The sequence below is a fragment of the Cibotium barometz genome, chromosome 39 (assembly GCF_041138505.1).
Source record: "Cibotium barometz isolate CiBa-2024 chromosome 39, ASM4113850v1, whole genome shotgun sequence".
Classification (NCBI taxonomy): domain Eukaryota; kingdom Viridiplantae; phylum Streptophyta; class Polypodiopsida; order Cyatheales; family Cibotiaceae; genus Cibotium; species Cibotium barometz.
The window spans coordinates 26,557,254-26,676,117 of NC_141084.1; the positions used below are offsets into that span (position 1 = coordinate 26,557,254).

The 118,864-nt window shown below is 40.8% G+C and overlaps 1 protein-coding gene across 1 annotated transcript; it reads right to left on the bottom strand.

Annotated features, from left to right (window-relative positions):
• Window positions 1-47,446: 47,446 nt before the first annotated feature.
• On the bottom strand, window positions 47,447-84,239 carry LOC147615932 (uncharacterized). The gene is made up of 5 exons (XM_086778570.1): window positions 84,021-84,239; window positions 66,071-66,326; window positions 48,726-48,928; window positions 48,406-48,593; window positions 47,447-48,252 (listed from the first exon to the last, which is right to left on the bottom strand). Exons 1-5 carry the CDS (start codon window positions 84,110-84,112, stop codon window positions 47,939-47,941), a joined length of 1,053 nt encoding a protein of 350 aa, XP_086634696.1. The 5' UTR covers window positions 84,113-84,239; the 3' UTR covers window positions 47,447-47,938.
• Between the last annotated feature and the right edge of the window lie 34,625 nt (window positions 84,240-118,864).

Here is a 118,864-nt window from a genome sequence, read left to right on the forward strand (position 1 = left end):
AATTAGGAATTTGGTTAGGTTTTGTCTCGGGTACCAGGGAAAAGAGTTCCCAGGCCCTCTAGCCGGAAGTTCATGCAAACCTAAAATTAGTCACACCACTTACGCACCCAATATGAAATTGCCTTTTTCTCAGCATCGGCTAACTTTAAAACAATCCTTTAATGAAACCATTATCTCATTAATCACTATCCTCAAAATCTCTAGTTGAATCCATATTTCGAATCATTCATTCATCGGTGTACTTATGGCATCATTGGCAACCAGAACGCTCACCACCTGTTCACTCAGGGGCCTTTTCGATAGTTCCTAGCTCATAGTAACCGGCAATATATTCACATAACAAAATGGAATCTTTGTGGGAGATCAGCAAGATCAACCAACAGATCCATATAAAAGAGCCATGGACTCATCCGTTGAGGACCAGCAAGGTCAATCAACCAGATCCATGCCCGGCTTCAGAAAACAACTCTTACTCCTTATTTCAATATCTTCCACGACGCACGTGTGGGTATCTTCGGCGACCCAGAGCCCGAGCACCGTATGGTCAGCACCCTCTAGGATCCTTCGTCGCAGGTGACCTAGCGCTTCACTCATAGGCCGCTTCCTTGGTCCCTCATCCACCGTACCGAAAGCTCACCATTTAAATCGAACCGAGGCTGGTCAAGACCTCGGTCGACCTTGCTACGCGAGACGTCCTCCATTGACTCTCCAGCAGTTGCAACTTTATCAGTTAGGTCTCCATGACCTTAATCCACAAGACGGTCAAAATGCTTCCCTAGCATTCTTGACATAAAACAGTCATTTACAAACAGTTCACAAAATACAGTTTCTGTATCGAACTCTCATCTTTCCTCATTATCCCTCCTCGGTCCACATTACTTATTCCACATTCCATTCATATGAGTACTCATTCTCATCCATTCCCTCATATATCGACGACACATTATTTCACATACACATTCACATTCATTATTCTACATACACATCCATATCCACATCCATACATCCACATCCACATCCACATTCACATCCATACACTAACATCTACATGCATATATCCATTTTCACATCCTCATTCATACATCCACATCCACATACATACATCCACATCCGTATCTACATCCACATCCACATCCACATCCACATCCACATTCACATCCATACACCCACATCTACATGCATACATCCATTTTCACATCCTCATTCATATATCCACATCCACATACATACATCCACATCCGTATCTACATCCATACATCCACATCCACATCCACATTCACATCCATACACCCACATCTACATGCATACATCCATTTTCACATCCTCATTCATACATCCACATCCACATACATACATCCACATCCATACATCCACATCCACATCCACATTCACATTCATACATCCATTTTCACATTCCCATTCATATAACCACATACGCCTTCACATCTATTCTTTTACATCACATCCATTCTCGCCCTATCACAACCCATATACATCTTATCCCATCACATACACTTCTTACCTCATTCCATACACATCTTATCACATCTTAACTCATCTTATCACATCCTAACTCATCTCATATGCATCTTATCACATCTTATACACCTCTTATCACATCCTATCACTTCCCATATCTATTTATAGAATACAAGAGAATTCTTATATTTGATATAAGATTTCTTTATGCATCTATTTATGCATAAATTTCATTTAAGGAGACTAACACTTTCAAAATAAAAATCAATCTTTTATGCATCTTCCTATGCATAAATTCATTTTAAATGATATGCATAAATTCCATTTAAGGAGACTAACACTTTCAAAATAAAAATCAATCTTTTATGCATCTTCCTATGCATAAATTCATTTTAAATGAGAATGACACTTTTGAATTAAAATTCAATCTTTTATGCATCTTCTTATGTATAAATTCAATTTAGATGAGAATGACACTTTTGAATTAAAATCAATCTTTTATGCATCTTCTTATGCATAAATTCAATTTAGATGAGAATGACACTTTTGAATTAATAATCAATCTTTTATGCATCTTCCTATGCATAAATTCAATTTAGATGAGAAAGACACTTTTGAATTAAAAATCAATCTTTTATGCATCTTCCTATGCATAAATTCAATTTAGTAGGAATTACACTTTTAGAATAAAAGAATTTCTCTTATGCATCTAATTTATGCATAAAATCCATTTATGATGAAAATCACACTTTTAGTATAAAAATATCTTTTATGCATACCTCTATGCATGAAATCCAATTATGATAATGGGATTACCTACTTGCGTATCATCAAGAATATGATCGAGACTGGGTATAAGGCTTTAACAAACTTACATGAAATACATTGTGGACCTTAATATGGGCTGGGAGCTACAGCTTATAGGCACTTCAGCCCAGGCATTTGATGACTATATAAGGTCCACAGTATCTTGGGCTGGGCTTCTTAAATTTCCCAAGTGACTGAGAAATACTCTTGGGTCGCACTTGTAGAAGAATTTTGTCTCCTTCCTGAAGATCCTTTCAGACCTCCTTGTGTCGGCATTATGCTTTTGCCGATCTTGAGCAGTTTTAATATCTTTCTGGATTGCTTTGGTTTGTTCCTCCATCTCCTCGAGCATTTTTATGGATGCCTCAACTCTTAAGGTCGGATCAGAGAAATTTAGAGAAGATAAGCATTCTTGCCCATAGAGTGCTTGAATGGTGACATTCTTATGCTCTGATGATAAGATGTATTACAAGCGAATTCTACCAGAGGAAGGTATTGAATCCATCTTCATCGCTCCCGTCCACAATATGCTCTGAGAATGTCTTCAATTATTTGGTTGACTCTCTGAGTCTGGCCATCGGTCTCTGGATGATAAGCTGTACTGAAGCAAAGTTGAGTACCCAAGGCCTGGAATAAGGACTGCCAGAACTTTGAAATGAAGTCAGAATCCTAGTCATTGACTATCCTCTTCGGTAGACCATGAAGCTTGAAGATCTCCTTGATGAATAACCAGGCAACATCAAAAGCTTTAAAGGTTTTCTCAGAAAGATTTGCGCGGCTGAGTGCATAAGCTACCACATTATCCTTCCTAGGGTGGAATTTGATGTCGAAGTCATATTCTTGGAGGATTTCAATCCGTCTTCTTTGCCTCCTCATGCTGAGGTTAGGCTGGGTGAAGATCCACTTTAGACTCTTGTGGTTAGTAACAAGCTGGAATTTGCACCCCAAGAGATAATGTCTCCATAACTTGAGGCAATGAACAACAACTAATAGTTCCAAATCATGGGTGGCATAATTGGCTTCATATTGCTTCAGCTTACGAGAAGTATAAGCCACTGGTCTTCCTTCTTGGCCTAAGACACCACCAAGTGCTAGACTACTAGCATCAGTAAACCACCTCAAATTCTCTGGTGAAATCAGGAAGTTTCAGGATTGGTGCTGAGGTAATGATGGCTTTGAGCTGATCAAAGATGACTTGATGGATTGGAAACCACACTATTTTGGAATCCTTTTTAAGAGGATTTGTTTAAGGGTGCAGCTACCAAGGCATAATCTTTAAAGAAAATTGTGTACCATCCTGTGATTCCCAAAAATCCATGAACTTCACGGACTGATTTAGGGGGTGGCCATTCCAGTATATCCTTGACCTTGGCGGGATCTATTGTGATACCATCTTGGGAGACAATGAATTCAAGATACTAAATTTGATGAGTAAAGAAGATACATTTTCTCTTCTTAGCAAATAGAGTTTATGTCTGCACAACAATTGCATAACACTGCGCACATACTCCTCATGCTCTTCCACTGACTTGAAGTAGACTAAGATGTAATCAAAGAAGACAAGCACAAATTCATCCAAGTAGGGATGGAATATATCTTGCATTAGTCAGTTAAAAGTTGCAGGAGCATTGGTTAACCTGAATGACATTACAGTAAACTCAGTTGGGTGGCCATAATGGGTATTGAAAGTTATCTTGGGTATATCTGCTTCTTTGACTTTGATCTGATAGTAGCCAGACCTCAAGTCTATCTTTGAGAAAACCTTGGCCCCATGAAGCCTGTCAAGAAGCTCGTCGATGTGAGGGATATGATACTTATTCTTGATAGTGACTTGATTTAGCCCTGATAATCTATGCAGAGACGAAGAGTGCCGTCCTTCTTATATTGGAAAAGAATGGGTTCTCCCCAAGGAGAGATACTGGGGCATACAAATCCTTGCTCAATAAGTTGGGAAAGTTGCTCTTTGAGTTCAATGGCTCCAAGGAGAGATATCTTATAGGGTGTTTTTGAGACACGTTAAGCACCAGGGACTAGCTCGATGTCATGATTGACTTCTCGAGGAGGAGGTGGCCTTGTAAGCTCATCAAGAAAGATGTTAGAGAATTCTTGGAGCCAAGAGGGTTCTGATTCCTTACTAGGTTCAACAGCTTTGAGTTTAACTAGGAAAACTTGTTGTCCCTTACGTGCTCCCTCCTTGAGAAGATGTTTTTCTTTGACCACCCCTAGACTTGGGTTTACCTATCTTCCCCTGAACTGATAATAGCCATGCTCATTTTTAAGAGTGATACTCCCATGGTTACAGTGATGAATACTAGCATTTTTTGCAATTAACCAATCCATCCCAAGGATCCCATCATAAATACCTAATGGTAAGATTTTAAAACGGCCATGAGTTTGTTCACTACCCAATTCAAAGTCAAGGTTTCCTACAGAATGGTGAGATACTATTTCCTTCTCACTAGCTAGCTCTACAACCATTTTCCTAGATGGTTTTTGACCCAAACTTAATTTTTTAAAGCACCTAGGAGAAAGAAATGAATGGGTAATGCCACAATCAATCAAAAAATAGAATGGATTACCGTGATGAATGGCTGGGGTTTGAATAACACCAAATTGTTGATTTGGACCTTGATGTTCCACCACCACATGGACGGTGGCTGGGGTTTGAATAACACCAAATTGTTGATTTGGACCTTGATGTTCCACCACCACATGGACGGTGGCATGCTTTTCTTCAACCATCTCCAAAAAGTTGGTTCTTCATTTATAGCACAGGTTGCACATCGGCAATTGCTCCGCGACCTCTACCACATCCACCACCTCTTGCACCTGGGGGTTCCACGGCCCTAATTTTCTCGACCGCCTTGAGGAAAAGATGATGCTAGCTTGGGGAAGTTGGCCTTAAAGTGTCCCAACTCATTGCATTTGAAACACAGAAGGGCTTCTCTAGAAGAAGCAACATACGAGCAGGGAACAATGGAGTTGGTTTGCCAAACCCAGTTGTAGTAGGGAGTATTTTGTTGGGGCTTCATGTAAAACTGATCTTTAGGGTTTGCTTCAAGGTAGATCTCTTCTGAAGCTTAGCTTTGCCAGACTTCAGCTCTTTCACAAGAGGTTTTGCTCGTATGAGAGCATCTTGCAATGTGCTCGGCCTCATTGATTCGAGGCGGGAGTCCAAAGGTTCATTCAGACCTTGGTAGAAACGAGCTACTTGCTGGGAGGTAGTCATGGCTAGGCCCCCTTAAAGGAGGGAGGTTGTATCTGCTTGAGTAGGAGCTTCCTCTCCTAGGTATCTACGTATAGCGCATTGGGGAGAGGAGGCTGATCATCTTGGCCATTATCGCAAGATTAAATTTCAAGATTACGAGATTTATACTTTACACTACACATGCTTTTAAAAGTAAAACTTTGAAATCATTTTATTTTAAATATTTACAAGGACAAGCTTTATTACAAAGATTTGAGACTAGTCTTATTCATCAGAACATCCTAGGCTCAACTAAGACATAAGACTTGAGCGGTCCACATAGGTGAAATATGGGGGTTCCGCCATGGTTTCTAAGATACAGAAGATTGATGGTTGGGGCGGTAGACTTGGGATTGCGTTGCATTCCATAACGGCTACTCTATCAATGGGTAAGACTTACATTACTTGGTCATATACCTAGCGGTTATGTGGTACATGGTTCCTTTCTACGATGGTCACATAGCTATCGGTTCCGAGAGTACCCACACGAACCATAATAAGCGAACCATCTTCAGCTTCTCGAACCAACAAACCCGCTCTTTAAGTCAGTGGTGAGGTTTCCAATTTGGTCTGCTCAAATGAAAAAGTACCTCGGCCCAAGATTCCAAAAGTGATCTCTACCCCACCCTCTTTGGATACAAGAGGGATGAGGAAGGGACAACCTCTCAAGTATCTGTACCATCGTGTCACAAAATTCAAAATTTGAAGAGTGAAGCCGTCTGGAAGATGCATTGGAAGACTAGGAATCTTGAGTAAGTGTCTCCCTCTTCCTATAATCATTCAATCACTAATTCAAATTATTCTAGTAAGGTATTTTATCAATCAGCATTATGTTAGGTAGAACATACATTCCAAAACAACCTTAAATAACAAGTCCTAGGAACTAAGATTAGCTATGATACGATTTGTAAGATTCCCCCCCTTCCTAAATAGGGGAAATCATAGATAGTCTACTGAGTCTAACTCCAGAAAAATTTCCTACTCGTCGACACCTTGACCATGTAAAGATACAAGGACACGATTCATAGGTAAGACCTAGTTCTATTCCGCAGGAGCGTGGTCTTCTAAATGACTCTTAAAATAAAATCACTCATAGAGTGACTGACCTTAAATCGAGCAACCTCTATTCTTGATTCCTAGAAACAATGCTTTTACCCCCATCTATGCAAGGTAGAACCACTCGCCTAGTCCTCTAGAGTAGAGTTGCCCAAGAACCTACTCACCTAACGTAGAACTTTCAATTAATCTGTTGGAAAGCTACCCGACTAATCGGGTCCACCCGTCCATAGGATGGTGCTGGAGAGACGGAAAACACTCTCACTTGTAGCAAGAGTAGTATGATCCACACTTAGCTCAATCCAATGGGATTTGCATCCCTTTCGGAGCTAGGGATTCAACCCGTATCGGTGCACAAAAGCTTATCCATTTGATGGAGAGAATGCTAGGAATACTACTACTATTGACATAGACTTAACACACACACAAGCTCAATCTTGCTATTGCTCACTCAACTCCACATTCCACTCATCCATACATCCAAACAAGAAGAAAGCTTATCTATTGCATACACAAGATCAAAGCATTCTTCATTCTCAAATACTCATTTCCCTAGCATGCACACAAATCTTGAAGCTATCAATAAGAAACATGCACACTAGAGAATTGACATGAGAAGAGAGACAAATATCAACTCATTGCATTGAATTAACAAAAGAATAGAACTTACAACAATGTAAATGGGGAGAGAGAAGAGCTTGCACCTCTATGGGAAAAGAGGGAGAGCTAGTCTCAAGAGAGCTCAAACATGAGTTTGCCCAATGTGTCTAAGCTCTCAAATGAGCCACTTTTTATACAAAAACTCTAAAACTCCCAAAAGTTCCCATGTGGGATTATTGTCAAGCCCACTCCCACACTCATCTACAACTTGGAACTCTTTACAAGAGCCCTAAGTGTCTTTTTGTTGCATCCTTGCATTGATCTTCACTCGTCACGCAACACTCCCCCCTTCCTATTTCGCGCACGTCCTCGAGCGCGGTAGAAGCAAGAACTGCAAAACAATGGATACAAGTAAAGCCTTTTATTGAAAAAAAGAAAAGAAAAGAAAAGAAAAAAACCAGCAATGACAATTTCACACGTGAGCATACAAGTGAAAGGCTGATTAGAGTTTTAAAGAGTGCTAAAATAGGTGAATAAAGGCTAGTCAAAGTGAGACTAAGTGGTAGATAGTGCTATGCAAAGGCAAGTGTGCTTGTACACCGCCGGTTATGACCGCAGTCTCAATGTCCAACAAGTATTTAAGTTATTCCTAAGTGGCAAACCTACTCCTAAATATGAGCAAAGGTGATTGGACCTCTTTTTGTTTTTTTGTTTTTTTGTTTTTTTTTTAACTTTTTGATGTGTGTGTAGAGGATGATAAAGATTAAGGTTCCATCCCAATGAGACCCAAGCAATGGCCAAGAGACCTCCGCCAAGAGAATCTAAAGGCCGCTAAGTATCTCAAAGGCGACAGACCCTTTTCTTTCTTTTTGTCATAAAGGAGTACCCCATGAAGATAAGGGCATCGGTCTCGAGGGCCCATAATGTACCCCAGAGTCCTACCAACATCTATCAAGGCGATAGATTCCTTGAAGGTCTTTTTCTGAAGTTTTTAGACGTCAGTGTCACCCCACGGAAACCAAGGCATCGGCCCCAAGGTGCTAAGACAACCCCAGGTCCTGCCAAGCATTCCACATGGCTGTAGACACGTCATGTCTCGATTCACTTGTATATATTTTTTTAGGGTATATTTTCGTAAATTTTTTATTAATCCTTTCACCTAGCTCATACCTAAGAGGTAGCTACCACTAGGGATAACTAATATACCTTGAGAGCATAAGAACTTGGCATACTCCATTGGTATATATCCTACACTGTCTTTAAATAGAAATATCTTCTACTAAGTCGTCTAAGAATCTAGAATTCACTCACCATATTTTAACAACTAATCAAAAACTTAAACCAGCCAACATTGTGTGAACATGCAAACCATATATCCAAAAGATAAAAGCACATAAAGAATAAAAGATTATGATTTGAATACACCTGTTGTAGTGCTCGTTGATGTTGTGTGTTTGCATTGATTCATTGCTAATTTTGTGCAGATTGCTCCTCCTTGGTCTTTGTAGGCGTTGCATGTCTCCCCCCTTCCTAATTTGTGTGCACAGTAGGTGGACTGTTGGGGCATGTTTGATGCTCTTGTTTAGCTGAGATCTCTGCAAAATGGTATTAACAAACAAGAAAAGAAACGAAAGGAATAAAATTTGTTATTGGTGCCAATCACCGAATATAGCCGAGGGGAAAACCCCAATGGGAGAAAATTGCCCTGGCTTGTCGATCTTATTGTGGAGTCGCTGAGCTTACCCTTGCGCTGGTGGTGGATCCGTGTCCTCGTCTGCTGAAAAGATGGTATCAATTTCTTCAGGATGCAGGGACAACCCTTCACAAAAACCGGCCTCTGGAGAAGGTGGTAGAGGAAGGAGTGCTTCCTCGCTAAAATATGGCATTGGTTCTATGGGAAGGTTCAGCAGACAATTTTGATTTTGGAACTGCGCAATATAGGTACTCATATTGATCCAATATTGACATGATGAGGCTTGGGGAAGGAGGGCTTGCAAGATCGGTGGTTGCAAGTCATTTAAGCATGTATCCCTCCATTGTTGTGCTTGAACCTCCTCAGGTAACCTACGTTGATTTGGTCCTCTCTCTGGTATTCTCACATTAAGAAGATTATGGCGTTGGGGTGTAATTCCCACAATTTGTTTCATTAATCCCGTACCATATCGTCTAAAGTAAGAGCGGCATATCCAACAAATATGTGAAGCTTCTCCTAATACGAGTCGTGCACACTCTTGACAATGTGGAAATGGGTGATGCTACTATGTTGGGTATAAAGTCCCAGTTTCGCCTCCGGACCTTGATCATCGCGTAGCTCTTTTCGAGAGCTTCGCGGCCATATATTTACTTGTACATTTGGCCCACATTTGGGCCTTGTAATGGCATTCTTTGTATTTGGTCCGCCGGGCGCCCCATAAGTTGGGCGCCCGCCCATATTAGACCTAAACCTTACTTTACCCTTGTATCTCTATAAATACGAGGTCTCCCTTGAGCCTCAATAAGACATCAAGATATTCTTGAGCTTGATAGAATAACGTGACAAAGTGATGCCCACAGCAATTATCACCTAAGGGAGCATAGAAGTACCTAGAATGAGTTTGAAACGGAGGAGCACTATAACCCCCGCGATGATCAGGTCGAGTACTATCAGGGTCAATGCATGGTGGACATGTATCTCGCCAAATATCCATCAGGAGTTATCTGGACGTAGAACAATGAAATTTAGAACACACATATCCATCATTACAATTCTAATCAAAAACAAGATTATCTCAAAAAGAACACAATCCTCTAAAGGCATAAGGAACCACATTATTCAAACATTGATCTACCAAAGAGCTTCAATTGTAGTGTTAATGCCTTATCTTTGGTTTTGGGTATGTCCTTCTTAAGAGGTGGGAATTTTATCAATTGTCTTGGAATTTGAGCAAGATAAGAGGATTTAGGCATTGAAGTGCTAGAATCTATGCTCAAACGAGACTCATTTGGACTTGTTTTAGGTACACAACTTGATGTGTAACAAGGAGAAATTGGGACAACTGGTGTTTCAATACATGTTTTAGTAAGATCAACACAAGTGGATTTGTAGGTGCTATCACAGCCACCTATCCTATCTTGAAGAGTTTGTGTTGATTTCTTTTGCACCCACTGATATGGAAAACCAAGGGTGGCTTTTGGAATCTTTCTGAAACACTCTTTTACCCCTAGTAAACCATGGCATTTTGGAAGCCAAATTGCTGTTGCACTCTCATAATAGTCTTGTGCTTTAAGAACATGTTTTGGGACCCAACGAGTAACAATCCGAGGTTTAGGCTTGGAAAAGATGTGCTTTTTAGGAGGCTTAGCAACTGGGCTAGATGGTACAAGTTTGTACGCATCTTTGGGTAGCCAAATTGATAATTCCTTCTTGCCTGGCCTTCTTTGAGCAGCAACTAGAGTAGTTGGAACATGCCAGCCATGGCCCTTACTTGAGTACTCATCAATTATCCACATCATTTGTGTTGGAGCTTCAAGAGCAGATTTTGAGAGTGGGTTGTGTAAGGTAGAAACACCACCCTTTTGACACGATAAAGCTCGTGGAGTAGCAGATCCCAAGATGCAATCCGAATCAATTTGCAACTTGTATTGTCTATTCTTCCAATCTAATGCGCAATTGGTAGCACTTAACCACGATCTACCGAGAACAGCCTCTACTACTGCCTTGGACTTACTTGCCACATAAAAGGGCACTGACATCTGGTGATCCTGAATGGACATCATAATGACACATTTTCTCTCTATAGGGTTATCTTCACCTGAGAAGCTTCGTAAGTCAACAGGAATTTTCACAAGTGTTGGTTGTCCCAAGGCTTTCCATGTGTCAAACGAGAGAACATTATAATCTGCACCAGAGTCAATTAAGGCAGAGACAAAGTAGGTAGTCTCATGAAGATGAAGGCACACTTGAATATTGAATGGATCGACATATGGTTCATCAGTAGCCAACTGTAGGGCCAACATAGAAGCTTTACGATGCTCCTTGGCTTTTGCAACTCTAGCTTTAGCCTCCTCTTGAGCCTGACGTTTAAGTAGGTCAAGTGCTTCTTTCCGTGTTTGTGCAGCATGCATCTGTTGAAGCATGGCTTCAGTTAATGGTTCATTGTATTTCTTGAGACGACTTCCATTAATGAAGTTAGGCATTTGCTCACCTTCTAGTGTCTCTAAACGCACAGCACCACTTGGAGTAAGCTCATTAATCACAAACGGTCCTAGGCCACGTTTCTTGAGCTTTTGCTTATGTTTCTTAAGTGTGTACAAGAGCACTAGGTCCCCTTTTTTGAATCGGCCAGTTGTTACATTTCTATCATACCATTGCTTTTGTCTCCTCTTCTCAGCATACATCCCCATTACCGCCAATAAGCGGGTCTCATCAAGCTTTTCCAATTCGTCAATGCGTTGTGAAAGCTCATGACTAGTCCAATCCAATTGTTTAGCTACTCGTAGAGTAGGTACAAGAAATTCAATGGGAAGAATTGCATCTAATCCAAAAGCAAGCTCAAATGGGGTTGTGCCCACAGATGTTTTATAGGCTGTCCTATATGCCCAAAGAACTGAGTGCAACTTTTGCTCCCAATCAGTCCTATGTCCCTCAACAATCTTAGTTAGTGCTGTGCAGAGAATCTTGTTAGTACTCTCAGCTTGTCCATTGGTCTGATAGGGTGCAGAACGCTTGTGAATTACCATAAATTCTTGAAGCAAAAACTCTATGACCTCATTCACAAAGTGCACACCTTGATCACTAACGATCTCAATAGGTAAGCCATAGCATGTAAACACGTACTCATACAAGAACTTGGCTATGGTTCTGGCATCATTTTTGACTGTAGCCTTTGCCTCTACCCATTTGGTCAAATAGTCAGTTGCGACTATAATATATTCTGCATGCGTGTGACGAGCTGGAGGTTTAATGGGACCGACAAAATCAATACCCCATTTTGCAAAAGCACGTGTGCTTAACATAGGCCGCAATGGCATATTGTCCTTAATAATGGGAGGTTTGGTCCTTTGACAATCGTCACAGCGTTTTACATATTCTTCGGCATCCATTTGTAAGGTTGGCCACCAAAGCCCAGACCACCTAATCAACTTAGCTGTGGTATTGCCCAAAAAGTGTCCACCCCCAACACCTGCATGTGCATGAGTTAAGATTTTCAAATAGTCAGCTTCACATACGCACATGCGTAAGTTGCCATCCTTGCCTCTCTTGTAGAGTTGGCTCTCTATCAGCATATAGTTTGCCGCTTCAACTTTAATAGCACGCTTTCGTCGATGTTTAGGAATTTTTTGATCAGTCTGACCATGCTGAAGATAGTCCACAATATACTTACTCCAACTTGGTGTAGTTGAAATTTGGAATAATGTGACATTATGAATTGGCTGTTGAATTTGACATGAAGCACAGTTACGAACAAATGTTTCAGCATTTGCATGCATGGTAGGCCACCATTGCCCATCCTGAGATATACGTCGCACACAAGTAGTAGCTGATGCATGGATTCCATCGATACCTGCATGTGCCCATTCCAAGATCTCCTCATATTGGTCGGGGTTAGGTATAAGCCGCAACACTCCATCATTACCCTAACGATACTCCTTTATTGTTTGAATTAATAACTTCTCCTCATCTATAGACAAGTCTGTGGCAATCCACACATAGCGAGGCTCTTCTCCTGGCTTAGCAATATCAATCTTTTTTGCATCTTCTGGACCATCATATGAAACCCCTGGCATGCTTGGTTTTTGTCGCATGGGTTGTTGAAGAACAATCTTCCGATCTTGAAGAGTGTACTGTGTGAAGTTGGGGGGAACATTGAGACCCTGTTCTTGTCCACTTGAGTCTTCACTCATTGAAGACCATGCGGTTTTGAGCTCTCCTTTGCCATTTTGCATCGGATTTTTTTGTTCAACCATTGTCTTTGCACTTCCGACACTCTCTTTTGAATCGGTTTTAGACTTGAGTTTTGGTTTTTGTTTCTTCGTTTTTTTACGATTTTTGCTAACAGTTTTTAGCTTTTCTCTTGCTTGGAATCCATCTGATCGTTTTACTTGGTCTTTGATACTATCTTGTGCTTGGACATAGTATAAATATTCGTTCTTTCCTGAGAAGTGAGGTGGTGGTCGAGAGTGTTCACTCTTAGACTCCTCCTTTTCTTTTTGTAGTCTCTCACGTCATTCCCGCTCATCTTGTTTACTGATTCTCTTATGGCTCTTACAGCATTTACGTTTGGGTCGGCTTCGAGGGATCTCTACTTGAACCTCCCTTCCTCTCAAGAGTAGGCGTGCCTTTCCTAACTCTTCCTCAGGGATCATCTCATCATTATCAAAATCAGAGTCCCATCCATCTTCCTTATCAGCATCATTAGCAGATTCGAGTGTTAAATCCTCCACTGAGACTTCCTCGACATGCAGTGCTGTTGTGGATGCATTCCTATAGTACAAATCATCTAGAAGGTCACGTGGTTGTACCATTCGTATAGGAATAATATCATATCCATCTGAGTCACAAAATTGAATTGGCTTAGGTAAAGCACATGTTGATAATGTTGCAAGGACATGACTCCATTCTAGTGGATCAATTAAATGCTCAGGGAAGGGTTGTGGAATGTATGCCTCGTCTGATATACTTCGATTACCCTTAAGTCTCTCAGTGTTGAAATCCCTACATGAGGCTCCACACATCCACAGATCTTCTCGCCCGTCTGACAATGTAACTCTTGAGCCCTCAGATGAAGCAGAATCAAACTCATCTATTGGAGACCTTGTTACATCACGATATGAATGATTCCTTAGGTTGACCCTTGTGATGATTGAATCATGTCAGAGGTACAAATAATTGTATCCCCAATCTTGAATCATTTGAAATTGTCGCATGAATGGTCTACCCAATATCACTTCATAGTTTGGATGTTTTCCAAAATCCACTACTGCAAAGGTGTGCTCATATTCAATCCCACATGTGGTGACCAATATGTTCTCAAGCAGCCCAAGGGGATGTTCTAAGCTTCCATCTGCTAGCTGCAAGCGCATCCTGGTACTCCTAATAGCTGGTTTGCCCCACTTTTCCCAAATGGACCTTGTCACAATGCCCACTCCTGCACCACTATCAAGTATTGCAGTTGAAGCTACTTTTCGCACTTCTAATGGGAGGGTATCATTTCCTTGATCGCCCTCACAAAATTTTCCTACTTTATTGATAGGAACTGGCAAAACATGCTTTGTCTCAGGGTGTATAGGACACTCATGGTGACTCTTTTGTAGCAATACCTGCTCTGACAAACATGTGGCAATATCATTCCACAACTCAGGTTGAAGCTTTATCAAATCAAGCAAAGGTAAGGTACAAGCCACTGGTGCTGACAAAATAGCTTGCACGATACCCATATCCACCATCTCCTTTGTCAACCTTTTATGCATGGAGGGTATCCTCAAGGTTTGAGAACAGTTCTCATATTCTCCCAAATATGATGGTAAGGTTTTCATTGTATGCTTACTTCTAGGAGAAACAATTGTTTGAACTTCCTCCTGGATGCTTGGTCGTCTAGAGGTGTTTTCTGTGCCCCTGGTAAAATCCACCTCAGAGAATGGAGGTGAACTAATAGAGGACATGTTCTCATTAACTTTCTCATGAACTGCTGCCCACATCTCATTTGCCATGTCCTCGTTAGCATCAATCGCTTCATCATTGCATGGGAAGGCAAGGCTAGGTGGTGGCAGAATTTCTTCTTTCAATGGGGTGTCAATTGGTGCAGACCTCTCGCTATGAGCTTGTGAGATGAGCTCACTTCTCATTTCCCGACTTGATGACACTTCTGGTATGGTTTCTAATGTTGGCTTAAGAGAGGTTGGGCCCCAAGGAATAGGTGGTGGTGGTCCCTCAAGTATTGACTGAGCTTCCCTAATGAGTTGCTGATGTACAGCTAGATTGATCTTCTCCTCACTCACGAGGGTTTGGGTATTCTTGAAGCTTCTTGGGTAGCTCAGATAAAGCTACAATGCGACTTCTATGAGCATCAATGATGGCATCTAGAGTCTCATTCACCTTATCCACAAAAATAGAACCCCCAGAACTATCCTCGGTCGTACTAGCCTCATCTTGTTTAGCACTAGGCCCAGGTTGAGGTTTATGCTCCTCATGCACTTCTTGGGATGTAAAAGTTTGATCCTTCATGTTTTGTTTAGAGGCTTCTTGAGAACTAGTGGATGCACTTTTAGTTCGCTTGTTTCGGTTTTTTTTCCTCCTAGTGGTCTTTTTTCTATTGGACTGTAGGGTCTTGTCCACTAGATTTGCCTTTGCATCCCTAGTTCGAGGTGTCTCATCAGTCTGTATTTCGGCATTTCGTGTCTGTGATCTAGTCATGACTCTAAGTGGCACGACATCCTCATTCTCAGATGAAGGTGGTGATGGAACTGCCCCTACAAGGTTGAGTGAGACCTTTGGTTGAGAGGTGCCTTCCTCATGTGGTTTCAGCAGACAATCCTTTGGGAAGTGTTCTACACAACACCCTAGACAATATCTTTCAATTGGTGGAAACTGTGGTACTGTTGTATTGGATCGAGCTGCTTGCCTTGAGCGATGTGGACAATCACGAGCCCAATGGGGTTCTCCGCACTCATAACAGGGGCCCATTAGTTTGGCTTCTACTTTCCTTTGCTGCCATTGACCTAAGGGGCCTGGAGTCCTAGGTTGGTAGCCGCCTAGCAACATCAAAGAATTTTGTTCCCCTGGTTGAGTGTCCAGTGCTTGGCTTGCGTATGCGGGACTTTCAAAGAGATTTTCCTTGGATGAATATGATGCATATTCCTCCTCCACATAGCCTGGGTTTACCAAGTCTCTACACATATTTGAATTGTCGTAGTCAACAACCCTCACAGGAGCAGTCCCAGGAGCAGGAGGTTGAGCACCAAGAACAGGTCGTGCTTGCTCTTGTGCCATCGATGGCTTACATTCAAAATTAGTATACTGTTGATACATTTGTGGAGTCACTCCACCCCTTGGCTGCTCACGTTCTTGTCTCATTCTTGCAATGCGAGTACATTCCTGTGTGGTATGGGTAAAGTTCCAAGCACAGGCTTGGCACCACTTTTTTGTGGGTTGGTTTGTGACTAGAGGAGAAAAGGTATTACATTCTTCAGTTTTATGGTTACCACCACATGCTCCACAAAGATGAGGACCTGTAGGTAGTACACTCCTCATTCGCTGCTGCTGCTGCTATTGTGGCTGCATGGGTGGGCGATAGGTTTGTCCCAATCTCCTTAATACTAGGTTAGCTATCTGGTCTGGATTTACTAGCGCGCTAGACCCTGAACTTTGGTCATCACCCCACTGATCTCTAGGTTTCACCTCAGGGCCAGAACCATCTTGGAATTTGAAGTTATTTGTGAAATCCATAGTATCATGGCAACACTCACTGAAATTTGTATGCTTCTTTGCATAGAGATATGTATGCAGTGTTGAATTTTTGAGTCCTTTTAAGAAGAGAGAAATTAATCGACTCTGGGTGGGCTTCTCATCTTTTGGGCAACGATTAATGTACTGCTTCATTCTATTTACACAGTCTCTAACACTCTCAGTCTCGCCTTGCTTGAAAGAGTAGATGTTTGCTACTGTGTCATGTTGAATTCCCAACAAGGAAAAAGCAGCAATGAATCTCTCTTCCAAAACTTGTAAAGAAGATTTGTCTGAAGCCTCTAGTGCCTGAAACCAAGCAAGGGCCTCTCCCTCAAGAGTGAGCCCAAATCCTTCAATTTGAGTATGCTTGTCAGCTCGAACTGCTTGCCTAAATGCTGCTACATGGTCGTATGGATCTCCCGACCCTTCATACTTCTTTACCAGTTTCTGAAGAGTTGATGGCCTTACTTGTCTTGAATACTCATCATAGGGCCTACGGTCTCTCACTCTCAGTGGAAATTGTTCCTCTCTTTGGTAAGATGGTCCACATGCATCCCAAATTGGTGTGGGTCCCCTATTACCAGCCTCACCAAACCCCTCCAAAGATCTTGTCACCCGCATTTCAGGAGGTGCATTTATGGGAGGCCGAGTTGGCTCACCTACCCTCCGATTGTCATAGTGAGAGAAATGTTGTTGTGGTGTGACCTATGGTCGCACTTTTGGTGTAGGACAATATCTTGGTGCTAGAGTCGGGCTACTAGCAGTGGTCCACTTAGATGTTGAGGGTCCCTCTCTAGTGAACTCTCGTAGGGGAGGAGCAATAGTTTCTCCAAGAAAGGTTGTTACCCTGGTCATTGACTAGAGGTGCTCTATCAAGTTCTGAGAAAATGTCTGCGATCTTAACAAGATACCGTTGTTGTGGATCCCTAAAGATCTCAGCTCCTTGAGCATTCGTGTAGACATATTGGAGTCTCACATTGAGTGTTAACCCCATAGTGTCGGCTTCAAATGGATTAAAAGATCTTGTGTGTGTTCTATTTGGGGCTAAGGGATGACTATTTGATGGCCCTAGATTGTCCATGGACAATGAGCTAGTTGTTCTGGAGGAAAGGGTATTGGATTGGGATTCGGAAAGGGTTTCAGCAATATTTGCCAAATTTCCTACCGATTGGGTCCCACTTTCCTGCGTAGGTACTCTAGAAGGTGCCCTAGGCCCTATGGCAGAATCTATAAGACGTCCCGACCGCAAGTGCATAAGGTCAAATTTTTTTGGTTTTTTATGTTTTTTTTAAATATATATATATATATATATATTTATGTATATATATATATATATTTATTTTTTTACCCTACCTAACCACTAAATGCAACTAAAATGAGTATGTGTGTAACTATCTAACCTCTTTTTTTTTTTTGATTTTTTTTAAATGAACGATTTATTTTTTTTTCTTTTTTTTTTCTTTTTTCCTAATTATAAAAAATATGAATCACGCTAAAAAAATACTAATTATGCACAAAATTACAAAAATTTTAAAACAATGCAAGTTACCCTAATTATGCAAAAAATTACAAAAAATAAAAAAAATAAAAAATTACAAAATATGCAAAGAATATGGACTCCTAAAAAAAACACATAATTTATAGAATTTTTTTTAAATTTTAATTTCTTTTCTTTTGTTTTCTTCCTTTTTCTTTTCTTTTTTTTTAAACTAATAAATTTCGTACTAATTACACAAAAATATGAATTATGCTAAAAAATTTACTAATTATGTATAAAATTATAAAAATTTAAAACAATACAAATTACTCTAATTATGCAAAATTTTACAGAAATTTAAAAAATGAAAAATGGATTCAAAATACAAACACAAAAATTATTTTCTTGTTTTTTATATTTTTTTTTTTAAAAAAAATCTCTCCTTTTTTTTCTCTTTTTTTTCTCTTTTTTTCTTTTCTCTCTTTTTTTAAAAAATTTATTGTTTTACGGTTTTTATTTTTATTTTTATTATTTTTTTAAAAAAAATTTACAATTACCAGGAGATTAACAAAAATAAATAAATAAATAAATAAATAAATAAATAATAAAAACAAGAAAATCACTGACCTTATCGCGTCCGTGCCGTTCGCCTCCTTCACGTGCCTTCTGCAACCCGGCCCCCACGCGCTTTCAACTTCACGCCTCCCACGCTTCGACGCCTTCACTTCCACGGCCACGTCAGCTCTGCAGGTGCTTCTGTTCGATGGCCTCTCCACGCTTCGACAGCTTTTGCTGCTGCGCCCGATGAAGACGCCCCCCACAGCCCTTCGCCTTGCTCTACTTCTGACCCGGACAACTCCTTCGCTAACCAGCAGACGACAGCCACACGGTTCACCTTTTGTTTTTTTTTTTTAATTCTTGTCGCCTCTCTCTGCCGGCCTTCTCCGCGTGGTCAGACCACCGCCTTCTCTGCAGATTCACTCGTTTGCTTCAGTCTTCTTCGCCTGCCTCAGCTGCCTCTCGCCGGTCAGCTACCGCCAGCTTCAACGCTACCTCCACAGTCGCCTCCTACAGGCTACTGCCTGCCTACACAACTGCTTACAGCCAACGGCCTTACGACCGCCACCTCCACACCTCCCACAGCCCTTCGCCGCGCTGCCGACGTCAGCCGCTTCGACTAGCCCGCCTTCATGCCTCCAACTTCTTCAGCCGCCTCCACCTACACACCTCCCACAGGAGCTTCGCCTACGGCCTCTCACTCCACGCTGCAGGCTCCACCTCCGCTTCCTCGCCCTACGCCACCACACGCGGCCAGCCGACCTCGCCTTCTACAGGCTGCAGCGTATATATATATATATATATTTTTTTTTTCAGCCGCCTTCAGCTGCTTCACTATCTTTTCTTCTTTTTTTTAATGATTTTCTTCTTTGCTGCGCCTCACTGCCCCTTGCCCTTCAGCGTATTCATTTTTTTTTAAGGCGTCTATATACTATATAAGACCATGAACACAAGCCTAGCAACCTTAATTTATTGCGCACATTTAAAATGCAAAGGTCGGTGCCTACGTGGAAAAGAAAAGACTGAATGCCCTCGCTTAGCAACTCTCTCCACGCTTTTTTTCTTTTCTTTTCTCCCTTCTCTTTCCCTCTCTCCTCTCTTCCTTAAGCGGGCTTCACGCTTGGGAGTCTATGGAGCTTGCATAAGCTATGGAAGAGCTTAGCAACGCACCTCTTTTCTTTTTTTAAATTTTTTTTTACTAATCACATGTTAGCGAAAAGCATGAAAGCATGAAATGGCAAAAAAACAATGAATGTAAGCATAATGACGGTACTTGAAAAGGAATAAAAGCAATAAAACATAAAAAACAATGCGGGAGAAACCTCATTCGCTCAATGGTTTTTTTCTTATCCTAACCTTATCCACTCACATCGGGATCGCACACCCGAACTTAACCTAATCACTCAATGGTTTTGCAACCAAAAGAGGAAATAGTGGTGGTTTCCACACACTCTCAACCGGATTTGAGTCTTCTCCCCGGCACAGCGGTGCCAATGGAGAGACGGAAAACTCTCTCACTTGTAGCAAGAGTAGTATGATCCACACTTAGCTCAATCCAATGGGATTTGCATCCCTTTCGGAGCTAGGGATTCAACCCGTACCGGTGCACAAAAGCTTATCCATTTGATGGAGAGAATGCTAGGAATACTACTACTATTCACATAGACTTAACACACACACAAGCTCAATCTTGCTATTGCTCACTCAACTCCACATTCCACTCATCCATACATCCAAACAAGAAGAAAGCTTATCTATTGCATACACAAGATCAAAGCATTCTTCATTCTCAAATACTCATTTCCCTAGCATGCACACAAATCTTGAAGCTATCAATAAGAAACATGCACACTAGAGAATTGACATGAGAAAAGAGACAAATATCAACTCATTGCATTGAATTAACAAAAGAATAGAACTTACAACAATGTAGATGGGGAGAGAGAAGAGCTTGCACCTCTATGGGAAAAGAGGGAGAGCTAGCCTCAAGAGAGCTCAAACATGAGTTTGCCCAATGTGTCTAAGCTCTCAAATGAGCCACTTTTTATACAAAAACTCTACAACTCCCAAAAGTTCCCATGTGGGATTATTGTCAAGCCCACTCCCACACTCATCTACAACTTGGAACTCTTTACAAGAGCCCTAAGTGTCTTTTTGTTGCATCCTTTCATTGATCTTCACTCGTCACGCAACAAGTGCCATCAGGGTATTCCATCCTCCCACTTTCCAGTCCTACCACGCTGTGCGACATATATAGACAAGTTCCTACACCTCGTCATCATAGCAACTAGCGAGGACTCAAGCCTACACCTACACCTCATTGTCATCAACTAGCGAGGACTCAAGCCGGCTTGTCGCCCTCTCATGCTCCATCACTTAATCCTCCCGCTCCTCAGAGGGAGGTCTACACGCTAGGGTGGGCTTATTCACCGCACTAGCCTGGGCTTGCAGAACTAGGTAGTATCATAATACTCGCCTAAATCGGTGAATCTCATCTTCTCAATGGTTGGAGGGATACCTTGGGCCACTCCGAGCCTCGTTCGCTAACGTCGCCGCCTAGCTACACAACACAAAAATGGGTTTAGCATTAAGGCACGAAGAAGATGTACTTGTACTTTTAACTTAATCGAGATAACAACACAATTGCTTAACTAAACCATAGGATTCAAGAGACTATCATTTTCACATTAAAAGTCAATCAAAAAAACCTCTTTTTTTAAACGATTAGCAAGCTAACCTAGCCATTAGTTCCTTGTGGAATTCCCAAAGGGAGAGTTGGGAGGGCAACTAAGGACACCCTCTACTCAACACAAGGGTGAGGTGATGAAAAAACTTATGCAGAGTATACTTGGAGGTGGGCTAAAAAGGGCTTGCTCTGCTCTGGGAGAGAGGGGCTAAAGAGGAATGTCGAGTATAGTCCCACACCATAGTGTTGAGTGCAGACTGTGGTACAGTCTCTGCACAGAATGTCGGGTACGGGGGCAACATAGGGTGTCAGGGAGTTGACCATAGGAGTGCTGGGGGTATATATAGGAGCTGATATCGGGTACGGGTGCAAGGAAAGGGAGAGCAAAGCGAGGTACAAAGGACGGTGTACGGTGAAAGTACGCCGGTCTGTGGCTGCATGAGTATGGGGAAAGGGATGGTCCCTATATGTGGGCAAAAGATAAGGTACGCATATACCTTCTGGGTCAGTGGCCACATAGGTGTCAATGTGCTGGCCTATATGCTAGGGCGGTTGGCCTTTGGTCCTTACACGGTTGTTGTATGGGCACTCGGGTATGTGAACGACATCTTTTTGGGGCGCGAAATTTACATAGAGGCTTGATCCGGTGTTTGTTTTGAGCACTGTAAAATCTTATATTAGGATAAAATTGTGCGAAGATTTCAAATTTGGACTCAGAATTTTAAGATTCCAAGTGAAAATAGCTCGATTATTAAAATTGATGATTTTTACATCATAAAAAGACCATAAATTCATCTATCAAATGAGCATATATTATTATTGAAGATGGGCATGTTACATAATGCCATATAACTTGAGGATAAGTTGATGATAAGGGGAGTTAGAGCTTCACATTTAAGTGTTGCATCAGTAGGATAGCCAGTAGTTGTAGTATCACCAACTTTGAAACCTATAGCTATAAGTAATACCTTAATAGAAATGACTTGGATTGACTTCTCAAGAGGAAATGAAGACCAAAAAAGATCTAGACAATGTACACATGTACCCAAGGAGAGAGCTTTACTGATGTTCCGTTTGTTGACATACCACTAGAAAATGTCCAATCTTATGGGTAACTGTGGCTTTTGTGGGCACTATGTCACGAAGCTCCAAATTGCCGAACATGCCTATAGGCTATTGAGAAATTAAGTATGGTTGAGCTCATGGTGTATCAAAACATATGTGAATCATGATTAAGCATATGATTGAGATAATACCAAATGTGATTAAGCTAATAGCAAGATAATGAGTACAAATCCACATAATCTCATTGCATTAGAGTTGATCCAAGTACATCCTTTTATAGCTCTCATGGATCTCCCAACTCACAAGATGTGTGCACCCTTGTGCCATTCATGTGTCCATAAATTCTCACACTACATTGGCCTCCTTGCACTTTCCATGTGCTACCTTTTTGACCTTTGACTTCGCCTTTTACAAACGACCACACAAATCAACCTTTGCCAATGTATCCTTAAATCTATACAAGGGAGAGCAAGGAAAATCAAAGCACTAATATGTGCCAAATGGCTATGATAGCCATTTGGAGCCATACAAGGGAGAGCAAGGATAATCAAAGCACCAATGTGCTTGAAATGGCTATGATAGCCATTTGGAGAGCCATGCAAGGGAGAGCAAGGAGAATCAAAGCACCAATGTGCTTGAAATGGCTGTGATAGCGATTTGGAGTGATATAAGGGAGAGAAAGAAGAATGAAAGCACCTATGCGTGCTAAATGGCTATGATGTTAAAATGTAATGAGGGGAAAACTTCCCGGGAGGTCACCCATCTGAGTACTGTCACACTACACGAGTGCACTTAACTACAAGGTTCCACAAATTGATCTAGCCATCCAAACCCTAGAATCTTAAGGTGCTAAAGGTCTTCAGTCTATTTAATTTGAGTAATATTACAAGTAGGCACCCCTTTCCAACATCCCCCCTTGGTGCTAACTTGTCCACTTAAGAATATGTGCTAAATGGCTATGAGTGTGCATGTGAATTTTTGGATTTAAATGTACCTATAAGCTTACTAAAGTAGATGAAGCAATAAACTCACAGCAAACACGAGTTTAGTTTAGCAAAATAGACCTTGGATTTACACGTGTATGAGTACCGTTCGACACATGGTATCATCCAATTGAACTTCAAAAATTGATACTATAAGTTTGTGTGTCTGGGTAGGTGTGTGTGTGTGTGTGTGTGTGTGTGTGTGTGTGTGTGTGTGTGTGTGTGTGGGTGGGTGGGTGGGTGTGTGTGTGTGTGTAAAAGATAGCCATTTCGAAGCTATAAGAATATTCTAAAGCAACTCATGCACCCCTATGTGCACCAAATGGCTATCAAGAGGAAAATGTTTTATTTGTAATATTTACTTCCTTTTTACTCTTACCTCACATTCCAAAACTTAAGTTTTGAAAGTCATTTATTTCCTTCAAAGTTCACATTTGTTTGGATGCATGCATGTATACATGTGTGTGTGTGTGTGTGTGTGTGTGTGTGTGTGTGTGTGTGTGTGTGTGTGTGTTGAAATGGAAAAAGATAAAAGAAACTTGGGCTACCCTACGGCTCTTGGCCCATTTGGGATTTGAACCCTAGACCCCTAGCTTAAGGAGCTCATGACCTATCCATGTGCATGTGAGGGATTTATTGATGCAATTGGTGGCCATGTTTATTGTATTTTTTAACTTGGCCTGCATGCATGTATACATGTGTGTGTGTGTGTGTGTGTATGTGTTGAAATGGAAAAAGATATATGAAACTTGGGCTACCCTACGGCTCTTGGCCCATTTGGGATTTGAACCCTAGACCCCTAGCTTAAGGAGCTCATGACCTATCCATGTGTATGTGAGGGATTTATTGATGCAATTGGTGGCCATGTTTATTATATTTTTTAACTTGGCCCCATTCCCTCAGTTGGAGTTTACTAAGCGTGCCCGAGTTCAATGCTGCAAATATCAAGTACCTGCGTTCTTCTAGTGATGTGTGCCTGTGTTTCGCACCGTCAATTCCACATCTCTCACATCATAAATGCAATGTGGGGTATAGACATGAGGTACAGGGACTTTATGACAAGCTTCCAAATGTTCTTAAATGAAAGAATAGGACTTTTACATCTTGAAATTTAGTTTTTATTTATTTTATACACATTTTCTAGAGAGAGAAATTAGAAATTCATGAATTTCTTACAAGGCCCTACAAATGACCTCCAAAATGTTCTAATGCATATGCAATACACCCAAACACTTTCAAATGAGACACATCCGGTCTTATGCCTGTAAACTTCGGTTCATGCGTCATACCATGAATAGCTGCAGGTGGGTGTCTTGTTCATAATATTAGTACATAATAGTTGCTACTGCTTCTGCCCAAAAAAAAATGTGGCATATTCTTTTTAACCATCAAAGCATGTGCCACTTCTGTAATGTGCTTGTTTTTTCTTTCTGCAACACCATTCTGTTTTGCGGAGTGTACCTGCATGATGTAAACTGTCTCTTGATTCCCTGCTTCCTTAGAAAATTGCTGAACTCATTGGAGAAATATTCTCCCCCACCATCTGATCTTAGGCATTTTATTTGCATGCCTTTTTCCTTCTCGATCAAGTATTTAAATCTCTGAAAGTGAGCAAACACCTCACTTTTCTCCTTCATGAAGTAAACCCACACTTTCCTAGTGTGGTCATCAATGAATGTAACATAATACTTGCAACCTACAATTGTTGCAGTCTTGGTCGGTCCCCATACATCTGAATGTATGACATCTAATGGCCTTGCACTGTCATGTTTTTCATGTGGGAAAGTTTGTTTGGCCTACTTACCAAGCTGGCATGCTTCACATACTTTTTTGTGCATACCATCAACCTTAAACTTTGGCAAACCTGCAACAATATTTTGGGCCTGCATAGACTTTAGTCTCGCTGTACATTCACATGACCAATGTGCTTGTGCCATATATCAATATCTACAATGACACCTGTTCCATCATGTGCAAACATGGCTACCTTCACTTCAGGCATGTTTGCATCCAAAGTGAACATCTTGCCATTTCTGTTACCCTTTGCAACCAAGCAACACTGATTTTTGAAGTCTTCCATAAAACATCCTTGAGGATTAAACCTCACTTGTGTTCAGACCCTGCTCAACCATCTGTCCAACAGAAACTAGGTTCTTTGTAATATTTGGGACATGAAGTACATCTGCCAATTACTTCATTTTACCATCCTTCATAGAAAATGGCACTTTACCAACATGCACAATGGGATGCATAGTATCTTCACCTGGTTCTACATAACCTGGTATTTTCCATTTTTACATGTTTCTAAACCATTCAGCATGACTGGTCGTGGTTAAAGGAGCTAGAATCCACATACCATGTATCTTGAGATCGTGATATATCTCCTGTTATGGAACTGAGCATGTGCTACATCACAAACATTTGCTCACTTCTATCATCACCTCCCTGTTTTTACTAGATAATGCATAGTCGCCTTCTTGCAACTTTCCACTTTTAATGTCATTTTGCTTTTTATAGTAGTCCTTTGCCATGTTCCTTGGTTTTCTACAATAATAGCACTCTATGTTATTTGCATTTTGATTTCTTTGCCAACCACCTCAGCCTCTTTGGTTCCCCCTACCTCCTCTAGACTGGCCTCTTCCACCTGTGTATGATTGTTGTTGTGAATCATTGGACTGTTGTCTAGAATTCTAATTTCCTTGTCGGCTACCATCTTGCCCTCGACCACAACCTCTAGCTCTGCCTCTACCTGAATTGGAGTAGAAGGCCTGTTCTGATGTGTTCTTGCTTTGTGAAGAAGAGTCCTTACCTAAAGACTTTTCTTCTATGATCAGCATTGACACCAAGTCTCAAAAGTTAGGAATATTCTCCTTGACTGCAATGGAGGTCTTGAATGGCTTGTACTCTTTGCCAAGCATATTCAAACAGACACTCACCAAATCATCATCTTCCACCGATACATTGATGGACCCAAGGGATTCAACAATGCCCTTGATCTTTAAAGCATACTTATTGATAGACATGCTTTTCTTTTCCACAGTATGTAGCTCTTGCTTTAGCTGCAATTTCCTTGCCTTTGTGCTGGTTTGGAACATTTGCACTAGATTCTGCTATGTAACTGGAGTGTTGGCATCCTGTATGTATCCTATCACATCGTGTCTATGAAACTAATTGAAAGCCAATACATGGCTTTCCTTGCACCCTAGTTCCAATCTTTAAATGCCTTTATATCTGTTGGAGTGGCATTCTTTTCAGACAACTCAGGAGGCTCCTCATTGTCTCCTTCGATATAGTCCCAAAATCCTTTACCCATAAGGAAATTGGTCATTCTAAACTTCCAAGCATGGAAGTTTTTCTTTTCTAGCTTCTCACTAACAATCTGATTGATTCCGTCACCAGACATGTTTTCCTTCAAATCAAAAACTAAAATAGACAATTTTTGTAACTTGTAACAACCGTATCTTATGTGACTATTGCAACAGTACTTCAGCACAACCTGTAGGTCACCAAATTTGACCAAAGCACTGCGTATCACATAGGCACCTCCAAGCCTGTCAACACCTAAATTAGAGATGTGTAGCTCCCAGAGCTACTGAGGGTTGTTGTACCTAAACCAAGAAGGGAAAGAGATGATGATTCTTTTACCTGTGTAACACTTCCTTGCTTGCTTGTTCTTGACTCTTGCTTGCCTCCTTAGCTCTCACATGAACCAGAGCTATGATACCATAAAGAGAATGTGGGGGGGAGAGAGAACTTGAGTTCCTTGCAAGCAAACACACACACACACACAAGAGAGTGCAAGACACAAGAGCGATGGATGGCTGAATTTTCTTCTTTCTTCTTCTCTTCTCTACAACCATATAACCAAAGAATAAGAGTACATACATAAAGGGAAAGCACTCTCCTACAACAACATACAAAAAGCAGTCGGTCTATAGTGTGAACCCAACTATATGAGATGATGCTATAATTATGCCATAACTCTAGTACTCCAAAGTGGCTATCACACAGCCTGTCATCCACTGGCAGCATACAACCATATTCGCACCAACCGTGTCAGTGACATAAGTGCGGAAGCTATCACCCAGGTGGGTCATCAATGTCTGTGCTGTAGCACTAGCGTAGATGTATCTTGTGATGCAATATGATGAATAAATCCATCTCCCAATCCTGATGCAATGATGGCTAATCCTTTTTCATTTCGGCTTAACCGTTTGTTCTTTTCATCTCCTTCATCCTCCGGAAAATTATCCCTTCCATTTACAATACCCCATAGCCCATCTTTCATTAACATAAATTTGATTTTAAATTGCCATGTGTGGAAGGACTCCCCTTTAAACTTTTCAAGCACAAATAAAGTAGTCATTTTAGGGTTGAGAAGGCCTTAATACTTGAGTACTACTTAAGGTCAATGTCTAATTTCAATACAAGAGAGATTTAAATGTAAGTGACCACTTCTTTTGATGCTAAAGCCAGTTCTATTTTTTTTAATTTACTTTCAATTAACCCAATCACTATTTATCATATCTTAATGATAAGATTAGTGTTGCCCAAAAAAGTGTGATTAGCAAGTTGTGAGCTTGAAGCCTTTAATTGAGCTTATTAGAGAACTTCTTGATGGGACTTTTTTCATATATTGGATGACTTTGATGAGGGGAGTAGGCAAATGCAAGATAATACCATGATTTATGCCAAAAAATGAGCCAAAAGTCTATGATCCCGCGACTAGGTTTTGAACTGCTCTGACGTGTACATATGATGAAGTTTGATGGGACTTGGACTATGAGATCCTTAGGGCATGGAAAAGATACTCACAAAAGGGCTTGGACCAATTCGACGTACAAATTGCGAATGGAACAGAAGACTAGTCTACGTAGTAGTAGTGCAAAAATCAGGCAAACGGCAATGGCTTTGATGAAACCCTCTGGTGGAACAATGTGCCTAAATGAGGGAAAGATGCCCCTACAATTGGTGGCAAATGGTGAAGGGTTTGGGGAGAATAAAAGGCTTGAAGCTCAGCCACAAAGGGGGAAGATGAGGATAGATGGGATTAAGGCCTTAATGAAGCTAATTAGTGCTTCATCAAGTTGAGCATAATGAAACAGATGTAATGTGGGTAAGCACTATGGAGAGATGAATGGCTCTCATACCATGTTGAGAAATCAAGTATGGTTGAGCTCATGGTGGATCAAAACATATGTGAATCATGATTAAGCATATGATTAAGATAATACCAAATATGATTAAACTAATAGCATATGATAAGTAATTAAGTACAAACCCACATAATCTCATTACATTAGAGTGGATACAAGTACATCCTTTTATAGCTCTCATTGAGCTCCCAAATCACAAGATGTGTGCACCCTTGTGCCATCCATTTGTCCATAGATGCTCACACTACATGTGCCTCCTTGCACTTTCCATATGCCTCTTTGCACTTTCCATGTGCCACCTTTTTTACCTTTGACTTCTTTTTTTACAAACGACCACACAAATTAACCTTTGCCAATCTACCCTAAGGCTATTCCTTTTCTAATGTGCATGCTTCTCCCCTTTCTCTACACATGTTTCACCCTCACGTATTGCATTTCTCACCACAAGCTATTGCCAACACAAAGCAAGATTAAAGCTAGCCTTATTGTCACTGCCCCACAAACACTAGCCCTAGATTCTATAACAAACCAAGTAATGGTTGATTTGTTACAAAAGTTTGAGCATCCCACACAACAACTCCTATCAAAGGGCATGCAAAATGCACCCAATGTGCCATTACCTCCACCAGTATTAGGACCCCAACCACCTCCACCAAGGGTGACACCTCTTAATCAAGTAAGATTTGAGGAGTCTATTGATTACAAAGAATATAAGGTAGATGTTGACCCATTCCACACTTCTTTTAAACCCCACAGAGCTTCATCCAGACTATTATATAGTGGATGGGAGAGGGGGAGTCAAGCCAGTTTACTAACTTGCCGCTATGGGAAGGGGCCGAGACATCAATGCAACATGAAGGAGAATGCCTCTTCAATGTTACCACTATTAAGGTCCCTATCAAGTTTCAAAATGTTACCACTATTAAGGTCCCCATCGAGTTTCAAAATGGCCTACAAAATTTCCTTAACTCAAGCAAGCTGTGCCCCCAAACATGCCACCGGTTACTTGTAACCATTGTGGCATAGATCATTGGATTAAAGACTACCCTAACAAGTCTGTGGTGGTAACAAGTCCATAGGAGGCGGGACCCATCATCACATCCCTAAACATGATTGGGGTAAGTAATCAAACACAAAGGTAGATCCTAAAAAATCTAGATGCAACGCCTTTAAATGCTATCACCCAGATACAAGCCCAGATACAAGCTCAGAACCAACATCATGTTTTCGAGTAATGATCTGTGGCTTGGATAAAAATGTCGATTAAGAAGGGAAAACAAAAGAGAACAACAAGAAAAATTTGGGAAAACCTCAAGAGGCAGCCTTCATTAGGGACCTGGATGATGACTCAGACTCCTTGGACACAAGGGCCAGTTCTAAACTTGGCAGGGAGATACTACCCAAACCAAGAACACAAAACTTGGCTCTTATCTTGACCTTGAGAAGGAGATTGGGAAAGTCTAAGAACTGAGTCAGTGATTTAGTAACTAAAACACAAGAGGAGTTGGAATCAGAGTCTCAAATACTGTACACGTTAGTATCTTACTACTGACACTCACAAACCCCTAGATGTGCTCATGGAGAAGACGCAGGTTTCCACCACTTGTAGTTTGATTCTTGATTGGTTTAAGTGATAATTACCGTGAAAGGAAACCCTAAGCTCATGTTGGAGATGGATTTTTGAGTCTCACCGCCGCTGACACCTTTCTATGGAAATGAGGTCACATTTGCCACACTTGAACATCCCCAAATTGTTGGATTTTATGGCCTCACAAAAAAGTACAATGATAGCCACCTGATTTTGACAGGAGATCTTGAATTGTTTGAAGTAGGGATAGCTCTCCTTAATGGAGAACTCAATGTAGGATTGCCACCATTGAGCTCTCCTTAATGGAGAACTCAATGTAGGATTACCACCATTTGTTGTTGATATGCATAACACATGTCCCCACTATACAATGCAAACACCTTGAGTCATGCCCAAATCAACAATCCCAGCAGTGAAGGAAGAAAATGCCAAATCTGTGGTTGAAATTCCACTTAATAAACTGGCACGATAATTTGAAGTTGATGAGTCTAATGCATTACTACCATTCAAGGGCATCATTGTAATGGGAGTCCTATATGGTCGTGCAGCAGGAGTGAGCATAATCACCAAGAAATGTTGAGAGAAGATGGCCAAGCCACATCTGGAATTCTCAAATATCATTGTACAGATGGCTAATGGGGCTGCCACCAAACATATTGGGATGTTGCAAGATTTAAAGATCAAGGTTCTTAAATATCACATTAAACATACTTTCATTGTTATGGACTTTTTCAAACAACACAAATTGTATGAGATGATCATAGGATTCCCCTTCGAGAGAGCTAAAGATGGTGCATGATTGGTCTAAGAACCATGTCTACCTCCAATTTGATGATTCCATCATCAGAGTTGATCTTGTGTGATTGGCCACATACATCCTGTGATGGGTAGTGGAGGACTTTTTGAAAATCGTTCAAACACCACCACTCATTCAGCCCCGTTGTTGCAATACTGCTATACTTGCAAAGAAGAGACCGATGTAGGGAGGAAGACACCCTACAAGGATGCTGAAAAATGATTTAAATTGGATACATATGATGGCTACAATCGATAGTTGGGGAACTAGAGGATCTACATGGGTTACACTTGTGATGGTGAGAAGAGCTCCCCAAGGTCATGCCATTACGATGATTCATGCTCTGCATTTCGATGTTAAAGGGATTTGTTATAGTGAACTTGATTCCACATGGGATGACTCTGGCACAAGGACCAATGGTGGTGAGGAGTTTGAAATAGAGATCGGAAGCGACACCATCTCCTTAGATACTACGAGCAAAAAAGAGCTGACAACATCAAGAGAAACCGTGGGAAGTGAAATCAAAACTACAGGGAGTAGCTCTGAATCTGATACTATGTCCCAATATGAACAAAGGGATGAAGTGCCTCAATACACCAAGGAGTATCTTTGAAAATGGTGGTGGAGAGGAAAACGACATGCATCCAATCATCATATAAAACTACAAGAGAGGATGACTCTACTACCCACCACTAATGGCTATAGTTTGTTGGTGCATTTGATGCACATCATAAGTTTATTAATGGGGAGAGAAATTACAAAAAGTTATGTATTGCAACCTTCCTCCCACTATGTTGATAGCCGAAATTGATGTTGTTGTGACAAACCAAAGCTTAATCATTCTACTAGGCGAAAGAAGAACATAGAGTTGGCCCAAAAAGAGAAAGAAGCGAAAGCTATAGCTAAAGGAACCGAAAATAATTAGGATTCAACATCTAATTTACACATGGTCCTAGAACATCAAAAATCTTTTATGATTGGGGATCAAAAGTTACTTTTTGAAAATGCTACACAAAAATCGATAAGTGAGGTAGAAGAAGTCTATGATGGTTCAGCTGAAGTAAAGGAAGTAGATTTGTTTAAACCTGGGGAAGACCCTAAGCCAGTATTTATGGCAAAATGCCTCACTCCCTCCAAGTTTACGAAGTTGAACTCATTGACCTCCTTAAGGAATCTAAGGATTGCTTCAAATGGGCTTACCATAATATGAAGGGAGTACCTACTGAGGTAGTGCAACCCACAATTCCCATGGTACCAAATGCTAAACCTATCCATCAGTGACCTTATCCAATAAATCCAAAGTATGCTAAAATTGTTAAAGAAGAGATAGAAAAGCTCATCAAATGAGCTTGGATCTCAATGTAGACTTGATGAAACTCAATTCTGTCTTCACCAGCTTGTAGAGCATGCTTGATTACCCCTTGGGCTAAGAGGAATTAGAAAGATTTGTCTTGATGAAGCAGCAATGGCAAAAGTTCCTCAAAAAAACGGTGCCCAAAAATCAATAAAAATCTGCGTAGATACGTGGCGGTTTGCTGCGTGGAGTAGATGGGCTTGAAGAGCCTTGAGATGGCTAGCTATGGCTAGAAGCACTAGGGCTAATTTTGACTGTGCAAGGAGAATAGAGTCCTCCACTGGCTGGGGGTGAAGGGGAGAAGTGAAAACTCACTAAAAATTTGATTTTTTTGCTAATCATCTACTAATCCTAATTAATTAACTAATGGGCTCATAAATCTGATTGATTCTAGGCATGGCTCTGATACCATGTTGAAATTTGAGCATAATGATGAGCTATGGTGGATCAAACACTAGAATCAACATCATTAACAAAGTGATTAAGAAATAATTAAGACGTAATTAGTGGGTAATTAGCAAATAGATTAATGTAGGCATGGATACTCAAAAACCAGCAAATTCTCATTAGGGCTATGCCTCAATTTATAGAGTTTACATCAAGCATCAAATCCCATTGATTTCTCCATGATTTACTCTCCCAGAATATCTCCACCTTTTGCCTGATTCTCTCCACCTCTTCTCTTTTCCCTGATTATCTCCCAGAATAACTCCACACTTTCCAGAATATCTCCACACTTCCTAAATCTTCTCATGCTACCCTTTATTCTCTCCCAGTAGATTCTTCTCACCTTTTCACAGGTTCTTTCACAATTACATCTTCTCTTTTACAGCCTCTATCCAAGACTCTCAAAATGTCCAGCATCTTCCTCTGTAATCAATCCCCTCTTCAGAAATATAAAAGATCTTGTCTCTGCCTGTTTTGACTTAGAGAGAGAAAATATTCTAGAGAGAGAATATTCAGAATTTGAATATTTTTAGATAGAAAAATTTCTCATAATATTAAAATGAATTCCCCTGAAACAGAAATTCAAAAAGAACTTTCCAATGTGCAATTGAAATTAATTGAAAATGGGTATAAAGGACCTTAGCCTAAGGGTCTAGATTTTCAGAAATTTTTGGATTATGGTCTAATTAAGGTTCCTGTGGGCCAATAGGATCAATCCATGTGTGGGGAGGAGATAAATCCAATTTGTAAAAGAAGATACCCAAAAATGAGTAAATGCTCACATAAGATGAAGAGTTGACTATGTACAAGGTTTATTAGTAAGAAACTATGAGTAATATCAAAAATATGCGATATTTTGGGTATAATGATTCCATTTTGACACATATGTAAGGAAGGGGAGTCCCTTCAATGCTCACATAAGATGAAGAGTTGAATATGTACAAGGTTTATTAGTAAGAAACTATGAGTAATATTAAAAATATGAGATATTTTGGATATAATGATTCCATTTTGACACATATGTAAGGAAGGGGAGGCCCTTTAATGAGGCGCCTACTTCACATGCTTGATTGAGTTTTAAATCTTCAAAAATTGAGATATTTCATCTCTCCTCTCTCCTAATTCAAGTCTAGTTCCAAAAAGTTAGCTTAACTAACCTAAAAATGGTCAAAAAATGACCAAACTGATTTGGAAAATTCTAGAATCAGTTTGTTTGGTTAGAAGCTCAATTTTTTCTATAAATAAAAGCCTCCCCCTTTGTTGAAAAAAAATAGTGTTTTATGCACTATTACTTTACTCCACCCAAGTCAAGAACTGTGAATTTATTAATAATTCACTGGTTTTTGACATTTCCTTCTTCCAAAGATTGGTTGGCCACTCTTGTTCAAACAAGAGTTGAACCCTCAAACCATCAAGCCAAAGGAAAGCTTTCAAAGTCATTAGTAGGTTGGTGATTCTTCTTTTGCACTTATTTTATGGTTTTTATGGCTTTAAATGGTTTTTATGCTTTATGTCTTCTCTAAAAATGTTATGCCTTATTACAAAAAGGCATTCCCCTCTCTTCTCTAGCAAAACCAACCATTTTCTATCATAGGTGAATGGTTAATTGATTAATGTCAAGTTTTTATAATGTTTATCTCAATTAAGTGAAAAAATATTTACTTTAGGATAATTTCAATACTTTGGTGCACTTTTAATTAGTTTTAAAGACTTAGAAAGTTGAAAAATGGTCAGCCATACAAAGGAGGTTATGGCAAAATTTTAGAAATTAGTGAAATAAAATTCATCTTTTATTATTCTAAAAGAATAATCCTTATGGTTTCTATATTCTAAAGTATCATTTTCACGTATAGAAGATGCATTTTGATTATGTGTTTTGGTGTATTTTTAACTAGTTTTTAAGACTTAGAAATTTGAAAAATGGTCAGTCATACAAAGGAGGTTATGGGCGAAATTTTTAGAAGTTAGTGAAATAAAATTCATCTTTTATTATTCCAAAAGAGTAATCCTTATGGTTTCTATATTCTAAAGTATCATTTTCATGCATAGAAGATGCATTTTGATTATGTGTATAAAAGATAAATTTTTTTATATCAAAAGTGTTACTTTTATCATTTTTTGATTTTCATGCATAGAAGTATGCATAAAGGATAAAATTTTTTTATATCAAAAGTGTTACTTTTATCATCATTGAAGTTCATGCATAGAGGTATGCATAAAAGATGATTATTTTATTGTAAAAGTGTTACTTTTATCATATTTGAAATTCATGCATAGAGGTATGCATAAAAGATGATTATTTTATTGTAAAAGTGTTACTTTTATCATATTTGGAATTCATGCATAGAGGTATGCATAAAAGATGATTATTTTATTGTAAAAGTGTTACTTTTATCATATTTGAAATTCATGCATAGAGGTATGCATAAATGATGATTATTTTATTGTAAAAGTGTTACTTTTATCATATTTGAAATTCATGCATAGAGGTATGCATAAAAGATGATTATTTTATTGTAAAAGTGTTACTTTTATCATCATTGAATTTCATGCATAGAGGTATGCATAAATGATGATTATTTTATTGTAAAAGTGTTATTTTTATCATATTTGAATTTCATGCCTAGTAGGATCATAGATCCTAGAGAAAGGCAACTCCGTAATAGAACTCTTATAATAGAACATCTAGTACAATGAAAAGATTATCCTAACTAGGATGCAACTTGGGAAGATGAAGCTACACTCTTAAAATATTACCCCAAATTCATGACGAGATGAGGACATCTCAATTTCTTTAAAGGGGGAAGGATGTAACATGCCCATCTTCAAAAAATAATATATGCCCATTTGATAGATGAATTTATGGTCTTTTTATGATGTAAAAATTATCAATTTTAATAATCGAGCTACTTCCACTTTGAATCTTAAAATTCTGAGTCCAAATTTGAAATACGCACGCAATTTTACCCTAATATAGGATTTTACAGCACTCAAAAAAGACACCGGATCAAACCTCTACGTAAATTTCTAGTTATTTTCAATTAAAATATGGTAAACTTTAGACCTTAATAAATGCTTGATCGGATGTCCGATTGACAAACGGTTTGTAGTACCACCACAACCAGGGAAACACCCAGAAATTTTCATCGAAAAAAAAAATTTCGTGCCGTCGAGTGGATTGGCATGCATATCGAGGCCAACGCTCCAAATTAGGGATCCCTGCCCCAAAAAGATGTTGTTCACATACCCAAGTGTCCGTACAACAACCGTGTAAGGACCAAGGCCGACCGCCCTAGCATATGGTCCACACTGGCTGACACATGGACACCTATGTGGCCACTGACCCGGAAGGTACATGCATACCTCATCTTTTGCCCATGTATAGGCACCATCCCTTTCCCCAGACTCTTGCCACCACAAACTATCATACTTTCACCATACACCGTCCTTTGTACTCCCCCTTTGCTCTCCCTTTCCCTGCACCCGTATACCAGCTCCTATTATACCCCCCCGAGCACCCCCATGCTCGACACCTTGACACCCTATGACACCCGTACCCAACATTTTGTGCGGAGTCCGTACCCGACACTCTGTGTGCGAGACTGTACTTAACAGCCCTCTGCAGCCCCTCTCCCAGAGAGCAAGCCCTTTTTAGCCCACCTCCAAGTAAGTTCTACATAATTTTTTTCATCATCTCACCCTTTTGTTGAGTAGAGGGTGTCCTTAGCTGCTCCCCCCCCTCCTTCCCCCTCTCTCCCTGTAGGTGCAGCCTTTTGCCCCAAATTCCAGTTTAAGGACACCCTTCCTCCCCCCACTTACGGTGACTTTAGTAAGGGCTCTTTGGCTCTTAGAGGTGGTTCCCACCTAGGAGTTTTATGCTCATAAAGTGAGCAAACAGACGTTGATTTGTGATCCGACTGAAGTGTTGAGTTCACGGGCGATGTGGGCTACGAGAAGGTGAATAGATTAGCTCCTCCTCGAAGACACCAAAGTACCACCCCCTCGAGAAGCATTCACAACGCAATACCTCGGCGGATGCGGCCCAAACTCTCCCTTTGGGAATTCCACAAGGAACTAATGTCCAGGTTAGCTTAGTAACCGTTTAAAAAAAGAGGTTTTTTGATTGACTTTCAATGTTAACATTAATTATGTAAGAAAGAAGTTGCTACTTTTCCTTGCTTTGAAAAAAATACCAAAATTCTTGTGAAATCTTTGCTTTCTCGAGAAAATGATAGTCTCTTGAATCTTATGGTTATAGTTAAGCAATTGTGTTGTTATCTCAATTAAGTTAGAAGTACAGGTACATCTTCTCCCTGCCTTAATGCTGACCCCATTTTCGTGCTGTGTAGCAGGGCGACGACATTAGCGAGGCCCGGAGACCCAAGGTATCCCTCCTACCATTGGAAAGATGAGATTCGCCGGTTTAGGCGAGTATTATGATGCTGCCTAATTTTGCGGGCCCAGGCTAGTGCGGTGAATAAGCCCACCTAGCGTGTAGATATCCCTCTGAGAAGCGGGAGGATCAAGTGATGGAGCATGAGAGGCGACAAGTCGACTTGAGTCCTCACCAGCAGCTACCCCGATGACGAGGTGTGTCATCCCATAGGGATTGCCTAGTCTATAGAGAGACTAGAAGGCTGAATTCTAGATCATTGGCAGAATAAAGTAAAGGAATAAGAGAGCTTGGATCTAGCTACGGATAATTTTGAACATTGTATCTATTTTTTTAAATCCCTTGTTTATTAGTGGTGTTGTATCATTGTTGAAAGGCTGTTTAAACAAACAATATGTAAGGTCATTAATTAAGAAACTTGTCTATATATGTCGCACAGCGTGGTAGGACTAATTAGAAAACAAAATTGATACGTGAGTTAGGTGGAAAGTGGGAGGATAGAATGCCCTGACAGCACCATCCTATGGATGGATCGACTGATTAGTCGAGTAGCTTTCCAACAGATTAATTAAAAGTTCTACGTTAGGTAAGTAGGTTCCTATGCAACTCTACTCTAGAGGACTAAGCAAGTGGTTGTGCCTTGCATAGATGGGGAAAAAAGCATTGTTTCTAAGAATCAAGAATAGAGGTTGCCCAATTTAAGGTCAGTCACTCTATGAGTGATTTGATTTTAAGAGTCATTTAGAAGACCACGCTCCCCCTGCAAGATAGAACTAGGTCTTACCTATGAATCGTATCCTTGTATCTTTACATGGTCAAGGTGTCGACGAGTAGGAAATTTTTCTCAAGTTTGACTTAGTAGACTATCTTATGGTTTCCCCTATATTTAGGAAGGGGGGGAACCTTACACATTAGTTGTGACATCCTCCTAGGTGGTGATACCTCTAATGACCAAACCATTACAGATATCTTCATGTTTAAGCCTGTGGGGTGAATCGATCAAGCAGTTGATTGTTCATATAGAGCACAACGAGAGTTCAATTACTTGAGACCACTGATAAAATCTCTCACTGACACATTCTTATGTCTTGACTTTCTGTAATAAATTGTGAAGCCGCGCTCCATAAATCTCCCTTATGCATAAATTGCTTTAGGAATAACCATTGAAGATTGATCAAGTTTAGACATTCTTCAACTCTTAGGGGGCGATACCAACACCACTAGCCTAATCATGTGTGAGGATGTCCCCCTTGCTCTAGATTACAATGGAAAATTAAAAGGAGAGATACAAGGAATAGAGGATTTTGGGTGTAGTTTCCTCTCTCTGTGGCCCTAGCAGATGATATGGATGTGTTAACTAGGCCTGGAGCCATTGTTGTAGGGACTGCTACAACCATGGTTTTCATAGTTATGATCAAGGGCATGAAACTAACGGGCAATGTTGTGTGGCTAGTCATGGGTGTGGTGCCGTTATAAGTGGTGTAGTACCCAATACCATAGTCCGGAATTATGTTAATAGATTCTTGAGTGGGTACCTCTCTACAGTCTAGGAATGTGAAGCCCGTGCAGCAAATTCTTGGAATTCAGCCAGTAAGAGAAGATGAGGCTTGGTCACCACATATGTGGAATCAGTAGGGTTTATATTGATGGTGTCTCCATCTCACTCAAGGTAGGACCTCATGCATTTCTTGTCCCAACTTGTGTCACAAAAAACTTTGCAAAACACAAAAATTAATCCGGTTTGCTAATCCTACCCAAATCCTTGTTTTTATCCCTAATTCTCCATGTAAGGAGTCAAAAGTGGGATAAACCCCATGCCCAGAAATCAATTTTCAATGTTCAACAATGAAAACTAGGCTTCCAAGTGCCTCTGGTGGCCAATATGAGGTAGATGTTGTTCTGTATGTCTGACATCTATGCCAAGAAAGTCTCCGACAAGGGTTTACAACAACCACAATAGCCCTATTCTATTTATTCAAGAAGAGAAGAGCATAGAAGAAGTGATGAGAACAAGAGGAGAGGAAGACAAACCCACAAGTCTTTTTGTATGTTTTCTATTTCCTCTACATTAGAGTTTAATGTGCAATAGGATTAATAATAAAAGTGTTGAGAACAAGAGGAGAGGAAGACAAACCCACAAGTAAGTCTTCTTGTACATTTTCTAGAGTTTAATGTGCAATAGGATTAATAATAAAAGATATTTCTATAAAGCTAATTATAAACCCTATTTCCATTAGGGTTATTCACATAAGGGATCTATTGGAAGAAGGATTAAAAAATCCTATTATTATATGGGCTCTTGCTAATACAAAACCCAAATAGCCATAACAACTAACAAAAACCCTAACAGTAAGCAACGGCTTTATGGGTTAGTAAAAATTAGGGTTATTAGAAATATGGGCTCTTGGTACTACTACTAAATCCTAATAGCATTAATAAGAGCTTTATGGGCTAATAAAAATTAGGTTTATTAGAAATATAAGTTCTTTCTAATATAAAGTCCTAATAGCCATAAAGACTAACAGAAATCATAATAGCAAAAGAATAATTGAGAGTCCCTAATGGAGATTATAAGAAAAGAGAAAGAATAATATAGAAATAAAGAAGTGGCATGAATGCACTTACTTGGAGAGGAATAATGAGGGAGAGGAATTATGGAGGAGGAGAGAAACGATGGAGGAGAGGAAAAGATGCAAACTTGCATCATGAAACAAGGAGGTAGTGGAGGGAAACCTACATCATGAAACAAGGAGGGAGTGGAAGGAGTACCTATTTTTGCTAAGAATGAGAAAAGGATGATTTACGGTGGTGGTGGCTTTTTTTTGTTCACTACTAGCTTTACTACAAGTTATTGTGCAATGGAAGAAGCATTGAGGTTAGAAAAAAACTCTTTAAAAAAGAAGGGACATTTAAAAAATTTGAGGAATATTTGCTTAAGGCCACACAAATGTGCAAAATCTGTTGTTGTAATCATTGTTCTCAAGATTGAATGATGACAAACTAACAACAGCAGTTGGAACCGACGCATGGTTGAAGGGATACATACCTTGTCCATATCCATGTAGGAGATTCAAGAGAAGCCATGTATGAGAACATCAAATCACATTTGAGCATATGTTATCATCATTATCCTTAAGCTTGAATGATGACCCACACTAGCAGAGCAGTTGGAACTGTTGCATGGTTGAAGCGATACATACCTTATCCATGTCCATGTGGGAGGTTCAAGAGAAGCCATGCATGAGAACATCAAATCACATTTGAGAATATTATCTTGTTTATATTCGGTATTGAAGACAAGGTGACAAAGTCCCCCGTAAGGTGTTGAGGCACTTCCCAATTATTCCCCTCTCCCAAGTCTAACACGCATGCTTTGATGTAAGTTTATGATTGAGATCATGACATAGCCGCCCCGCCACTTACGAGTTCCCTTCGGCATGAATGGTGTGAATCCATTTGGTTTCATGATGGGGTCCACATGGGCAGTCAATTATAACATTAGTCCATGGAAGGCTATTAAGAAAGGGCATTCTTATTTTCTATAAGGTCAAGAATATGAATGTGTACCTCGAGCCTTTGATCCAGGAGTTTGAGAAACTATGGTGGGGTATCAAATTCTATGATGTGTCAAGACCTATATGATAATTCATTGTGGAGGTGAAGGGGTTTTGGATGATGTACAACTTTCTTGGATGCTCAGAGTGCTAAGATACATATATTTTCTAACTGTCTTTTGCCTCCCATATTGGAAAGAATTGAAGATCAATCATCTACTTGATGCAATACACATTTTCAAGACTATTTCATCAATCGTTTTGGACTATTTTCTTGGTAGTAAAAGAGATAAAAATGCCATAATGGATTACTCAAAGAAGATTGGTCACTTTGAGAGAGCATAAGGGATTGGTTACACACATTAGGGAAAGAGCAAACTCATTTTGGGGCCCTCTTAAGGAATTTCATGTTCATTCTCTTTGTAAAAAATGGGGCCATGGTGGTGAGCCCTATCAATCTTATGTCAGAACCCCTCCATGTGACATATTGAGAAGCTTATGAGATGAGTAGATTTCAAATATACAATCTCTGACAACTTTCAAGTAGTAATGCTCAAGATACACCACAAACAAGATTTAAGATTGCAAAATGTAATGTTACATGCCATATCATCACTTTTGAAACCACTTTTTGGGGAGCTTCACTATCCTATGTTAGAACCCCATCATGTTCTATACCATTGGAAAGATCTTGAAGAGCACCTTTTAAATCTACCCCCTCCGAAAAATTTCAACATGGCCCCATTTTTAGAGAGAAATAGCATGAAACTCCTTAGAGGGCCCCAAAATGAGCTTGCTCTTTCCCTAATGAAACCCTATGTTTTAGACTCTAGGAATTCTTGATTCGGCTGTGTCGTTTCCAATGGCACTTGTCCTATTCCGTTAGCTTGGCTTTAAGGCTGTAGGCTCGCCCCGCCGGCCAAGAACATGTTATGTGAGTGCCCTTATAGATCCATTTAGTTTGAGGGATTCCCAGGCATTGGCTCCTTACCCCCTTCCCCACGTTCCTTATTCCTCATCGGAATGGAGAATAGAAAAGAACTGAAACGTGTTTCCATAATGAAGATATTGCTATAATGAGATCATGTGAAAACAAGGACTCGTGATTGCACTATGTGCTTTACTAATGTCTGTATTAAGTAAACTTGTCCCTAATGGTACAGGAAAGGAGACTTGTCCCTAATGGTACAAGAAAGGAGACATGTCCCGATTGTCGTAATTATGGTTATTGAGCTACTTAGTGGTCATGCTCAGCTTGGGATAATCTTAGCTTAGGATCGACACCAACTGTTTGAAACATTAGGGCATTTGACATGGTTTGTCTACTTTCTAAGAGAGAAAACCTTGAGATTCATGGTCCTGCTCCCGCTCCCACTGGAGCTTCATCCAAAGATAGGGCTGTTTAGTGCTCTTTTCATGATGTTTGTGGCACTCTTTACAAAGCCATTTCGTGAATATGGAGCTCGGTCAAAGTAGGAAAAGCTACTAAATGGGAATAAGATGTGAATGGGATGTGATAGGATGAGAACATGGGCAGCGGCTCCTGTTTCCAAGTGTTCTCATGTTCCTATGCTCACGTCTACATTTCATTGACTCATTTCTTCCTAAAGCTCCTTGCTCTACCAAAGGAGTTTTTCCTTCTTAACAGGAAAGGGCTTTGTTGAGTGATGGTCGTTTGCTAGAACCAAATGTTCAGTGATTTTGAGAAAGTGTGGGTTTCATGCACTATAGTCAACTGTATGATCATTTCTAACAATAAGTCTAGATCGAGGGTTTACATCACACGTATCAATCACTCTAATAAATGGATCTTTAGTGCTTCCTAATGCAGGTCTGAATGTGTTTTCAGATACATCTGTTCCACTCAAGCTACAGAAAAAAATAATTATGAGTTTTGAGATTTTTTTGTAATAAGCCTTACGTCTCTAGGTTACCGTACGTTGACTTACGTATCCAGGCTTACATCTATAGGTTCATGTATTCGCGCTCACGTCTCTAGGCTCATGCCAGCAGGTTCACGTTTGTAAGCTCATGCCCTTTTTGTATGAACTAAGCTCACGTACTTCCATGGGCCTACTTGGGATAAGAAATTTTATGCCTATGATGGCAGGATTGGTGTATAATTATTTGGGTAGTAATTATACTTTAATGTCCCAATAATTACAAAGAATAAGAATTTTTCTTGGAAATTATAGCTAGAACAGATTATATGAAAAGAAAATCCTTAAAGGACATGAGTAGATATGACTTTACAAGTCTTTAAGATAGTAATAATTGGTTGGTATAATATCAGGTATACCTATCTTTAGACTCATGTTTGGTTTGACGTCTATGGTTGACTCCTGTCTCCAAATTCACAGCTCATGTGTCCAAACTCACAGCTCACATCTCCAAGCTCACGGCTCACGTCTTTAGGCTCACGTGTTTGACTCACCTCTTTTTTCATGGGATTGTGGGATTAGGTCTCCCAACCCGAGAGCTTAATTGTCGTGTTTTTGGAGTTTTTTGAGATTTTTTAGAGAGGGGTGATTAAGGATCCTAATCTTAGTAAGTGGTTGTTATATAAGTAATTAATTTTTTTGTTAGCTTTACATGCTTCTAAGCTACCATATCACACGATGCATGAAAAATATGAAAAAATATAAAATGCATGAACAAAAATTAACTATCTCAATCTAATCCACACTTAATGGAACTTACTGCTCATGTTTTTGGAGTGGATTCCACTCCTCATCATAATTACTAAGCTATTCCTTGGCTTAATGCAATGAAATCTAAGCCTTGTGGGGTCCAAAATCATGCAAATCACCAAGAAACAAGGATTTTTCCCTTCTAAGATATGAAACTAAAATGTAAATCAAAATCAAAAGCAATAAAACGAACACATACAAGGCTCCAAAGTCGTGTGTTTTTCAAAGTTCAACCTCCCTAATCAACACCATGCAATATTGGGTGATTCCAATAGCTTGGAATGGACATATGAACGGAGCAAAGCCCTATGCTAGTCCTCGTCTCCCCGTCATTGTTAACAAGACTGAATATGTTCAAGTCCAGCGCTTACCTTAGCTTTGCCAAAGCACGTGTCGTTGGTCCTTGTCTTTGAGCCACCGATATGCAACTTCCGATGTGGGTGCGCTAGCTCGTTGTCTTCACTCCTTTATCACATCGGGAGTGCTCCTTGCCAATGGGAGATCTCTCTTCGCCAACATAGAGGCAAATAGAGATGATCCTTCACAATGGTTCTCTCTCACAAAAGGTAGGGAAAGAAGAGGAAGCTAATGCAAGGAAAAAACCTATAACAATACTAGCTAGCATTAAGCAAGCAAGATTCAATAGCATACATACAAGCAAGAAGAGGAAACAGAAGAGCTCACACGTATTCTATTGCAAGGAAATGATTGTGTATTGCTTATTGTCAAAAATGACTTATATACAAGTGACTAGTTTTCACCCTAAAGGCCAACAAACTTAAAAATGATTGTCTCTATTACTAGTCTTAAGCAAGTATGCACATGACTTTTCCAATTTGACATTAAGCACAAAGTTATATGTTCCAGCACTATCTTACAAAAGAAAAGTACCCATTTGAGTGGATAAGATGGCAAAGCGCCTTACGGTAAGTCGGGCGAGTGAAACCATGTTAACCTACGGAGCGGTAAGCACTATTAAAACAATCTAAAGACCAAGCTTTTGCAAGCACAAATCGGTCCATCAACTTCATCTTCCAAACTATCGAAGTATCTATAATATTTTATTTATAGTAGATTATTATGGGATGGGCTCCTTCTGCTTTAGGCCAACCTATTATGTAGAAACATTTGTTCATGTTGACTATACAAATATCTTCCTCAATTTTTAAATTTTTATCTATTGTTGTGGTGAAGCCATGGAAATTGTAATCATTTAAAAATATACTAATAACACACTCAATTACATTATTTAAATTTTAAATTATTATTTTTACGAAGAATACTTAAATTGAATGTTTGGACATATTATTTATTTGTATGAACTGTTCATTGACATGTCACAAATTAATTGTGCCCTTTCTTTACATGCAAAAAACAATTCATGTGAAAGATGATTCATATTGCTAAGGAGTTAATGTATGCTTGGGCTTACTTTGTGTTTGTCAATTTTTATCATAAGGTATTCATTTCATTTAGTTTTCTTAGAGCTTGATATCTCCTTGAGTGAAAAGTTTGAAAAGCAAAAAGAAAACCTAGAAAAGGAAATAGTATCTTTTGAGAAAATGTGTTACTAGTGTGTACCTTTGATATGTGCTTTGACATTAGTTTGGTAACAAGACATAAAACTTTTGTTTGTCATGTTAAAGGCTACTTGTGAGAATTTTTTCAAATCATCATAATGAATTTTCGTGTCCTTTCTTTTTTTCATATGACCTAAACTTCATCAAAAAAAAAACCATTATGATTTATATGAATTCCTAGGAAGAGAATAATGAAAAACTCCACAACCTACAGTCTTGGTAACACAAACAAGCCCCTAATTTGAGAAAGGAGGGGCAAAAAAATCTAATTCATGCGTTTGAGTCCTTCGGTCCAAGGATTCTTATTCACCATAAAATTTGGAAATTCGATGATGTGACAATTTGCACAATGCCTCCAACTTTCTCTCTACAATGTTGTTTGATAGTGAAGTCATGACCTCTACTCCAAGACTTTCTTGCTACCAATATGCTCATTCCAAGGTCTATCTACATAAATGGATTTATTTTTTGAGAACCTTAATCGATCAATATATGGAGGTTTTTGGAGATTTTGATAGCATTTTTTGGAAGTACCCCTGTGCAAACTAGGAGCATAAAAGCTCTTAGGAAATAATCTAGTACACTTCCATCCATGCTTGATGAATTTCTTGGTTTGGTTTCAAGGAGAAGCAAAGTTTTATAAGCTTTTTTGGATAGACTTGTAGCCATACCTATTCATATGCAAAGCTTCCATTGTTGACTCCTAAAAATGTTTGACTCTAGTTTTGCAACAAAGACATGGCACAATAGCCTCCAATCGTTGAGAGAAAATAGGATGTAACATTGAGCCTTCTCTTCTATGCCAATATTTTTCCTGTTCTCATGTATGTTACACATCTTGACGAAAACTTTGGAAAAAGGTTCATGCTACACAAACACGTTTTGTGACCCTCAAAAAGGATGTTTTATTGTCTCATTAGATCATACAACTAACAATAAGCTTACTTTACATTTGTCATTGTCTTTAGTAAAGTATCCTCTTTGTGTATGCCAAGAGCTTGCTCTACAATTTGCACAAGTTAGCATAATGCAACTATCTATTTCTTTTTGTGTACGAAAGATTTTTTGTGCAAAGGATTAGACTTAATAATCAAGGACTTTTCAACGAATACACGTATACCAAGGTACCATCCAAATAAAAAAAGTAATTATATGAGTGCAATAATGCAATGTAGCTATCAGTGAAGACAATGATTTGGCAAAACAGTGAAACAAAAATTCTAAGGATCAAGCACAAGAGGCAATGTTTAGTGAGAGTGTCTTGATCACAACAGATCAAAATTGGGCAATGTGCGAGAGAGAGAGAGAGAGAGAGAGAGAGAGAGAGAGAGAGAGAGAGATGGCTCTCTCTAGCAAGTGAATCATTCTCTACTCTCATGAGCATTGATTGCATGTTTACACATTGTGTCACAAAAGCACAAAGCAAATACAAAAACATGCATACAAGGGTGACATCAAAATGTTGGTGCCTTTATTGTAGTGCTGTTTGTGCAAAGAATGGTATTTGTCAATAGCCTAGCTTAAAGTGGGCTTCAAAATGTTCTTAACACGAATCAGACTTGATCTTAACATCCTGAGAATTAAGCTCAAGTAGTGAACTTAAATCCAGCCTTTTCCCACATCCATTACTATCTGAGGCAGAGGAGCACCATGCCATGCCATTTCTTTATGCATCATGAGTAGGCCAGTTTATTAAACCGCCCAACGTAAAAATAAACCAAATCTTCCAACATTTACCAATCTCTACATTAAAAGTGATGGTTCATAGCCAATGAGGTGATAGCTCAAGTGGTGAAGTGTTTACCTATGACAAACAGGTCTTGGCTTCAAAACCTCCTTGGTGTTTCCTCGACGGCATCGCCTACGGGTGTATAAATAAGCGCCTACGGATAGTGAAATTTGGTAACTATGGGAGGATTTTGGGCCAAAGGCCAGTTGGAAAAAAAAAAAAGTAAAGTCCCAGATGTTTGGGAAGGGCAACAGGTCCAACAGACAAGGCAAAATTCTTTCTCCTATTGCTTTTCATACAGACAACTGCGTGAACATTCCAAGACCCAATAAGCTCCCTTGTTAACTTTACCACTGATTATGACCAGTAATTGCTACAACATGCACTCCTCTTTCAATTGAGAAGCAAACCTGACCTCATGTGTAAGTAAAAGCTCCCTTTCAACCCGAGTAGCCCAGCTAGATGTTCAAAAGATCTCTGCTGCCCATGGTTCAATTTAGTATTGCACATGCCATTGCCCACATTTCATAGATGTTACGCCCTCAAATGAAGCCATTAACAACATGGAGGCACTTGGGAACTACCACCTAGGGCCCTCCAATCAAAAATGTTAAGCCACTTGCAAACTATTGCCTTACAATAAGAAATAATGTCCCTTTGCTGTGGTGGATAGGTTGATCAGGTTCATAAAATACAGAAGCAGAATTGCCATTCATACTACCAAAGGTCTTTTTGCAAGACATCATAGACAGCAGAAAAACCTAACTGCATGTGTACAGACTTGCCTGAGCAGTAAGCTAAATTACCCAACGGAAAACTTAATTTTCACCACCACCAACCAACAAACCAAACCACCAAAAAAAAAACCAAAAAAAAAAACTCGTATCAAGTGCACAGTCCTTGCTCAATACTACCAATACTAAGAATGTGCTTTTGAGAAACCGCAAAACCTCATCTCTACGGTCTTGCTCCGAACACTCATACTAGGATCATTTAACAGATAGTGTACAATCAATCTATGGACCAAGAGTTCATAACCAACACATCGGGTATAGGATGAGGTGATACATAACCAAAAGATGGAACCCTTTGTTTGAATATGATGAATTATTCTCAGTTCATCTTTCCTCCACTTCAATATCCTCATATAACCAGCAAAGAATGATGCAGAGCTTCCGTATCGATGTCTCATTTAGAGCTCTTCCTTTTTTAGAACACAAGCAGAGAGACATGATCCCACTATCCCACATTACTTGTCAATAACACAAATCACTGAGCCTTTTTCAAATCCCCAGCTTCGTGTGTTCTCCGAAGCAGTTGTGAAGTTCTGAATGATGCATCATCTTTGATGAAACTCCACCATAGCCATGTCAAAGGTATAGTGACAGCGTGCCAGAAAGAGTGAGCATCAACACAGCCCCATAAGGGGGGGAAATCAAAAATTTCTAGAAGCATGGCCATTGACCCAGCCACGACCACAAACCACAACTTGAACTTTGAGGGATGGTGCACATAACCTGCCCAGAATATCCAAAGAAGCAATTGAAGCACACAAATGGTCGCACAAACCTTCATGTTCCAGCCTGCATAGAGATCAAGACATCCAACAAAATGAATCCATAACTATAATGCAAGACATAACAAGTCATGAACAAAATACAAAACCAGTTCCCCCATCTCTAGTGTTTTCTCCCTCTACACTCCATGGAGATTACAAGTGTTAAGATGCCACATACCATAATCAAGATCATAGAAATTCAGATAAAGAATGTGTGTAGAAACAAAGGCTATCACTGGCGCAGCCACCATCACACGCGCTACCTCAATCCTCAGGCTGAATGTTCTAATGATGGCAGCAATGAGTACCAAACCTAGCAGGGCAACAGCTGAGGAGTAATCTAGCTTCTCCGTGAACTCTGTGTCTCTGCAGTACTTATGTAAAAAAGAGCATATTCAATAGCAAAAGCACATGCATTGCATACTAACTGAAACAAGACAACACATTCTACCAAGCATGCCATTGCTGTAAATAGAACATGGGCAGAGCAGTGCAAACCTTGCATGAAAGACTGAACTCCATAGCCAAGAGTTCAAGGAAGCCAAGCCATATATTGTCCAAAGATCACAGTATTCGTAATAAGGGCCTTTTTTGCCTTGAGGACGTTTGGGAAGAGTGAAATGAACCAAGTAAAGAAAAGACGACAAGCCTTGTACATGTACAGCTAGATTAGCAAGGGAGAAGGCAACTGAGGATGGTTCCTGTCAAAATTAGTTAGTTTCAGATCTCTCTCTCTCTCTCTCTCTCTATGCTCATGCTATCAATGCTCATGAGAGTAGAGAATGATTCACTTGCTAGAGAGAGCCATCTCTCTCTCTCTCTCTCTCTCTCTCTCTCTCTCTCTCTCTCACTTGCTCATTGCCCAATTTTGATCTGTTGTGATCAGAACACTCTCACTAAACATTGCCTCTTGTGCTTGATCCTTAGAATTTTTGTTTCACTGTTTTGCACAGCATTGTCTTCACTGATAGCTACGTTGCATTACTGCACTCATATAATTACTTTTTTTATTTGGATGACTCCATATGCCAGGATACTTGGAGATAGCACTCAGGATTTCAATGGGCCACATCAGGGTGTTGTCACAGACTTCAGATCATAGTCACAAGAAACGTTTCAAGGTTTTTTACGTTTCGAGGTTTTTCAGGTTTTGTTTCGAAAGGTTTCGTCCCTCCGGTAAGAAACCGCAAGGTTTCAAAAAATCAATAATTTTATAAAATATAAATACTTAAAGAACTTATAGTAGCCATCTAAAAACATAGTGTAATGACGAAAATATGTTGTCTTCTCACACATCTCAAGGAATCATCCTTATTTTGGTGAGGCATTATGGCAATTTTGCTTGATTAGATGCCACAAGTTGTTCAATCAAGGACTCTTAAGAAATTGAAGAAGAGAAGGTAGAAATTGGGAAAGATTTAAGACATTGAAGGATGGTGTATGAAGAAAAAGAGGAAAGAAGAGAGGAGAAGAAGAGAAAAGGAGAAGAAGAGCAAGGGAGAAGAAGAGAAAGGAAGAAGAAGAGAAGAGAAAAAGAGAATGAAGGAAGGAGGAGTAAAGGTGAAAGATATGGCAGGAGAAGAAGAGCTGGCAGAAGATGCAAAAAGCGAGGGAGGTAGGAGAAGAAGAGGGAAGGAAGGTGATGAGGAGGATATGGAAAAAAAAAATCCCCAAAAAAAAACGGGGACCCAAAAAAAAACCCCCCGAAATTTGAGCAATACTGCCATACTGGAGGGGTTTCGAGGTTTTTAAAAACCATTTCGAAGTTTCGAGGTTTCGAAAGCTAGAAACAGCTTTTTTTGTTACTATGCTTTAGATTGAGGCGAGGAGAGAGGTAGCACCAAGGTAAGAGCATCAGGAGCTACAAATATGCAGGGTTTGTGAGATGCAAGAGATTGAGATTGAGGAACACATTATCCTTCGATGTCCAACACAATACAAAACTAGAGGCCGCTTCCACTGTTTATTTAGAGAGGGTGCCAAAATATCCCCTGTTTGTGAAACAAACTTAGTCGCAAAAGGCTTAGAGTCTCATGGAATGAATACGGGTATCTCAATTGTGACTTTGAGCTTACACCACAAAATTTTTGTCCCTCAAGTAATTGGGGTGAATAGCTATTAAAGAACTATGCCATGGAGACAATTCCACAAAGATGCCCAACCATGGTTGTTTCTCGTACTAGTACGAACTTATTCGTACCGTATGGTTCGTACAGTACGGTGCCACACGATATGGTACGGCACGAACCCCCCAACCCCCCCCCCCACACACACACACACACCTTGAGGAAAAAAAATTCCAAATGCTCAAAAAAAATAGAAATCCTACTCAACGAAGATCCCAAATGCCCGCAATACTTCGCAACTTTCGTGTCCACTCAGTATTCCGTATGGGGTTGCTGAGAGACCTAAAAAATCTGGCAAGGTAGACTGGTAGTGTTTCGAAAGGTTTCGTCCCTCGGCTAAGAAACCGCAAGGTTTCAAAAAATCAATAATTTTATTAAGTATAAATACTTAAAGAACTTATAGTATCCATCTAAAAACAGTGTAATGACGAAAATATGTTGTCTTCTCACACATCTCAAGGAATCATCCTTATTTTGGCGAGGCATTACGGCACTTTTGCTTGATTAGATGCCACAAGTTGTTCAATCAAGGACTCTTAAGAAATTGAAGAAGAGAAGGTAGAAATTGGGAAAGATTTAAGACATTGAAGGATGGTGTATGAAGAAAAAGAGGAAAGAAGAGAGGAGAAGAAGAGAAAAGGAGAAGAAGAGCAAGGGAGAAGAAGAGAAAGGGAGAAGAAGAGAGAAAAAGAGAATGAAGGAAGGAGGAGTAAAGGTGAAAGATATGGCAGGAGAAGAAGAGCTAGCAGAAGATGCAAAAAGCGAGGGAGGTAGGAGAAGAAGAGGGAAGGAAGGTGATGAGGAGGATATGGAAAAAAAAAATCCCCAAAAAAAACGGGGACCCAAAAAAAAAGCCCCCGAAATTTGAGCAATACTGCCATACTGGAGGGGTTTCGAGGTTTTTAAAAACCATTTCGAAGTTTCGAGGTTTCGAAAGCTAGAAACAGCTTTTTTTGTTACTATGCTTTAGATTGAGGCGAGGAGAGAGGTAGCACCAAGGCAAGAGCATCAGGAGCTACAAATATGCAGGGTTTGTGAGATGCAAGAGATTGAGATTGAGGAACACATTATCCTTCGATGTCCAACACAATACAAAACTAGAGACCGCTTCCACTGTTTATTTAGAGAGGGTGCCAAAATATCCCCTGTTTGTGAAACAAACTTAGTCGCAAAAAGCTTAGAGTCTCATGGAATGAATACGGGCATCTCAGCTATGACTTTGAGCTTACACCACAAAATTTTTGTCCCTCAACTAATTGGGGTGAATAGCTATTAAAGAACTATGCCATGGGCCCAACCATGGTTGTTTCTCGTACTAGTACGAACCTATTCGTACCGTATGGTTCGTACAGTACGGTGCCACACTATATGATACGGCACGAACTCCCCGACCCCCCCCCCACACACACACACCTTGAGGGAAAAAAATTCCAAATGCTCAAAAAAAATAGAAATCCTACTCAACGAAGATCCCAAATGTCCGCAATACTTCGCAACTTTCATGTCCACTCAGTATTCCATATGGGGTTGCTAAAAATCTGGCAAGGTAGACTGGTAGTGTTTCGAAAGGTTTCGTCCCTCGGCTAAGAAACCGCAAGGTTTCAAAAAATCAATAATTTTATTAAGTATAAATACTTAAAGAACTTATAGTATCCATCTAAAAACATAGTGTAATGACGAAAATATGTTGTCTTCTCACACATCTCAAGGAATCATCCTTATTTTGGCGAGGCATTACGGCACTTTTGCTTGATTAGATGCCACAAGTTGTTCAATCAAGGACTCTTAAGAAATTGAAGAAGAGAAGGTAGAAATTGGGAAAGATTTAAGACATTGAAGGATGGTGTATGAAGAAAAAGAGGAAAGAAGAGAGGAGAAGAAGAGAAAAGGAGAAGAAGAGCAAGGGAGAAGAAGAGAAAGGAAGAAGAAGAGGAGAGAAAAAGAGAATGAAGGAAGGAGGAGTAGAGGTGAAAGATATGGCAGGAGAAGAAGAGCTAGCAGAAGATGGAAAAAGCGAGGGAGGTAGGAGAAGAAGAGGGAAGGAAGGTGATGAGGAGGATATGGGAAAAAAAAATCCCATAAAAAACGGGGACCCATAAAAAAAACCCCGAAATTTGAGCAATACTGCCATACTAGAGGGGTTTCAAGGTTTTTAAAAACCATTTCGAATTTCGAGGTTTCGAAAGCTAGAAACAGCTGTTTTTGTTACTATGCTTTAGATTGAGGCGAGGAGAGAGGTAGCACCAAGGCAAGAGCATCAGGAGCTACAAATATGCAGGGTTTGTGAGATGCAAGAGATTGAGATTGAGGAACACATTATCCTTCGATGTCCAACACAATACAAAACTAGAGGCCGCTTCCACTGTTTCTTTAGAGAGGGTGCCAGAATATCCCCTGTTTGTGAAACAAACTTAGTCCCAAAAAGCTTAGAATCTCATGGAATGAATACAGGCATCTTTTCTATACTTTGAGCTTACACCACAAAATTTTTGTCCCTCAGCTAATTGGGGTGAATAGCTATTAAAGAACTATGTCATGGAGACAATTCCACAAAGATGCCCAACCATGGTTGTTTCTCGTACCAGTATGAACCTATTCGTACCGTACGTGCCATACGATATCGTACGGCACAAGCCCCCCCCCCTCCCCCCCACACCTTGAGGAAAAAAATTCCAAATGCTCAAAAAAAATAGAAATCCTGCTCAACGAAGATCCCAAATGCCTGCAATACTTCGCAACTTTCGTGTCCACTCGGTATTCCATATGGGGTTACTGAGAGACCTAAAAAATCTGGCAAGGTAGACTGGTAGTGTACACTTGATTGGTAGGATGAGAGAATCTTGCTACATCACTTGGAGATCCCTGGTATAGGTAGGCTAGACAGTCAGATCCTCAAGTTATGTACGAGGGAGAAGATTTGGACAAGGTCATTTTGATCTAGAGAGGAGTCCCTAAACCTATCACCCTAGATGCACCGCTCATTTTGTGCAAGGACGGTCCCTTAGAGAATAAACGCTACACTGGGAGACCTTTTACCCATGGAAGCTCTTTTTTGGAGACAATTGGGAGATCCAACTGGGAGAGACACATCTCCATGTTTTGGTTCCTCAAGCCTGTAAACTCCTCCCCCCCCCCCCCCCCCCCCCCCCCCCAACCTTCCCTCAAATTCAACTCGAAGCCATAGTTGTTTCTCGTACCGATACGAATGGGTTCGTACCGTACGGTTCGTATGGTACGGTACAAGTTCCCCCCTTCCCCAAAAAAAAATTTCCCTTGGAAAAAAAAATTCCAAATGCTTTAAAAAAATATAGAAACCTTGCTTAACGAAGATCCCAAATGCTCGCAATACTTCGCAACTTTCGTGTCCACTCAGTATTCCATATGGGGTTGTGGAGAGACCTAAAAAATTTGGCGAGGTAGATTGGTAGTGTACACTTGATTGATAGGATGAGAGAATCTTGCTACATCACTTAGAGATCCCTCGTATAGGTAGGCTCGACAGTTAGATTCTCAAGTTATGTACGAGGGAGAAGATTTGGACATGGCCATTTTGATCTAGAGAGGAGTCCCTAAACCTATCACCCTAGATGCACTGTCACCAGCCTGGACATTTCCCAGTATGAAAGGGGTCTGGTGGACTCCAAGATGTCTAAATATTTGGAAAGTACAAGCTTTGGGAATGGGGGATTATCCTAGAATACAAAGGACCACACTCCTAAAATTTAGGAGAGTTGCTATTTTTAGCCCGACTCCGTCTGTTCGCGTCATTACATCTAGAATTGAGCAGATACCAAGAGTTGGCAAAGTGCCTATGACAGAATGTCTACCAGTTGGGATATTTTTAGAGATAAAGTTTATGAAGGACCCATCTCTTAGATTGGGACATGTGGCAAGAAAGTGAATCAAAGTGAGACGAGTGGCTTGACACTTTTTAGAAAGTGGATCAAAGTGAGACAAGTGCCCTCACACTTGTCACTTCAGCTATTGTGTGGCTCTCCACTTGTCATTGTAGCCTTCTCTTGCCATTTTAGCTCATGGGAGGCCCAAATCTATAAATTGGAGCCCTCTCTCTTCATTAATAGAGGCTCTCTTGCTGCACACTAGCCTCTACCACCATTGAAGGCTTCCCTAATGATGGCTACTCTCTTTCTCTCTCTCTTGAAGGCTGCCCATGAAGAATACCGGCTGTTGGGGACTGTTTTGGAGGCTTCCATCGCGAAGAAATACTGAAGGCAAGGGTATTTAATCATTTATTATGATTTCTAGCCATTGTACTTGTTGTACCAACCCTTGTACTTACTGTACCAGCCACTGTAATGGCTGTACAAGCCCTTGCACCTGCTGTACCAACCACTGTACTGGCTGTACCAACCCTTGTACTTGCTGTACCACCCATTGTACTGACTGTACCGGCTTCTGTACTTACTGTACCAACCACTGTACCTTCTGTACTAGTCACTGTACATGCTGTACCAACATTTGTACTTACTGTACCTGCTGTACCAGCCACCATACCGGCTGTACCAGCCACTGTACCAGCTGTACCAACCATTGTACCTGTTGTACCGACTGAATGGAGAGTTGTACTTGCTGTACCATCTCTATTGCATAAAGACCCGTGGTTTTTGGGGAAGAATCAGTACCCACACGGAGGTATATGGATTATGTTGTTGGCTCAGCATTTCTACAGCCTATGTTCCGGCTTGGTTGCCTCATGTTGGGCTGTGTTATGGCATTTGTATATGGATAATCCGGCATCTCCCGTGGGGAGAGTAAGGCCCTCAAAGCTTGTACATGATATTATTCTCCTTGGGTAATAAAATACTCCAAGGGGGGGGTCGGCCCATTCCGGCCTCTATGTGGTGTCACATGTGCAAGCTCCATTTTCAGCATTTGTGGATGTTTTGTCCAGCTTTATGTTTTATGCAAAGTGATGATGGATATGTGTTGTGGCCATGTTTAAATGTTTTAATATGCATTGATGGTATCAACGAGTGTGTCAAAGGCCCTAGTCCCCCGGGCACCGCCGCGAGTTACATGCACTGCTCGTATTTGTGCAAGGACGGTGCTACATTGGGAGACCTTTGGTATTGCATTACCCATCCAGGTTCTTTTTTGGAGACAATCGGGAGATCCAACTGGGAGAGACACGTATCCATGTTCTGGTTCCTCAAGCACTGTAGACTCCTCCCCTCCCAACCTTCCCTCACATTCAAGCTTGAAGCTCCATAGGTTGTAAGTGTGAAAAATAAAAACCGTATTTTATCATACGGTATCCAAAAATTTCATATCGTACCAGAAATTCCCGTACAATATTGTATCGTACGGTATCGTATTTTCGTACCGTGACAACCATGCTTGAAGCTCCATAGTTTGTAAGTGTTTTAAAAAAAACCGTATTTTATCGTACGGTATCTGAAATTTTCATATCGTACCAAAAATTCCCGTATGGTATCGTATCGTACGGTATCATATTTTCGTACCGTGACAACCATGTGCCCAACCGAGTCCCAAACCCAAAGCACTAAAGGCTGAAGAGCTGATGCACAATGGTGCCACTGATCAAGTTGTCATGAAGAAGGTAGGGAAGCCCTAAATGAATCACCTGAAGCATCTGATGTATGCATGTGGTGACCATCATCCCCACTTGCATGATGTCGGTATAGCGGTCCAATTTACACCATAAAAACACATTAATAAGAGATATGGAGAGAGAGGAGAGTACACCTGAGTGGGTTCCAAATACCCACTTAAGAACCCATGTATTTAGCTATATTACAAGATTTGAGAACAATGGGTAATGGAGTGAACAAACCCCTTGTGAACTTGAGCATTAGTTGACTTCAGGCTAGCTGATGGCAAAAACTTGCTCACCCTAGCTAGATATGCGTCAGGGCAGACTACCTACAAAGTTTCAGAAGCCTGGACGCCTTTCTCCTATGAGGATGGAGCACTGGGGCTGATCTTTGTTGTGGGAGGCTGCTGGACTGCTACCAAGGCTTGTACTTGCATGAATGTGAGACAGGGAATAATGAGAGAATTAACACCCCATGGAGCTAGTCGAGCAGCCCTACATGCAGCGCCCGTGCGCTGCAGGGGGGATATAGATAAAATGCTTCACTGCTGTGTTTTCTTCCTGCAGGCCTGATCAGCCAGCCCACCGCCACTTTTGGGCATCCAATGTGTTCAAACTTCACACACGCTGCCAACTAGTTCCTTGGCCTGTCATTGTGCTGCCTGGCCCCTGTACATCCTGTTCAACCACTACCCATGCTGTCCAGCTTGGCTTGAGTGCCCATTGGCACGGAACGTACCTTATCAACTTGCCATGTGTCTTGTTTTGTCCTAGACTTGTTCACACAGTGTCCATGCCCGGCTCTTGGCCTTACAAGCTGTCCAAGCACTTATACAATTAACAAATCCTGGTATGTTGTATCTGTGTATGGCTACTAGCCACTTGTCCTTGGACTAGAGCTCACAATATGCTCTCAGTGCTCATCTAAAAGGTTCCTAATTGTGCTATCTTCAGCATAATGGCTAGGTGATACCCTGGTGCAATAGGTGCACATGACATTCCCTCCTACTAGACTTGTTGACAAGATCTGCATTGCTTCCAAATAATGTCCCCAGCCTGGACATTTCCAGTAAGAAAAGGGCTCTAGTGGATTCCCAGACACCCAAATATGTATTAGTGTACAAGCTTAGGAATGGGGAATTATCCAGTACAAAAGATCAAGCGCCCGAAGCTTGGTCTAAGTGCCCGAGATGGTTTCTTGGACACAAAAATGGGCATTGGAGCTGAAGTGTCAAGTGGAAAGCATGTATGGGGAGCTCCCAAGAGATCTAGCATTGAAACATGTTTCTACATGATGCTCACGTACATTTCTAATAAGGTGGAATACAAAGAAACAGACCCCTAAAATCTACGTGTTACTATTTTTGGACAACCCCCGATGGAAATTCCGGTCGCATCATTGCATCCATAAGCTACACAAATGGGGAGATTGTCGAAGCACCTTCAACAAAAGGTCTACAAGTTGAGATATTTTTAGAGATGAAGTTTATGGGGGACATGTGCCACAACCTGTTTTGATTGCCAGTGATATGCTGCTGCCCAACTTCTTCATGGTGCATGGGATGGTGCCTAAAGCTGTCTCCACTGTTCTACACCGGCTTTATAGCTGCCCAAGTTTGTATTTCACCAATGTTTTGGATTTATGGTATATGTGGAAGTATTATTTGCTTCAGTTTCATATTCGGCATCTTGAAGACCCGTGGTGATGGGGATCAGTACCCTCACAAGAAGAGATGGTTTACACACGTCCATGGTATTTTGGACCTTCTGTGTGCTCAGGGTAAGGAGCTTTGATGGCAATCTAGACAAACTCTGGACAGAGGATGTCTTGCTTATTACAAGAGTGCTTGAACACAACGAACTCGATGATGAACTACGGCTACCAAACTACTCTATATATAGTACCCAGGGTCAACATGGACGTAGGTCGGCCAACCCACAACTTGGCCCAAAATGACCAACCGAACATTGTATCCAAGGAAGATGTACTTCCTGAATTTTGGTTCTAGCTTTATCATCTTTTCATCTAGAACATGAAGATATGTATATGAAGCAAAAACTTTCGAATTGGGAAACCAAGGCCTTACATGTTACTACCTATGAAGGCCTCCTCTAAAGCTTTATCATCTTTAGTTCGAGTGGGAGAGCTGTTCAAGATTTAAACTACCGTTGCAACCGCCTCCACCCAAAATGTAAAAGGTAGTTTCTTGCCATAAAGCATGGCCTTAGCCATCTCCACTATGGACTCATTTCTTCCACTCTACCATCCCATTTTGTCATGGGAATAGAAGAATTAGTAAGTTGCTCACGATCCCATGTTGCTCGCAATACCTCATAAATTCTTCATACATATATCGACATCATCCATGGTCCATCCTAAGAACCTTAACCCTATGGTCTAACTTTTTCTCTTCTTCAGCTCTCCATTCAAAAGATTTTTTCAAGTCCTTATTTTTCTTCTTCAAAAAGTATATCCATGTTTTCCTTAAAAATCATCTATGAAAGTAAGAAAATGCATTGAACCTTTTAAAGATTCATTTTTCATCTTACCACAAATATCAGATTAAACCATCTCCAAGGGTTTCTTGGCCCTATACTTTGTCTCCTTCGAGAACATTTCTTGATGTTGCTTGCCTCTCATGCAAGCTTCACACATGACAAATGGATATCTGACCTGGGGTAACCCATTAAACAAAGGGTCAAAGTATTCATTTGCAAGCGCGCGGAGTAGCTCAAATGTCCATGCTTCTAGTGCCATAATCGACTTTCATTGCCACTAGTCTGGGCAAAAAGAGCTACATGCTTGTATAGTCTTCCATCCTCAACTCCATCCCATACTACCATGGTGTGCTCATTAAACTCCATCGCTTGGCGATAGCACTAATTGACAAAATATTTATGAAGGTCAAGCACAATAAAACATCTTTAATGTACCCAATTCTTCTCTGCGGTTGAATATCCGAACCTTCCTTTTGCACATTTTGGTTGTTCCCAATTCTTATGTTCTAGCAGATGCTCTCTATCATGTCATGAATATGCCATGGACATTCTCAGAGATTCTCCAGCAGAGGTAACCAGAAAAAGACCATTAGAGTTAGGGATTTGGAGCACAGAGTGCAGATGGGCTAGTGATGGACTTGGAGATAGGTGGAAGGATGCACTGACAGTTGCGTTGGATTCAAGGCAGGACCAGGACAGTCGGCTGCAGATTTGTTGTCGGCGGTACCTGATCTAAGACGGCTGCACTTCAAGAGGCGGCTGTACCATTAGGCGGCTGCAGGCGCATGAAGATACAAGAAGAAGCCAAGTCGGTTTGAGCATTTAATGGAGTGTTGACTGGTCGACCAGCAGTCAGCCAGTTTCACATGTCTTGTCGAAGGCCTATAAATAGGCTAGGAGGCTCATCATTCATTGCATTTAATCCTCTAGGGATTGGGTCTTAGGGGTCCAAGCAGGGACCAGATCTAGGGTGTTTACCACCTTTTTATGAAGGCAGCCTAGGGCTGTAGCAAAGTACCCTTTTTGTACTATATGAAATATACTGAATTTCCAGCACATCTCTCTCTCTCTCTACTCTCTCTCTCTTGCATCAGATGGTTTTCCAAGAGTGTTTAGGGCTGAAGGAAGACTCCCAGAGCTTCCGCATGTTCCACTCTCAAACCAATCTTACTTGTACCTCATATATACAATGACCCCACTATTCACAATCCATTGATCACCAAAAATGATTAAAGCAAATTTCACCACTTCCAGGATTTACGATATTTATAGACATTTATCAAATATATGTGTGTGTAGCAATTCGTCATAATCATCTGCTTTTTCTTAGCGTGGGCCTTCTACAATGTTTCTCTACATGTGGACTAGCCAAGGAGATCTTCTACAGCTATTGAGTTGTGAATGGCCGAGCTGCCTCTCACCGACCCTTTGTACTAGAGATACAATTGTATTACTTTCTTCTTGTACATGATACAGACAGTAGTTTAGGACTCTTGTGTGTGTTGTATGCGTGATTCTTCTGCACTCTTTTCTCTCTCTAAAAACCCTAGCACATAGGCACAAGTGTTCTATTGTTAGTATTAGAGCCTAGTGAACTTGCAAACTTTTCTAACACCCGTTTGAATTGCCTGCTTGGATAGGGTAGAGCCCCTAGGTTCCACGACTGCACAAGGTTCTTCCTAGTTTTTTTGGTGTGGAGTTGGCACCCTCCTTCACTGTTAGAACCCCATGGATCTCCTAAACGCAAAACACGAGTGATTAGTACAAACCCCCTAAGAGGGGTGCACACTGCAAACTTCCCCCGAGCCGAAGGCTAAAGCTCCAATCGCACGAACCATGCTAGTCAACACTAGTATACCACTGACAGCCTACCTATTGAGGCCTTCGGCATGATCGTCTGTGATACGTCAAATCCAATCGATAATCCTAGTCCATTACAAACCACAAAGTGAATAACTCTCTGTGAACAATAATAACCCGAGTCTCACTTATATAGTGACTATTGCTACTATAAATTTTGTCCGATCATAAATAGTCAATATACTTGGTATTATTAACCATGACCCTCAACCGGTAACAGCCTACTTCCTCTAATCCCAAGGCTCCCCTAGCCCTACTGGATTAGACCACTAATCCTAAAGATTGATACTAGGTAGGTAACATACTTGCCCACCTCCCACCCCCCCCCCCGGCAGACGTTTCCACTCTTGGAAACAAAATTTGTCTAAGAAAGAAACTAAGAAACCTAAGATGTAAATTAGCAATTGGCTCCCACGTCGAAGACATTCCCAATCTTGGAAATAAACAAGGGAAACTCAAACTACATCTGACAATGTCTCCATACTTTGGTACCGTTCATGCACTTTCCACTCATAACTCTACCATAGAAACTAACTAAATCTGTAGCCACTATCCCTACAACTATCTCAGTGGAACTAAAAACAAACCAACTCGAACCAGAGTCATGAGAAACACAATAATCCCTCAATCTAACTCCCAAGGAATCGGATAATCTAACATCACAAAGACAATTGTTGTAGCCAATCAAATTACCTATCCTATCATGATTGGGTAATTCCTCGTACCCAGGGGATAAAAATACCTTCCCTCTCTGAGAACCACAGAGCTATCAAATATCTAAACACTCTTGTCATAAATGACCTCTGAAAATGTTCCTATCAAGACCGTGTCCAAGCCACAACACCCATGATATAACTCTCCTATTGTACCATATCCTCTGCCAAATGCACAACTGTGAAATTGGTTGTGAAGCAGGTCGATTCTTTCTAGGACTACACCTAGAACTACATCTGCAAGTTCTAATTCTCAAGGGAACTTGGATTGACACCCATATCTATGAATGTTCAGTATTATCATAGGCAGATCCTCACCAATCAAATGCTCTCTCAATGCTGAACATGTGCAATGTTCCACCAAAACTGATGTGTCTTCTCTGCTGCCTGCTGACAGAGTGAGAACAATCATCATGAGTAGCAACCTATCTTAGTCGAACTCTGACTCACTGAAGTATCCAACTGTGAAATTGGTTGTGAAGCAGGTCGATTCTTTCTAGGACTACACCTAGAACTACATCTGCAAGTTCTAATTCTCAAGGGAACTTGGGTTGACACCCATATCTATGAATGTTCAGTATTATCACAGGCAGATCCTCACCAATCAAATGATCTCTCAATGCTGAACATGTGCAATGTTCCACCAAAACTGATGTGTCTTCTCTGCTGCTTGCTGCCAGAGTGAGAACAATCATCATGAGTAGCAACCTATCTTAGTCGAACTCTCACTCACTGAAGTATCCAAAAACTTCAAGTCCCAACTCAACCTACTCTGTCAAGGGGATCAAGATGCAAGAGAAATCCGTCAACATAACACTCTCTACTGGAACTGGGTCGAACTAATATAATCCCACTAGTCAATACCTCGCTACACAGCTCTGGATAATAGTCAAGAAAGCTGATAACTTGGACATCTGTCTCGTCAGAAGCATGGTCTATAAACCGTACATCTGTCACGTCAAAGGTGTGCTAATGAACTGGACATCTGCCATATCAAAGGCTAGTGCACTCATCTCATGAACTAGACATCCAGCAATCCTGAGTTCTTGATACCGGCTCAATGTTGGGGAACTATCATTTTGCCAAGTTTTTCCTACATGCCTCGTGAGGAACAAACTCACTTATTGAAGCTTTTGAAGCCTCCCAAGTTCAACATGAACATGAACGGAGAGGTAGTCTCCAATTGGACCCACGAGATGGCTGTCACATTGGCGGCAACAGGTGGTTCAGATGTTTTTCAGCTTCATTTGGTGTGTACGACTTTGACACGTGCTGCCCTCTTGTGGTCAGAAGACCACCTTAGGCACCACTCTATTTCTTACTGGGATGATTTTCGCAAAGGTGGTCTTGAAGCAGTTTGTTCATGTGGACTATTGCTAATCTTCAGCATGAACTGGCTTAATCCTTGATTCGTGCAGCAGTTAAGATAAGTTTTCAAGTCACCAACAGTAGCAAAAGCATTAACATCAACATCAGAGAGATCATCATCATCATCATCATCATCAGGACCATCAGGTCATAGTCGGCAACATGTGGACGACTCCTAGCATCAGTCGGCCAGCATCATATAGCAACCAGAACTAGTCGGCCAGCATATTATGGAGAGCTAGCATTTTATGCATAATGTCACCACTCCTAGCATTATATGTTAGTTTAAGCATTTAGGGACTGAGTAGCAGGTCGACGGCTTTACAACTAGACGACTGCTGTCCCATCCATATATATAAGTACAACTCATAATTCAGCATATCACAAGTCATTAGTTACGCATTCCAACATCTAGAATCAGTAAGACTCACATAGAAGGGGCCTAGGTCACCCCTACGGGGCTGACCATAGCCCTCCATCATGTACAAGCATCAAGTCACCTTTTTGTACCATAGTAATACAAGAAAACCTGACACCTAATCTCTTCTCTTCTTCTCTCTCCTCTCTTAATCATGTGTTAATTAGCATCAATGTTCTTAATCATGCTTAGGGTTGTGGATCAATACAACAAGGCTTCCGCACATGCAACATTGGTATCAGAGCATTCAGGCTCAACCCACAAGGAAGGTGCACAATTCAGCAGATTGGATATAACAGGGTAGCAGAAGGGGTGGTCTGCAAACAAGCGAAGCCAGAGGAAGCATTCCCTGAGGGTAGATACGCATACCCAATACCTCATTAAGCCCTCAGATAATTTCCAAAGGCCTAGCAACAGGCATGATCAGTTCAGGTAGGTGACCCAACACTATGTCAAGGTTAAGGGAGATGGAGGCACGGAGGCAACAGTGAACACTATGTCAAGGTTAAGGGAGATGGAGGCACGGAGGCAACAGTGAACAGATGCTCAATTCTTCATCAAAGACTTGGAAGTGGAGATCATGAGTGAAGGTGATCAAACCAAAAATCTCAGCCAGTCAGTAGAAGTCAAAGTCAATAAGCAGTAGCAGTTCAAGGTCAAGTCCAAGGAGGAAGGATGATAGAGTCTCCACCCCGTCATCAAATTTAGCGAAGGGAATGTCATGTGCACGCCCGTGGCCACACGTTGCCTATTAGCAAATTGTTCTGTTTCATAGGTGCATCATTGGCACATGTGGATGTGGATAGTGTGATTTATTTTCAGCAAGTGTTCTTTTATTTAGTGCTATGAATGTGAATAGTACAATCTTCCTGAGGCCTGATTCAATGGTATTAGAAGTGAGGTTCCATTTGCACAAGAGTGGAAAAGGTACTCCCCTCAAAGATCTTATTATGTTCTTTAATTATAGAGTCACACTTGGACAGAGGCTTTGTTGAGTCATGGTAGATTGCTTGTGTTTTCAACTATTGCCAAAACATGCAGTTCACCACTGCCTTCGGGGGGAAACCATGCAGAAGGAGATTGATTCTCTGAAGGCGGAGAATCAGAAATCAATAGAGCAAACTTGGGGAAGAGGACTTCAGACCCCGAGCAGGCTTCTTAATTTTAGGAGGCTCAGGAGAAAGGTTGAAGAGGAAGCTTGGGCACAGGCAAGAAGAAACATTGTATTCTTTTGCCACTAAAGTGGCTTCTGATGCTGAGCTCAATGGAGGTCTCACAAAGTAAGATAGAACTTTCTCTTCACTTAAGGGCAAAGAGAGGACATCTATTGAAAGAAACCGTTTCCATCTCTCATTATGTGTGGATTATAGAACACTCAGTGCCTATGTGCTAGGGTTTTCAGAGATAGAAAAGAGTGCAGTGGAATCACACATACAACACGCAACACGAGTCCTAAACCAATGTCTGTATTATGTACAAGAAAGAAGTAATACAACTGTATCTCTAGTAAAAAGGGTAGCTGAGAAAGCAAACGGCTATTCATAGCCCAACACCTGCATAAGACCTCCCTGGTCAGGCCAGTCCACGTGTAGAGAAACGCTCCGTAGAAGGACCACACTAAGGAATAGCAGATGATTATGACCAATTGCTATGCATGTATATATATGCATCAATACTGCTGGTCGGCCAGTATATGTTGTTATGGGCCTGTTGTCCACAATTTGGCATGTTATCATCTGCTATTTGGCACTTGCGCCTACCCACGGAGTGTGCCTATATTTGCTTGCTGCCTGGCTCCTACAGGCCAGCTGCGTGTATTTGCAGGTGAGGTGTGACACATTCTCCCCAACTTGCATTGCAGCTGCCCTCAGCTGCATGGTGCTCATATAAAGTGCCCTTTCATAAACGAAAAGATCCAAGCAAAGGTCATCTAAGGTACCCAAGTTCTCGAACATTGTGAGACCACTTTGCGTCCAGTTCTCAAAGGCTCACATTCCGTCCTCACCGCGTCAGCACAAAGATCGTGTTGGGCACAGTTGTATGAGTTGCCACTTGTCTGGAGCCGACTAGGTGGTTTGAAACCACGCAAGTGCCGGATCTCGACCGGACACTGACATTTGGGGTTTCAAATAAAACTTGAAAATATATTGAAGTCTCATGATGAAATCTTAAAAATATATTGAAGCCCCAAGTATAGGATGTAAGGTTTTACATATGTGTCATCCATACACATATGTAAGGTTTTATATATGTGTCATCCATATACATATCAAAAAAAGATTATTTTTTTGGTTTGTCTCTTTATTAGGATATACAAAGCATACAACTTGTATTACACAAAAAGTGATACAATACATATTCCTTCCACTCTCAAAGGACTCTCTCAAAGGGTTTTTTAATGAGTTCATATGAAAAACATAATTTCAAGTGCCTTCTCATTTTGTACATAATATGCCATGTTTTCTTTTTAGTTTCTTCACATTCTCAAATTGGGATGTGAGCGTGAATCTGGTGACATGTACTCTGGAGTGGTGAGAAGAGTCCTCCTGCACCAGCCCTGAAACTAAAGCAACCACCATTGAGGCCAAAGATTCTCCACCTAGTGCAGATGACAACTGTTGTGAAGACTCTCCCTGAGAGACCCGGCCATAAACTTCCTCTGTTTGAGGCTGTGGCATGATGCAATGAAGCACCTTGATTAGCCATGGCCATCACAAAGGAGTCTTCTTGCATCAAACATGATGACGGCATTCTCATTGATTACCTACTCCTGCCAGAGACTAATGCATCTTGAATTCCACTTGGAATGCCATTGTCAAACTGTAGACCATTCAAGGTTGAGATTGCCTGGGAGATAGAAAGGCTGCCAGCTACACCTACATTTGAGTAAAATAAAAAACTTATGCTCAAGATGGACTCCACAGTATGCAATATGGTCAAAGAGAGATTAAAACAGATCCTCTCCTCCTCACCCTCCAACCAAATTGCCTATAAATCACTGCCTACCAAAAGTGAAGTCGTTAAGATTGTCATCTAAGGAAGCTCAATCAAGACACAAAGCTCGAAATCAGTTGATGGTATATATTTGTCAAAATATGCATCCCCAAGGTCATCTCCCAACTTTTAACGTTTTTTGCAGTACTTATTTGAAAAACTTGCCCAACAAGGCAGATTCACCAAACCATGAGAGTGTGCTTCATGAGCATATGAAGAACATTGAGCTGAAAAGACATGAAGGAATCACACAATTTTTCCAGCAATTGCATAAAATGAGCACGGCAAACCTGAAGACCCAGCACTCGCTTGAAAGGCCATTTGCCATGATACTTTATGGGCAGCTCACCATCCTCCTTTCTTTCAGTCTCCCGGAGGATCATGCATTGATATCCACATTCGCTGCTGCAATCCCATTCTATCCAAGCATCATATGGGCACTTGCTCTTGGACAGCTCTGGGTTTGCACCATTTACTGCAAGCTTACAGCTTGTAAAACAATTGCCATTGATGCAACCTGTTTTCTCACATTTTTCCACACAAGTCCTACAAAAACCAGACCAAAATGAGTACTGCAAATGCGTTCAAAATATTTATACATGTCAATGCAAGACAAATCCAGAATATACTTGAACAACAAGCATCCATGTATAGCAGCGCATGTGTGTACTATGCCATGACTATGCCTTTAGTGAACTGTGTGCGGGCAGATTTTGCTGCTTGGGTTTTACACTACTTATGGAGCTAAGATGGCTGATAAGAGGGGTTAGGAAAGCTAAACGGAACACAACAGAAATCTCCTCCAGAGCAGGGCAGCAGGATGGGGATATAAGCAAAGGCAAGGACAGCAAGACCAATAGCCAATTTGGCACCAGTAACTGCACTTCTTTTCACATAGAGAAGCAAACCATCTTCATCCAACACGATGGACCACAGATAAGATCCACCACAGCATCAACAGAAGGGTGCATAAGGCTGCCCCCTGAGCATGACAACAATCCAGCAGCATGATTGGTATTAAAGCATAAAATAAAAACACGCCTCCATTTGTTCCACCTGGAACCAACGCATGTTATATTGCATTGTAAGCGATACAATACCTATTCTTCACTACTTAATCTGCGAATATTTACATGACCAGAATTGGGTTGATGTGAGGGCAAAAGGACGAAAGGACCAGATGTACGAGAGATCAGAGCAAAACAACACAGCATGAAATGGGTGAGTGAGTGTATATATGATGCTGAGTGAAAATATGTACAAGAGGTCCTCTGAAGTGAGGAGACTCTGAGTAGAAGACCAGTGCAAAAGCAAAGATGATGTCGGAGCTCAAGCACAGTCGATGACGAAGGCTCGCGTCAATGTGAGGCAAAGGCACTCCGTGAGGTGGTCGGTGTCGAAGGCTCTCGTCAATGGATCAAAGGCACTCCGAGGTGGTAGTGATGATGATGCTGACTCTGATGACAAGGATGCTACGGTACCTCAATGGTGATGAGGAGCAGAGACGGCTGCCATCCCGAGTGGTGCATGCTCTGGTGACAAGGGTGTTGCAATACCTCAGGGGTGGTGAGGAGCCAAGAGGGCTGCCGTCCCGAGTGGTGCAAGCTCTGGTGACAAGGATGCTACAATACCTAACGGGTGGTGAGGAGCAGAGAAAGTTGCTGTCCCGAGTGGTGATGGTGGTGAGCAGAGAGTGGCCTGCTGTCCCAATGTTAGCTGTAGAAGAAAAACGATGATAAACTGTAGTAGAGAGTGGGCTGCTGTGCCAAGGTAAACTGTAGAAGAAAAAAGATGATAAACTGTAGCACGGAGTGGGCTGCTGTCCCAAGATATGTCCTGATGATAAAACGTCCAGGTGTTGTACTATGTAGCAGGGCTGCGGTCCCATGAACTGAAGATAAAAACGTTGAGGTGTTGTATGTAGCAGAGAGGGCTGTTGTCCCATGAGCTGAAGATAAAAACGCTGAGGTGCTGTATGTAGCAGAGAGGGCTGATGTCCCATGAGCTGAAGATAAAACGCTGGTGTGCTGGAGCAGAGAGCCGATGATGAAGAAGAAGATGTACCAGCAAGTGTGGTACTAGATATGTCTATGTGAAACAGTGCACAGAGCGGAAGCAAAGGAGCACTAAGAGTGTGCTGAATAGAGAGTGCAAGAGAGAGAGAGAGAGAGAGATGGAGCAACTATGCTGAATATACTGAAGCAAAACAGTCCCAAGCGAGAGACACTAGAAGTCTCATAAGTGAGGGAGCAAAATATGTACAAGACTGAATGAGAAATGAGAGGCCAGCACCACCTATTTATAGGTGAGGTATGCTGGCCGACTGGAGCATGTATGCTGGCCAACTAGTAAAATACCAAAAAGGCTGGGAAAAATCCCAGAAAAATATGGAAAAAAGGGGTGGCCAGCCCACAATCAAGGGCCATACAAAAGGGACCAAATGGGCACCAGAAATGAGCAAAACTGGGGATGAATGTGCTAACACCCCCTCTCAGCACCAAATGCTGAACAAACTTCGAGAAGCCGAAGATGAGGAGCCAAGGAAGCCTAAGAAACCGGCTTGGTGAACAAATCTGCAGCATTCTCCGCCGAAGGACAATACTCCAAACGCAAATCTCCAGAGCAAGAACCCGTCCACGAACATAGTGATACTAAATCTCAATGTGTTTCGTACGAGCATGAAACACAGGGTTCTTGGCGATGGCGATGCAACTCTGATTGTCACACCAAAGCAGAGTAGATCCAGTAGGAAGACAGCCGAGCTCCTCCAATAATCTCCACAACCATATCGCCTCACATGCAACATAACAAACCGCATGGTACTCCGCCTCGGTAGAGAGAAGCACCACAGTAGGCTGCTTTTTACTGCTCCAAGAAATGGCTCCAGACCCGAGTGTAAAAACACAACCAGTGGTTGAACGCCAAGTATCTAGATCTCCAGCCCAATCTGAATCAGACCATCCAACAAGAGTGCATCTGTCATGTGCACAGTGTGTATCTACCGTGTGCTACACGCACGCAAGACTAGCTTCGAGGTTTGGGGAAGCTTGGAGCTAGGCAGGCAGATTGACGAGCTGAGTTAGGAATAGACTAACGGGCGGGCACCCAAGTATGGACACGCGGGCACCCGAGACTGAGGCCCGCGAGGGTAGCTTCGTGGCGGTATGGGACGCCGCGAGGTAGAGATTGGTCGGTACGTCAACCTAGTTAGCTCAGCTCGTGGCTCGGTGGGGACAGCCAAGTCTGTGGGCTTGCCCACGGCTGTCATGGATGGGTGGTGAGTCAGGCCTGCACCCCCCGTCTTGTTTGTTTGGTTTGTTTGCAGGTTTCGAGTCTCGTACCATGAGCGTTCTACGAGGAGATCCTTTGGGGATTTGACAGTGGTGTCACAGCATGCCTCGTGAACGAGCAAGTCGGTAGGTAGAGAAGATGAGGTCGAAGAAAGGTATGTGTTCAAGAAGCTTGCCGTTTTGTTTATGCATGCTGCTGTTTTTTCAGATAGTATGTTGTTTTTTCATCAAAGAAACCTGTGATGAGAGTGTAGGTGGTTAGCACGGTTGTTTGCTTTGCAAGAAGAAGGCTGAAGGTGTTTGTGCAGTCGCATTAACAATTTTGAGAGAGAAAACAAAGAAAAAGCGTGTTCGTTTTTGTTTGAACGAGAGAGAGAGAGAGAGAGAGAGAGAGAGAGAGAGAGAGAGGATCGTTGGCGGTGCTCGTCGCGTGCTGGTCGTGGGCTACCGGACGTAGGAGGCGCAAGCATGCATACAGGCAGGCCTACGCAGGCAGGCGCCCAGGCCTACGCAGGCAGGCGCCCAGGCCAGGCTGGCAGGCGCCCAGGCCTACGCCGGCTTGTGGCCAGGCCTGCGCAGGCAGCCAAGCGTAGGCTAGCGCAGACAGCCACGGTCACCTGCACGAAAGGCGACGCTGGCAGCAATGTAGGTGACGACGGCATGTCAGGCAACGGCAGCAACGCAAGCACCGGCAGCGATAGATCTAGGAGGGGAGCGAAGAAAAAAAAAACAGTAAAAGCATTCCGTCGATTTGGGACTGCTTTCGTTTTTTTTAGATTAAACTTTTTTTTAAAAAAGAGTTTAAAGACCCGCCCTAAGGTTTAAAGGTTTTTTTTTTAAAAGAAAACAGAATATATATATATCCATATATATATATATATAAACACAAAAGCAAAAGCTCAAGTTGCTTTTGGGGAAGCTTATATAAACCCCTTAAGTGGGCTTCTTGCCACACCTCTCTCAAGTTTTCAAGCTCTCAAGCTCTCAAGTTCTCTAGCACTTTCTTGTGCAAGATCGAATAATCTCTCCACTTGCCCTCTTCATGATGTCGACCCAAGAATCCCAATTGGAGCCCCTTGTCGAATACGAAGGCTTGCCGGCTACGGAAGATATTGATGCCAATCTTTTTGACGATTATGTGTCCAAATCAAATTTCCAAGAGTTCAAAGTAGCTCTCGAAGCTTCTTCTTCAGAACGTCAGGCACAAATCACCGCCCAGATGCAAGCCTTGCAGGACCACTACCCTATCTACTCTTTCGGGTATGGATACCTTGGCCTCTGCTTTAGGCCCCAACATTACTCCGGAATAGTTCGGAGGCGAGCAAAAGCAGCGTACCAAGGAGATCGTGGACACTTGGCTACATAAGTGGCAAGTCCATTTTCAGTTTCATCCATATGATGATGGAAAAAAGATCCAGTTAGCAGTAGGTTTCCTCTCAGGCAAAGCTTTGCTTTGGTGGAAGGAACTCAACCCTAAGCCAACGACTTGGACACAATTTGAAGATTTCTTCAAGAAGGAATTCCTCAAGAAAGAGGATGATTATGATGTTGTTTTGCCCGGTTTACAGCTTTGACCATGACCTCGTAGCACCTCACTTATGAGGTCTACCTCCAGAAGTTTAGGGACTTGCAGATGAAAGCTACAAAGATGGATCCCACTACTCTTTTGGGGTTCTTCGTAGCCGGTTTACCAGACTCATACCGTTTACAAGTTAAAAATAACAAATGCAAAACTTTGGACGAAGCCATTCATTCAGCTCGTATCTATGATGATACAATGGTCTCTTCCAAGTCTAAACCCGTTACCGAGCAGGGGAACAAGCACAAAAGAAAGTTCTCCGCACCAATGACTAACACGACTGAAGGAAAGTCTTCGGACCAACCTTCGAAGAATTCAAGTTCGACACCAGCGAAGAAGAAACGACTCCTTAAGGCTTTGAAGCTCAAGAAGGAGGGACGTTGTTTCATCTGCGAAGAAAAAGGACACATGCATAATGAGTGTCCGAAGCAAAAGGGTGCAAAGACCAACGCAGAACCCAAGGCAAAGGCAGCTAACCAGTTGTCTTTGACAGGTACGACAGTTACTATACTTTCTCGCCCTAGTACATGTTCTGATTATTTGTTCAACTCTAAAGTTTTTGGCTTGCATGATCTTCTCCGAGTTTATGGAGAAGTGAATGGCCATAGAATCCACATTCTTCTAGACCCTGGCAGCTCACACAACTTTGTTAACTACAAACTTGTGCAGAAATTGAGTCTTGATACGTCACCCAGCGATCATACCTATGAGGTACACCTACCTGCGGGTCGGCAAGTATAGGATTGAAAGGTGGAGATGCTACCAATCCAGATTCAGGACTACAAAGATAGTCTGGAATGCTATATTATGCACCTAGAACATGTAGACTTGTTATTAGGATTGAGTGGTTTAAGACTCTTCAAGTCCAGATAGATTGGTCTAGTCATATTTTTTCTTTTCAGCATAGGAACACCCAATAGTATTTTAGGTGATTGTATACATTCCTCTCAGGGACCTCTTGTAAATACGGTTGATTTTGGAAATATAATGGATTCTTCTTTGTATACTGCTTTCCATTGTGTATTGATTCCACTTTCTTTATTTCTCATACCTTCCATGGATGTCAATGAATTAAGTGTATTTGAAAGCAAAGAATTACAAAAGCTACTTGATTCGTTTCAAGATGTATTTCCTAAGGAACTGCCATCGGGTTTACCACCTGAAAGGGCACTAGATCATCGTATTGACCTGATCCCTGATGCTCATCCTATTAGTATTCCACCTTACAGGATGAGCCAAGCTGAGGAAGATGAGTTGGCTAAACAACTCGAAGATTATTTGAGGATGGACCAGATCCGTCCAAGTAAATCACCTTGGGGTGCACCTGTGTTGCTTAGAAGAAAGAAGGACAACACCTGGAGAATGTGTATAGATTACAAGAGATTGAACAAGCTGACAATTAAGAAACGTTATCCTCTCCCTAGATCAAATGACCTGATTGACCGGTTAGCAAGAGCGAAATATTTCACGAAGATAGATTTACGTACTGGCTATCACCAGATACGTATTCATGAAAGGCATGTCGAAAGAACCGCCTTTCGGACTAGGTATGGCCGTTACGAGTTTCTCGTATTAACTTTTGGGTTAACCAATGCTCCAGCCACTTTCCAGCAAATGATGAACGATCTTTTTCATGAACATTTGGGAAAATTTGTGGTTGTGTTCCTGGATGATATTTTGAGATATAGTCGTACTCTTGAGAATCATGTTAGACACCGCACGATTGTCTTATCTATTTTAAGACAGAATTGACTATATGCTAAGTTAAGTAAATGTGAGTTTTTTATGACAGACATCATTTACTTGGGACACAAGATCACTACAGATGGATTGAGCATTGACTATGACCGAGTTCAGAAGGTTCTGGACTGGCCTATACCAAGAACAATGAAACAACTTCGTTCTTTTCTCGGTTTTGTTGTTTTTCTTCGAAAATCTGTGCGGGAGTACTCACAGCTCACACTACCGATGACCGACTTGTTGAAAGGTCGTGGATGTAAGTCAAATCAGCCTATCACTTGGAATAACGATTTAGATATGGCCTTCCGACTTTTGAAAGATAAAAGTCAAAGAAGCACCTATCTTAGCATTACCCGATCCTAGTCGGCCTTATGTTCTTGAAACTAATGCCACTGACTATGCCATCGGGACTGCTCTATTTCAAGATGGTAGACCTGTTGCTTTTGAAAGTAAAAAGCTAGACGACACTCAATCTCGTTGGCCAACCCTTGAGAAGGACCTTTATGCTGTGATTCACGCTCTCAAGGTTTGGAGACATTATTTATATGGCTCCAAGTTTGTGGTACTGATCATCAGTCAATCAAGTATGTGTGTGATGCGGACGATTTGAGAGGAAGGAAAGCTCGATGGACTGAATTAATGCAAGATTTTGATTTTGAGATTCGTTATCGAAAAGGGTCCATGAATAGTGTTGAAGATGCGCTTAGTCGAATTAGAGAGGTGAATATTTTGTCGTTCACCGAGATTTCTACTGACTTATTTCAGTCATTGAGAGGACTTTGCAGGACTCATAGTTATTTTGGTCCATTTTGGCAGAACATCCAGGACGGGAGCTCATTGATTAACCAAGACTTAATGACTGAACAGCTTACCATTCAGGCTGCAGGAGGTTAGTGGATGATTCGGAATGGTTTACTATTCCGTAATGACAAAATTTGTGTACCACAGATCCCGGACATTAGATCCAAGATTCTTAAGGAGTGTCACGACGCTCCTTCTGCTAGACACCCTAGGGTACACAGGACGCTATCGTTAGTGAAACACACTTTATGTTCTCAAGTGTCAAGTTTGTCAAGCAAATAAAGCTGAACGTTTTAGACAGGCTGGGTTGTTGCATCCTTTGCAAATCCCAGATAATAAATGGGAAAGTATTTCCATGGATTTTATTACCGGATTGCCAAAAACACATCAAGGCCACGATTCTATTTGGGTTGTGGTAGATCGCTTGACAAAAATGGCTAGATTTTTACCGACCCGGAAGACTATTACAGCTACGCAATTAGCACGGCAGTTTATCGAGCAATTGTTTAGACTGTACGGGTTACCGCAAGACATAGTCAGTGATAGGGACTCTAAGTTTACGAGTGATTTTTGGAAACTTGTTTTTGAGAAGTTGGAAACAACTTTGAATTTGAGTTCCTCAGATCATCCTCAATCTGATGGCCAGACAGAAAGAGTGAATCAGATTTTGGAGGATATGCTTTGAGCATATGTATCCAAAAGACAGAGTTCATGGGAGGATTATCTTCCTATGTTAGAATTCGCATATAACAATACTAAGCATACGAGTATAGGTTTTAGTCCTTTCATGCTTATGTATGGTTTTCAACCTAGATCACCTGTTACAGTAGGATTCTCAGGACCTCAGCATGATGCAACACGTAATTTTTTGCAAGATATGCAAGAAATGTTACAAGTTGCGAAGGAATCTATTAGAAGTGCTTAAAACCGAGTCAGATTTTATTCTAATAGACATCGTTCACCCAGAGAGTTCTCTGAAGGAACGATGTTGTATTTGCGAGTTCCGAAAGATTCCGAGACTTTACGGACAGGTCGATCTCCAAAATTATCCCCTAGATATTGTGGACCATTTCATATTACACGACGGATTGGTTCACTTGCATATGAATTGGATTTGCCTTCTCATGTGAAAGTTCATCCTGTATTTCATGTCAATAGACTTAAGGAAGTACTGGGTGGAACAGACCAGTTAGTTACTCCTCAAGAAATCATAGATGTCGAGGACATGACATTTGTTCCACACGAACCTAAAAGGATTCTTGGATTTCGTGAAAGAAGATTGCGTAATATGCTTATCACGGGATACAAGATCAAGTGGAAGGATCGTGTTGAGGAGGACGCTACATGGGAGACATTGACTACTCTTCAGAGAGATTACCCTGGCTTTTTAGTGAGCTCGGGAGTGAGCTCTTAGAGGTAGGGGAGTATGTCATGTGCACAGTGTGTATCTACCGTGTGCTACACGCACGCAAGACTAGCTTCGAGGTTTGGGGAAGCTTGGAGCTAGGCAGGCAGATTGACGAGCTGAGTTAGGGATAGACTAACAAAGTATGGACGGGCGGGCACCCAAGTGTGGACGCTCGATGACCGGCCAAGAGCCTATAAAGGGATGGCCAAGGTTAGTCATTAGTCATATAGAGTCTCGCGTGATTTGTGAGAGCTCTATGGTCTGGAGCCTAGATCTAGTGCAGACGTGCACCTGCTTTACGCAGCCGAGGCCGACAGCAGTCTTGAGGCCCGCGAGGGTAGCTTTGTGGCGGTATGGGACATCGCGAGGTAGAGATTGGTCGGTACGTTAACCTAGTTAGCTCAGCTCGTGGCTCGGTGGGGACAGCCAAGTCTATGGGCTAGCCCACGACTGTCATGGATGGGTGGTGAGTCAGGCCTGCACCCCCCGTCTTGTTTGTTTGGTTTGTTTGCAGGTTTCGAGCGTTCTACGAGGAGATCCTTTGGGGATTTGACAGCATCCTTGGTCATAGAAGATGCCAAAGTCCAGAGTGCCACGCAAGTACCGAAGAACTCTGAGAGCACACCGCCAATGCTGCTAACGGGGTTTGGATGAGAAAGAACTCAATAAACTGACTGCGAAACATATGTCTAATCGGGAGTAGGTCAACCACACCAAACAGCCGATGAGAACCCGATACTGTCCCTGATCAATCCCTGGAGAAGCACAAGTAGAGAAAGCTTCTCACCAATATCCATAGGAGAAGATACTGGTTTGCACCCAATCATCTGAAATCTGTCGAGAATCTCCCATGTGTACTTCTATTGAGAGAAGAAAATGCCCTTCGAGGTCTGCCAAATCTCAAAGCCAAGAAAATAATGCAGAAGACCAAGATCCGTCATCTCAAACTCTGTCTCCAAAGCATCCATAACAGAACGGATCCGCACAGAATAAGAACATGTAAAGATGAGGTCATCAACATAGACCACAATGATAACAATCAACTCCCTCTCAAGGAGGACATAAAGGTTCGAATCTGCATGAGAACGGCGCAGACCAAGCTTCTGAAAGAACTCATCAATCCACTAGTACCAAGCCCGTGGAGCCTGCAACAACAGACCATATAAAGCCTTCTTCAACCGGTACACATGATCCTGTTTGCATGGAACAACAAATCCCGGTGGCTGATCAACATAAACCTCATGTGTAAGCTCTCCATTCAGGAAAGCGGACTTGACGTTGGAAAACGGGCCATCTATGATGACTTGCAAGAGCAAACGGTGCGAATGGTAGTCATCCGGGCCGTCGGAGCGAAGGTCTCATCGAAGTCGACTCCAGGGCGCTGAGCATAACCCTTGGCAACCAACCTCGCCTTGTGCTTGTCCAAGCTGCCATCAACTCGGAACTTCGATTTGAAGATCCAACGCACACCAATCACTGTAATATGCAGCGGAAGTCTTCGTATTGGAGGATCCTGTCACACAAATGCTGACACCGTCTTCTGTATCCTGTGTTTCGTGAGTTTAACAATCCACTTTAATACTTCAAACTTTAGAGAGATATGAGAGAGAGATGAGAATTGTACACCAGATTGGGTCCCAAATTACCCACTGAAGGGCCCCCTATCCCGTTACTGAGATAGTATTTGCTTTATTACTTTAGAGAGAATGACTGTGGACTATAGATAAGCCAAACACAAGATCTCGGAGGATCGGAAGCCTGGCTAAATTGTACATGGCTGTAGAAACACCACAATGAATTGATCTCGAGCCTATGCACTCTTCCCAAGGGTATGAGGAAGGGCTGCACACTTGAGGCTGAGAAGGGACTGTAGTGGACTGTTCTAAGCTATGAAAATATGCTGAAAATGCTTATGAATGCTGTGTTACCTTCACTAGATGGCTGGGGCAGGTGTGGATGATGCATAGAAGGCTGAGGACTACTTTAGGACTCAAACGCAGATCTGTAGGGGACTGCACAAGCCGGCTGAGGAATATGCAGAAAACACATATGTTTGCTGATTAGGGCCTGTGGAGGTACTCTACGGGTGCGCTTGAGGACTGTACTGCTGTAGGGACTGCTGAACTGCTGCGTTGGAGAACTAGGGTTGACTGAAGCAAAAACGCAGGTGCTCAAAGGGCTGGAGAAGCAAACACAGATGCTCAGAGACTGCAGAGACAAACGCAGATGCTCAGGGGACTGAGATGTTACTGGTTGCACGCGGGTATGCTCCTAGGGCTGAGGAATGAGGCGCCTCGATTCTGATGGTTGAATGGAGAACTAAGCACAATGCTGCCTATTTATACTAGTTGGGAGTTGGTCAAAGTTGGCTGACTGGTCATAAAGTTATTAAACTTTATGTTATAAAAATGGCATTAAATGCTAATAAAATACTATAAAATATTGAAAAAATACCACATAAATTCTAGTTCATTTCCTAAGGCTTCTGTGATGTTCTAAGTGATGCACAGGCATATTAATGCATGTTATGCAAAATGCAGAGTGCTTTCTGATGCAAACCCTAAGGCTTCTACTGACTCTACATGCATGAATGATTCTCTCCAAGTGGGTTGAGGGACTTGACTGACTAACTGACCCGCTAAGGCTGAGGAATGACCTACATAGCTCGTGCCTGACTTATCCTGGACTGAGGATATACAATGGGGTCACGGCATACGACAAATATCATCCTACTGGGTTCTAATAATGTAGAGATGTTGCACTGCTGATGATGTGCCATCTTGTCACCATGCACTGAGTGCAGAGTTCCTGCTTAGCTTGGCGGCAGGTTCATGGCTTCCAAGTAGTCCGCAACAACTAAGGGTACTCCTGGAAGAACTCCTCGTCTAGCCATAAGGCTTCAAGGGTACCTCGATCTCGGAATTTCATATAGAACTGACGTATCCGTCAACCGTAACCATGCTTCCAACGATGAAGAAGGATCTGCTCGGGCTCGATGACTTCTGCTTCGTCTACCACGTTTAGCTACTATTCATCTGTAACATCAAACATTTTTGGACCAACATATGGTTTTAGCCAAGAAACATGGAAAACATCATGCATTGTCCAACTGGTAGGCAACTTTAACTTCATATAGACATCACTTAAACTTTTTGACTATTGGAAAAGGTCCAAAACTACGGAATGAAAACTTGGGACCATGTTTGCCCACTTGTTTCAAGCTTTGTTTCATGATGCGCTGATAGACCCAATCCCCTTCCTTGAAGTGGATATCTCGTCTAAACTTACTTGCCTGTTTGTGAACTGAATAATGGCCAGGCTCAAAATTGAAGGCCAAACTGGGTTGAGTACCAAACTCTGCGGAATCGACATACTGATCTTCTGTGCTTTTTAAGTCTTTTCCAAAGATGTTGAGAATGGTAGACTCCTGAATGGTCTGGATGCTGGTCTTTCTACTAAGAACATCTGCTACTGGATTATGCTGACCAGGGATGTACTTGATCATTCCTCCAACCTGGTGGAAGAGTTGACCCTGTCTAGTGTGCTGATTACTCCACTGGGCACTTGGCATCGTCCGGAGCCACTTAAGTGATTGGTGGTATGTGATGACTGTGAAAATGCGTCCATAAGGAACAAGTTTCAAAAGTATGAGAACTGATTACTGTTCTAGCTTGCCCTTGAAAGTCTTGGAAAGACAAGAGGGAAACTTGCTAGGAGGTTCTGCTAACTGCGGGATACTGAGTGGGAGATCATCCTTAAAAATGTCTGAATGAGAAAGGAGATCTGCCAACTGAGGGACTGAAGATGATGAGACAGCGGTTATTAATGAGATAGAAGCCATCTCAGCATAAATCAATGCTCCTTCTGCTCCCTTGCACATAGCTCGTCGAGCCTGGAGATGAGAAATCATAGCAACGCCAAGAATGCTCCTATCCCCACGAATCATGACAGGCTCAGGAAAACCTTTACAGATAGTAAAAGTGTCCTACCCCCAATCGGGAATAGGCTCATACTGACGGAACCACTAAATTCCTAAGATCATGTCACACCCCAACAGAGGCGAGACAATGAAATCTCGTTGAAATGAGGCCTTTTGAAGTTCAAAGGCAAATTGCTGTGCCTTCTGGGAAATGTGGGTTTAAAGACCAGGTGTAAACCCGTCCACATCCAAATGATATGGGACTAATGTGCAGTTCAATTTATTAGCCAACTAGGGAGAGATGGCGTCTTCAGAACTACCCATATCGAAAAGGACTACAAACTGTCGGCCCTTGGCAAAGCCATAAGCTCAAATGAGACTCTTCTGTGCAGCATCGCTCTCACCCTCCTGCTAGGATCAAATACCACTGATGACATAGGATGCATAGAAGGTAAAAGTTGAACCGCATTGGTGGTAGTAGGCGGAGCTGGAGGAGTTGGGGAGGCTGTGGGGTGACTATGGCAGAAGGGGCTTTAGCAACTTGTTCCGCTTGCCATTTGTGGCAATCCTTCTTACCATGCCCTATGATGTGACAGAAAAAACATCTATTTTTTGACTGATACTTCTTTTGCTCCTCTGGAGGAAGATAACCTCCAGTAATGCCTTCTTTAGCCTTTTCATCGGGGGTTTTCTTAGGCTTAGATTCTTTGTCTTTATTACCCCCTGAACTGGAGCTATTACTGCCGTCCTTCTTAGCATCTTTAGAAGATGTGTTACCTTTCCCTACCCCATGGGGCCTATTCATATGCCCCATGGGGCCTATTTATATGCCCCATGTGAGCAATCGGCCTGCTGTAAAAGCACTCCACGACTGCATCAGCAGTCGGCCAGCAGTACAAAAGTCCACGACTGCACACAACAAGTCGGCCAGCAGTAAAATACTCCACGAAATGCTGTTTGGGCAGTCAGCCAGCCACACGACTGCTGAATGGGCAGTCGGCCAGCCACCAGAGTCTTCTGCCAACATCTGGCATCCCTCCACACCACTGAAAAATGGGAAAACATAGGAAAAAAATACGGGGAGTGAGGAAAAATGATAAAACACCTCATAAGGGCGGGCACACCCACAACAAAGGCCCTGGTGTATAAAAGTAGACAGGAGATGACTTCTAACACGAGTAACATACGTTCTCGATCAAGCTCACGTCGGTGCTCCCGAGCGGCGAGTTCAGCCTGACGCCGGTCTTCGTCAATCCTACGTTGGGCTTCCTCATAGTCCCGTCTTCCTTGTTGTTTTCTTGCTTCTGCTTCTACTTTTTCTTCTCTCCTTCGGGCCTCATCCTCTCTCCTTTGTTGTTCCATCTGAAAGAAGAGGGAGATCTAGTCAGGTGCTGCTGGAGACGGAGGAGGACGTGCTGCTGCTACCTCCAAGAGTTGGAGGCACTCCATGAGCAGTTGGTTCTGACCTCTAAGAAGAGCTATGGTGTCTGCTGTAGACGGAAGAGCATGGTCTTCTTCGGGGGAGACGTCTTCCGGCTGATGAGTACTCTCTTCTGTAGACATGATGCTGAAGTCGGTGGTCGTGCCGGAACGCAATCTGACCATCCAAGGCTGCCCTCACGCTAGGATACGGTGTGTGTGGACAAGCTGAATCTGATAACAATGTAATATGCAGCGGAAGTCTTCGTATTGGAGGATCCTGTCACACAAATGCTCACACCGTCTTCTGTATCCTGAGTTTCGTGAGTTTAGCAATCCACTTTAATACTTCAAACTTTACAGAGATATGATAGAGAGAGATGAGAACTGTACACCAGATTGGGTCCCAAATTACCCACTAAAGGGTCCCCTATCCCGTTACCGAGATAGTATTTGCTTTTATTACTTTAGAAAGAATGACTGCGGACTGTAGATAAGTCAAACGCAAGATCTCGGAGGATCGGAAGCTTCGCTGAACTGTACATGGCTGTAGAAACACCACAATGAAATGATCTCGAGCCTATGCACTCTTCCCAAGGGTATGAGGAAGGGCTGCACACTTGAGGCTGAGAAGGGACTGTAGTAGTAAAACGCAGGTGCTCAAAGGGCTGGAGAAGCAAACGCAGATGCTCAGAGGCTGCAGAGACAAACGCAGATGCTCAGGGGGCTGAAAGGTTACTGGCTACAGGCGGGTATGCTCCTAGGGCTGAGGAATGAGGCGCCTGGATTCTGATGGCTGAACGGAGAACTAAGCACAATGCTTGCCTATTTATACTAGTTGGGAGTTGGTCAAAGTTAGCTGACTGGTCATAAAGTTATTAAACTTTATGTTATAAAAATGGCTTGAATGCTAATAAAATACTATAAAATATTGGAAAAATACCACATAAATCCTAGTTCATTTCCTAAGGCTTCTATGATGTTCTAAGTGATGCACAGGCATATAAATGCATGTTATGCAAAATGCAGAGTGCTTTCTAATGCAAACCCTAAGGCTTCTATTGACTCTACATGCATGAATGATTCTCTCCAAGTGGGTTAAGGGACTTCATTGACTGACTGACCCGCTAAGGCTGAGGAATGACCTACGTAGCTCGTGCCTGACTTATCCCGAACTGAGGATATACAATGGGGTCACGACATACAACAAATATCATCCTACTGGGTTCTAATAATGTACAGATGTACTACTGCTGATGATGAGCCATCTTGTAACCATGCACTGAGTGCGGAGTGCATGTGACAATCTCCTTACGCTGCAGTGGCCAAGGCACCAAAATCCAAGTGCCATTCCGTTCAATAGCATCCAGCTCTGCATGCATAGCATGACGCCAAGGGTCATGTGAAAGAGCCTCGTCCACAGAAGTGGGATCAGAAGGACCATTAATGATAGAGGACAGAAGAGCATAGTTAACAAACATATTGCCCTCATGAATTTGTTTCCCTTTAACTCTAGAAGAACACCGGAGAGAACCAGGCGGAGGAGCAGAAGGAAGCTCGCGTAACCCAGAAATTAGAATCACAAACTGTCTGATAATACCATCCACGCACAGATCTGCTCGAACTCGCTGGAGGAGGAGCAGAGTCATCATCATCTGACTGAGAATCCTCAGCTGGAGGTGTAACAGAAGCAGACGGAGGAGGAGGAGGAGGAGGAGAGGAGGCGGAAACGGAGGTGGAGGGAGAAGAAGCTCACCACCCCCCTCTCAAGATGTAGGAGTCTCGTCGAACACCACATCACAGCTCACAACAACTTTGCCGGCCTGAGGATCATAAAGACGATATGCCTCGGACACCGTGTTGTATCCGAGAAAAGTCATGCGCTGAGACTTCGAGTCCAACTTGGAGCGATGCTTCTTAGGCACATGAACATACGCCGAACACCCAAATATCCGAAAATGAACAACGGAGGGCTTCTCACCATGGAAAGCCTCATATGGAGTTTTATCTGGAAGCAACAATAGGAGACCTATTCTGGATGTAGACAGCAGTGGAAGCCGCCTCAGCCCAGAAACGTCGAGGTAATGAAGAATGCTCAAGCATAGCACGGGCCATCTCCATAATGGTCCTATTCTTCCTCTCGGCAACTCCATTCTGTGATGGAGTATACAGTGTAGTACGCTGTCTCTGAATGCCATGGGTCTTGCAATATTGCCGAAACTCCTGGGATGTAAACCATCTTCGAGAGATGAAAGCAAATAAAGATGGAAAGGCAGAAACTGATAAGTTCATAAGTTGCTGGTGAGGAGCAAAGAGGGTTGCCGTCCCGAGTGGTGCAAGCTCTGGTGACAAGAATGCTGCAATACCTAAGGGGTGGTGAGGAGCAGAGCGGGCTGCCATCCCGAGTGGTGGTGGTGCAAGCTCTAGTGACAAGTATGCTACAATACCTTAGTGAGAGAGAGGAGCAAAGAGGGCTGCCATTCCGAGTGGTGGTGGTGGTGAGCAGAGACTGGGCTGCTGTCCCAAGGTAAACTGTAGAAGAAAATCGATGATAAATTGTAGCAGAGAGTGGGCTGCTGTTCCAAAATATGTACTGATGATAAAACGTTGAGGTGCTGTACTGTGTAGCAGAGAGGGTTGCTGTCCCATGAACTGAAGATAAAAACGCTGAGATGTTGTATGTAGCAGAGAGGGCTGCTGTCCCATGAGCTGAAGATAAAAATGCTGAGGTGTTGTATGTAGCAGAGAGGGCTGCTGTCCCATGAGCTGAAGATAAGATGCTGGTGTGCTGGAGCATAGAGCCAATGATGATGAAGATGTAGTGCAGGCCCCGGCAGTAGTAACAACCAGCAGGTGTGGTACCATATATGTCTATGAAGTGGTACAAGATGCTGAATGAAGAGACTATGCTATATGTAGTAAGGGGGACTGTTGGTCGGTCCAGTGAGAGGGCAGTCGGCCGGCAGCAAGACATAAAAAAGATGAATAAAATCTAATAAATCCAGAATAATCCCCTTTTCAGGGCTGGATAAAAACCGTTTTCACACAGTTTATCCTCCCTCCCATTGCCTCGATCTGCCACATAGGAATGAGCCCACACTACAAAGCCAGTAGTTATCAGTACACACAGTAATGTGATTCAAAGACACTTCACACAACATTGGCACAAGGTCCACAATGAGTTGCTGCCAAAACCAATGTTTGGTAGTGTCACACCTCGCTGTACACTAAATCTCCGGACCAAAGTGTGCTGCAAATGTAAACAGCTGCCAAGTGCAGGAAGAAGGTGCTCACTACTGCATTGCACCAAGAATGAGAGCTAGCTTTTGAAATGAGCTGCAAAACAAGACTACAGACTGCTGCATGAAACCAGCCAGAAGTGTTCCTCAAGGAAATCTTCAGATTGCATGGCCTACCCAGGAGAATAGTAAGTGATCGAGATCCCAAACAGTCACCTAATGATGACAAGGAACATAGTTGGTCATCTTTCGTCACTAGGGTTGCCTGTCTTTGAGCTCACAAACAAATCCGATATGAAAAAAATGCCGAGTCTTTTTTTCACGTTTGAACCTATTGCAGCTTACGAACCAACACTATTGTTATTCCACAAGCACATAGTCTGGTTGTAGAGGGATTGGACTTGCCAGGATGACACTTATAACCATCTCTCTAAAAAGAAGAATCGGGGTCTTCACACATCAATAATTCATAGGCAGAAGGGCAGGTCCTCCATCACCTGCCATCCCTACCCAGTGTATGATTATGACGGGCAGGTAAAGACCCTCAACATTATCGTAAGAGTTCATCACGTCAGCCCAGTTTTTCCATAGTGTTTCTGTGTTGCGATGGGCGCCTGGCACTGCATAGATCCAGATTTTCAACAAACGGATCTGGGGAGGATAAACAAAGCCTCCGTCTACACTCGCAGAATATCCTTGTATATAAGCAGAGGACAAAGAAACAATACTCCCTGATGCTAACATCGAGGATGATTTTTGCAGAAAATCATGCTTTTGGATGTGCAGCAGAAAAACACATTTGAATTGATCATGCAGAGACCCTAAATCAGAGAAAAAAACCCTACCTGTAGAGGGGATCTTTGTCGCCGGGGCTGCTTCGACAGAGGGAGAGAAGGCAGGAGGAAAAGACGAGCCACAAGAGGCAAAGTGTTCCCATTGCTGCGAAACTCAAAAGCTGTAGCAGATTAAGCAAAGACCAATCTGTGTGCTCTGTGCAGAAAGCAGGCTGTCGCACCGTCCTCTCTCTCTCTCAACCCCAAAGGATCAAACCGAGTATATTGGGATATTAAAAGTAAAATTGAATTAGCTATAAATTTAAGTGGACCCTCTACACGAGCTTCATCCCCCTAAACGAAAAGCATATCTTAGTTGGAAGTCCACCTCAACCAAGTATCCTTTCCACTAGGACTAGAAATGCCACATACCAATGCAGATACCACACCCTGTCTATCCCTACAATTTGTCAATTTTTGTGCAAACAAAAAAGGGCTAGGACAATAGCCCACCGGTATACCCGCCAAGATGCAAGTTCAAATCAATCTCACCCGCTCCCCCCCCCCATCATGGCAGTCTCCAGCATTCATGGCAGTTCCTCGTTCTTGGTTCATCATTAAGGTGAGCCATGGCCAAAGGCTTTGACTGAAAACGTGTTTTCTTCTTTTCAAGCCTCTTCAACAAGGGATGGGTTACATGTGAGTAAATCATCAAATTTTTTTAGAAAAAGACTTTTGTACAAATAATATGGCAATGCCCGCAATAAGCATAAGGCATATTCTCTCAATGCCCACGTCCTATGTTAAGCGAACTAGTATTAAAACGGCCCCAAAAAAAATACTAAATTTGGCATCAACTTTTTTCCTCATGCATTTGTCAAATGAGCAACTCTAGACCGAACGAAGAACAATGATGACCAAATAAATTGATATTTTTAGCCAACTAGCAACTTCCATGTGCTGGACAAAATGGCCATGTTACGAGTCCTTCTCAACCTAGTGGTGGAGTTGTAAACAAAATGGTTATGTTACTAGTCCTAGTGGTGGAGTTGTAAACAAAATGGTTATGCTACTAGTCCTTCTCAGCCTAGTGGTGCAGTTGTTAATGGAATGATTTCAAGGGGCATTCTACTTCTGGCATGTGTACCCTAGGGGGTTTACACATGTAAGCAAGAGCAAGGCACATTTAAAGCCCACCTTTCCCCTCCCATCATCAAAAGATATATGTAAAAGTTCCCTCTTCAAGTGTATATTAGGTAGGAACACATAATTTATCATTTGTAAACACCATTGATTAGATATGCGATGTATGTGTAGATATTGAAGACATAGATTATATTAAGCATCTACCTGTTTGAACACATGTAAGCATCTACTTGTTGTAATAGATTTCTCATGGTACTCGTGTATCTGTCTTGAGCTTCTGGAACTTTGTTCAGTCGAGTTCACGCATGGCTGTGGAAAGAGCTTTCGGTATGTTAAAAGCAAGATTCTACATCCTTATGAAAAGGTGTGACATGGACCTTGCAAATGTGCCTGACATGGTAACTGCTTGCCTTGTGTAGCACAATATGTGCATTGTGCATCGTGACACGTTTGACATGAATTGGGTGCAAGAAGCAGAGACTGAACTCCAAGCTGGAGGTAATGTAGAGGAGACGCGAGGGATATTAGCAAGCACTTTGGCCGAGGTCTGAGCAACAGAAGATGCCAATGACATACTTGAACAAGGACAAAATGGGGCCGACGATATTGGGTATGAGTATCAGAGCACAAATGATGTTGAGAATGATGGTCGTGGCTCGGGATCCAATCAACGTGACAATCTGGCAAGGTCCATGTATCGTGAGTACCTTCGACGACATGTTGATCTTGAAGACATTGCAGACGAGGAGGAACTTGGTTGATGTGGGTTGGAGACCATGAGGAGCTTGAGATTACATGCATGTGTGGTGTTAACTTTCCATTGCATCCGTAAATTTTTAGTGTTATGCATGGTTTCAAAGCAATGATGATTATGTCTTTTATATTTCTTGGAATAGAAATGTATTTTTGTCTTCACGTATTGATACTAACTACTTCTTGCATTTGGGAAGGGGGGAGATGGTGCAATTATCCACACTCTGTTATGACCCATGTTATTTGAATAATAATCATGGTCATTTAAATTTGTATATAATTTTTATGATGCCTATTTCTCATCATGAACATGTTAGGATTGATTGATGTGATGTCAATTGATTTTGTTACTACTGACGTGGTTTATGTTTATGAGTTTAGGTGATGAGGTGTGCAAGGGTACCGATTTAGGTGTTGCACAGTGCGAGGGTATTGATTTAGGTGTCGCACGGATGGTGGATTGAGTCATGGCGTGTGGACCGATCTCACAATATTTTGTGACTGTACTATGATGTTTGATATTATTTTGACATCAGTGTGATGTGTGTGTGTGCACGCGTCAATTTATTGTAAAATGTGCGTACGAGCATTAGTTGATTTATTTTGTAATGTGCATAAGTGCACAAGTTAGATTATTGTATTAGAAAAATAGTGCAAACCTTAGAAGGTTTGAGGACAAAGGTTAATTGAGGACCAAGGCTAAAATTGAGGACAAAGGCTAATTAAATGGCAAAGTCCAAATATGGATGTATACTTTATTTTTGGCTTAAAGCCTGCTTTTTGGAATATATAAAAATACCCACGCGAGAAGAAGCCACTCACGTTGGGGGGGGAAGATTGCACCCAGTCTTGTGTTGCCTTGTGATGATGGTGATGTATTTCTTTCTCTTGCTCTATGTTTTGATATGTGCTTTAATTTTTAATTTAATTCAAGTAATTGTTTTGATAATTGATATAATTTTTATGAGTCTTTTGATTATTCTCTTCAAGAAAATTAAAGGTCCGGTTTTTGCAGTGGTATCAGAGCTTTGGTGAAATTTAATTTTCTTGAAGGCCGTCAAAAGAGGTGAAAGAGACAAAAACAGAGGTGAATTTTGGTAGATTTTGGTAAACTTTCTTGAATTTTAATTGAAGAAGAACACGTTTAGGGATTTTTCTTTATGGATGAAATAAAGGTTGTTTTTAACCATTGGGTAATAAATCTCCATCAACCTATTGCCCAAAGGATAAAATAAAGGTGGTAAACCATCTGAGAAACCATGAAACCTCTCTCAAAATTGAAAAGTGGTTTGTTAAATTCTTAACCTCTTTGTGATCTATCTGTATGGATGGGTTTCAAAATTGATAGCCAATCCAGCTTAGCTTTCCAATTGCTAAACCATTGAGGGAGGAAGCAATCTATAATAGAGGGCTGAGAATTATTCATGAATCTCTTCAAAAATTAATTTGGTTTTATTTTCTTTTTCCTCCTCCTCTGTGCTGCGCTGGGCGTAAGCTTAGAGAAATATATATATATATATATATATATATATATATATATATATATATATATATATAATTCCCTATCTCTCTCTCTCTCCCTCGTTCGTATCCGGTAGCGGCAGCGGCAGTGGCAACGGCCAGCGCTAGGAAATTCAGGGAGGCGCTGATTTTTCTTCTCTTTCTCCATCCGGCTGGCAACGGCGGCGAATTCAGGGAGGGTAGAAAATTTTCAGGCTGCGCAGGAGGCATGCGCTGAATTCTTTTTTTTTATTCTTCTCTTTGTGCGCTGCGCGGGTAGTGTCAAGGAGAGGTTTGATAGCTTAAATTTATAAAGCATAATATATATATTTTTTGCTGTAATTTTTTTTTCTCTCCGTCCTTCATAACCGGGCGGCCAGCGCTGAGAATTGAGGAATTTTCAGATAATTGATGCTTAAAAGCTTTGATTTACAAAGCTTATATTAGCAATTTTCAGAATTTACGCTTAATAATGTTTAAAAAAAACTTTGAATTACAAAGCTTAAATTAGCTAAAAGCTTTGTGAGCTTTGCTTTAATCTTGGCGGATTAGGCTAAATCCAGGAGACACTAATTATAATTTCTTCCAAAGTTTTTTTTAACAAATTTGAGTTGATCTTCATGAATTCCAAGATGATTGAATTCACCTAATCATTTCATTTGAGCCTTTATTAAGCTTGGATTTAACTATGCGTTGGATTTAAATTAGTAGAAAAAAAAAATCATGTTAAGTAAAGCTTTTATTAGTAAGCTTAATTAAGAAACTCTTTGAGCTTTAATTAATAAAGCTTTAATTTTAAAAGTACATGGATTATTTCGTGAGAAATTATGCATTTGTGTATTGAGCTAACTTGGCAGGACTCACATCTAGTTCGACGTGCCATATGAGATAAGAAATCCTATCTTTTCTCTTGTTTTTAATTTTGCCTATTCCTTTTAATTGTCAAGAAATGGGTGAATATCTGCACCATCGTACTATTCAGGAACAGCTTGACACCGAAGAGGTTAACGCACTCGACACACTAACCAAAGGTGGAGGTATGTGTTAAAAATTATTTATTGTACACAATTTCTTGTTTGCTTTTGTATTTGTTTTCTGAATATTCTTTTCTTCTAGACCTAGTTAGAAAACTTTAGCTCCTAAAAATAATTTTAGATACAGTGACCTAACTAGAAAGATCGAGACAAGATTAGTAAAAGTTATCTTCAAGATCTAGTTGCCTAAATTCAAGTAAAAATGACTGCTAGACATTTCATAGAAGATTAAGACCAATTTGAAGATTCAAGAATCAATCAAGTTTCTCCAGTCTTTGATTCAAGTTATCAATTGCTTTACCATCGAATTTAGTGATGATGAGAAAAGTAAAGAAATAGCTCTCAAGTGACTAGAAACCAAGCTTAAGTTGTATACTAATTATAATTACGAAGTTTATACCAATTCAAGTACAAGATTTTGTTTAAAATTTCAAGTATTCTAGTTTAAGATCTATCTGAGTACAAGATTCTTTCAAGTAAAGTTTTGTTTAAATTTTCAAGTGTTCCAGTTTAAAGATCTATCCAAGTACAAGATTCTTTCTAGACCAAGAATTGTTAAGTCAAAGATATATTCAACCACAAGATTTAAACCCCTTAAGAACAAGATTTATTCAAGAATTGCAATTATCATTAATTAAAGACTGATCTCTCAATTTTTGTCTATTCAAGTATTTTTAATCTAAGCCAAGAATTCATTACTAGTATATCAAGTTCTTGCTATCGACTAGAGTGGAAGATGTCTATCTTTATTCAAGTTCTGATTTCAAGTTTAAGATTAAGCTTAAGATCAAGATCCTCTTTAGATTTCATTGTTTACAAGTAAGATTCACAAATCTCGAGAATTCATCAAGTTAAGATCAAGAACAAATCCCTAGAATTCATCAAGTTATTGACAGTAAAGTAAGTGATTATTTTTCAATTCTAAGTTGATAAGAATTTCCATTTCGACCTAATTCATTTTTGGAATAAGACTTGTAGTTTAATGTTGAGGATAGAGAAAAGTTATGTCGGAATGAAAGTTTTAGAGGGAATTAGCTACTCCGTCTCAAACTTCTATTCTTAAGGTAGTGTTGTGTGGAATTAATCTATGGTATGGGACATTAGATTGGTTTTACATACCTACCCCAGACGTATCTATGTAACCTATCTTTTACCAGCGAGTGTTTGTATGTGGAAGGTACCTATGTGGTATGGGACACTTAGATCCCTTTTACATGCGTTCATTTGTTCGGTTTTATTTTCTGAAATTGTTTGATGTGATGATCTTGTCCTCCACTTGAGCCATGAAGCCATCCACTCATTGATTATACAACTGAGGACAGTTGATTCCCAACGGGGAGGACTGTTATGACCCATGTTATTTGAATAATAATCATGGTCATTTAAATTTGTATATAATTTTTATGATGCCTATTTCTCATCATGAACATGTTAGGATTGATTGATGTGATGTCAATTGATTGTTACTTCTACTGACGTGGTTTATGTTTATGAGTTTAGGTGATGAGGTGTGCAAGGGTACCGATTTAGGTGTTGCACAGTGCGAGGGTACTGATTTAGGTGTCGCACGGATGGTGGATTGAGTCATGGCGTGTGGACCGATCTCACAATATTTTGTGACTGTACTATGACGTTTGATATTATTTTGACATCAGTGTGATGTGTGTGTGTGCACGCATCAATTTATTGTAAAATGTGCGTACGAGCATTAGTTGATTTATTTTGTAATGTGCATAAGTGCACAAGTTAGATTATTGTATTAGAAAAATAGTGCAAACCTTAGAAGGTTTGAGGACAAAGGTTAATTGAGGACCAAGGCTAAAATTGAGGACAAAGGCTAATTAAATGGCAAAGTCCAAATATGGATGTATACTTTATTTTTGGCTTAAAGCCTGCTTTTTGGAATATATAAAAATACCCACGCGAGAAGAAGCCACTCACGTTGGGGGGGGGGGGGAAGATTGCACCCAGTCTTGTGTTGCCTTGTGATGATGGTGATGTATTTCTTTCTCTTGCTCTATGTTTTGATATGTGCTTTAATTTTTAATTTAATTCAAGTAATTGTTTTGATAATTGATATAATTTTTATGAGTCTTTTGATTATTCTCTTCAAGAAAATTAAAGGTCCGGTTGCACACTCACTGTCTCCCCCTTTCTCTAAGAGGGCTTCGGTGTAGCCACACTTGTTTTGTGGTGGTGAAGGGGTTCGACTCCCCTGTCCTCTCTACAAAAGAATACATTTGTTTTTTTTTCTTTTTGTAGGAGTCATAACATGCTGCGAGTCACTAGAATTCTGTACGTTGCAAAAGCAGCACTTTGAATATTGCAGTCCACATTCAGAACCTCTGTGAAGAAGGTACACCTTTCAAAACATGGCATGTTGAAAAGTTTGTGGTCTATGAAATGGTATATGTGATTTGTTTGATTGAAGAAAGCTGTTTGATTGATGAGCTTCTGTGTCTCTTTTGGGCGAAAAACGTTGAGCGAAACGTCCAACATTTTGGTATGATATCTTTGCAGGCGAGCGACGTTTATGAAATGGACCCTGGGGATGTCTGCCGCGGATGCAGCCAAAAAGTGTGCACCCTCCTTGCCTGACACGCTGTTGCGTCTGCCGGACGCTTGTGAAACCCGCCTAAGCAAAGAAATGAAAGATAAAAGATGTTGAGTTGTACATAAAACCAAGGCTGCATCTCTGTCTAGAGGTGGTATAGAGGCCATATCAAGGATTGATAATTTGAGAAGTAAAGTTGGTTGCCTCCTTAGCCGGGTCATGGTTGCATGAAATAAGCACAAGACACAGCAACGTAGATTGGTACAGGCCATGGTTACAAGAAGCAAGCACAATACACAATAGGGCAAAGATTATTAGTCTTTTAACCCACTAGAGATAACAATAAGCGAGCATCTTTGAGTGTTGCTCTCGCTCATTGGAGGTAACAAATAGACGGCAAGTAGCGTAAAGTTAAACAAAAAATCAAAGAAAAAGCTTGATTGAACTCAGCACTCAACAATGCAAAGTGTTAGCATCTTTGAGCGTTGTGGCTCTCACTAGAGATAGCACGCAACATCACGGAGCTTTCTAGCTCTTAGCTCAAAAACAAGAAGAGACCCTTATTACCATTTAGGGTTTTCTTTAGCCCTTTTACACTAAACTCATTTCATATCTCTATCTCCTTGGCCATCCCACACTATTCGACCATTATGGATAGACTTTATTGGTCAATTCTAGTGCACGATTGGGCTACATTATGTGTACATAGTGGTGTTCACATATATTGCTCACACGTGATTAACATTTCGAACATTTCAGGCATTTTGGTGTATGTGCCTCACATCCTAGGCATCTCATGTTATGGGTAGTTTTGGTGTTTAAGTTGATCGTATGCAAATGTTCACGCGTGGGATGTTCACATGCTTGGAGTTTGTTCGCACATGAGTTCATTCTTGTGGATTATTAGGGATTATTCACACGCCTCATGTTTTTTGTGAGGTGTGTTCACACACTTTGAGTGTGTTGGGTGAGATTCACACATGTTATGTTTTGTAGTGGCTTGGGTGATTTTTTAGCTTTGGTTTTGCATGCTTTACACATGGCACTCTTGCACACGGACATAGAGGCATCCTTGAGTTGCCTTATAGCATCCATGGCATCCATACAGGTGGACATGGAAGCATCCTATAATTGCTTTAGGATGTGGATGATGTTGTCATACACATTCACTAAGGGTATGACCTATAGGGAGTTTCAAGATGGTTGGATGATGGTCATCATGATTTTGGTATTGTTGTGATACACATGGCTACATGACAGATGATGATCATGATGGTCTTTCATGGGAGGCATTTCATAAGTCATGGGACGAGAGGATTAGATCTTGCGACGAGGATACATGTTAGCATGCTTACACATATACCATTCTCATAGTGGAGTTTGCATGGGCCTCGAGCTTCTATGACTCATCTACGACATCTACTACCCACCGTCCCATTGATTTCCATTCGCCTAGATTGGCCCATTCATTGTATTATGATGCAGATGATGATGATGATGTATCACGCACGCACACATGATGATATTGATACATGTGCACATGGTGATACACACGCACATGATGATATTATCACACATACACATGGTGAGATAACGTTGACACACATGCACATGATGTTGATGCATGTGGTATTGATATGTATGCACTAGATCATGTGGACATGATCTCGAGAGCAGGCACGACATTGAGCACATCGAGCATCATAGGTGATGATATGCCTAGTATGTCTACTTACTTCTCTAGAGAGCGTAATGATGCATTAGATGATTGTGAGGGCCGATTAGAGGATCTTGAGTATTTAATTTATGATGCATCCATTGCACACGAGGTTAGAGATACTCCATAGGATACCCATGAGCATACGATGGACCATGAGGAGCATAGGCCTAAGGTTCTTATGTTAGATATGTTCAGCTATTCCTCTAGAGTTTTCTCATGTGGGGATATCTATGGTTCAACCAATACTCCTAGCTCTCATAACATACTTGGCAACATCGTTTGGATATAGTTCATATGTTTGGATCTTAATAGCTTTGGATTTGACTTAGGCACTCATAGATCCGGTGATTATGGAGGCACCATTGATTGAGACATACTATACACAAAGAAGGCATGTAATCAAGCTGAGATATGGAAATGGATCTAGACCATATCCATGAAGAGCCATGTGTTGATTCACACATGAGGGATCATGAGCCAGCTCCCATGAAAGCCAAGTTCCACTCATCATAGGGTGTAGTCACCTAAACATGGAATGAATTAGTCATAGAAGTACGAGCTCCAAGAAAGGTCCAATGTATAATATGTCAAAATGATATCCAAAACTTTGCCATAGTCCTAAGGCTGGTGTGTTGTATAATAGGTCCAATGTATAATATGTCAAAATGATATCCAAAACTTTGCCATAGTCCTAGGGTTGGTGTGTTGAGAAATCAAGCTTGATCTAGCTCAAGGTGGATCAAAGCATGTAAGAAACATGATTAAGCATATTAATTAGGATAATACTCAAAATAAGCTAATGACAAGTAATTAATCACAAACTCACATAATCTCATCGCATTAGAGTTGATCCAAGTACATCCTTTTATAGCTTTCATGGAGCTCCCAACTCACAAGATGTGTGCACCCTAGTGCCAACCATGTGTCCATAAATGCTCACACTACATGTGCTCCCTTGCACTTTCCATGTGCTACCTTTTTGACCTTTGACTTCACCTTTTATAAATGACCAAACAAATCAACCTTTTCCAATGTATGCTTAGTTTATTCCTTTTCTAATGTGCATGTTCCTCCCCTTGCTCTATTCATGTTTCACCCTCACACATTGTTTTTCTCAACACCTCCCCTCACTAACACCTAACATATATTGACCTGAGCTACACTCCATACGCATATAGTTGGAGCAGTCTGTCTAGTTTGCTGTATGAGCTACAATGTTGACTTTGTCTTGACACTTTACACACTAGGGAGTGGAGTTACAACCAGGGGTTAGGAGCCATGCTCCTCATATCATCTAGAAGAGATAATCGGTTTTGCCTCCATCCTGCGAGGCCACATCATTATCTTCCTTCTTTGACATTACATTTGCTACATCGGCTCTCTTTTTATGCCAGCAATCCTTTACTATGTGATTAGTCTTGCCACAATGATGACAGGTTATCTTTGTCCTGGTCCTCAGGCGTGGTCCTCTTGAGAAGAGTGCTTTCTCCTCACTCGATGTATCTTGAACTGTCTTCCCTTGAATTCGCTTCTCTTGTGCTATGAGTGTTGCTTCCACTGCTGGTTCTTCAAGGTAGCCACCAAGGGCCCTTACTCCTCAAGTGTCATGCTTTTTAACAATATGGCTATGGCATCCTCTTCTTCTACTTGTGCCCCAATGCCAGCCAATTGATGAGTTATATTCTTCATTTTGTTAAGGTGTGCTGAAAGTGATTTACTATCCTTAATGTCCAAGCCAAAGAATTGTATTTTCAAGCTTATTTTTGAATTCTTTTGCTTTGTCCCAAACAATTTCTCTAGCTCATCCCAAGCACCCTTAGATATATCTTGTGATGCAATGTGATAAATAAATCCATCACCCAATCCTAACACAATGATAGCTAGTCCTTTTCATTCCAGTTTAACCATTTGTTCTTTTTATTCACTTCATCCTCCAGACATTTTTTACTCCCATTTACAATGCCCCATAGCTCATTCGTCGTTAACATGCATTTGATTTTGACTTGCCATGTGTGGAAGGACTCCCCTTTGAACTTATCAATCATAAATGAAGTAGTTATTTTAGGGTTGATAAGGTCTTAACACTTGGGCACTACTTAAGGTTAGTGTCTAATCTTAATACAAGAGTGATTTGAATAAAAAGATTAGTGCTAATACAAGGAATTAACCATGAAACCTCAAGGCAAGCTCACTATTTTGTGCATAAAAACTGTAAGTGTTTAAGTGAACAATTGACCCTTCAGATCAAGGGGGAAATGGAATCTGATGATAAAGGTTTGTAGAGCAGCTCCCATGTTTGTGATTTGAGCTCTCACTTGTCCAAAGATACCAAGAAATGAGTGAGACAGAGCCTTGTTAGTAGCATAGGCGGTTTTGGAAAGCAAGCTAATTTGAAACTTAATTTACAGTTTGATTAGCTCACCAAATGAGGTGGAACTTGCTAAAAATACTTTGCATGAGCTGAATATAACAATGACAAGCTCAGTTTGTGATAATGATGAGTATGTATTTCAAAATTTTCACCTTCTACTGAGATTTCTGCCGCCTGCGTTTTTGTTGTTGCTGTAGCTCGTAGCCTGGACCAATTGAGCTGAGATTTGAGATGCAAGGTGCTCATACTATGGTATAACCATAGCTCAAAGGAATTTTTCTAAATCCTTTTGTACACGGCAAATGGTCCGATTCTTCAGTCAGCGTGGCTGCGCACTCTGCGTTAGGATGGTCCGAATCCTTTTCTCCTTCCTTCTTTGCATTCCTTTTCCTCCTTCCTTGTCTGCATTCTGTGCACAATTCACTTCATGTTCTTTCACCTATTTTAGAGCATGTTTCCATTGGCCTAGTTTACACAATAATGCAATAAATTGTTTTGGCCTCCAACATGCTAGAAAAAATTTTCAATGTAGAAAACCAATGATGTTCCACAACATCCCGAACCCGGCCCCTCTGATGCAACAAAACTACAATGGCAAACTCAATCGAACTCTTGTGACCATTACAGTCCATGCCAATTTGTCTATATTCCATGGGAACGCGTAGACGACTTCATCAATGGAGAGAATAATCGAAAGGATGCACCAACGAATTTTCACGTACAATGGACTAAGTCGCGACAACCTAACTCTCTATCTGCTCCAAATGAGAATAGCTACTTGCAATTGACAGTGTATGTATTGTTAAATTATCCTTCTTTTTCATCTCTATGCTTCAAGTGTATGCTAGTTAAAGTGTTCAAGCACCATTTATTTAGGTATTGGTGTGCATTTGGCCCCGTGGATGCTCGCGAATTGCCCACATCGAGAAAATCCCTCACATCTTTGCCTAAGTGGAAAAGAAGAGTGGATGCCAATGAGAACTTTTTTGGATGCCAATGTCACTTTGTGGTGTCACGATTGTACCTATTTCCATAGCTAGCTCGAGTCTCTTACACACAATAGCTAGTTCGAGTCTCTTACACACAATACCATCATGTGGATTTACAAGGTGAAGTATGTCATGGAGCCCATTTCCCAACGAATCAATCCGCTAAGATCTCCTTTGCACCTTGGCTATCCAATGAAATGAAGGGATGGATTTGCACAATGCTACACAAGGGATTCACACCCCAATAAGTCTTGCAACATCATATAGAGCTTGTGCAAAAAAGCTCCCAAGAAGGCACACTACGAGCTGCTCGAGATACTTTTCTTACTGTGCATGACATTATGAATGTCACAAGCAAGATGGAGAATCTAACTTTCCAAACAGACGTGGATGATGCACGGAGTGTGCATAATTGGGCTATAACCAATACAAGTCACACATTTTTTAATCAAAAGTTTGATGAAGTCTTGGGATGCCCATTTACACTTGGAATTCAAACTAGTTGGCAGTTGGAGATGATGAATGCTTGTGGGAACAATATTTTGTTGGCTATGGATGCAACCTTTGGTACCAACAAGTATAAGGTGAGCTTGTTTTTTATGTTGTCATTTGCCTCAACACATGATTAATTCATGTAGTTCCATTTGTACACATTACTAGTCTTTAATGCCTTTCGAAATGAAGTATCGGTTGCATGGGTTATCACAATGTCGAGGCGACTATCTTTGACACTAAGGTGTGGTTAACCGCCCTTTGAGATCAGATGCTTAATTATAATAAGTCTTGGGAATATGCGTGGCACACACTCCACCAGCGCTCAAGACAAAGTGGACCAAGCTATGGAGCTAGTGAGGGCCTTCATGATTGACAACATGTGCTAAGTAGACTTATTTCATCTCCTATTTCAAGAAGCAGTGGCTTCCACAAATTGGTAAGTCCTTAAATGATACTTGAGCTATGTAGTACGACTAACCACCACCTTTCTGGATTACATAGGGATGTGGATTTTGAGCAGCACGATTGCTACCTCATGCTAATCAAGAGATAAATGGAAGCATTGAGTCTTACCACGGTGTGTTGAAAACCAAGTTCTTATGTGGGCGTCGCACTATACATGGACGCCGCATTGATTGGCTTGTTTAGAAGTTAGTGTCCTCATGTCATTCCTACTATTGGTACCATGACATGCTTAAAGAAGTTGGTTTTAAGCAAAATTTTATGTGGGCGTCGCACTATACCTGGATGCCGCATTGATTGGCTGTTCAGAAGTTAGTGTCATCGTGTCATTCCTACTATTGGTACCATGACATGCTCAAAGAAGCTGGTTTTAAGCAAAATTTTAGCCTTCTAGGCTTGGTAGTCAGTTCATTAGAGCGTGCAAGATCTATACTTGATCACCATGTCAAGTTTTGCAATGAAGGAAACAAAAATGCTAGGGTAAAAAGCCAAAGCTGAGAGAAGTTGTGGTACAAATTACGTAATGTTGATTGTGAATGGCCATGTTGTGAGTGTGAATGGTCCATGAAAGGAAATCTTTGCAAACATTAGATAAAGGTATGGCTCATAAGTGGTCTTCAGAGTGATTCATTTGTCACTAGGACATTGCACATGTTCAACGAGACTATGGCAAACATGCCTCATGAGTTCTCTTGCCTTGTTTGTTTGCTCACTTGAAATTCAAAAGATCAATGTGTGTTTTGCATGCAAAATGATGGTAATGGTTTTGTGTGGGACATGATTTGCTTGCTGATGGTGAAGAACAAGTTGATGCACCTCTAGGAAATCATGTAGATTAAGAACATGTGGAGAAAACAGCTATATATGCCACAATCGGCATACAAGAGGTGCAAAGTATCTTTGCTGAAACCTTATTAATAGCAGGTAAGCTATTTAGTTGCCAAAGAGATTCTAATTTGTTGAAATTAGCAAATTTATTGCAACCAACGAGGTGTTTTCTCTCGTTTAGCGAATGACCAAGGACTATTGGCACATGCAAAGAGGCTAGCACTTCAAATGAATATGTCACTTCAACAAGCGAAGGTCAATAGGGAGAATATGGCATCACACCCATGTTTACAGTTTCAATCTATCTAAGGGGGGTTTTTTGGCAAGCATTTTTGAGCGAGCGCTTTTTGGGAATTGAGCAAGCGAATTCCAAAAAGATATTCCCCCTCCCTGAAGACAAAGAGGGCCAAAGTAAGTTGGAGAGAGCAACATGACATAATTATTTGAGAGGGAGTGAACACGAAAAAACATGTCAACAACACATCCTCTACAATTGAGGTTATTGGTTCAAACTGAAAATAATTATTTGAGAGGGAGTGAACACAGAAAAATATGTCAACAACACATCCTCTACAATTGAGGTTATTGGTTCAAACTAAAAATAAAACCAAGTTCATTCACATACAACTTCCAATTATAGAAATGCGAAACCATGAAGAGAGAGGGGCAAAGTAAGTTGGAGAGAGCAACATGAAATTCGAAGGGAGTGAACATATAAACACATGTCAACATCACATCCTCTACATTGGGGTTATTAGTTCAAACTTAAAATAAAACCAAGTTCATTCACATACACCTTCCAAATACAGAAATGTGAAAACCATCATCTTTACTACTATGGGCCTCGCTTGTTCTCCGGGGTGTAGGCACAAAGTAAGCGAACGGTGTTCGTACTCTTTCGTACTTCCTCTAGCAGCAAGACACGCTCAGACGATTCATCAATAAAACCATGGACTCACCAAATTGCAATTAAGCCCACCACATTGTCCTTAACTTGAGAAATAGCATCATCATTTCTAGGAAGTGGAAAGGATGTGAGACCTTTCCATGCTTGTGCACCATCTATGGTCTTCTTCTTGACCTTCAATTTTGAAATGAATGCTTCCTTCTTTGTGGCTACACTATCCTTATGCATCTCACAAGCATATTGGAGCTCTGCCCAAAATTGGATGGCCCCATCTCTTACCAAGCGTTACTGCTTTATGTATATATGGCTAGCACCTTTGCCAGCAGTGCTTTGCATAGGAGAATTCATGTACTTCATCACTCGTTCTTTTGCTACCCCTCTGTCACTGAAAATCACATCTGCACCTGCATGTTGGTTTAACCTCTGGTTATTAAAATATTCCAAGTGACTAAAGCGGGCTGGCTTGCAATCCTTATCCTTGCATGCTGGCTGCAAACATAGAAAGCACTTCTTATACCGGCCGGAAGCCAACCTGTCACAATATCGATGCTCCTCCCATTGCAAGAAAAAAATGGTAGTCATACAAAGCAAGTATGGCTGAAATTGCTGATGCACACTCATGGGAACAATCTTACAGTCACATGTTCCAACACACATGTACACACCGCTTACACAAATATGCAGACACATGCATGCACACTTGCAAACACACATGCATGTATGTAAGTTGCATATGCATGTATACTTGCATGCACACACACACACACACACACACACACACACATGGACACACGTGTGCACACTATTGCTAACAATTTTATGCCACAAGTTGCATGCATGCATGCATACACTTGGACACAATCTTACAATCGCATCCCTAAACGCACACATACGACACAACACATGCTAATAAACATGTAGCCAAGCGTTTGTGAATATACATGGACATGGGCGCACGATATTTTGTAGATTAGCATGGGAACCATCACAGGCACATAATGTTTTGCCAAGTAGCATCATGGGCATGGACATTCCATGCAGGCATCACTCCCTTGTTGCTAGGCAGTCACTTACATACAATAGTGCATCATAGATGTTGACTATGACCGCATAGTCCGTGGAAAATGGTTCTGAGTGTCATAAGGTGTTTTTCACACACCATGCAAAAAATCATAACACATGCAGATGTAGGAGACTTGTGCAATAGCAAGCCGCCTTTGGATCTCATGGCCAATTGAGAGGTGTATGATATACATTCTAAAGCCTAAAACAGGTTTGGTAATTGGCCGTTTTTTCCCCTAAGCTATATTCACCCATGCACCTCCATTCCACCTAGGGGTAGCACCTTGGATTGTTTGTTAGTGCCATTTTTCACTCTTGTAGGAAGAAATGCTTCTAGTAGCCAGTTAGCTACCTGATGATGGATAGGTTTTGCGTTGACTAAGTATGGCATGGATAATCCAGAGGTGAAAATTGGGTGGTTTCCATGGGTAATGACTAGTGTGATAGAGTAGGGAACCTACTGATGACCTCACACTACAGAGAATGAATGTTTAGGACAAAAATTACAAAGTGCTAGCTATTGGATGCCTAGTTTGTTTTATGTTGCTGTCTACTCTTGTATTCACTTGTATAGGAGATCGACATTGAGATGATCCTTGCCCTCTTTGAACTCCAAGGGTGGCACAACAATTAGTGGTTTTACCACTTCTGGTTGACACCATGGCGAATTTTGCCCTCTTGTTTCTTCACCTTCCACTCCCCAAGGCCAAGCTTGATCTAGCTCCTCCCACTGAAAGATCCCTGCCCCCTCCGTGCAACGAATTTGGGGGTACTAGCAGCGGAAGTAGCACTTCTTGCGCAGGGTAGAGTCTCTCACTCGAGGCCTCGCCCACCACGAATATCCGGACAAGAGACTAATCCCTTGGTTTATTCCAAAACCGAACCCGAAAAAACTTCCCTCACCCAGAAAGCACGGGCGATTCCTCCAGGATATTTTTATTCTAACGTAGTCAAGAGCCTTAACTAACCAAACTAATCCGACCGAACCAGTAAGTTACATGGTCAGATCAAGGAAGAGACTTGCACTTGGATCATTGAGTCTCATTTTAGGGATCCATCAGTCCAGCCTAACCCCATCCAGTCCCATGGGTTAGCCAACCGCCCAACCATTGTAGTGATAGGATCCATTTAGTAATTTGGTTATGTTTTGTCTCGGGGAACCAGGGCAAAGAGTTCCCAGGCTCCCTAACCAGTGCTTCAAGGAAACTTTAAGATAGTCACACCACTTACACACCCAATATGAAATCGCCTGTTTCACAGATTCAGCTGTCTTTAAAACAATCTTTTAATGAAACCATAGTATCATTGATCATAGTCCTCTAAAATATCCGGTTGAATTCTAATTTCCAATCATTTCTTCATCGGTGTACCTATGGCATCATTGGCGAATGCTCACCACCTGTCCACTCAGGGGCCTTTTCAATAGTTCCTAGCTCATAGTACCCGACAATATAATCACATAAGAAAATCCAGATGGACTCTCTATTGAAGATCAACAAGATCAACAAATAGATCCATATAAAAGAGCCATGGACTCATCCGTTAAGGACCAGCAAGGACAATCAACCAAATCCATGCCCGAGTTCAAAAAACAACTCTAACACCTTTTTTGATTTTTCTTTCTCGATGCATGTGTGGGTATCTTTGGCGACCCAGAGCCCGAGCACCGTATGGTCAGCACCCTCTAGGATCCTTTGTCGCCCGCCGCAGGTCACCTAGCGCTTCACTCATAGGCCGCTTCCTTGGTCCCTGATCCACTGTACCGGAAGCTCACCATTTAAATCGAACCGAGGCTGGTCAAGACCTTGGTCGACCTTGCTACGCGAGACGTCCTTCGTTGACTCTCCGTCAGCTATTGCAACTTTATCACCACGACCTCATTCAACAAGATGGTCAAAATGCTTCCCCAGCATTCTTGACATAAAACATTCATTTAAAAACAGGTCATAAATACAGTTTCTAATGAACTCTCATCTTTCCACATTGTTTCACATCATTTCTTGTTATTCCACATTCTTCTACATCAATTCACATTGCTTAATCCACATCTAATCATATGTATTCCCATCGTCCTTCATCCATTCTCATCTAGTCACATCATATTACATCTCATCACATCTATCCTCATCACATCTCATCCATTCGCATCTACCCATATCCATATCACATCACATCACATCCATTCACATCTACCCATATCCATATCACATCACATCACATCCATTCACATTGCATCTCATCCATTCACATCTATCCCGATTCACATCACATCACATCACATCCATTTCGCATCACATCTCATCCATTCACATCTATCTCGATTCACATCACATCACATCTCATTCATTCACATCTATCCCGATTCACATCACATCACATCACATCCATTCACATCACATCTATCTCGATTCACATCACGTCACATCACATCACATCCATTCACATCACATCTCATCTATTCACATCCATCTCATTCATTACATCCACATCACATTACATACATCCCATCCACATTACATCACGTCCACATCTCATTCTCATCCATTTACATCACATCCACATCTATTTACATCACATTCACATCCACTCACATCCACTCACATCGTATTCTCATCCATTTACATCACATTCACATCCACTCGCATCCTATCACATCCTATCACATTGCATTCACATCTTATCACATCGTATTCTCATCTTATTCACATCGTATTCTCATCTTATTCACATCGTATTTACATCTATTCACATTTAGTAACATTTTCTACTTTCGATACCGATGGGACTTTTTCTAAATTTCTGTCAATTGCTTGGCCTAGTTAAAGGTACTTTTTCTCGATGGATATTTTCATATTCTTTCTCAAATTTCTCAAGTGAAATCTATTCAATATTCTTCTTTTGAGTAAAACATGGGAATTCCTCTTTTGCATAAAAATAAAAAAATAAAAAATTTCTCTTTTCTTTAATTAATTATTTATGCATAAATACTAAAAATTAGTTTCCCATGAATTTGATGAAAATCATTCTTTTAGCATAGGATGTCGAATCCTAGAATATGGTAGGAAGTCCTCTTTTCACATTATGCATAAAAATGAGCTATGTATTAATTTTTTCACATTATGCATAAAAATGAGCTATGTATTAATTTCTAAAATTTTTACCATAGCTTCGCCGCTATTACTGATAATTTTTAATATTTCTAGAAAGAATAAGACTTTGTCATACAATTATGATAGAATACTATCCTTATACTTAAATCCAATTTATGGAATTAAATCATAAGTTTACCATAATTTTATTAGCATAAAAACATAAAAAAGCTATTTTCTTAACCTCTAGCTTAACAAGCTTAGAGATTGATTTTGAATTAAGAATTTATCAATGAGAAGCATTCATTTGCTAAATAATTAGTCATAGGAATGACTATTCTTTTGGGGAGAGAGAGATATACATAAAAAGCATCCTAATTAAGCATAAAAACTAATTTTTTGTGATTAATCATTAGAATTCTTATAGAAAGCTTGATTTGCATTGAAAATAATTAATTTGAAACTTCTCAAGCTTGAGAAGGGTAGAGAAGTGAAATCTTTTGAGAATATTAATGAAAACCATGAAATTACTTCTTACCTCTTGATTTGGCTTGCTTCTTTATCTTAGAAGCAAGTCCCTAACTAATCAATTGGTTTAGTATGTTGAGAAGAAAGCTCCAAGGAATATTGAAGAGAGAGAGAAGCTCCAATCTCTCCAAAAGTAGAGGATTTTTAAGGGATAATAGAAAATATCATTATTTTAATGTAATACTGGCATGGTATAGTTCACATATTTTTTTAACAAAAGACTAAGGATCTATTTTTAGGTGAGGGAGGCCACTAACCAAGTCCAACTGGGTTCTAGAATTTTCCAAGTTCAGTTTGGCTGAATTTGGACAAGATTTGGACCAATTTGGCTCCCTTTTTTATTTGGTTTAATCCAGGAGAGAGGAGAGATAAAAATATCATAATTTTTTTGAATTAAAAACTCATCCACATGTGTGAATTAGGCGCCTACCTCAAGAGTCTCCCCCTCCTTACCAAGGTGTCAAAAATTCATCATTTCTCTAAAATATCTCATTTTTTTTAGTAATATCTCTTAATTTTTAACTAATAAACCTTGTACTCAGTCAACTCTTCATCTTATGTGAGCATTTACTCATTTTTGGGTATTTTCTTTTATTCTTTGGATTTATCTCATCCCAACACTTGGATTAATCCTATTGGCCCATAGGAACCTTAATTGGACCATAATCGAGAAATTTCTAAAAATCTAGACCCTTAGGCTAAGGTCCCTTATATCATTTTTAATTAATTCCTAATGCACATTGGGAAGTTCATTTTGAACTTCTGTTTCAAGGTGAACCATTTTAGACACTAGGAGGATTTTTATATCTAAAGATATCTCAATTTTGGATTATCTCTCTCTAGATATTTTCTCTCTCTAGGCCAAAACAGGGTAAAACAAGATCTTTCTTCTATTTCAGAGAGGGGAATAATTACAAGAACAGAAGGGGAGGTTCTTACACCTTTACACCTCAAAACCTCAAATGGTCACGCTAGACAAAAGCTTACCGAGCTCCTCGTCATTCCGAATTGCCAGCTGAATATGGCAGTAGGGAATGATACGCTTCTTCTTATTATCCTGAGCAATGTTACCAACAAGCGCCTGCTCCAATGCGCTTCACAGTAAACTTCCAAAACCTCCACTGCAAGATAGTAGATTGGTGCTTGCACCATAGGGGCTGGGTTTGACTCCCAATAGGATTGACAAATGCAAATGTTATTGTTGGGGTACTAGATTTGAAATGAATTCTTTGTTTGTAGCTTATAATAATATGCATCAAATAGTTGCAATAAACTTGCACTACTTTCATCGAGATTCAGTAATCTTACTTTCTTGAATCAAATTTTACAATATTCTTGAACTTCTTGAGATTTTTATAATGTTTCTTAAAGAAACACAATTTCTTACAAAAAATGATCAAGATTAGCAAAGATTTAATCAAGAATCACTCACTGTTTAAGTTTGCACCAAGATTTGTTGACTTTTGCACATAATCTTGTAAACTTCACAAATCCTCACCAAGAACCTTGTAAATTGTACTTGGGTATATGCATGCTAAGGTGCACAAATAGCGGTGTCTCGGACAGTACTAAACAACACAAGCTATTAGTGGTGGAGAAAACAACTTAAAATGTTTCTTTTATTAAATTATATGCATTTTCTTTTCCCACTCCTCTTTGGGCAGCTATGCATTTGAAACACCCTTTGTTTTAGGTGAAAAAATGGGCCATCTCCTGCACGTCACCTTCTCTCTCTCTCTCTCTCTCTCTCTCTCTCTCTCTCAAAATGTGATAATGATTCTAATTTTATTAGATTTTAGGACTTTGGAGATCAAGTAAACTATATTCTGTTTCTCTCTCTCTCTCTCTCTCTCTCTCTCTCTCTCTCTCTCTCTCTCTCTCTCTCTCTCTCTCTCTCTTCCAACTGCTTCTCCTTCTCTCCCACCGAGTTTGCTTTGCTGTTTTGCAGCCCCTGTACTACCCCCGTTTACTTTGTTTTGTGGCTGCTCATACTGAAATAAAGTTTGCATCTTCAAGATTAAGCTTCGTTCAGCCACCACAGTGTCTCTCTCTCTCAGTTACAACAACTCTCTCTCTCCCATAGCTACAGCAACTCTCTCTCTCTCTCTCTATCCCTCTCTCCCTCCCTCTCTCAATACACAACTGAATACTCTATCAGGTCTCTCTCTCTCTCTCTCTCTCTCTCTCTCTCTCTCTCTCTCAATGCACAACTGAACACATTCTTTGATTCAAGTATGATTATCTTCGATGTTCTCTCCTCGTTTTGGTTGTAGGAGAGTTGACTAGCACCTCTCTCTCCCTCTCTCTCACAATACACAGTTGAATACACTATCAGGGCCAATGTTTATCGTCGCTTCGAACTCCACATTCTATTGAAAGGTTTTGTTTCTCCCAGTTGTAATTTTTAACTGAATGTTGTTCAGGTTTTATTTGTTTGGGTTGAGGCACAATGGAGAATATTGCCTATATTCCAACACAATTACATCAACAAAAATCTTGCAAATATAAGATCGATGGATTGTACACAATGTGCTATGGAGCAACGTGGGTTGATAAGGGAGTATGAAGCAAAGAGGAAAAGAGAGCAATGTGCAAAAGCAATATCAAGATATGAAGGCTGCATACAGGATGATGTTGACGACAAAAAGAGACAGATGATTTCTCGCAATATCAAGATATGAAGGCTGCATACAAGATGATGTTGACAACAAAAAGAGACAGAGGATTTCTTGCAATATGGCTAGATATTTTTAGAGACAGACTCTTGGAATGGATGAAGAAATCAAAAGAGACATTTTTAGGAGATTTCCTGGCCATCCCTCCTTGAGAGAAATATATGGGAATGAAGAGAAAAGTGTTGAAGTAGCTCTCCTATGGGGTGTACACAATAGCCTTGCTATGGTGTTCACCTTTTGGTCATCACACACATGTGTGTTACCAAACAAGAAGGATGTGTGCCACAAACGAATAGGGAGGAAGTCATTTGTGCAATACCGGATTCATTTACTTGAATTCCCTCAAGTATGCCTCTTGTTCACATAACTACTAGTTATGGGTTGATTGTTGATAGGACTACTAGCTGTTGGACTACTTATTACTAGAATGTTATGAACTATTATTTAGGAGACTGTACTACTAATTAAAAGACTGGACAACGATTTAGTAGACTAGACTACTCATTATAGTAGACAGGACTACTAACTAGTAGACTGGACTACTGATTGTAGTAGAGAAGACTACTAATTAGTAGATTGGAGTATTGTTTAGGAGATTTAACTTTTAATTAGTAGACTGGACTACTGTTTTGGTGATTGAACTACTTACTAGTTACTAGTTAGTAGAGTGGACTATTGTTTATTAGGAGGCAACTACTAATTAGTAGATTGCACTATTAATAATAGTAGACATGATACTAATTAGTAGTTCAGTCTCCAAATAGTAGTTTAATCTACTAATAATTAGTAGTCCATTCTAATTAGAAGTTACCTCCTAAACAATAGTCCAGTCCATTAATTAATAATCTAGTTTACAAATTAGTAGTTCAGTGTTCTATATAGTAGTTCAATCTACTAATTATAAGTCTTGTCTACTATAAACAATAGTCTAGTCTACTAATTAGTAGTCATGTCTCTTTGGATTGCTAGTAATATTTTATGCTAATTACCTCTGTTTCAACATTATTATGCAATGTAATAAACACAAAATTTCCTATTGCCTGCAGGTAGAACTTTTCTTGGAATTCAAAGGGCACTACCCTGATATTGCAATTCAACAACGCTCATTTGAATACTTGAAGCCTTAATTTGTAAGGAAGTTAAAAGATAGATACACATGTTATTATATTCACCATGTATAAATGATCTTCCTCAAAGATTCAATGAACTTTATGCGACAACCTAGTAATGGATTGCATTGAGCAGGTTGTTTGAGCAGGTTGTTTGTGCAACTATAAGATATGCCAAAGCAATGGTGGTTGTTCAACATGCAGATCTATTTATCACACCTTTAAAAGTGTTACGCCTATTTGGGAAGGTGTGCTATGCAAAAGGCCTATATCTTCTACTTTTCATCATCTGGACTGCACAATTGGACAATGTAAAAAGTGTGGGTTGGCCAAAAAATTTGGTTTTTTGTCGAGGTGAGATTTTTGACAGTGAAATAGTTGTTCTAGTGAAGGTTTTTGAGGAATTTTGTTGGCAGATATCCTGGTTTGACTGTCTTGAAGATGACGTGGAATATTTTTGGCTTAGGACATGGTAAGGGTGAGCATGATGGAGCAAGGGTTGTTGTGAAGAGAGCCCTCGCACATGAAGAGAGCCCTCGCACATGAAGAGCCCTCGCACATGAAGAGAGCCCTCGCACATGAAGAATTGAAAGTGGATAATGCGCCACTTAGAGTGTGCTGCTGACGTGGTCAACTTTCGGTCAAATTTTGTCAAATGCAGCTCAAGCTTCTTGATTGTTTTGGGAGGTGAAGGCTACAGAGTTTGACATATTAGTTTTGTGGGACTGCTAGCCTCTTGATAAAACACGTTCTATACATTGCGTTAATGGGTTTTCAATGACTAACAACACAAGCATTAGAGCACGAAATTTATCATGTTTTTGTAGTGCTTGTATGCATGGTGCATGGAAAAGATGTTGCAACAAAGCATATGTGCAACAATGGGAATATCATATCATTGAGCCCGTAGCACCAAGTGTGCACCACACGAATGATGATGACATCTTTGATGATGCCACCTATGAAGGACACCATGAGATTCTTAGTGATACTATGAGATAATTGAGGAAAATTTTGTTGTTATTAATGTAGAGGTTGGGAATTTTGAGTTGGGAATTCTGAGGGTGTGGAGTTTTACATCATAAAGTGTACTACTGCAAAGTTTAAGGCATAACGAACACTATGTGACGGCGGCTGGAAAAACATCATTGAGAAAGACTGTTATGCAGTCAAGGGTATATACTACAAGCGACTTGATGTCCATACTTATTGCCTTCTTGATGACCAACCTGAAGTTTTGACTTACTCACACCTTATCAGGGCCATTGAGTTTCCAATGGTTCAAATGGAATCAGTTGAACGATATGAAAGGGAGGTTTTTTCGATTTCAAATGCAGTGTACAAATCAATATACAATAACATGCCACTTGACATGTAACAAACCTACATTTTGATTGAGTTTAAGAAACATTCAAGATTCCAATTCTGATTATTATGCTCTCTTCCTGTGTGTCCTCTCTTCTCTAATGTCTCATATGCAATTGCGGGTCTCTCCACCACACACACGTACACTCATGAGAATAGTTTATGAGTGTACTCGACTATTATTGTGGTGCATTACATACATTATGTCGTCTAATAAAAATCACTTTACTAGTCTACTTGTCTAATTTGTTTACTTATAGTATTCTCTTAGACCCTTATAGTAGTCTATTAGTAGTATATGTCTATTCTACCCTAATACTAACCTTATGTAATAGACTAGTAGTAAACTACTAGTACCCTATTAATAGAAGGTCCCTTAATAGTAATATGTTAGTACCCTATCAATAGTCTAGCAGCAATATTACCCTAATACTGACCTATTATTACCCTAAGAATGGAATATTAATAGTTTAATAGTAAAATACCTATTTTACTAGGTTTTGTCTATTAGTACTCTTTAGTACCCAATGAGTACTAGCTTGTTAGTACCTTATTAGTACTCTGTTAGTACCCAATGAGTGAAGCACACTAGCAATAGCATATTAGTACCCTATTAGTAGTCTTTTAGTACCCTATGAGTAGTCTAATTAATAATATGTTAGTATCCTATGAGTGAAATACACTTGTACTAGCCTATTAGTACCCTATTAGTAGTCTTTTAGTACCCTATGAGTAGTCTAATTAATAATATGTTAGTATCCTATGAGTGAAATACACTTGTACTAGCCTATTAGTACCCTATTACTAGTACACTTTCTAGTTCACAAGCTAACCAAAAGAAATCCAATTTACAACTTGACCAATAATACAACTCCAAAGTATATGTTATCATTCACCAAAGCAAACCTAGTGTACAAGCTGAGTAGTGGTCTAATACAAGTCCATTGTACATATTTCCAACTAGCCATACAACTAAGACAAGAGGTGTCGAGCCTCATGCTCATGCTACAAGCATCCGAAAAAAAAATCCATGTTGATAATCATGTATTCCTTTCCCTTCGTCTTTGGTTTCCCATCTTATTGTACTCAATGATCTTCTCCATGACCGCTATCGTCTCTTTGTCGCAGTACAATGCATGCTCCATGCATGCTCTGTACTCTCCGACAGTCCTTCGATTGAAGCCATAGAAACAACCACGGCTGCACATGCTCAATCAAGAACGACTGGACTTCTTCATCATCTTGTAGCTCAAACTTCAGAAGTACTAACCAAGTCTCGGATGGGTTTTGGCACACCTTGTATAATGAGTCATCCAAAATGATAGTGTTTTCTTCAAATAGCCACTTGAACTGGTTCCAGATGCGTTGTAAATTCTTAAAAAGACAAGTTTTTTATCCACAAGAAAGCATGCCTCATCACACTCACCCTGTGCCGCCGGAACTCCTGTAATCTTCCTCTTTTGGCATGGAAAACATGCATCTAGAATTCTTTCGACTTTCTTTAGTTGAGAAGTGCTCCAAATGAATACTTCAAACCACTTAAGACAAAAATCTAAGAAAGCAAGAGCATTTCTTTGTACAAATACAGTGCGTGTCCTACTCTCCTAAACTTTATCCATTTGTGGTGCATACAGTGGGGTTCTCGTCCATGACCGTACGCAACAACCTTCACCAAGAGTCCATTCAAATCTAACACAATTGCTCTTCTATCATTCTCTAAAGGTCTCGGCACCATCTTTGCTGGGGGTGGAGGGAGACAAAGTAACTTTGGGTGATCTATCAATAGGATGGCAACTGGTCCAGATGGCTTTACCTCTAGTCTGTCCACAATGTCTAAAATCCAAGCACAAATCCAGTCCCATTTAGCATGCTCCATCCTCTTCTGCCTTATCGGATTTGTTGTTTATGACCTTTAGTCACGCATGTTTATGTATTTTACTGTTTACATGAATAGATAAATGCAAATTTTTTTTTTGCATTGTGGTCACCTTAATGCAAACCTGGTATTCGAAAGCACATGTTACTGACCATGAAATTAATATCATCATTCAAATACATCAAACATGGACAAAAAAGGGACAATAATAACCAACAAAAAGTGACATAAGTGTGGCAAAAAAAGAACGTATTCCAATGAACAGATATTCCAAAAGTTTAATTAAGTCTATTACACATCTTGGAAAGGACTTGGAGTACTTGATTACATTGAAACCTTGATTACAATTGCTTGCATGCTCTAGGTCTAGATGGTGCACTAGTAGAACGTGGCGAATCTTTTTTGGGTTTCCACGGTGTATTGTTTGTCTGTGTTACTTGTTTGCTTTCCTTTGTGTCATGTTGTTGAGGTGTGAACTGCCTAGGAGATACCTCAATCTGAATCTCACCTCCAATATTGGCTTTAGTCTTTGGTTTCTTCCTCTTTCTACGGCAAACTTTTGCAAAGTGTAGTCTTCATCCTTGAGGCCTTGTCCCACCTCAATGCCTAATAGTCATGCAAGTAAAAAAAATTTAAGCTATGAGACTAATAGAAATGCATTAGAATACCAATTTAAAGATATGAGTGACGAAAATAAATTGTGACCCCTAAGCAAGTGTATTACCTTCAGCAAGCGATCTATTATCAACAACCTTTTTCTTCTTTGATTCTCTGGACAAAATTTCTTCTTCCATTCCATATGACACATTCTTTTCACTAATAGGAGGTCTTTTCACATTCTAGATACAACACATTAGGGGTAATGCAAGGTTAGTATCACGTACTAATAGACTATTGGTAGACTACTATTGGGGATTGTGACATGCACCTATCCAAATGTGACATGAGCCTATCAAGACATGATGTGAGCCTAACCAAATGTGATGTGAAAATAGCTCTCCAATCAACTATGTGAGCCCACAATCACGTGAAAAGTAGATGTGATGTGTGCGTGCATAGATGTTATGTGTGTACTAGTAGGGACACAATGTGAGCCTATCCAAACAAGTGTGCTTGTAGGGACACGATGCAAGCCTATCCAAACATGTGAGTTCATCAAACTTATGTGAGCCAAAATAAGGTTTAAAAAATTTCCAAAAAATATTTTTTGCAACTTCTATTGTGCATACATCTATTTCTATTTCGGCGTGCCTTAAGTGGCCCAATATTAAAACCATGGCATTTTTCTTAACATATTATTTCCAATAACATCGTTACCAATTTGCTTTAACTTACTATGATCTAGCCCACTGCTAACAACCATTCAAGGAGCACTACAAACACACTAGAAACCGATTGACCTGAGAGAAACTCTTTGATGCAAATTCAGTCATAAAAAATATTGAAAACAACAATCCAATCAGTGTATCAAACCTATCAATCCAATCCTATCAGTGCATCAAGCCCATCAATCCAATCCAATCAGTGCATCAAGCCCATCAATCCAATCAAATGTAGTGAATTAAACCCATCTAGCCTTTGGTCCCATCAAATAACCAGTACTCAACAGAGTGCTTCCCTAATAAGAAGAAAAATTTCAATTGAGTCCCTACCTTAAGGGAGGAGTCTTGCTTCCCTTGAGTGACAAGAAGGTAAGATTCAATTAATTCTACCTTAAAAGGGAGGAGTCTTGGGAAGAAATGAGCTAACAAACAAATATAGACTAGGGTGGAGGAACTGCAGAACCCCTAGAAAATGGTAGAGGTGCATTGTCCTCCAAGCCCCAATTTCACCCAACATGCTTTGTGAATAGCATCATGAACTTCATGAAAAGGACACTCAACGATCCTATCTCTGGGTGAATATTGAGTGAGGAAGGGGTACCAGGACCATCAAGGTTTTCCCCAGTTGGAACTACTCAATCAATGTCAAATGCCACACTGTTTCAAACTTTTTGGCATTAATCCCATTGGTATCTAGCATCGACCAAGTAGCCTCATTACCTCCCTTTTGCAGCAATCCAGACACTGGGGATAGGCAACCCATATCCCTAAACCAATGTGCAAGCATACATAGTACAAGAAGGAGACATTAAGGACTTGCAACCCATATCCCCAATCCATAGGGCGATCCCCAAACCAATCTGCAAGCATACATAGTGCAAGAAGGAAACATCAAGGACTTGCAACCCATATCCCCAACCCATAGGGCAACCCCCAAACCAATATGCAAGAATACATAATGCAAATAGGAGAGTGCAAGCATGCAGGAATAGTGACTCTCAAAGGAGCCCACTTTGGACACTTCTTCATTGCAAAACCAAGTTCCAGTTCTTCTTGTCTATTCAGATGAGGATTAGGGAATGCGAGGAAAGTTAAAGAACCTATCCCAATTACCGAGGTATTTAATGTATCCTTAGCCACTAAAAAAATCCCACAATTTCAATCCTAGACATGCATAGGATCAATGGCATTGGAAACCGCATAACCCCCAACCCCATGGGGCTTGAAACTCCTAACAACCCAGAGATAGAACGTTTATGTGTAAACATTGTACCACCACCATGTGAACGTGAAAAAGATATGCTAATTTGGGAAGGAGACTGATAACCAAATTTGATGGAATTTAGTACCTAGAGAAGTTCAATTGAGTTTGTAAAGCCATGGGAAGGATTGATGATCCTACCAAGATTTATTCATTTAGTCTCTTTGCTTTGAAGGCAAAGCATGTTAGTAATTTAGGGAACTAAATTACTAACATGTTAGTAATTTAGGGAACTAAACCCACTTGAAAACTTATGAGGCCTTGAGATACACCTTCATCATTGGATTCTCACTAGCGGAGCCATATGGAGCCCCAACACATAGCCTCAAGTAGGAGGAAGGAGAAATCGGGACTACATTGCTAGAGCCAAATATCTCTAGATCCACATGAGATGAAAAGTTGGATGATCTATCACTAATTCATTGTCAAGAGCAAGCATGACAATCTCTATAGGTCTAGACATTACATCTATGATGAGTTTTGTTGTGAGGTAGTGGACAATCTCTATAGGTCTAGGCACTACATCTATGATGAGTGTTGTTGTGAGGTAGTGGACCTAATGGTAGACAATATGCAAGATAGTGTTACAGAAGTCATCCACTTGAACTAATAGATAGGGGGTGCAAATTAATAGATAGGGGGTGCAAACTAATAGATAGGGGGTGCATTAGGAACCCCAACCACCACTAGAAAGGGTTCTAGTCAAGGACATGAGCATGGATGAGTTGGTAGATAATCTAGTCAATGGATTAGGTCAAGGCAACCCCAAGGGCGTCAAGGCCAACCCTAGCTAGTTTTGCAAGCCAAAAATCCTCACTTATTTACATGAAGAGATATAGTTTTATGTGCAATTTGTTGTGCCAAAACCATACAAGCATGAAGTGGCGAAGATAGTAACAATTTTTTGCTCAGCTAGCATAATGGGACCCATGATAAGAGTCATTGTTGTTGGTACTAAGGAAATCCAACAGGGTGGACTCCAACGGTGGATTCCGACACCACAATAGACACTCCTAGAACAAAAGTCATTTGCCTTACTAACCACACCCCTTAATCAAACACACAGATTTGAAATCCTTATAAAAGTGCCACACCTCTTGGTGTTACCAAGAGGTATGCATAGACTGGCATAGTTTCCAAACCCACCTCTAGTGTTACCAAGAGGTATGTATAGACTGCCATAGTTACCATACCCACCTGTAGTGTTACCAAGAGGTATGTATAGACTGCCATAGTTTTGTTGTACCCACCTTTAGTGTTACTAGGAGGTATGTAAAAATGGCTACAGTTTTGCCATACCCACCTCCAATGTTACCAAAAGGTATGTACACAGTGCCATAGTTAAGGAACCATGGTGGTAACACCAAAAAGGCGGGTATGACAATATATACATAACTCTTGGTATATATAGACTGCCACATAGCTACCATACCCGCCTTTTTGGTGTTACCACCACAATTCCTTAAAGAATCGATAACCCTACCTCTAGATTCAAAGAACCCCAAGCAAGAGAGTTGTGAGTCTTATGTGAGTGACAAGACCCATACAAGTGATTTGATCCATATGGGTATCTAAAATTTGCTCCAACAACTAAGGCTTCTATGAATGGAAACCTTCCATCTAGATCGTCTCAAAAACCAAGCTATCGGTGCCACAATCACCTAAGCTAAAGAAAGTCAAGAAATAGCCCTAAACGTTAGTTTCATCATCCCAACAACCACCAACACCCTACTGGATTCTGATACACTCAAAGCTAAACTCCCACACTTGGGTCTTGAGGTCAAATGAACCATCACTACAAGCCTCTACAAGCAAGGCAAACTGAAGATGGAGTAGAGACCTAAAGACATGCCTCTAATGCCACCCCAAGCTGCTAAACTAAAGATGGAGTAGAGACCTAAACCTAAAGCCATGCCTCCAATGCCACCCCCAAAGCCTAAGCAAGAATGAAGAGCCTCTACTCAAGAGACAACACCACCCCCCCTAAAAAAGTTAGAAGATCCCCCAAGCACACAAAGCTTCAAGAGGCCATATCACGTCCATATGGGGTGGCCATATCCATTTCCACTCACATCAAAGTAGATCCATCTTTGGTGCCAATGCCCTAAGAAAATCCTAACTTCTACCCACCACTCATGCCATCTCTCTCTCTCTCTCTCTCTCTCTCTCTCTCTCTCTCTCTCTCTCTCTCTCTCTCTCTCTCTCTCTCTCTCTCTCTCTTCCCCATTTTTAAAGCCCCCTCCCCCCTTGTTAATCCCGTGCTTTTAAATTTAACCCCCCCACCCTTTTTTTCTTTTAAAAATACACCTTGTCCCTCGTCATGTTTTTACTTGCCCTATTATGTTTTATGTGCCCCCTCTAGATGTTAAAAGCCACCCCTCCCTAAAACCTTTTTTTTACAAATTCCCACCCAACCCTAGCCCCCTATCTCCTAAGTACCCTACCAATAAACCGACTACATTATCATCCTACTATGTGTGCTAAAACTATAGATGCACCTCACATCTCCCACAATGCCTACCCTCGTCCAAGCCTACATTGCATCACTTCCCCCACACCTACTCTTGGCCACCCATTTCTCATGTGCTTAACTGTCATTCATGCTTGTTGGTGTGTATCCAAGCTATTGGGATCACCCAATATTACCCCCATGTTGATTAGGAGGTCACACTCCAAAAAACATATGATTTTAGAGCTTTGGATGTGTTAGTTTTATTTGAATTTGTTTTGAAGTTTGTTTTCATTAGATCATTGTAGTTTCATACTTTGAAGGGAAAACCCTGATTTGGTTATTACAAGATTTTGAAGCCCATGAGGCTTTGATTTTGTTATATTGATTCAAGAAATAGCTCAGCATTTGTGATTTGGAGTGTAATTCACTTTGAAACATAAGATTTGAGCTCCATTTTTGGTGTGGATTAGAGTGAAAAGTTTATGCATTTCATATTTTTTTCTTGCATTATTGTTGGAAGTGGTAGCTTAGAAGCATCTAAAATAAGATAAAATCAATTTAAAAACTCACAATCACATGTACAAACACTATTAATTAGGATTAGGAGCCTTAATCATCCCCTATCAATTCTAAAAAATCTTAAAAGATTCCAAAAATTAGGCTAAACCATCTCTTGGTGTGGTTGGGAGACATGAGCCCATTGTCCCGTGGGAAAAAAATGTGAGTCTAGTAGACATTAGGCATGAGCTTGGAGACGTAAGGTGTGAGTCTATATACATGAGCCATGAGTGGAGATGTAAGATATGAGTCTGCACAGCAGACATGAGCCATGAGTGGAGACGTGAGTCATGAGTCGTGAGTCTAGATGTAGTTGAAGTTAATATTATACAAGCCAATTAAAACTACCTTTTTGAAGACTTATATAAGGATACACTAGCTCATGTCCTATAAAGATTTTATAACTAGCTAATTAAAACTACCTTACAGACTTGTATAAGGATGCACTAAGTCCTATACGCTATAGCTCATGTTCTATAAAGATTTTCCTATCATACAATATATATCAATCCAAGGAAAAATCTTGTCCTTATTATTGAGTCGTAAGTCGAGAGGTAGTTAAACCTAATATTATACTACCCGATTAAAACTACCTTGAAGACTTGTAGAATGATACACCTACTCATGTCCTATAAAGATACTCCTACTAAAGATTTTATGGGGTATACTGGTGTAAATTTTGTGCCAATAGGTGCTCCAACTCATCAATAAGCTACATTAATCAACTAACTGAAAGAAAAGAGAATACTCAAAGCATGGCATAGGCCAATAAAAGGAAGGGAGGGAGAGGATACTCTTTTACATGGAGTAGTCTAGAGACATGTAGACATTGTTTACATGGAGTCTAAGATATGGGAGAAGGTCTCCATGGAAGCTTGAAATCTCCAAGGTAGATGTGTATTATCATCAAGGAAGGGAGAGGAGACTCTTTTGCATGGAGTAGTCTAGAGACATGTAAACATTGTTTACATGGAGTCTTAAGATATGGGAGAAGGTTTCCATGGAAGCTTGAAATCTCCAAGTTAGATGTGTATTATCGTCGTTTAAATGGAGTCTAAGATATGGGAGAAGGTCTCCATGGAAGCTTGAAATCTCCAAGGTAGATGCGTATTATCATCAAACAATAAAATGGTAAAAAATATTAAAAGGTTTCAAAAGGTACAATAGCCTAGACCAAGGCCAGTTATGTAGTGCATGACCATTTCACACTAGCTAATAATATGCCCATGCCCAAATCTATGGCCAAGTGACCCAAGTTCCATGTGCCTAGGCCTAAACCCATACATGTGCATGTGCATATAAAATTCCTTTATTATAAACCATCCCCTCCTACAATGATTTCATCCTCGAAATTGAAGGGTGGTCGTGCACAAAAAGAGACATATACTAAGACTATATATAAAAGTCAAAAATCACATCTATGACTAAATGCTGATGTCGTTGCTGCCAACGTGTCTGATCCCTCCCCCCATATCAAATAGAAAGAAATGTAGAGTAACACTGATGACGAGGGTAAAAATCCATCCTCTCACATATTGAATGTGAAACCAAGGAGCCACCTAATTATAACCATAGATCTCATGACACCTAGATCAAAAGGGTAAGTCGTATCACCCCAAGTTGGAGCGTGCAGTGGTGGCCACATGGATCGAATATGAAGTAACACCAGCCCACTATCAAAAGATGGTCCAAGGATGCTTGGATTGAATAGAAATCCATGAGATACGCCACCAAGATCATGGTCTATATATCCACCAAGAGCAAAGCCGAATGTGTCATGATAGCATGCCGTGTCAATAAGCACAAGGCTCTCAAGATGATCTCCGATAGGACCAAAAGTAAATGCCCAATAAATGGTGTCCATATCAATGCATAGACATCCACAAGCATCACAAAAGAATGCCTTATAATCCAAGTTAATGTCCGGATCATCATCACAAGTATAGTGTAACAAAGGGGATTTTAGGATGCACATGCACATGGGGAATGGGCCTAGGCACATGGGGCTTAGGGGCATATGGGCCTTGGGACTATAAAAGGCACCAGCCCTAGGACTTTGGTACTTTTTAGATATTATTTTGACATATTATACATTGGATCTTTCTTGAAGCTCATGCTCCTATGGCCGATTCATGGCAGTCTTTCGATGTTTAGGTTACTTCTCCCTATGATGAGTGGACCTTGGCTTTTATGGGAGCTTGCTCATGATCCCTCGTGTGTGGATTAATAAATGGCTTTTCATAAATATGGTTTAGATCCATTCCCATATCTCAGCTTGATTCGATCCCTTATTTACATTGGTATCAGAGCTCTTGGCTTTGATCTAAGTTTTTTTATTAGAGAGTGATTAGAGCTAGTGACTTAACTCTAAGACACATGCTTGGGCCAAAACCGGCTATGGCCTTGTCTACTAGACTCAACACCCGAACTTCTCGAGAAAGGGCGCCGAACATGACCAACAAACCCCCCTGAAGTGAATGGTGTGAACTGTAAGCAAGGTGAAAAAGCTGGGAATGCTGCCCTACATTTTGCTCCACAGCAAGAGTGATCCATACCACTTCAATCTACCTGTCATCCATCCACTCCTAGACACCATGTCTTGACATTGTAGAGCCTAAGATAAGCCCAAATGACCATGAGGCATGGGAAATTATTATGCAAATCATGGTACATCTTTATGGGCCGAGTCTACCATTGCAATCACGTCATGGTTGCCTCACATATACAAGCCTATATAGATACACAACCATCCCCTTTCTCCACACAATTGATCAGTCATCACTTTGAGTTTACTACCTCTTTCTTAGATCAACCAACACAAGAACACATGAGTGTGAGGGTTTGACATCTATTAAATAGT

Excerpts from the sequence above, each read along its gene's own strand:
- LOC147615932 (XM_086778570.1), bottom strand. The coding sequence starts at position 84,112 with ATGGGAACACTTTGCCTCTTGTGGCTCGTCTTTTCCTCCTGCCTTCTC. Across the intron at positions 48,929-66,070 it reads AGCGAGTGCTGGGTCTTCAG|GAACCATCCTCAGTTGCCTT; the intron begins GTTTGCCGTGCT and ends TAATTTTGACAG. Across the intron at positions 48,253-48,405 it reads TTTCTATGATCTTGATTATG|GCTGGAACATGAAGGTTTGT; the intron begins GTATGTGGCATC and ends ATCTCTATGCAG.